Here is a 139510-nt window from a genome sequence, read left to right as displayed (position 1 = left end):
GGCTCTAGAAAGGCAACAATACCTGTAGCCCAACAGAGAATAGACCCAATCTTGTGCCCCCTCCACAAAGGAAGAAGAGGACTTCCAAGGTGAGGAGCTGAGGTACTACTTCGCTACGGTTTATTCTCTACCCAAGTGCCTTTTGCATTTCCATTTTGAGCCCCCTTTCCCCAAGGACCTTGTGTGTACAAGGGGAGAGTGCACTCCAGGCTGGGGATATTGTTTGTAACTATTGTTCTGGTTATACTTTCTCCATAAAGTCCTTTTCTAAAAGGTAATGGAGTTCTTTGGAATGGAAACACACTGAATGGGGGCTCAAGCGACACTCTTAGAAGCCATAATGCCTTAGAATGTTTCCTGGATCCATGAGATGAATAGGAGTCAGAGGGAACAAGTAGGAGTGGGAGCAGGAGTTAGGAGAATTAACTCACAGAGAGATATAGGATATATACAACACATATACATATGTAAATATGGCATGTAAAGAATATGTACATATGATGTATATGGAAGGACTATTGATTCCACTACATCCATTCCTTTCATTCACAGAGCTACTAACTACCCTGATTCAGACAATTTCACATTTTAAGTTTTTAAAAGTTTTTTGTGTGTGTGTGTACGCTGAGGAAATAAATATCTACCCTTTATCTATGGGGCAGCTAGGTGGCACAGTGGATAGAATGCCGGCCTTGGAGTGAGGAAGACTCATCTTTCTGAGTTCAAATCTGGCCTCAGATACTTCTTAGCTGTGTGACCCTGGGTAAATCATTTAACCCCATTTGCCTGAATTTCCTTATCTGTAAAATGAGCAGGAGAAGGAAATGATGAATCACCCCAGGGTCTTTGCTAAGAAAACTCCAAATGGATGACAAAGAGTTGGACACAACTGAAAAATGACTACACAACAGCATCTGATCAGTATTGTGTATTGGGTAGATTTCTACTCCCCTTTTATGGGGAAACCCTAGACATGAACCCAACCTAAACATTGAATGATTTTCCCCAGTGCACTACAGTGAGTATGTAAAGAGTTTGGAAGTAAGAGGGGTGGGAAGAGCTGGTCTCTCTCTTCAGAGACCAGGTTGCTCCAGGACTGAACCCATTCTACACACATGAGGCCAGAGCTGAATGTACACTAGTGAGAGAAAGAGGAGAGGGTGAGCTGAGGAGCCTAGACCCCTTGGGACTAGTAGAGTATAAGGATGCTATTAGAAATTAAGTCTTGTTATATTAGTTTAGAGATAAGAAGTAGAGAAGCTGGCTTGAGAAAGAATTGGAGTTTCAAACAGATCTGAGACAGAGTGTCAGTTTCAAATGTTGACAGTGTGTGTGACAGCTTCATTTCTGTCTTTGGATTCCCAATACCTATAGCACAATGCCTGTATGGCACCTAATAAGAGGTTTTTTGGTTTGGTTTGGTTTTTTATAATCCTTACCTACTGTCTTAAAATCAATTCTAAAGCAGAGGAGTAGTAAGGGTTAGCCAACTGGGTGTAACTTGCCAGGGTCACATAGCTAGAAAGTATCTGAGGTCAGATTTAAATCCAGGTTCTCCCTGGTGCACTATCTGTTGTGTTACCTAGCTACTCTCACATAGTAAGAGTGATAATTGCTTATTGAATTGAATTGAGTTGAATGCTATATTACAATACAAATTCCTTAAGGGTAAGGATTTTTCCTTCGTTCCTTTGTTCCTTCCTTCCTCCCTCCCTCCTTCCCTTCCTTCCTTCCTTCCTTCCTTCCTTCCTTCCTTCCTTCCTCCCTCCCTCCCTCTCTATCTTTCTTTTCTTTCTTCCCTCCCTCCTTCCTTCCTTATTTTTATCCTTGAATCCTCAGCCCCAAGCTATAATACCTGATCATAGTACGAACATAACATTTTTTTAGTTTAGTTGAAAGATGAAAAATAATCTGAGGAGCTAAAGAGGGAGCCATCTCTGATCTCTAGAGACCTGGGGGCACAGGGAAGAAAAAGGGAAAGAAGGACCATTAAACCTTTGGAACTGTGTGAAACACATGAAGCTTTCTGCCCTGAGAGGGGAGCATAACTCTCTGAGGAACAAGTGGCTTCCACAGGCCCTAAAGGGCCCACAAGCTCCATCAAGAGAAAGGCCATACTGTAATTGCCACAGGAAGAAGAGACAAGTAATTGTGGTTGGTGGCTTCCTCTTAAAGAGTCAGTTCTATATGCTGACTTGACCTAAATAAGAAGTTATACTGTCTGCCCAGAGTGCCTCTCTGGGATAAGGCAGAGAATTTCCCCTATTATTAGATTTCCAATGATTCTTCTGGCTCATGTGGGGACCAGAAAGAATTAGGAAAGCACGTGAAATCTCAGGCAGGAAAATGAAGACTGTGGACACAGGTGCTGTTGTTGTTACTGCTGTTGATTGCCCCCAATAGAATATAAGCTCCTTAGAGGCAAGAACTCTTTGTCTATACATTTAGCACACTCCTACTCTGTACCAGATCTTATCAGACTTCAGGGATACAAAGACAAAAGTGAAACAGTCCTAGCCATCCAGGAGCTACCATTCTATTGGGGAAGGCAACTTGTATCTCTATAGGCTTATACAAAATAAACACAAAGGAGATACAAAGTTATTGGGTTGGGGCAGGCATTAGCAGCTGGTGGGATCTAAGAAAGCCTTCTTTTTTCTTTTTTTCTTAAAACACCTTACCTTCCCTCTTGGAGTCAGTATTGGCTCCAAGGCAGAAGAGTAGTAAGGGCTAGGCAATGGGGGTGAAGTGACTTGCCCAGGGTCACACAGCTGGGAAGTGTCTGAGGTCACATTTGAACCTAGGACCTCCCATCTCTAGGCCTGACTCTCAATCCATTGTGCTACCTAGCTGCCCCCTAAGAAAGCCTTCTAAGAGGAGGTAGAGCTTTAGCTATATGGTGAAGGAAATGAGGGATTCTGGAAGGTGGGGTGAATTTCAGGCATGGGTTCAGATAATAAGCAGAGGTAGGAAATAGGCAAAATGGCCTATTGCCCCACATCTGTAGTAATCTGTCTGAGTCTAGGTGCCTACACTGGAGAAAGACATTGGTAAATGAGAGCATGCAGAGGAAGGGTACCAAGATGGTGAAGAGGCTTGAGTCCATGTTAGAATCCATTGACAGAATGGAGCTATTTCACTTGGAGCAAAGAAGGTGATAAGTATAGCAGCTGCCTTCAGGTGAGTTGTATACAACAAGAGGGATTAGACTTGTTCTTTTGAACCTCTGATATCGGTCCAGGAAAAGGGACTGGAACTTACGAGGAAAAAAATTTAGGCTTGAAATCAGAAAAATAAAAGCCATAACAACTTAACCCTGAACTATTTAAATAAACCACCAGCAACCAAAAAGTGGAAATGGATAGCGGATATGACATCAGCATCATCTAGAATTTTATACAGAAGAATTAACTTGCTGGGGTAAATTGCCATAGCAAGGAGACCAAAAGATCACAGCAAATTGTTTACCAATAACTGGAAAGGTAGCTGCCAAAGTTAACAACTGGGTTGGAACAGAAACTTTCTTGTAGAATCTTATGAAGAAGGGTTATAGATGATTGTCAACAGACTTGTCTCATAAAGTGGAGAGAGGTAGTGGAGGGGAAAACTAGCTTAAAGCAATCATAGGGGAAGCTAAGTGACATAGTGGATAGAGTGCCCAGCTTAACATCGGGAAGATTCACCTTTTGAGTTCAAATCCAGCCTCAGACTCTTACTAGGGGTATGACCCCGGGCAAGCCTATATCCTTTGCCTTCTGGAATATCACATTCCAAGTTCTCTGCTCCTTCAAGTGGTAGCTGCTAAATCTTGTGTGATCCTAACTGTGGCTCCTCTGTACTTGAATTTTTCTTTATGTCTATTTGCAGTAAGGAGCAGAGAACTTGGAATCCCATAATCCAGAAAGCAAAGGATATAGACCTATAATCAAGGACAACCTACCCAACAAAATAGAGTTTAATACTATAGGGCAAAGTGGATTTTTAACGAAATAGAGGAATCCAGGTATTCCTGATGAAAAGACCTAAAACAGCAAAGGTTAATCAACAATGTTAAAAGACTGAAAACTGCTTGTGTTATGTTATGGAGTGTGAATATGTGTGTCTCCTCTGAGCCCTATTATCATCAGGATCCGTTATTGTTGGTTTTTGGTTTTTTTCAGTCATGTCTGACTCTTCGTGACCCCTTTTGGGAATTTCTTGGCAAAGATACTGGAGTGGTTTTTCATTCTTTCTTTAGCTCATTTCACAGATGAAGAAACTAAGGCAAACAGATTTAAATGATTTGCCCAGGGTCACACAGCTAGTATCTGAAGCAGATTTGAACTCTGGTCCTCCCGATGCCAAGCCTGGTGCTCTAACCACTGCACATCTAGGGGCCCTATAATCAGGGTCCATATGTGAGTCCGATTAGCCTGGGAGGGCTTCTGTTATGTCTTGATGATCTTAAGTAAAGAATGGAAGGAGAGGGGAAGAGAAATCCATTGTGGGGTGGTGGGAGTGGAAGTTAGGGTAGGGGAAATGATCTCACATAATCACGGTATACAAGCAGCTATCCATCTGAACAAGGAAATTCATTTTCATTTGAACCAGTCAAAAGAAAGAATACACACACACACACACACACACAGAGAGAGAGAAAGAGTTGGGTACAGAAATGAATTCCATTCAACAAAGAAATTGTAGGGAAAGAGGAGAAGGGAAGGGAAGGGGAACTAGCGGGAGAGTAGATTGAGGGAGGGGTTTGTTCTGAGCAAAATAACTCTAAGGAAGCGAGGAAATGTGTGTAGGCCTTTTTGAGCTGGCAAAGAAAGGGAATTTGATGGGGTGCCCATAAATTGGAAAATAGAAGAATAAGTTATGTGTTTATAAACACTTTAGGTGCATAAATGTGATGGAAATACTAAACTCGTCTTAGCCTAATGAACAACCAGAGGGCTAAAGAGAAGGCAAGCTACCCATTTCCTGATAGGGAAGTGAAGGACTCAGAAAACAAAATGAAACACAACTTTTTTCGGACGGGGCCAATGTGGAAATCTCTTTTGATCGACGGTACGTGTGTATAATGGATTGTATTTTTCTTAATGTTCTCAACTGGGGAACTGGGGAATGAGAAGGTAGAAGTAACTGAATAAACAAATAAAATGTTTTTCTAAATGGAAAAAAAGTTACATTACATTACATGAGTTCAGAAAAACCTGGAAAGGCTTAGATGAACTGATACAAAATGAAATGAACAGAACCAGGAGAACATTGTATACAGTAACAGAAATATTGTACTATGATCGGCTCTGAAGGACTAAACTAGTATCAGCAACACAAGCTCCAAGATAACCCCAAGAGACTCATGATGAAAAATGCTGAAGAAGGAACTGCTGGAGCCTGAGTGCTGAGCAAAGCATGCCAATCTTCACTTTATTTCCCTACTGAATTCTTAAAAAAATAAATTTTTAAAAATTTTCCAAAACCCTCACCCTTCCATCTTGGAACCAATACTGGGTATTGGCTCCAAGGCAGAAGAGTGGTAAGGGCTAGGCAATGGGGGTTAAGTGACTTGCCCAGAGTCACACAGCTGGGAAGTATCTGAGGTCATATTTGAACCCAGGACCTCCCATCTCTAGGTCTGACTCTCCATCCACTGAGCCACCCAGCTGCCCCCTCTATACTTCTTCAATTATTACAAAATTTAAACAGTTTTTTTAAAAAAACCCTTACCTTCTCTCTTGGAATCAGTACTTATCTATTGGTTCCAAGGCAGAAGAGTGGTAAGGGCTAGGCAATGGGGGTCAAGTGACTCACCCAGGGTCACACAGCTAGGAAGTATCTGAGGGCAGATTTTAATACAGGACCTCCTGTTTCTAGGCCTGGCTCTCAATCCACTGAGCTACCCAGATGCACCCCCTACTGAATTCTTTTGATTATATGTGTGATATAGCTCTTCTTTCATGGCATAAGGAATATGCAAATCTGTATTACAAGACAGTACTGGTAGAATCGAAATCAGACTATTTACTATTTCAGAGAGAAGGAAAGGAAGAGAAGGCAAATGCTTCTCAAAATGTCCCACAATTATTTTAAATTGTTTCTACATGTAACTGACATGTAAAAAACATGTGAGTATTTTAAAAGTTGCAAAGACTTCATGGAAGAATAATGGGGACAGGGCAGCTGGGTGGCTCAGTGGATTGAGAATCAGGTCCAGAGATGGGAGGTCCTGAGTTCAAATCTGACCTCAGACACTTCCCAGTTGTGTGACCCTGGGCAAGTCACTTCATCCCCATTGCCTAGCCCTTACCACTTTTCTGCCTTGGAACCAATATGCAATATTGATTCTAAGATGGAAAGGCAAGGCAAGGCAAGGCAAGGCAAGGCAAGGCAAGGCAAGGCAAGGCAAGGCAGGAAGGAAGGAAGGAAGGAAGGAAGAAAGAAAGAAAGAAAGAAAGAAAGAAAGAAAGAAAGAAAGAAAGAAAGAAAGAAAGAAAGAAAGAAAGAAAGAAAGAAAGAAAGAAAGAAAGAAAGAAAGAAAGAAAGAAAGAAAGAAAGAAAGAGAAAGGAAGGAAGGAAGGAAGGAAGGGAGGGAGAAAGGGAGGGAGAAAGAAAGAAAAAGGGAAAGGAGGAAGGTAGGGAAGAATAAAGAAGGGACGGAAGGAAGAAACAGGGAGAAAGAAAGAAGAAAGGAAAGGAGGGAGAGATGAAGAAAGAGAGAAAGAAGGAGAGAAAGAGAGAAAGGGAGGGAGAAAGAAAGAAAGAAGGAAAGAAGGAAAGAAAGGAAAGATAGATGAGACATCCTGGGTTTAAATCTGGCCTCAGACACTTTCCAGCTGTGTGACCCTGGGCAAATCACTTAAGTTGCATTGCCTAGCCCTTACCACTCAGAAGGTAAGGGTTTAAGGCAGTATAGTCCCCAAACTACAGGCCTGTGGGCCACATGTGGCCCCCTGAGGCCACGTATCTTTCCTTGGTGGTCAGTGAGAGGAGCACCGTATGTGGCAGCGCCACAAAGCGCAGGGTCGATCACATACAATACTGCTTCCAGTGACATAATCCTTTGTGTGGCACCTTGTTCTGAGAGTAATTGAACAAGAACGAGGCGCTGTGCAAAGGATTATGTGGCTGCACAATGGAAGATATCAGCAAGGTGAGCGGAGACCTGGGGGAGGGCATTCTGCACTGTGTAGACTGTTGCCCCCTTAGGGTTAGGGTTAGGGTTTTTATAGTCCGGCCCTCCAACTGTCTGACTGACGGCGAACTGGCCCCCTGTGTAAAAAGTTTGGGGACCCTGGTTTAAAAAAGAAGAATGGGGACGTGGGCTTTTGCCAATGCATGGAACCACGTGGACCCCTGCAAGCACCAGTATTGGTAAGTGCCTCCTGGTAGGTGCCAGGAATTGTCGCATCTTAGACCAGCCGGAAGCGAGGAATCTTTCTGTTGGGGGCGGGGCGGCATCTTTAAAGTTCTCCATAGCCACCTGGATGTTCAAGTAGGGCAGGAGGGAGTCCCGGAGGTTTCCCAAAGAGCCAGGCCAATCCTCTGCAGTAGGAGGGATAAGATTAGCGAGAGCTCCAGCAGATGGCAGCATCAGAACGGCCGACAAGTAGCAAATGGCAACCGGAGGCAGGCGGTGGGCAGTCAGGGTCCTGCCAGGAGTCTCTGGCCGCGGCCCCTCCTTTCCAACTCGCATGAGTCGTCCCAGAAAAATTCCCGCTCCCACCAGTGGGGGCTTCTCTGGGGGATTCTAGCTCTGTCTGAACGTGAAAGATGGGCGAAATGATTCTGCTACTTGACTGCCCCTCGCTATGACGTCGAGGCTGGGGCTGATGAAGCCACTCAGTCCAACCACCCCACTCCCCCTGGAAGGGAGGAGCTGCTCCTTCCGCGGTCACTTTACCCAGCTGAGGATGCCTCCGTTGAATGGATCAGCCACCAAAGACTATTTATTAGAGCTGCAATTCCTCATCTGGTTTTTGAACTTAAAATATCCCTTTTTGATGGTAGGATTTGAATCGAGTTGGTCTCCTTTGTAGTCAGATGCATGTTCTCTCCTGCACTGTTTGTGGTAACCCCGGCACTAGGCACGCATGCATGTCTGCATCCCAAAGCGGAGGAGGGGATCTACTTGTTCAACAATATTTACGGCGGCTCTTTTTGAGGTGGCAACAGAATTGGAAACTGAGGGGCTGCCCTTCACTTGGGGAATGGCTGAGCACATTGTGGTAGCTGTTGGGGATGGAACACTATTGTGCTCAAAGGAATGACAAACAGGATGATTTTAGGAAGAGCCAGAAAGACCTCCATGAACTGATGCAGAGTGAAATAAGCAGGACCGGGAGACCAGGGTGCACAGTAACAGCAGTACTATGGAATGATCCAATGGGATAGACTTCGCTCTGCAATGATCCAGGACAAGGCTAAAGGATTAGAACAAAGAATGCTCTCCACCTCCAGAGGAAGAACTGTGGGAGCAGAAATGCAGATCAAAGCAGGCTATTTTTCACTTGCTTATTTGGGTTTTTATTTTGCGATTTTGGTTTTATAAGATGAAAATATGTTTTGCATGATAATATATGTATAACCCAGATTGAAATGCTGGGAGGAGGGAAGGAAGGGAGGGAGAGAGACAATTTGGATCAAATAACTTCAGAAAACCTATATGGAAATTTATTATGTGTAATGGGTCAAATAAAATATCTTCATTAAAAAATAAAAACATTTTCTGAGAAGGGGATTCACCAGACTAATGACACACAAAAGTTTGAGAAGTCCCGCTCTAGGCTAAATGTAATAAGGTTTTATTTTCATTTAATTTTATATTGATTTTATTCCAGTAACAAATTTAAACATAAATTTTCCAAAGTTCCAGGATTCATGTTGTCTCCTCCCCCCTCCTGGAGCTGACAAGCAATTCCACTGGGTTATCCATGTATTATAAACATGATACAATTTGGATTGATTTTGAAGTTCTTGAAAGCCATTTGGATGAAATTAATTAGTGTTATTAGTAAATATGTAATTAACACAATTAAATAATTAAACAACACGAAATTAATATTATTAATAATAATAATCAACAATGTCACCCAGAAGGTATTGGGATTGGTTGAGACATGCCCTGTGGCTTCCTATAAAATAGCTCTAGCCCTTTTAGATGGCAGGAATCTGAGAATCTGACATCTTAGGGTAGCACCTTCCAGCCAAATCTCAAAGAATACTTGCTTGGGGGCCTGGGGTGGGGCGAGGGAACAGAGCCCTGCCCTGGCTTTATCTGAACTGGTGGTCAGTCTCTTTCCTCAGCCAGCCCTTGCTTGACTGAGGGATAATCTTGCAAACTTCATCGAGTCAGAGGATTTGGGACTGGCTTTCCATGTCCTAGTTCTAGCAGTATCCCAAAAACATTTGATAATGTCTGCATTGAGACTTGACAAGCTGGATGCACGGAGGAAAAGCAGCTTCAAAACTCTATGAGTATGGATTGAAAGCCAGACCATGAGATGGGAAGTCCTGGGTTCAAATATGGTCTCAGACACTTCCTAGTGGTGTGACCCTGAGCAAGTCACTTAACTCCCCTTGCTCAGCCCTTAGTGCTTATCTGCCTTGGAACCAGTATTCAGGATTGATTCTGAGATGGAAGGTGATGAGGGTTTAAAAAACAAGATTCTAACCCAATACGCTTCTAACACATCAGCATTTATATATATTTCCAACACATCCTGGCAGCAAAAGTTAGAAAGAGAAATTCTATTTAAAATCACCCTAGACAATATCAAATACTTGGGAATCTATCTATCTGCCAAGACAAACATGGGAACTATATGAACACAACTACAAAGCACTTTCCACACAATTAAAACTATATTTAAACAATTGGAAAAACATCAATTGCTCATGGGTAGGATGAGCTAACATAATGAAAATGACCATCCTACCCAAACTTATTTACTTATTTAGTGCCATACCCATGGAACTACCAAAAAACTTTTTTTACTGAATTAGAAAAAAAACACAACAAAGTTCATTTGGAAGAACAAAAGATCAAGGATATCCAGGGACATCATGAAAAAAAAAAGTGAAGGAAGGTGGCCTAGCAGTACCAGATCTTAAACTGTACTATAAAGCAGTGATCATCAAAACAATATGATACTGGCTAAGAGTCAGAAGGGAGGATCAGTGAAATAAAAAACAAGACTCTATGAAAAGGCTGGAAGAAAAATGGCACCGTTCCTAAGAGTAAACATGGTTCAGAGAACTCTGAGTTACCCCTTTGTAATGTGTCCTGTACACTAGTGTCAGAGGTTGAGAACTTGGAGCTCATCTAAGATAAAGATCTGAGTGCCCTCTGAAAAGAGGTTGAAACTCAAAGTCTGTCTTGAGAGTGAGCCCAAGTGCCCTCTCCCTCCCCTTCTTTAGGCCTATCATAGTAATACATGTCTATTGCTGGCAAAAACATGCTATTGCTGACCATTCCATGATGGTGTTTGAGTCATAAAGTGCCTATCCGCATTTCTTGAAAATATTCTCTCGCCCTAATTCCTGGAATCCTTATCCTGCACCGGGTGTCATATCTATCATCCTTATGGTACTTTCCCAAGGATTGTCTCAGCCCTTTCCCAAGGACCCGTCTCAAGGATATGACCTCATTCTTTGTGATCTGTACCTTTAAAAACCCTTAGCTGCCTGCAATAAACTGTATTTTGTCTACCATCAGTGGGAAAAAATCCATCCAACCTCACACTGTATCTGTTGTTATTTTGATTCTTATCTTTTCCCTTGCCTTTACTTACAGGCAAGGTCCCTATAATTTCCACCTTTGTTATTCCTCTATAATTTTCCTCATTCCTTACCTACAGAACCCTGGCCTCAGTTCTGCCCCCCTCCCCAGCCCTCTAGGGCATTAACATCTGGCACCCTAAGACAGGGACTTGGGTAACCAACAAATCCTTGGGGAACAGGCACATCACAAAGGCATCACAGGTAAGTAACTTCCCCTCATCAGGGAGGAAGGGCATCAAAAGTAAAACATGGGGCAGTCTATCTCTCAGGACCAGTGGCTCACTGATATGTTAAAAGCTTGAGGAACTGAAGTTTCTCATACTGGAATACAGAGATTTTTACATGTATCCTCTGGGTGCCCTTGGTTTCTCCTTGAAGGTTCTTATAGGTTGGAAGGATCCTCCTCAGTCCCTGTGGACACCTTTACCCTCTGGGGGTTAATTCATGAATCACCCGACCTCGTGCCCTGTCTCGCCAATTTGAAGCTAAATTCAGAATATCATAAACCCAAGGAGGATAATGAGAAAAAAACCAATATTGTAGTCACGCCTCCAGACAGGTCTTCTTTACATCTCATACCCTCCCTTAGCCCTTCAACAAGTTAGATTCTCCAGTCTAGTACCAGACCAAAATGCCAGGGAATCCCCTCCCTCACAACCTGAAGTTATTCCATCTAATTCTCTGGCTCGCCATATCAGCAAGCCTTGAGGCAAATGCTTTACTTTTTAAAGAGACAGTACTTTGAAAAAAACAAGATGGATTTTTCAGACTGAGATGACACAAGAAGAATTTTATATATATATGTATATATATATATAATATGTATAATATATGTATATATTATATATAATATATATTATATAATATATGTATATATGTATAATATATGTATATTATGTATATATAATATGTATGTATATATGAACATAATATTAGATTAGTTATCAGGATCCTGAATTGATGTTTAATGCTTGTTTTATGTGTCTTTATAATGTCAGCATTACAAGTCTTGTCTCTTTATTTTCCTAATTGTGTGTTCACAAAATATGCCTCAGAGTCCTCCATGGACAGAGGTAATTTGTTCTGACCTCTAAAACTTATCACAGTGTTCCATAAATCTTCTTCTTCTTTTTTTTTTTTTTAAACCCTTACCTTCTGTCTTGGAGTCAATACTGTGTATTGGCTCCAAGGCAGAAGATCAGTAAGGGCTAAGCAATGGGGGTCAAGTGACTTGCCCAGGGTCACACAGCTGGGAAGTATCTGAGGCCAGATTTGAACCCAGGACCTCCCATCTCTGGGCCTGGCTCTCAATCCACTGAGCTACCTAGCTGCCCCCAATCTTCTTTTTTCTTATTTTAGACCATCCCTCTAAGAGAGGAAAAAAGATTACTCTGGACTACTCAAAGGGAAATTTTGTCCCATAATTTGACTATTCTCTTAAATTTAATATTAAAGTTACTTTGGAAAATTGCTAATGAGCCTGACACTGTATTTTGATACAATGCAGTTTTGTAGTATTTATTCTTTATCAGCTAAATTTCATTCTGCACAATCCCTAGTTACAGATTCTTCATTATCATTAGGACGGAGAAGGTATATGATTTCAGTAAATTTGACAACTCTCTGAGTGTAATTTATAGCCAACTCGACTCTAGGGGGAATTTGTATTTTACAAAGGCACAAAACCGTACTGGCTGCTTATTGAACATGCCATCTTTTAGTGCCAATTTCAGTGAAGCAAAATTTGTTATGTATTGCAGAAGACTTTTTCCAAGACTTAAATTTTGGATGTTAAAAGGAGAGGCTCTTTCATTTCAGGTACTGTTGGAAATAGGAACAAGTGATGACGTGTCAGCGTTGGGATTTTAGGAGTTTAAGTTTGCTCATCTGTTTATTTGAAGTCACACGGCTAGTTGGAATTTGAGTGTATTCAAATATCATCTGTTATCATGTCATAATGGAAGTATGAATTTGTACTGTGAAAAAATAATTTTTATGACAATTGTGTATATTAATTAATTAATTAATTAATTAGCTAGGGAGATTTGGTCAGCCCAGAATTCAAATGGGACTCGGTATTAGGTTATTAGAGGTTATAGGTAAGAGTAGTCACCTCTCCTCTCTTTATAGCAAAGAGAGAAATAGGAAGTGTTAAAGAATAAAGCGGGTTAGTTCAGAACTTGAAAGAAATATTCAATCTGTTCCGTAGAATTGTCTTAAGGTATAAAGTGGCTGCACTAGAGGTTTTATGCTGCCTTTAGCAGAAGTTTGAAAGGAAAATTGGAATATGTGGAACATTGTTTTGGGACTTTAATCAAAGTCAGTTTGGAAGTTGTTAAGCTTTTAATTAGGATCCATTGGGAGGGATTGACTATTTGGGTTTTAAAAATATGCAAATTCTATCCTATGGTACTTAAAGAGTTAAAAAAAAGGATTGGAAAGGAAGGGAGAGTTTTTTCTTCTCTTCACTGATACACTTTTTCTGGGAATGAAGCCAAGCTTTTGGATAAGGACTCCGAAGGCAAAAGGGATTTAACCCCTTCCTCACACACAGGTTAAAGTTAGTTAAACTAAATTAGTAATCCGATGATTAACTAGTTTAAATGCTAATGAGAATACATCAGAACTGAAAGATTTATGTATGGTTCAGATAGTTAGGATCAATGGGGGGGGGGGGAGAACATCTAGATCGCCTACAGTGTAAACCATAATACATTCAGGATATAAGTTAAGGGTTCCATTGGGAAAAGTTAAGTATAGTAACCCTGCTAAGAAAATTCTTTGTTAAGCAAGAATTGACAGAAAGCAGAAGCAAGTATTTTCATTACAATCAATTTCATTGGTTATTGAAAAAAGGATTCCATTATCCACCTGTATGTATGGGAATCCACATTTTTTTTTAAACCTTCCTCTTCGGTCTTAGAGTTAATACTGTGTATTGGCTCCAAGGCAGAAGAGAGGTAAGGGCTAGACAATGGGGGTTAAGTGACTTGCCCAGGGTCACTCAGCTGGGAAGTGTATGACATCAAATTTGAACCCAGGACCTCCCATCTCAGCCTGGCTCTCAATCCACTGAGCCACCCAGCTGCCCCCTATACATGTATATTTCTAACAAGATCTTTCCCCCTGCATTTCTGAGATTCTGATTGGCCTATAATTAAATGTCTCAAACAGAATCCAGCTATTTTCTGCGGAATTATAATCTAAATTTTTAAGTTCTAGGTTGGACCTCAGGAATTTTTACATTTCCTGAAGTAAAATAATTTATTTTTCAAGATGTAAACTTTATAAACATTTTTTACATCATTCATTGTCCTTCATTTGGACGTTTCTCCTACATTCATGTATCTGTGGATGCTTTTTCTACTCTAATTTTCGCTTCTATCCATACAGGTGAAGCAGTAAGACATCGTATTTCTTATGTACTCTCTGCATTCCAGTTTATTGGTATTCCCCAGACCCTTAACGCAGACAATGGCCCAGCACTCCCGTCCAAAGATCTTCCGAACTTCTCTTCACAATTCAAACTAATTTTAAAGACGGGAATCCCATGTTCTCCCCAGACAAAAGGCCATTCGGAACTTGGCATCCTCCGGCTCTGCCCTCTTTGGGGGATGAGGATCTCTTTGTACCTTTCCTTCAGCCGCTGACTCTCCCATCTGGGTTCCAGAGCAGCTTGTCTGACCTCGCCATGACTCCAACTCCCAGCCAGGGCGATCCCCTGCCTGAGGAGCTAACAGAGCCCACCTGCCAACATGCCACTCACATCCCCAGCCAAGAAACCAGAGCCTTATTCGGGGCTATCATCGCCCTCCTTACTGTAACATCTGTAAAAGGAGAGACTTACTGGCCGCCGCGCCTTTGTGCGATTTGTCCACGGTGACCCGATGATCTGTTCCTCCTTTAACCCTTACCCTGGATGTAGCCTCTTTACCATCACCTCCTTGGGACTGGCCGTATGTGCATCCAGGCCCATTTACAGTCATTGGCATAACAACACTGGACTCTCGGCTCCTCCGACAGGAGTGCTGCTGCGTGAAGCCATTGTTACCCCTGCTCTCCCCATGACCCATTTTGTAGAGGCAACTCTCTTCCTCCTCTGGCTACCCACTATCAATTCTACCCACTTTATTGATTGGTCCCTTCCTGGAAATTTGTCACAACCTGGGAACCTCTCTAACCATCCAGGGTTTTCAGCCCCTCTTCGATAGTATAAGAATATACTCATAGGTATTTATGGATTCCATTTGATAATGGTTCTTTCCATTACTCATGCGCAATATCACACCATATCCAACAGCTGGCACATACAGGCTGCAATTTGTGTTTCCCCTCTAATGCTGGATGAATCTACCTGGAGGCTAATGAAGCTCTACCTCCGTAATCAGGGGGCGAAATCTGAAGATTGTCAGAGGTTGATAACCTTGGGTCACACAGATTCATATCTAAGATAGACCCAAGGCTATCAACCTTTGACAGACAATACTGGCTTCTTAGAACAACTTCATGTTGACATTCTACAGCTATCCCATAGTCACTTGGATAACTTACCCCCATGTCACCCAGCGGATTTTATTCAAGCTTTAAGACTCATTCCTTTGGGCCTTCCTCATTTACTTACTATAGGAGCAATAAATAGCCCTTCTGGCTTTTCTCCTTTGCCTTGTCATCCCCTGTATGATTGGAGTTTTTACGACATTTTATGGCCAGCTCTGAGTTACTTCTCATCACCTTAATTTACAACTTCAGCAATTAAGAGAAAGGGAAATTTGACATAAAATCTTGCATTTTAAATCATAATTTGCCTATTGTAGTGCATAATATGGATTATAGTTTTCCTTTGATTGTTTTGTATTCAAACCATGTATTTGACAGTATTCGTTTTTTATTTTATATACTCCTGTTTATTATCAGTTATTTGTTAAGCTACATACTTATTACCAATTTTTTAATTAAACTTGTTAATGCGAATCATATTATCAAATATTGTTATATTCTCCACCATTCATAGGCTTCATTCGATGGTACACAATCTAATACTGCAATAAAACAAAGAAGGATGAGATGTCAGAGGTTGATAGCTTGGAGCTCATCTAAGATAAAGATCTGAGTGCCCTCTGACAAGAGGTTGAAACACAGAGTCTGTCTCAGATCAGGCCCAAGTGCCCTCTCCTTCCCCTTCTTTAGGCCTATCATAGCAATACATGTCTATTGCTGGCAAAGACATGCTGTTGCTGACCATTCCATGATGGTGTTTGAGTCATAATCTTACCCCAAGTGCTTATCCACGTTTCTTAAAAATATTCTCTCACCCTAATTCCTGGAATCCTTATCCTGCATCGGGTGTCATATCTATCATCCTTGTGGTACTTTCCCAAGGATTGTCTCAGCCCTTTCCCAAGGACCCGTCTCAATGGTATGACCTCATTCTTTGTGATCTGTACCTTTAAAAACCCTTAGCTGCCTGCAATAAACTGTATTTTGTCCACCATTAGTGGGCAAAAACCCTTCCAACCTCACACGTGTCTGTTATTATTTTGATACTTATCTTTTCCCTTGCCCTTACTTACAGGCAAGGTCCCTATAATTTCTACCTTTGTTATTCCTCTATAATTTACCTACAGAACCCTGGCCTCAGCCCTGCGCCCCCTATCTCCCCAGGGCATTAACACACTTGGTCCCACAATCCCCTGGACTCTGCACAGACTCGAGGAGACAATGCTACAGACTCTAAAGGGTATATTTTGTTCCCATCACTCTTACTGAGTTACATAAACCCAAGTTACATAAGACCCAAGTGTGGCCAACTAAAAGGAATTCCCATCCCAAAGGCCAGCTATTGGCCACCCAAATACAGAATCCAGTTGTATCTGCCTGTCCTGTCTAGTTTCTAGCTGGTATGTCCTGCAGCATTGAGATCCCCAAGCTGAAGCTAGAAGGGACCTCCTCAGAGAGTCTGAATGAGTGCAATCCCCTTATTTTACAGGGAAGGGAAGAGATCCAAGGTCTTAGGTGGCAAGTATCACAGGTAAAGATTTAGAGCAGAAAGGAACCTTAGACATTCAACCCTCTGATTTTACAGTTGAGGAAACTGAGTCCCAAGGATGGTAGTTACTAAAGATGGTAGATTTACAGCTGGAAGAGAACTTAAACGTCATCTAGTCCAAAGCCTTCATTTTACAAATTAGGAAACGGAGGCCCAGAGAGTGTGTCCAAGGTCACACAGGTAGTAAATGTCTGAAGCAGGATTTGAACCTGTGTTCCTAATTCCACATCCAGGTTCTATCTATCCTAGCCAGGTGGTGAGCAACTCTGCTTCTGTGTTCCTGGCTCCTGGCACAGAAATGCTCCTTAGCTGGTGAGTGGTTGGTTCACTCGGGATTTAAGCCAAGGTCTTCTGACTCCAAATTCAGGATTGCCATGTGACTCCTCTGTTCTTCTTGTCCTCTGCACAGAAGGCTTTGAGACAGTTTCCTTCCTGAAAAAACCCTAAACTCCAAAGATCCTTCCTTTGTAACAGCCACCAAATGGGGTGGCCCAAGGACACTATTATGGAGAAGCAGTGTGGTCAAGCAGAAGCCAAAAGATGCGGGTTCAAATTCTACCTTGGATGACCAGGGGTGAAATGTGATGCTAAGGTGTAGAATGTTTGGACACATTTTTGGATGGGCCAATATGGGAACCTGCTTTGCTCAAGGATGCAGATGTGTTAACAAGGTCTTATTTGTCTTTTTTTCTTTCTCAGTTGAGGAAATGGAGGATGGGGAGAGAAGAGAAATACTAATAATTAAAAAACACTTTATGAAAAAATAACAAATCCCACCACTGCTGCTAAGTGATTTTGAGCAAGTCATTTGATGCCTATACGCCTTAGCTTCTTAATTTTTTACAAATGAGGAAACTGAGGCAAATGAGGTTGAATGACTAGGTGGTCCAGGATCAGATAGCAAATGTCTGAGGCTGGATGAACTTGGGAAGATGAATTTTCCTGATTGCAAGCCCAGTGCTCTATCGACTGTCACCGAGCTGCTCACCATAGTTCCTTAGAAAATACTGGGGGTGGGGAGGGAGGGCAATTACGTGGCACAGTGGCAAGAGCACCAGGCTTGGACTTGGGAAGACTTGGGTTGAAATTTAGCCTCAGTCGCCCCCTAGCTATGTGACCCTGGGTAAGTCACTTAACTCTCATAGACTAGCCCTTGCCCTACAGTCTTAGAGTAGTTCCTAAGACAGAAAGTAAGAATTTACAAGAAAATACTCAGGACAGTTCATTTCTAGAAAGGAAACAGCGGAAGATGGCGGTTGGCTTAAACTGGTTTGGACTTTTATTGGAGAGTCCACAAAGATGAGCTGGTGGTTCTGCTTTTAGTTCTTTCTTCCCACCCCAGCTTTCCAGTGTTCTCCCTTTCCCTCCTCCCCAACAGTCCTCTAGGACAAGGATTAGCTCCTGGACGGACCCATCGCCCTCCCCATCACCATGGAATCCAATAGCTTCTGGAGCCTCTGCTCCTGGGTGAATAAACAGGCTTGTGAGAAGCTAAGTGCGTATTCGCTTCCTCTCCTCCCCCTTGCCGGGACCCACCCGGCAGTGTTTGATGAAAACATCTGGCTTTGGGTCATTGCACTGGACTCCTAGTTCCTGCACTTGACCTCACCGTACCCAGTTCCTCCAACCAGTGCCAGACTGGGAGCAACCGGCCTCTCGCTCAGAGCCATCGTCTTCCTTTGCCTGTCCTGCTCCCCCGTTAAGCCAAAGGGCCGAAGGGAAGGTGACAGTGCAGGCTCTCCTTGGCTCCCTCCCGGGGGCACCCTGAGCAGTCTTCTGAGGCCTAGACGAGACAGTTTAGGGGATCAGAAAACTGGAGCCCGAAGAGGGCTCCGGATGCAGAAATCTGTGATCTCACTGACAGGGAATTCCCAGAAGAAACTCCTCGTGCGACCCCTTCCCTGAAAGACGCCAAGCGACCTGGCTCCGGGCACACGGCCAGAATGTCAGAGGGTCTCCCTGACCAGGACACCAGCTCTCCAGCCGTAGCGCCAAGCGGCCAGCTCGATAGCCAGGACCCGCGGACTCGCAGCACCCAACACCTCCTCCCTGGGGGCCCTGCCGCTGCCTTCATTCTCTCGGAACCCCTCAGTTCCGATCGGATTGGGGAGAGGGGAGGCGAGAGCCGTCTCGGGCGCTTTAAAGGCCCTCAGAATTGGCTCAGAGGGTGCAGAGGGAAGACGGGCGTCAGTGGGTAGGAGTGAAAGCAGCCCATTTAGGATTAATGCCAGGAAGTTCCCGAGTGACCCCAAAGCCGAAGGGGTGGCTGTGGGCAACAGCAGGTCTCTCCGCTACTTCAGAGCAACAAGATGTCCAAGTGTGACATACTGCAAAGGGGCTTTTTATTCCAACGTGGCCTCCCTACCCCGAGGACCTTCCTCCGGCTTATCCTCCCCTCTAGGGCCAAGGGAAGTTTTTATGAAAGGACATTCAATCCCCGCCTCCCCCCGTGTGCCCTGCTCAAGGGGACCCCAGCTTCTGCAGAGTTTCATGGACCGGGGATTCCCAGCCCCACTCAAGCTCTAGGGAGCTGGCCATGAGCCTTGGGGAAGGGACGCCCCACCAACAAAATGAGATCTTGCAAGAACTGAAGGCTGGCATGGTTTTTTAAACCCTCACCTTCCGTCTTGGAATCCATACTGTATATTGGTTGTAAGGCAGAACAGTGGTCAGGGCTAGGCCATGGGGGTTAAGTGACTTGCCCAGGGTCACACAGCTGGGAAGTGTCTGAGGTCACATTTGAACCCAGAACCTCCCATCTCTAGGCCTGGCTCTCAATCCCACCCAGCTGCCCTCAGGGCTGGCACATTTTTAATAAAACTCAAAGCTTTTCTGCCAATTCCTCTCCCCTCCACCCATCCAATGCCGTGGGCAGACCATAATCTGCCTTGACCAGAGTGCCCCAAGGGCCAACTAATGCCCCGAGGCCTCACAGGCCCGGACTGGCCCTTTTTCAGACAAGGCTTCCTCCACAAAGGCCCCAGCCTGGTAGCACCCGGCACGACAAGGTTGGCCACAGCAGCACCCCCGGCATCGCCCAGAGAAATCCTGGCACACACCAAGCGCTTTGTAAAACCCAAAATAGTTTTATTCGTCACCCCCCAGATCTTTGTCTCCACAAGGAATTTAGCAACATGCTAAGGTTACAAATTGTCTAGCAGACAGTAACATGCAGTGCCGATCCCTCAGCCAATCGCTGCCAGGCGGGCAGCCGCCGCCCCGTCCGTCCGAGCGAGGCCCGCGGGCCGGGCGGTTCCCGGAAATGTACTGTAGGCATCGTAGCACGCAGTCGTCAGCCACCGGAGGTAGGTCTCTTACAGTTAAAAAAGGACAAACAAAGCAGCTTCTACTTCAGTGTGACGGATCCGTGAGCAGGAGCTGTTCAATGTGTTGCAGGCTTTGGATTGAGACGATTCTTTACCGCAATAAAGAAAACGAAATCCTGAATTCTATCACAGAGTGGCGGAGGGGGTCCGGGCGGAGGCCAACAGGACGTCAATGTACCATCTGGCGGCAGCGGCAAACACCCAGCGCCAGCCGGCCAGGAGCTCACGTGACTGACAGCCAAGTGCCTTCTCTCGGCCACCCCTGCCCGTCGGCTGCGCCTGCTCCTGGCGCCAGAGGGGAAGCAGGAGCCCCGAGTGCTTCCGGCCTCTCGCCCGACCCTGCCACCCTGGGACGTCCGTTCTGACATGCAGAAGACTGCCACCGTGAAGAAAGAGACCCGCTTTTAAAAAAAGCAAATGCCAACCTTTATACAGCCTGAGAGCCAAACGAGACCTCAGCACAGCAAACTGTACAAAAGGACAGAAAGGAGGACGCCCTATTAGCACAGTGCTCGTTTGAATGGAAAATAGAGCGAACATTTCCACTGTCACGTCGGCTATCTACAGGATTGTGTTGAGAGCTACATGGATAAAGCTTCATTCTAGGCCTCTGAGACATTGATAGTAACAGTTCCCTGAACCTTTAGAGTGCAATTAAGGACAAAACAAGTTTAGTTTGTATGAATATGGAATAAATACAATAATTAAAACGTGAATCTCCCTTATAGTGAAACACAAGCCAGTCTTGACTGCTGTGTCAAAATTTTAAAAATTGGGCAATGCAAGATCTGGGTTTCAATAGGAGGAAAAGTGATGCATTCCCTGCCCCAGGCAGGGGATGTTAGATGATGTTCCAGGCAGCAGCACCCATCCATGGACATCAGCCCTTGACAGCAACTTTGTTCTCTGCAGCGGCAAACATGGCATAGAATCGGGAGCTATCATTGGACAAAAGCACGGACGGGGTGTCAAATTCCACCACCTGGAAAAGAGGAGCAGAGAGCATGGAGGGGGCACATCACGACTCGACCGGAAGCCTGGCTTGGGATCTCCTGGTTTCTTCCTCCCATCACAAGCCCAGCAGGCAGAGCTGACCCTAACCACGGCCAGGTGAACCTCTGGACCCTCGGTTTCTTACTACCAGACCACTCCGTGGACAAAGAGCTCCCGGCTTCTTCACTGCCTTTGCTACAGTCTCTTCAGTACTTTCTAACTGAAGGAGAAAGCAGGGAATGAATTCCCTCAGCCCAGTGCTTAGAGCAGAGCCACAGAGCACCGGCCGCCCAAAGAGGCTGCAGAGAGCAGGCTGACTGGTGTCGGTCCTGGCCTGCTGCTCTCCCTGGGATGACTCTGGCAAGTTACTCCTTTACTTGCACTCTCCAGTTCTATATTCTATGCACCTTTGCTTCCTCCCGAGCGCTCCTTGGTTACGGGCAGTGTTCTCTGTCCAGGACACTTCTAAAATATCCCACACCCAAAGGACACTTAGTAAATACTAACTCAGGAGGCTGCTGGCGTTCACCCCCAAGAACACTGATATCCAAATTAGCTTTAGCACCCCTATACACCCCTTTCACATCTGGGCAAGGTCCAAAAGAAGGACGCCCAAGTCTGACCCAGGGAAGGAGCCCTCGGCACACTTCTGTGCACAAAGGGGCACAAGGCCCCTTGGAGGCCTCAGGAGATGCTGCCTGCCCTCCTGCTCTTCTACCTTCAGGGTCTTAGGACACAATCACCTCCCGGAGTATCACTGACCACACGGGACCAGCAACATGCCAATGGAGAGCCTAGGAACGTTCTCTAAGGGAGAGATCTTGAACCCCCTAGCAGGGCTGAGGGGGACCCTGCCAGGCTGGGGCTCAGAGGGCTCAGTGCTCTACCTGTCCCTGCATCAGCACCATGATGCGGTCTGAGCCCAGGACGGTGTGTAGGCGGTGAGCGATCGTCAACATGGTGCAGTCAGCAAATGCCTCCCGGATGGTTTCCTGAATCAGTAAATCGGTCTCTGTATCCATGGCTGCCGTTGCTTCATCCAGTATCAGAATCTGTTGAGGGGCCAAAGGATGGTTATGGAGCAGGAGAAACCCTTTGGAGTTTTTCACAATCCAACTTAGCAGCCAACATGTGGTCTCCAAACAGGAGAACCTGCTAATTTCCTGAAGCACGGACTGGGGAAGGCAAAGCCAGTCACTTCTTCATTGGGGTAAACCGTCCAAAACTGCTGGCAGGTATGGAAGCTCAGAGGCCTCAAGTACTCTCATCCCAGCAGGGCAGCCAGGTGCCCAGGGCATTCCTCTCATCCTCCCTGGGGGAGCAGGGGCTTTACCTTGCAGCGCCGCAGCAGGGCTCTGGCGATGCACAGAAGCTGCCTTTCCCCCACCGAGAAGTTATCCCCATTTTCCAGCACTTCAGACTCAAGTTTCAGAGGTAGCTGAGCAACCTAGAAGAAGAGGGAGGGATTGGCTCTGCCCCCTGGGCCTAGCCTAGAGCCTGTATGAGGAGCAGGAGGCAGATCCAAAGGGAAAGCAGGCAGCCTAAGGTGGCCCTACAAGCAGGTGCTCAGAGGAGAAATGGGGGGAGGGGGGGGTGTGCCATGCTCCTCCAGGACATAACCACAGATGGGTGGCTGCCCATGTCCCTGAAGCAGTCGGCAGTGAAGATGGGGTACCCTCCTCCTCTGCTCTCCCTACCACCTTCATCTCTACTTACACATTCTTTCATATGCGTCCTTTCTAGGGCATCCCAAATCTGGTCTTCACTGTACTGGCTAAAAGGATCCAAATTGGACCTGGGCACAAGGAAGAAGAAGTAGAGTTGAAGGCTTCTGAGGCCCGACATGACCGACCGTAGCCAGGGCTTCTCCAGGGGGTGGGAAGGGAGGCAGGCAGAAGGCACAAGTGAAAGCCAAGAAGTCACCCAGGTCCAGGAACATCTATGTCTACAGAGCCAACATCACCTCTCAAGAGAGCAGAAACCAAGTGTGACATCATAGGTGAGAATCAAGACCCAAGAAGGTCTCTCTGGGCAGCCCACCAAACCCAGAGCTGTCACCAATTCCCTTGGAGCAGGGAGAGTACAAGGAGGCTGGGTGGGCCAAAGTCCAGAGGGTGGGGGTGAAGGGGGGCTTCTCTTGCCTGTACTTATTCTGAAGGACTTCCCCCTCTCTCCCAACCCAGGGGCCAGGAGGACATACACCTTACTCTTGAAAGCTGCTTTCAGGCCATTTCTCCTGTACTGTCCCCCACTGAGCTATCCATACAATCCACTTATAACCTGTTCCCCTATGAAAACACAACCCATACACACACACAATGTCCTTCATGATGCTAGTTTCTCTCCCAACTTCAAGGCACTTTCCCAACTCTTTCCATTAATGGCTCATAGTATTCCTCATCAGATCATCCTTAGGACTGTCTCCACACATACAGACAATCCTTTAAAACAAGCTGACCAGACTTCTCTAACAAGGACCTTCTTCCTCTCTTCAGCCACACGCCTAAGACAATTGGACAATTGGGTCTTGGGTGCCATTTCCTCTATCAGCTGTAACTGACTACAAGCTTGTGGCTTCCCCCTTCTCCCTCTTAATAAATGACATTCTGCCCTAATCGAGACCTTCAAGGCCCTCGATTCAGAAAAACAAAAGCTTGAGAAGATGCTGGATCATTTTTGCCTTTGTATCACCAAAGCCTATCAGAGTGCCTGGCATAGAGCAGGTGCTTAAAAGACTTTATTAAATTGGACTGAGAGACCTGGGCTGGGGGAGTGCTTGGATGCACAAGAATCACCTTCAGGCAGTGGTGGGGTGTATCTTTGTACCCCAGGGTCCAGAAAATGCATGGCACTCACATACTCCATAAATCCTGAAATGGTGAAGAAGCTTGAGAGAAGCTGGGATGAAAATGAGAGCCAGCCCTTTTAACAGCCTTTTCAAGCATCCTCTCATTTGAATTTCCACAGTCTGTGAAGCAGATGCTACAGCTATCAGCATCCTCTAGTTTACAGATGAGGAAAATGCAGCAGAGGTGAAAGGGATCTGCCCCTGGTCCCTTCCACCTAGTAAAACTCTTAGCTCCCTTCTTCAAGACTCAGCTCAGAGACCACCCTCCTACCCAATGTCATTCTCCACTTGGTTCAATCCTTTCAGTCATGTCCCACTCTTGGTGATCTCAATGGGGCTTTCTTGTCGAGATACTGGGGGGATTTGCCATTTCCTTCTCTAATTTATTTCACAGATGAGGAAATTGAGGCAAGCAAGGTGAAGTGACTTGCCCAGGGTCACACAGCTACTAAGGGTCAGATTTGTACTGAGGAAGAGGAATCTTCCTGACTTGGGTCTTAGAGCCGCTACACACAGCAAAACTGCATATTATCTGTATTTGTAGCCTTCTCCCCTGAAACTCCTAAGCCAGAGAAAGATAAGGGTTTGTATTAAATGGATGGAGTTCCAACCTCTCTCTCACACACGTGCTCTCTCTCAGAGCATGGAGTTCATGGAAGGAGAAAGCCCAAACCAAAAAGCACATCTAAATAGCTAAGGAAAAAGAAAAAAGTAGCTCCAAATGCCTCCTTAGTGCCTCCTACTCTTTCTCTAAGGGAAGAAAGCCCTTCTCAGTTCTCCTGACTGGGCATCACAGAAGCTGTACTGACTGCCTCAGGTCTCCTGACCCATAAGTACAATCAAAGATGTAGGAAAAAAATGTGTGGGCCTGACTACCTGCGTTAGCTTGACTCAAAAAATCCATCTGTGGTAGATGGCAGATTAGCAGCATAGGAAGCTGGAACTGACTGATAATCCTCTCAAACCAACCTTAAAATGCCTCAAAATGAATATTGAAGTTACAGAACCAACAAATGGATGGAGTAAAGTAACTTTCTTGCTGGAAAACAAAAACAAAAAAAACTTGAAAGGTAGGCAAAGAAGATCTATTTTATTTCATGGGATGAGGGGGAAACCAGAAGTAAAACTGTGCAGGAGTGCAGGCTGCCCATGCCCCCACCTACTGCACCAGGTTCCAACCCCAGGCCCAAGTAAACTTTGAGACCCCAGGGCCCTGCCTAAGCCAGTAGCAGAGCACCTCACATCTTGGCCCATTCAAGACTATGGTGAAATCCCTAACCCCAGGGCAAGGTAGCTCACAGTATTCTGAGCCTTTCAAATCATCAGCAGTCCCGAGAGGAGACTGAATCAGCAGCAGGAGGTGGCTTCTAGAGCCCCCAGCCCACAGGTCATATTACTATGGAAGAACTGAAATGTGACAAAGATCAGAACTATAGCTGAAGGAAGCAGCAAGGAAAAATGAAAGTTTGGGAGAAAAAGAATGCTTTCTCTACCCTAAGAAGAGCCCACCTTTAAGATAAAAGTTAAAAAAGCTGGGGGGGGTGGGGGGGGAGATGAGCAAACAACAAAAGAAACACCTAACTAGAAAATTTTTATGGATCCAAAGAAGAGCAAGGCACAGACTCAGTAGAGGATATGAAAATCAAAGCAGTCACATGTAAAACTTCAAAGAAAAATGGGAACTGGTCTTAGATACTGGAAAGAAAAGAAAAGTAATTCAAAAACCAAAGAGAGAAGAAAAATGGGGAAAAGAAATGAAAGTAATACAAAAAGAAAATAGCTTAAAAAAGCAGAATTGGTCAAATGGAAAAAGAGGCACAAAAATTCAATGAAAAGATTTCCATGAAAAGTAGAATTGACTGAATGGAATAGGTGGTTCAAAAGGTCATGGAAAAAAAAGTCATTTTTTAAAAACTAGAATTGGACAAATAGGAATTAATGACTTCACGAGACATCAAGAAACAATAAAATAAAGTCAAAGGAATGGAAAAAAAATAGATGAAAATATAAACTCTCTCATTGCAAAAACAACCAACTTGGAAAATAGATCCAGAAGACAATCCAAGAATGATTGTACTATCTGAGAGTCATGATTAAAAAAAAAAAAGCCTAGACATAATATTATAAAAAATTATCAAAGAAAACTGCCCTGACATTATTGAACAAGAGTAAAATAGAAATCAAAAGAATCCACAGATCACCTCCTATTATAAATCCCCAAATGACAAATCCCAGAAAAATTTTAACCAAATTCAAGAGCTCCCAGGCCAAGGAGAAAATACTGCAAACTATCACAAAGAAACAATTCAAATATCATGGAGCCACAGTTAGGATTACATAGAATTTAGCGGCTTCTATACTAGAGGATCAGAAGGCTTGGAATATGATATTCCAGAAGGCAAAGGAACTAGATTTACAACCAAGAATTAAAAGTAAACATGATGTCCAAAATACAAGATTCAAGTGAAGCATAAAAAGGTAAATAAGAAAGAACATTTAAGAGACTCAATAAGGTCAAATTATCTATATTCCTTCATGGAATGATACTTGGAACTCTTAAAATTTTTATCATTATCATAGTACTTAGAAGTATACATAGAGGGAGTGAGAATAAGCTGTTTAGGATGACATACAAAAAAAATCAAAGGCTGAAAAAGAGGACTACACAGAGAAAAAAAGCAAGAGAGAAGCAAAATGAGGTAAATTATATCATCTATTACACAGTGGAGGGGAGGATGAGGGTGGTGACAGATAATGCTTAAACCTTACTCTTATTGGAATTGGCTCAGAGAGATAATTACAAACAAACTCATTGGGGTATAGAATCCTATATTACTCTCTAGAGAAGCAGAAGGGGAATAAGAGAGGTAGTGGTAGAGAGGAGAATAATATAAGGAAGGAGGAATGGGGAGGGGGGTGTGATTTAAAAGAGAAGGAAATTGCATCTTGATAAAAGGTACTATAGACAGTGAAGTAGAATATCTATTCTAAATATGTATGCACCAAATGGTATAGCATCCATTTTTTTAAAGGAGAAATAACTATACTAGTTGGGGACCTCAACTTCTCCCTTTCAGATCTAGATAAACTGACCTGGAAAATAAACCAAAAAGGAGGAAGTGAATGAAATTTTTTAAAAGTGAGAATTAATAGATCTCTGGAGAAAATTGAATGGGAACAGAAAGGAATATATCTTCTTTTCAGCAGCATATGGTACTATACAAAAATTGACCATGTATCAGGGCATAAAAACTTTACAACCAAATACAAAAAAGCAGAAATAACAAATGCATCCTTTTTAGGTCATAACTCAAATAAAAAATTATAATCAATAAGGGCCTATGGAAAGATAAAACAAAAAATTAATTGGAAACAAAATAATTTAATGCTAAAAAAGGGATGCATGAAAGAAAAATTATAGAAACAATCATTTAATGATTTGAAGAGAATGACAATGAGAAGAAAACAAATAAGAATATATTTGGATACAATCAAAGCAGTACTTAGGGAAAAAAATTATATTCTTGAATGCTTATATCAATAAAATAGGGGGAAAGGAGATAAATGAATTGGGCATACAACTAAAAAAAAAACTAGAAAAAGTTGAATATTAAAAATCCCCAATTAAAGACTAAATTGAAAATCCTAAAAATCAAAGGAGAAATTAATAAAACTGAAAATAAGAGCTACTGAACTAGTAAATAAGACTAGGAGTTGGTTTTATGGGAAAAAACAAATAAAATAGAGTATTGATTAATTTGCTTAAAAAAAAAAGAAAAATCAAATAACCAGTATCAAAAATTAAAAGGGCGAATTCATCTCCAATGAAGAAAAAGTAAAGCAATCATTAGGAAGTATTTTGTCCAACTATGTCACAAAAAAATCTGACAATCTAGATCAGCAGTTCTCAACCTCTGAATTTGTAGTAATGAGAATGCATAATGCATATCAGGTATTTATATTCTGAATCATAATTGTAGCAAAATTATAGTTTTGAAGTAGCCACCAAAATAATTTTTTGGTTTGGGGTCATTGCAACATGAGGAACTATATTGCGGGGTCAATCAAACACTTAAAAACTATCAAACACTTAAAAACAATTAATCCAGATACTATATAAACTATTTGGCAAAATGAGCACAGAAGGAATCCTACCCTAATTCTTTTTGTGAAGCAAATATAGTGCTGATAGCTATCAGAGAGACCAAAAACAGAGAAAGAAAATTATGGACCAATTTCCTTAATGAATATCGATGCAAAAATTTTAAATACCAGCAAAGAGACTACAGCAATATATCACAAGGATTATTCATTATGATCAGGTGGGATTTCTACCAGGAATGTAAAGGTTTAATATTGAGAAAATAAGCATAATTGACCATCTCAAAAACCAAACTAACAGAAATCACATGATTATCTCAACAAATGTACAAAAAGCCTTTGACAAAATACACCACCAATTCCAATTGAAAACACTAGAATGCATAGTAATAAATGGGTCTTTCCTTAAAATAATACGTAATAGCTGCTATCTGAAACCATCAGTGTCATCTGCAATGGGGATAAGTTAGAAGCCTTCCTAATAAGATCAGAGGGGGAGCAAGGACACCCATTATTACCACCACTGTTTAATATTGTACTAGAAATGTTAGCTTTAGCAATAAGAAAAAGAAATGGAAGGAATTAAAATATGCAATGAGGAACTAATATAATAAAAATGACAATCTTACCTAATTTACTTATTCAGTGCCATATCTACCAAACTTTATTTTGTAGAACAAGAAAAAATAACAAAATTCTGGTACTGGCTAAGAAATAGAAGGGTGGATCAGTGGAATAGATATGGGGTAAATGAGTTCAGCATTCTAGTTTTGACAAATCCAAAGACCCCAGTTTTGGGGATAAGAACTTATTAATTGATAAAAACTGCTGGGAAAACTGGAAAACAGTATGGCAGAAACTAAGGCACAAACTAGTATCTCACATCCAAGATAAGGTGAAAATGGGTATAATTTAAACATAAAGGGGGCTACCTTAAGTAAATTAGGGAACATGGAATAGTTTACTTGTCAGATTGAAAAAGGGAAAATTTTAAGACCAAACGAGATGAAGGACATTACAAGATGTAAAATGAGTAACTTTTGACTTTGTTAAATTGAAACATTTTGGTACAAACAAAACCAATGTAATCAAGACTAGAAGGGAAAGAATTGAGGAAATTTTTTATCAAATCCCATTGCTCAAATACATAGAGAACTAAGACAAATTCATAAGAATACAAGCCAAATAGTCCCCAATTGACAAATAGTCAAAGGATAGGAATAAGAAGTTTTCAGATGAAGATGATCAACAATCATATGAAAAAAGTTCTAAATACCTCTTGATTAGAGAAGTGCAAATTAAAAACAATTCTGAGATACTACCTCACACCTATCAGATTGGCCAATATGACAGTGAATAAATACTGGAAGGGATATAGCAAAGTTGGGACACTATTACATTGTTGGTGAAGTTGTGAACTGATCCAAACATTCTGGAGGGCAATTTGGAACTATGCCCAAGTGCCATAAAACAATACATACCCTTTGATCTAGTACTACTACTAGGTCTGTATCCCAAAGAGATTTAAAAAAGGGGTGGGGGGGTAGGGAAAGACCTACTTGTACAAAAATATGTATAGCTGCTCTTTTTGTAATGGCAAAGAACTGGAAAACAAGGGGATGTCCTCAATTGGGGAATGGCTGAACAAACTGGTACATGATGGTGATGGAATACTATTATGCTATAAGGAAAAATGAATAGGATTTCAGAAAGAGCTGGAAAGACCCTACAGGAAGTAATGCAGAATGGAAAACAAAACAAAACAAAACAGAACCAGGAGAACACTGTACCTAGTAACAGCAATATTGTGGAATAATCAAATGAGACAGACTTTGCCACTCCCAGCAATACAATGACCCAGGATGATTCTGAGGGATTTATGACAAAGAATGCTCTCCATCTCCAGAGAAAGAACTGTTGGAGTTGGAATGGAGATCAAAGCATGCATATTTTCATGCAAATTTTGCTTATTTTTATTTGGGTTTCTGATTTGGGGTTTTGTGATTATTCTTTTTTTAATAAACCCTCACCTTCTGTCTTGGAGTCAATACTGTGTATTGGCTCCAAAGCAGAAGAGAGGCAAGGGCTAGGCAATGGGGGTTAAGTGACTTGCCCAGGGTCACTCAGCTGGGAAGTGTCTGAGGCTAGATTTGAATCCAGGATCTCCCATCTCTGGGCCTGGCTCTCAATCCACTGAGCCACCCAGCTGCCCCTGTTTTGTGATTATTCTGATGAAAATGAACAATGTGGAAATATGTTTTGCATGATACTACCTGCATAACCCAGATCGAATTGCTTGCCAGTTCTGGGAGGGAGACGATTTGGATCATACAACTTCAAAAACTTATGTGGAAATTTATTATTATATGTAATTGGTAAAAAAAATATCTTTTATTATAATAATAAAAACCCAACAGTGTGGCCCACAGAATTTTCTGTTCATGGCCACCTGACAGCCTGGCCCAGTAGCACCCTTAAATCTGACCCTTTCAGAGTCAAGGCCTGGGGCAGAGGCCCCCAAGCCAATCTACTAATAAGCAAGACCTTCACACAAAAGGAATGCTGCTGAACAAGCTGCCAGGCACCGCCTCGATAGAGGCTATGCCCCAAGAACCTATCAGGAAAATAAAAGCCCGTCACTGCTATTGGTTGTCTCCCCTATTCTCCAACCACTCAACCAACGCCTGCACAAGGTAAAGCCACCACTTCAGCTACCATGCTGGGGGCACCCGTGAGGCCTCACCCTCTCCTGGCTCAGTGGTTTGCTTCAAAGAGGTGGATTAAAAATTAGATGTTTTCCTCTTTCAAAGTAGAAAACAGTCATGCAAGTCCTACACTTAGGATGCTTCTAAACTCATCTTACCTCCCTCCCCCCAAGGAGGTACTTCAGGCAAGACCCCCACGTCTGCTCCCAGCCATGGCTCTTCCCCACTGATTTCAACTTCTTTTGTCCTACCCCCAAATGAGCCCTCACTGCCTCGGGGCTCTGCCAACGCCCCAAGTGGTGTGTGGGAGCTTCTTCCTTCTCTGGTCCATCCTTTCTGAAGCTCTACAAAACACCTTTGCTCACTAACAGATCTGACCCTAGTACTCATCTGAAAGTCCTCCAGTGGCTCCTTCTTGCAGTTAGGAGAACAACTCCCTAAAGTAACACTTGAAGCTCCCTGGGCTGGCTCCCATCTGCCTTTCCGAGCTTTTCCCCTCTAACTTCCTTCACAAATTTACTCTACCTCTCAGCCAAACTAAACAAAGAACTGCAATTCTTTCCTTTTGCCTTCAAGGTATGGCTCAAGAGCTACCTTCTCCAGGAAGCTTTTCCTGCTTCGATCCCCACAGCTCTTGTTCTTTCCTTCCCCAAACATGTTGCCATCTTCTCTCCTTGGCCCCTTCCACCCAGGGTTTGACCTATACTTGCCTGTCAGGTTTTCCTCTTCTTCTAGGGGAGAGATGCCTCTCCATTTTCTCCTTGGACCTTCCCCCTCTATCCTGCTCCCACCCATAGCCTCTAGGGTTCACTGCCATTCCTCTTGGCAGGCTGGACTCTGCACACAGTAGGTGCTACATGAATACTGACGATTTGCCAGATTGACTCATCTTCTGTCCCTGGCTGATGGCGAAACCCTCCATCATAGCCATCCTTCCCCTAAGCCTGCCTTTCTAGCTGACCTCACATCACAAAGAAAGCTACCAAGTAGAGAGTTGTCCAGGGCCCACTGCACAATCACATGGAAAAGACGACAATTCAACATTTCCCCGAGTTCTTGCAGTGACTTCTCAGGGTCTCCTCTCCTTGCACACCCTTCCTCACCTGACTGTGCCACTGAACAACACTGGCTCCTGAGGAATGATGGAGAGTTTGCTGCGGAGGTCAGCAAGACCTATGTCATTGATCTTCACTCCATCGATTCTGATGCAGCCTCCTGACAGCTCTACCAGGCGGAAGAGGGCCATCCCCAGAGAGGATTTCCCTGGTGAAACACAAGAAAATGGGAAACCGCTGTTTAATTCTCATCTCCTTCAATAAGATCAGAGATCCTTTTTCTTCAAATTCCCAATAACTGTTAGCCATATTAAAAAGGCTAATAAAAACCATCCAGAACTCTTGGCAGGGGAAACAATCAGAGCCACTCAGTTTCCGCTCTGTTGTGGAGCCCACTTCTGAACAGAGCATGCCAGAGATCAAGTGCAGGGGGAGACTCATTCTTCTGAGGGTCAAGAGGGGAAAAGCCCTTTTCACTACAAAAAAGATAAGGATTTCCTGCTTCTCCAGAGGGCTTGGAGCAAGCAGCATGGAGTGGCCACAGTGGATGGTGTGAAATTCTTTGTCTATTTTGAGTAGTTAAGCAACCTTTACTTAACACTTAGCCAACAGGTAAGAGAATTCACAAGTTACTTACTTAGAGAGCTCCATCCTTTTAACTCAATCAGTTAGAAACTCGTGAATCCTTTGATAAGAGTTTACACCCTAAGAGGATGAGAGGTGGATCCCACAGACACTGACCCCTGGGCAGTGCTAAGCAATTTGGAAGCTGTTATTGGCCCCTGTGAAGAGGGGAAGGGACAGGAAGGGATGTGGAAAAAGGACTATAAAAAGTCCGGAACTTCCTGTCCTCATCACTTCTCCTTTGGACTTCTCAGGACTTCTGGCTTGGAGAGATGCCTGCCTTGGCGGCTCTACAAGGAGCCCCTCCCTTCAGCATGAGTTCTGTGGAGAGACTCTTTAGCTTGGATCCTGCATCGGCTTGCTGGTGAGTGACTTGGACTTCCATGTGGAGAGTGGAACTTTGTCGGGGAGTTATCTGAATTTCATTGGATCAGCACTTACGGTAGGCTAGGCAACTCCTTACCAAGTCTTTCCCTTCTACATGTCATACTTCAACTCTTTCTCTTCCTCATTATAAATAAAATCTACTGACAGTTTCTTCTGGCTTAGGGATGATATTTTGAATTCGACAACCACAACATTGAATTTATAACTTTTATTTAGTGAAAACCCCAATTTAACCCTTAAAATGGAGGGAGACCGGATCTTCTAACTTTATCATTCTGTGAAATGAATCCTCTGGACCCCAAACACAAAGGATTGAGCTGAGGTTACTAGAGAGGAAGGGCGCTGACCAAGTCTAGCAGAGATTGAGAAAAAGGACTAAGGACAGGGATGAACAAATGGAAGGAAGGTATTCAGAAGAACTTAATAGATCTGAGAAAATTCAAGGGTCAATCTGAGAAGCTTGAAAACCTTGTGGTTGGCAACTCACACTGGTGATGGGGGGGGGGGGGGGGGCGCGCGCTCTCTGGACAGTGAGTGAGTTGGTGTGGCTGGCCAGAGGCAGCCTGTGCAGCCAGGACAGCAAAGACCTCTGACCATCTCATCTGTAAAAGAATATCTGTGGAGCTTAGATCCCCCATGCTGCCTGTGTCTCACTGAGACTATGTCTGTGCTGGGCCAAATAAGTGGTAGTTTTGTAACACAGAATGAGGAATTCCAGGGTTTATGGAAACAGGATCCCGAGATAAGAGGGACAAAGTAAGGAATTGGGAGACAAGGGGGTGGGGAGGTCGTGTAAGGAAAAACCATAATAAGCTTTCAGAGCCAAGCTGGTCCCCAGAAATGCCTGGATACAGCTGAGGGTTCATGTTCAAGCTTGAAGTCTGGGTCCCCAGGGACTTGTCTGGCCTTTTGGAAGTCCCCAAGGTAGAGGGTGTGTGTGTCTGTCCATCTGTTGGGGGCAGGGGAGGGTACCCAGATGAGGCTTTGGCCTTTTATCTGGAAAACTTAAGTTCAAGACCCCAGGGCAGGCCTATCTCTCCCAATACCAACTCATGTTGACATGGACATCAAATCTGAGTTAATTCTGCATACCATTCTGAGACCATCTGTACCCACTCATTTGGGGACCTGGACCACAAGACCCAAAAGGCATCAAGCACCCAAATGGAGACATAAGTGGAGTAGAGCCAGAGCGAACATCAGAATGTAAAGAGAAGGGAAATGAGCTTTCTTACCTGAGCCTGTCCGTCCCACAATGCCAATCTTCTCCTTGGGTTTGATGGTGAAGGATACTTTCTTTAGGACCAGAGGAAGGTTCTCTCGATACCTCATCTCTGCATTCTCAAAGACAATTTCTCCTTCCTGAGGCCAGTCTGGAGGGGGAGCCTTGTTTTTAATTCGAGCAGGCGCTTCCAAGGCAAGAGTCTAGAGAAACAACAGGTTCTTTAGAGCAAGCAAAAACCCTGAGAGTGATGACAGGCCTTCACAGCCTAATACCAGCAGCCAAAAGCATCCCTCCTCCCACTGACAAAAATCCCCCCAGCCTTTAAACACTTTCCCACCACAGGTGCAAGACTCTGTAAAATATAAAAAAATGGAGTGATGTTCCAAGAGTCAGGAGACCTGCCCTGAGGTTGCTACCTGGCCCTACTGGGCAGCTCACTCATTTCTGTTTTCCAGTCCTGATTTTCTTCATGCCTTGAACTAAATGAATTCTAAAATTCTAACATAGTAAAATTTGTGATTGGAAAGGCTGATGTGGTACCTTGAAACCAGTCTTTATACCATAAGATGCTCAACATCTGGTCCTGAGACTCAGAGTGGTGGAGACAATGAAACACCGAGTCAGGGGCTAAGAAGGGAGCTGGGAATTCAAGTCAGGGCTACAGAATTAGAACACGAGACACATGGCTTGGGGGAGTTAGGAGTTAAGAACCTAAAGGCATGAATTCTGGGAAACCTAAGTTCTAGGAAACCAGGTCAGAAAAAAAAATACACCTGTGCTTGTTTTTATATAAGCAATAACAGTCTGGAATGGACATCCAGAATGAGAGGAGCAACACAATTCTATGGTACAGGTAAACCAAAGCTTGTCATTTAGTAAAAGCAATGAATCCTCTCCTCATCTTAAGGACCTGTGGCCATGGCCTCTAAAGGCGTGTCTCCAAACTTGTCCTTAAAGGGTCATTTAAATCAACAAACATCTACTGATAACCAGCAGTGTGGAAGGTGGGGAGGGGGGAATGAGATGGCAAGGGCCTGCTTCATGCTCTCATGGAGTTGATAAATGAGACGAAACAAATCCAGGCGAGGGGAAACATGGGAAGAGTCTGTGAGCTGGCAGTTTCCAAGGTGTGATTTATTTTCCTTTCAGAGGCACACAGGCATCAGTTTTTCTGGTCTGGCTAACCCCCACCTAATCACCATTTCTAACCCTGTTTCTATGGAAAAGGCAACTGACATTACAACTTGGGACTCTAGAAACATCCTTCCTGTTACGGCATTTGAGGGACTGAGCACCAATGATACGGTAACTCACAGCCCTTGAAAGAAGGTTCCTCACTCTGGAACAAAGGCTTGTCATCCCTCAAAGGGTGACAGCTCTAGGACCCAGACTCCTTTACGTATCATTCATTCATAAGACAGTGCTAAGATGCTTGTGAAAATTATACTCTTAAGACATCTGTAAAATGTAAGCATTGATAAGTGAATAATAAAAGGTTAAGGAAATAACTAGTTTAAATTGACTGATTCTACTACTAACAAGAGCCACATTAGTGCCTACATTAAAGCCTAAGTCCCCCAGTATATGGTAATTATTTCTGGTTGCTTCTCACTAAAAGATCCCACATATGCCGAGAAACACAAATCTGGAATGGAATCGAGTTGACATTTACTAACTAATTTCAACAGTAGTCTACTGGCTAAGATTCAAAATAATGCGAGGAAAAGATTGATTTAAATATTGTTATATAAGCCAAAGAAGGGCTGCCTTTCTTTTCTCTGTGGCACACACCATACACAGAACACAATATGGCTGGGAAACTGATTTTTCTGGCTATCCATTTCATGGTGGCCAGGCCAGGAAAGGAAAGACCAAGTGACTAACTCTAAGATGGCTGACCTTAATATAGTGATTAATCCTTTCCACTGATGTGAATCGAGCTTCAGTCTCTGATGCCAGACGAACTGTAAACTGGAAGAGGCCGGTCAGCTGTTGAGAAAAGATGGCAAACATGAAGGGAATAGTTTCAGAAAAACCTGGAAAGATATGCATAAACTGAGAGGAAATGAAGTGAGCAGAACCAGGAGAACAGTCCTCGCACTATAACCCCAAAGATGCATCTGCCTCTAGAGAGGTGATGACACTGCAGCATGTCTTTTTCCTCTGTATCTTTTTCTTGACTTCCTTTCAAAATCTGGCTAATGCAGACATCTGTTTGCATCAATTCATGTTTTTACTGGGTTTCATTTTCCTTGCTTTCCCAACAAATAACAGAGGGGCCAGGAAGGGAATGTGGAACTGAAAATAAAACTGAATTAGTAAAGATGTCTTTTATTACTCCTTAATTGCCAGCCACTCTAAGTGAGCTCCTCTCACTTAACAAGGAGACCAGTTCTTCCTAAACACAATTTTGCCAGACAAAGGAAATCACTTCAAGTAGGATGGCCCTTCCATACTGATCCTATGCATCTTTCTATTCTTTTTGTGGTCACTAGCTTCGGGCACCAATTTTCTGTATGGACCCACATTCCTATTATCTTAGAGAGCCTCAATGTCCCCATCAGACCTTCTAAAGCAGTGTTTCTCCCAAGTGTCTCTTTAGTGACATGCTTTGTTTGCAACATATTTGTAGATTACTCAGACTACTTCATGAGAGATGAGAAATCTCATAGGGAAAATGAAGTACAACTTCATCTGGAAATATATTTCACCCCCATTATTTTCTCTTTTCTCCCCACTCCTATGGAAAGGAGAAAAAAAAAGAGAAAAACAGTTTCTCGTGTAACAAATGGATATAGTCCAGCAAAGCAAATTCCCTCAGACATTTATGCCTGTCATCTTTGTATTACTGGAGAATCCATTTCATCTTCAGTTCTCTGGAATCACAGGTGGTCACTATGCTGATTCTAATTTTTACAGTTTTCCAGCCGTTATTTTTGTATAAGTTATCCTTCCAGCTCTGTTCATGTCCTTCTTTATCCATTCATAAAAGCCCTCAGAACTGTTCATTTTTATTACTTTTCAAGTTCTGAAGTTATAGAATTGTTCTTTGGTTCTGCTCCCTTCACTCAGCACCAGTCCATCTAAGAATCCATCACATTCAGAGTCTACAACTCACTCAGCCATTCCCCCACCGATGGGCATCTCATTAGTTTCCAGTTGTTTGGTTTTTTTGGTCACCACAAAATGAGCTACATTATAAATATCACTGTACGTTTAGGCCTTGTTCTTTTCTCTCTAATGTCTTACAGAGTATGGTTTATTTAATGATTCCTTGTGTCTAATTCCAAACTGTTCTCCAGAATGGTTGTCTGCATTCACCAGTCCACCAGCAATATAGAAATGTGCCTATTTTTTCTTACTCTCCAACATTGATCATTCTCCCCCCGCCCCCATCTTTGCCACTCTGCTAGGTGTGAAGTGGAATCTTTGAACTATTTTATTTTGCATTTCACTAAATACTTGCAATTTGGAATACTTTTTCATACGGTTAGAAATAGCTTAGTTTTATTCCCTTAAGAATTATCTGTTCATATCTTTAGACCATTTGTGGAATTGTGGGATGGCTTTTTACTGCAAATTTCAAACAGGTCTTCATACATCTTGGCAACAAATGGAAAAAAAAATTCTTTGCAGCAGTGACAAAGACAACCTTTTAGCCCTTAGAATGAAAACAGCCAGAGACAGCAGATAAGTGGGGAAGCAGGAGGTCTGTAGCGAGGTGAGCTAGACCAAGAATTCAAGGCAACAGAGCTTGGACGCAAGCCCCAAAATGACTCTTCTCCATCCAGGCTCCCACATCGTGAACACCTCAAGTCACATTTGGGTGACTCCAGTGGGCCCTGGGGCTTTATCTTCACTCCCTCCCTGTCAAACAGGTTTCCAGGTTTGTTTTTTTTTAACTAGGGTAGCCACTACGAGGGATCAAGAAAGGCCTAATAACTTGGGAAGTTTGCTCTCAATCTTGATTTTTTTTTATTTTTTATTTAAAACCCTCACCTTCCCTCTTGGAGTCAATATTGTGTATTGGCTCCAAGGCAGAAGAGTGCTAAGGGCTAGGCAATGGGGGTCAAGTGACTTGCCCAGGGTCACACCACTGGGAAGTGTATGAGGCCAGATTTGAACCTAGGACCTCCCAGTCTCTAGGCCTGGCTCTTAATCCACTGAGCCACCCAGCAAGAAAATGCAAGTAACTGGAAAACTGGAACCATATTGAGAGTGCATTTCTTTTCTTAAAAACCGTGGGAAGAGATGGCAAATAAAGGTGAAATCAGAAAAAAAGGAGCTCTTCTGTCCAAGAAAGCATACTGAATACCACTTTTTCACAGAAATCTTTACTTTCTAACAATCATTAATGCCATCTTGTTTCTAGGAAGCACTGGCCAAAAGGAACAAGCAATGATTGTACTCAGTCAACGTTGTACCTCTTTAACCTCAACAGCTTCTGAGCTTGTCTGCAATTAGGAGAATCATTTAAAATCTACAGCTGTGTTAAAGCTTATCTCCAAAACCCTCCATATGCTGTCATTGAGAGACCCACTCTAGGGAATGCTATCCTGTCTCTTCCCTCCAGAACCACAAACCCAACAGCTTCAGAAGTGTCCCTCCCTTCCCCCTAGAGAGGAGCTCTAGGGGGAGAAGGTTTCCTTGGATACCAACCTGGACTGCGTAGGAGATGGCAAGCCCTGCATAGGCTGGGGAGATCTGGCCATGCAAGAGGACAATCATTAGCCCTGTGGTGGTGATCAAGGCAATGCTGATGACGTCCAGCCGCACGGCCAGCCATCGCATGGCACAGGTGAACAAGAAGAAGGGAGCCTGGTTGTCATCCAGGAGCTCCTGGTACCTGCAAGGACAAAGTATAAGCACATCAAGTGCTGGGGCCAGGCCTGCTCCCGGGGAAGCCCTGAATTGCTTCATGAATCCTATCCGCAGCCAGCTCGGCACCTTCAGAGGGCAGGGAAGTGCTGGCAGCCAGTAATTTGTGCAGGGCACCAGAGAGGCAGGAAACCGAAGGCCTTAGGGTTGGAAGGTTGGTATCTGCAGTCGGGCAGTGGTGACAGTGTAGGGCCAGGAAACACTAAGTGCCTAAGTGTTGGACTCCTGCCCAAGTGGGCAGGCAGGCAGGCAGGCAGAAAGGGCCGGGAGGCCCACCCCACACCTGAGGATGTGGTCAGTCTAATGCTAACACTGCCTTTCCCGATGGGAGATGAAGAGATTAACTAGCCCAGCCTTTCAGAGAGCAGACTGGTTCTTTTCTCCACTATTTGTTTGGAGGGATTTCTTCAGGGCAAATGAATCTGATCTGGAGGCTGTCCAGCGAGGCTCCACACACCCTTGGGTCTCACCCAAGCTCTAATCTCTAATCTGCCTTCAAGAAGTTTCTGAAGCTGCCAGGCCTTTGGGGTTCTCAAGCCTTGACAAGAATGTGCCCTCCGGGACAGTGGTTCTCTCTCCAGCACTAACCTGTGCAGAAATTCCTGTCCTCTGTTATAAGCATGGATGGTGGCGAGCCCCTGGATGCTGGAGGTGATGTGGGACAGAAATGGGGACTGGGTGATGTTGTCCAGGCGTTTGAGCTCTCGAATCAGAACCCTGAAGAGGAAATGGGGCAAACGTCAAAGAGGGTCAGGGAATGGCAGCAATGAGGCTGCAAGCTGCCCACCATCTCTGTAGAAATGAGAAATCCTTTACCTGGAGAGAATGTGTAAAGCTGCAAAGAAAATGAGGAGGGGCATCACTGCCACCAGGAACCAGGGGAAGACTCCTGCGATCATACCAACACAGAAAAATACCAGGATAACATTCTGGATGAACATTTCAGCCTGGAATGGGAGGCGGACATCAACTGGGGAAAAAAGCCGAAGAACAAAGCGTGACACACACCTCAGGGTTCGGGGCCAGCGAAAAGCCTAAGTGCAGGGCATGGTGACAAGGCTCCGAAAGGCTCTCCACCAACTGTCCATTTCTCTGTGGTCTTAGTTTTTTCTCATTCGCACCCCCAAACACCAGTGTGGCCACAGGTGCCCCCAGAAGAGCATTCAAACTGGTTCGAGGCAGCTCTAAAGGCTATAACCTGGCCCAGCCTGTCATCTGAGCAGCTTTCTTAAATTCTGAAGCCAAGTCATCGAGAGTGACAAGGAGGTGAAGCTCCCGGGGCCCCCAGGCATGGCGAGCGAGCTGCTGGCGCCTGGATGGAAGCAAGGGCCGGAATGGAAGTCAGGCAAAGAAGAGCAAGCAATACCTTCGTCCATGTCCTTTGAGAAACGATTGAGGATCCTTCCCGTGGGAGTCGTATCAAAGAACTTCATGGGGCTTCGAAGAATCCTTCGGAAAAGCTCATCATGGAGCCTGGAGGAGGCCCTCAGCGTTCCCTGGGTAGAAGAGCACAGAACAAGACGGACCTGCGGGAGTCTGTCGGCTCACCACCTGGGGCAGAGCTGCCCGAGCAGGGAAGCTCCCCGTCTAGCCGGCCACTGTGGACCAAGCTTCAGCCCTTCCAGCGGATCCACAGGCCCGTCTGCCCAGCGAATGCTGAAGCACCACCCTGGGCCCCCTGAGCACCTCAGCTCCCTTAATGAATGCTTGTTGGCCTGATTTGTAAGAGGGGAAGGACCCAGCCTCGATGGCTCCGGCCGGGGCAAGCCGAGCAGCCTCTGAGGCGGCGGGTGGATAGCTACCTTGACGAAGACGACTCCCCGAATGGCCTTCAGAATCAGCATGAGTGCCATGGAGAGGGCATAGACCCTGGCATAGTAATGCATGTGGGGGTTGTCCTTCATACTGTCACTCAGCAGGGTCACGTTCCCCCTTGTCACCGTCGTGTTCTGTTTGGACATAAGGCTTCAGAGGTTAAGCTTTCGAGGGCCACGTCCTTCCAGACTCCCGTAACCAAGAGCTCTCACTAAATGCTATTCCCATCTCAGAGGGGGCTGTGAGGGTTACTGGAGAGCGCCTCAGGGAAATGGAGGTGACAAACACAGGGCAGGGTTAGAGATTCTGTGTCCGCGCCCCATTCCTCTCCCTGTTCCTGGGTGAGGGCAGATCAGATTTTAGGACAGCATCCTGGGAATACAGCTCTCAGACCCTCCAGTCTTTCTTGGGGGAAAACTGACTCCTGGCCTTGTTTTATACTTACTGGGAACTCTGTTCCCCCATTAGCTGGTCGGTGATTTTTCTGCCTCGTGAGTTTAGGGCCTGAGCTCTTCCGTCCTGGGGAACCCTGGCCATTCGCTTCTTTTAAATGAAAACCAAAGAGGTTTCCCTCCTAAGGAATCCCTCTAGGATAGCCACCATCTGAGATGGCTCCTTTCCTAGCCTCCCCGCTTCCGCAGGTCAGTATGCCCTTACCCCGCTGCCTTGTTTGATCCAGTAACTCAACCACCAGGTGCTGAAGGCTGTGCTGCCCACGTTCAGGATAAAGAGAGACAGGATGACCAGGAAGGCCACGGGGCCACCGGCGGCCTGGATGTAGGTGCCATATACAGACCAGGGGAGGGAGCCGTGCCCTTTCTCCTCTTGGTGAATCAGACGCCCTGGTGCAAAGGGGGGCAAACAGAAAGGGAGATGCATGAATCCCGAGGCTGGTCTCCCCGACATGCTTCTCCAAGGTCAGCAGCTAAGGAAAAGTTCATTAGCAAAAGTCCTTTCTACAAACCAGCTACTTCTCTATTCCCAATTTGTCACGGCCTTCTCGTCATTGATACTTGACGAGCCACCCAACCTCTGCCATCACAGGCCATGGTGACTCTTCTGGGGGGGCCTGGCTTGGCCCTCCCCGACTTAGGAGATGGTTCAATGAGCTGCTCTGGCCAGACTCCTACAAGGTCCAGATGCCTTGATCCCTTGGACCTTATGGACCAGATCAGGTCCATTCCTGGAGGCACGCTCTTTTCATCCTGGAAGGATCTGAGAGAGCTTTAATCCTCAAGCATGAGGAGGGGGAGTGACACGCTACCTCCATCGATCGATTTGATTGATCTACATCTATTAAGTATCTGCTACGTGCCAGGCACTGTGCTAAGTCCTGGAGATAAAAAAGGACAGTTTGTGGCCTCAGGAAGCACAGGATTTATGAGGCAGACACTACACAAACAAATATGACAAGTTAAACCAGAAGTAATTAAGAGAAAGGGAACACCCCAGAATTCAGAGGGAATGGGGAAGGCTTCCTGTGGAAGGTGGGATTTTAGTTGGAATTAAAGGAAGCCAGATGTCAATGGTTGGAGTGGAGGAGGGAGAGGGGACAGGCATAGGACCCAGCCTGAGAAAACCACAGAGCCCAAAGATCTTGACATCTGAGATTACAGATAGAGATACTGAGATGACTTAATCTGAGATTAAGGTGAATGTGAAAGGTCACCCTAAGGATAATCACCAAACTCCAGGGCCCAAGGAAGCCCATGTTATAGAGAGCTCTCTGGGAAGGAGAACTTGACAAATTTAGACTATGTAAAAACCAAAACTTCAATAAAATCTTGTTAGATAAAATCTAATTATTGTCTCAAGAAAAGAGCAAAAACCCAATGTTGGCTTAAGGGGCTGAGCCATGAAGGTCCAGGATTAAGTAGATTGTCCCAGAAACAACCCATTCAGGAACTTCCTAGGCCTCCAGGTCACTAGAAATGATGTCCCATACAATTTTAGATCCTACTGTGTACATTTCTTTTCTTTAATTTACTTAAAAGAGGGGGACAGCTAGGTGGCTCAGTAGATAGAGACAGGAGGTCCTGGGTTCAAATCTGGCCTCAGACACTTCCCAGCTGTGTGACCCTAGGCAAGTCACTTAGCCCCATTGCCTAGCCCTTACCACTCTGTTGCCTTGGAACCAATACACAGTATTGATTCCAAGATGGAAGGTGTGGGTTTAAAAAAAAAAAAGAGCTTTTATATTGGCAGGCAGGGGAGAGTTGGTGGATGGTAAGAGTGAAAGGAGAACATAAGTTGCGAGGGGACCAAAGCCAAGCGTGGGAGCTTGGCTCCAATTCAAAAATTGTATAGAATAGTTTTTCAACCATCTTCTTATACTGTTCTTTGGATATCAAAATGGCCACATTCCTAGATGTTTGATTTATAATAAAAATGGTCATTTTAAAGAGGGATGTCAAGGAATTGGTCCTGAGGATCAGCATATATAGGAGGAGACACACATTTTTGGATGTGACCAACAGAGAATTTTTTTACTCAACTCTGCTGTTATAAGGGTTTTGCTTTGCTTTGCTTTTTTTTTTTTGAGGGGGGGGGATGGTGGGGAGTGAGAGAGAAGGAAAAATGTGATCCTTGCTAATTGAAAGCAATAAAACCTAAAAAACAAAACAAAGACTAAACATCCAAGAGAGGGCCGAGTATCCTTCCTGAATCTTTACCCAGCACTTTCCTTTTAGGCCGGGACCCTCTTAGCTATAATCTGCTCTTGTTGATCAGCTGACTGCTGTCCCTTGAACTCAAAGATGGCCACAACACTGTCACCTTGTTGGGGTCAATGTCCAAAGTGTCCAACCAGTTTGGGAGGCTCCATCAACCAGAGGCCAGGCACAACATGCCATGTTCCCTTGTACTTACTGCCTTAACCCTCATTTCCTTTTAGATTTCTTTTTTCTCTTAGAGAAGCTCCTGCCCCCTGTCCCAACCCACCAACTCTGCCAACAAGCCTTTTGCCATCCATCGGATTTTAACTTCCACCTTGATTCCTCCCAAACCTCGGCTCCAAGACTTGGAAAAGGCCCACGTCTGCACTATGCTCCAGACATGGGCTGGTGGCTTCGCAGTCGCTCTAATCTGAGTTGCAGCTACGCCTTCACCTTGAAGGTAACAGACACAGGCCTCAAAATGCCATTTGCCCGTGGGGAACGGCACAGTCTCATCGCTATCAGCGAGATCCCTGCCCAAGTCCTCCCTGGGATGCAGGTGGCCTTGCCCTCCCCGCCTCTCACCCAGCAAGGCAGAGAGGGAACGAGTTCCCGGAGCATCCTGTCTTTGTACCCGTTTACAAAACACAAACACAGCCACCTTTTGGCCTGCTGAGATCATGCCTGAACCCCTCCCTACACCTACCAATTTGAAACCGCTAAAATCTGGACAAGGTCGTTACCTTCCTCAGCCTTCACTACTTTGTCCTTCTTCACGGACCCCACTTTGGGGCCCTTGTCTTGTGGCTTTTTCTGTGAACCGCTTGTTTCTTTTTTGGAGATAATCTATGACAAGAACAAAATTCAACCCATCATACCATTGCCAGGCAAATGTTCACAGGAAGCCTGCAAAGGCACCAAATAAAATGCTTCTTGGAGGAGACCACCCAAGACCAGAGTCTCTTCGTCTTTCCCCTCCCTCCTCTACCCCACCACCCCAGCCCCTTCTGCCACAGCTCTCTCTGGTACCTCAGAGGAACCGCTGGACGGAAGGAAAGGACAACCACCCCCATCTCAAGAATCAAGACCCACATGTGGACCACGTGTCCTTTCCTTAGGAGGAGGCCGTCAATAGACTAGCCTATTGTGCTAGAGCTAGTCTTCTTTCTTCACGTGCTTTTTAACGTCTCGTCTCCCTAGTTCTCTAGTTATCAACATATTGGGAAGATGTCAAAGTGCTTAGAGCCACTCCAGGAAAAAGACTCAAGAAACTAAAACAGAAATGGAGACGTTTCCTCACGGCGGGAACTGGGTCAGTGACATTGAAGACAATGACAAAGGAATGAAAGTGACCCCCAGGGAGCTGAGGCTTGGAGACTGAGACTGAATTACAGGAGAGTGATCTGAAACACCCAGGCCAAAGCTCATGACCAAGTCAACATTTCCGGACAATTTGTGTTTCAAGCACTCAGAGAAGGTTATCCGACAAAAAACCACACAGAAGCAGGTTTCTTAGTCCTAACTAAGCACATCACAGGAGCCCCCACATTTCTAGTCTTCAGTGTGCGGCCCCAAGCTAAGAAGGATTTTTGGTCAATGAACTTCCACCCCACCCCTACACGGTAAGAGAAGGATGGCTGTCCATCCACCCACCCATCACTGGGGACACCTGCTGCTCCCCTCTGCCAGCTAATAAATAGGCCACACTCTCAGTGGCGTCCCAGACAAGACCAAACGCCTGGGCCCAGTTTACAGGGATCAGCTCCCCACAAAGCTCAGAAGCCATACGAATGCAGCAAGCTCACCTCAATGTGGGGAGTCTCTCCCAGAAGCAGGTTATTAAAAATGGCAGCGTAATCGCCATTCAGGTTCATCAACTGTTCATGGCTGCCTTGCTCTGTGATACAGCCCTCTTTCATGAAGATCACTTGATCACAGTCAACCAGGTACTGAAGAGAAAAGCAGCACAGCAGCAGTTAGGCCCCTTCCTAGACCCAGAGCCATTGGGACACATCCTCCCTGTAGAGTCCATAGCAAGAGGGTGCACAACACCACCTTCTGCCATGGCTCCAGGGATTTTCCCTGGCTGTCCCCACTGCCAGGACAGTCGCCTCATCTGCCTCATTTTAGCTCTCTGCTTTCTTTCAAGCTTCAGCTAACATTCTGTCTTCTGCAAAAGACTTTCTCAGTCCTCCTGAATCTCAGTGCCCCAGTCTCGGGCCACCCTGCATTGCTTCTGTCTAAACCTTATTCGTAGTTAACCGTTTGCATGTGCTCATCAGACTTAGTTCCCTGAAAGCATGGGTGATCCCCCCCCCCTTAATATCCCCAACTCTTACTAAGCAGAGTGCCTGGCACTTGGTAGGTGCTTAATAAATGCTAACTGAGGGGCAGCTAGGTGACTCAGTGGATAGTGCCAAGCCTGGAGACAGAAGGTCCTGGGTTCAAATCTGGCCTCAGATACTTCCTGGGCAAGTCACAACCCCATTGCCTAACCCCTTACCCCTCCTCTTCCACCTCGTTACTTGAATTGATTCCAAGACAGAAAGTAAGGGTTTAAATAACTCAATGCTAATCAACCACCTCAGTCAGCAGACAGTGCTTCACTGGCATATGTTTTGTCCAGATACCACATGGGTGCCAGGCCAGAATCCCTGTTTGCCCAACACACCCCAGAACTGCACATTCTGGCAGGCTTTAGGGGTAGGCTGAGTGGGCCATCCTTTCCACAGCAGATGATCATGTATTCAAACATTAAGAGAAAACAGCTGAATCTGCTTCAAAACTGCCACATGGAATGGCAAGACAGACCAGATTTGATTTTCCTGCAATGGGTTTTGCGCAGATTTACCAAGCTTTCTCCAATTCAGCTCCTACCGTGTTTCAAAACTCAGTCCTACTTGTGGACTCCTGACTAGCATCCTTCCAAAAGAGAGCTTGTCTTTCCACTAGTGCTGGGACCCCGAAATACACTGACTAAAGACAGAAATGTCCACCTCACCAGAAGCCAGAAAGAGGCCCAACTGGGCCTCTCGGGGTCTGATTTCCCAGAGCCAGGAAGAGTTTGGGGAAGGGCGTGCGTACCTGAAGCTGGTGAGTGACGAACAAGACAGTCTTGGACTTGAGGTATTTTCTGATGGCACTATTGAAGATGTGGTTGCCCACGTGGGCATCTAAGGCACTGAGGGGGTCATCCAGGATGTAGATACTCCTGTCACTGTACAGGGCTCGAGCCAGACTGATCCTTTGGCGTTGTCCTCCGCTCAGGTTGGCTCCACGCTCACCAATCTGGAACGGAATAAGGAAAGTGAGTGTGGCCTCCAGGCCACCTTTCCAGAACAGCACAGAAAAGCCATGCCAGGAAAGGATGACCAAGTGCAACAAGTGTTTACTAAGTCTCTAACCACAGGGCACAGGTGCTAAGTGCTATAAAGAGCAAAGCAACTGAGCCCTGCAGGTATGAAAGTCAATTATGTGAGAGAGAGAGACAGACAGAGAGAGACAGGGGGAGGGGGAGAGAGACAGAGACAGAGAGAGGGAGAGACAGAGACAGTGAGAGAAAGAGACAGAGACAGTGAGAGAAAAAGAGACAGACAGAGAGACGGGGGTGGTGGGGTGGTGGAGAGAGACAGAGACATAGAGACAGAGAGAGGGAGGGAGAGACAGAGACAGTGAGAGAGAGAAAAAGAGACCGACAGACAGAGAGACGGGGGTGGTGGGGTGGTGGAGAGAGACAGAGACAGAGACAGAGAGAGAGAGAAAGATGGGGGGAGAGAGACAGAGAGACAGAGACACAGAGTGAGAAAGAGACAGGGAGAGAGTGCGCTAAATAAAGCCCACTAGTTACAAGCAAATACGCTTACGAGGAGTTTACTTAAAATCACAGAAAGTCAGAGGGTCCAGGCCTCATTTTACAGAGAGGAAGAATGGAGATTGGGAAGAACAGCAGCTCATGGAGAGCGTGCTTTACATTTCACCTACTCTAGGCCTCAGATCATTTCTGTAAAGATCCCTTTATAAAATCTCCAAGCATTCTGGACATTGAATGGTTGCTCCAATTGAGGAAACTGAGGCCCAAAGACCCCCGATTTGTCCAAGCGCGCAGCAGAGCTAGCTTCTTTCTGATCTAGATCTCAGGGCACGACTCCTCCAGAACTTGAACCAGTCTTTCCAGAGGAGTATGCAGGTAGGCCCAGTGGCCTTTTAGAGCACGCTTTCCTCACATCTGCCCTGTGAGCTACTATGGCAGACAAAGCATGGCTGATCCCAGTTTACGAATGGGAAAATGGAGGCTCTGAGAGAGTCTACGGCCCACTCATGGCGGCATGGTCAGGAAGTAAGGGGCTGAATGTGAGGTTTGGCCTTGCTCTGCCCGGCCTTTGGTTCCCTTGAGGCTGGCTCAGGGCCAGTGTCCTGGGCAAGTGTACTTTACGCCTGAGGGCGCACAGTCCAGGGAGGAGGACTTCAGTGTTAGCTGGTTAAGGTCTGCCACTTCCTCAGGGAACCCTGGGAGGCTGCAAAAGGGGAACTGGGACTCTGTGACCTCCAGGCTTCCTTCCATTCAGCCTAACCCAAATGCCCTGGGGGTAACCCAGGCCATACCTCTGTCAGGTCACTGTTGGGAAGGATGGCTAGGTCAGGTCTTAAGCAGCAGCCATTCAACACAGCATTGTATCTGAAGAACAGAAAGAGACTGAGGGTCAGGCAGGTTCCAGGCAAGTCCCACCACTTGAGGTTATCCTGTCTCTGCCGACACCAAGAAGGTGAATCAGGAGGTCAGAAACCAAGCATTCCTTGCCTTTCTTCATCAAACTCCTTCCCAAAGAGGATGTTGTCTCTCAGAGTGGCATTCAGGATCCAGGCCTGCTGGGCCACATAAGCAAAGGTTCCGTTAACAGCAATGCTGCCCTCTAGGAGGGTCATCTAAGGGGGAAGAGAGAGAGACTGCCAAATGGCATCACAGCCCAAAACGACACTTAACGCAATATACTCAACGTTTCTTAGGAGCCTACTGCGGAAAGAGTGGCGACTCAAAGAGCTCGCACACCTCACTACCGCACAAAGAAAAGAGATGCCAGCGTAAAGATGGCAGGGGTGGGGGTGAAAAGAGAAGGGCCCACCAAAATGTCCCAGGGGTCGTCAGCTCTGGCCATCTGCACTAACAGTCCAGCCCACTGAACCCGAGTCCCTCTTGCATGTGTGGGTGCACATGGGGGGATCACTGCCCAGCTGCCCATCTCTTCACAGACACCCTAAACAAACCATAGCACCCGCAGCCAGCACAGCTAGGAGGCAGCTGCTGGTCTGCAGACCAAGGACTCCAGAGCAGAAATTCTCCAGCTTGGAGGTGGACCGGCGGTGCCAGGGAGGATGCTGAGGCACTCCTAGCACCAGCCACACTCCATGCCACGAGGAGGAGCCATGGGATTGGGGGAACAGTTACAATGATCGTGTGCAACGATGACAACTCCCTGTAGGATTTCAGTTTTTATAAAGGGCAGACAAGAGAAGCGGGCTCGTGATGGTCTCGGTGTATAGAGGATAGGGAGCTGCTGCCAGCAAGGACACTTGACATGCTAGATTGCCCCTTCCCTACCAATTCTTTCAAGAAAACTCTGAAATCAAGAATCAAGCAGAAGAAGGCAGAGAGGGATGCCCTGAACTGGGGACGGAATCTCACCTGGCCCAGGATGGCTGAAATGAGGGAGGTTTTCCCACTTCCCACGCTGCCACAGATGCCAACCAGTTTTCCCTGGTCACAACGCAAAAAGAGAAGCATGGTTATTCAGAGGCAATGACGCACCATTGAGATGCCATTTCTACAAGCAGAGTCATGCTGCTGGCTCACTGGGAGCAGTGTTACCTAAAGCTCATGGCCCTAATGAAAAGCCAGAGAACTACTGGGAGAACGAAGCTCCCTCCAATAAATGGCCTCGTGCATTCTCTGACAAGTAGGAAAATGAAAGAGCTTAGGTAAGGGAGAACAAGTTCAAAGGGTGGCCATGGGCAGTCCCCTCCTTCCCCACATCTTCATTTGCTGGACAAAGGTAATAAAGACCTTCCCCCTCAGATTAGCAAGAAAATGGAAATGAAGACACCTGGAATTTAAATGCATCCAACACCAGGTTCTTCTTAAGTTCTTTTTTAAAAGCCTGCACCCAAAGCCATATCAAACCCAGTTTGTTTTCCTGCCTTGGGCAGTCCTATAAAACAAGCCCTTTTTAAAAAGCCAGCATCAAAAATCTCGGCTCCTCTGTTTCTACTTCGTTTTATGCTAGTTTAGACACCAGAATGATCTACGGGAAAGAATTTCTGGACTGCTCTAGAACTGGGGCCTGGGATTTACTCTCTCCAGGGCCTCTGCAGGAGGAAGACATGGAAGACGGCCAGAAGGACTGAATATGGACGTCAGAAGTTCAGGGCTAGAGGGTAGCCTCTGGCTACAAGCTCTCTGCATGACCGAATAAATCAGGTCTGCTGTCTGGGGCTGCTTTATCCTCAGGAAAAAGGCCTTGGCCAACATCTCTGTTCTAGGTACAGATGCTGTGTGGACTTACTAGTCTGGGCCACTGTGGCTTATGTACTGCAGGATTCCGGGAGGGATCTCTCTGGGTATTTCCTCAATATGGATTCTGACCAATTTCTAGTACTTTCTCTGCATCTCAAATGCAGTTAACCCTGCTTTCTATAATTAAATAATGCCAGTCTCTGAAATGTTGGCTGGTTATTTTGCCTCTCTTAAATATTAGCAAAGGCAGCTTAAAAAGTACCCGTTAGCCATCCTTTCCTCCTCAGGAAAAAGCTTTAAAGATTTTGCACAGGGTCCCTTGCCTTTGTTTGGTAGCCAAGGCTTATCTCTCACTCTTCTAGCTCCAAACAAGGGGCTGGAACTGAATGTGCATCTCTTCCCCCAGGGGCAAGACAAGCAAACACGTCTGTGGTCATGAATAGTGTCACGATCCAGCTCCCAAGCCTCATTCGAAACACCGAGGCAGGGCCTCCTGAGCAGGCAACAGCAACAGGCTGGGAAGCAAGGCTAATGAACTATTTTCTTCTCCTCTACCCCAAGCTCTGAGGAAGAGACGCAGTAACTAGAGACTGGAATGAGACGGCCTTCTCCCGTGAATAGTTGCCTCCACACTGGAAGCTTGGAAAACTCACTTGCTCTCATCCCCTTATTTGGAAGCCATGATAATGACACGAGTCCTAGCACGTAAAGTAAAATGGGGCACTACATGAGAATCTAGAATTGTCAAATGAGGGAACAAAGAATTATTATTTTAAAACAAAGAAAGGAAAGATCTACTTGCAATGTTGGTCTAGGAGCCAGAGAAGAGAATTCTGGGCCACAAACTAGGTGAGATTGGTTAGTGTGTGGCTCCTCTGGTTCAAAGTCCTTCCCACTCAGCTGGCGTGCTGCCCAAAGGGGAGACAACCCACTGCTCCCCTCTCTGCTGCCTATGGCGTCTTACCTCCTCAATCTCCAGGTCAATGCTGTAGAGTGTCCTCTGCAGGCGGAGGTTGGCCAGGCGGATGGGCCTGCCTTCTTCCTCTGGGCTGGGACGATCATCGCTGTCCACCAGGAGATGACCCTTCTGCTCAGCTAGCACAGCCTGTCGCTGCTCTGCATGGGGCAGCCTGGCCTTCTCGCGCTTGCCCTTGGCTGACTTCTTGCCCTTTTTCATTTTGGGGGTCAGTTTTGGCGAGTTCTGGATACTGGAGTGGGAGGAGTCCCACGCCAAAGTGGCATTTCTCACCTCTATCGTGATGTGAGGACTGGCTGGTTTGTTCTTTACCATGTGAACCTCTTCCATTAGAAATAAACTCTGATAGGAGTTGTGAGAGAGGTGCAAAGATGGAACACGCAATCAAGACCGGGGAGACAAGCCTATGGCGCACACTCATGAAGCAGAACAGAGCGGGTTAGAGAACGGGACGATGCTGGAGAGCCAGGAAGCTAAGCACTGGCCTGCTCCGGGAGCAGAGGGGGGGACGGCCAGAGGAGGCCAGTGGTCCTCGGGCAGGGCAGCAGGGTCGGCCGCCACGCGTTGGGTTCTCTCACAGACAAGCGTGAACGATGGCAGGTGACATGCTACAAGAGCAAGGGATCGGATCAGCAGGCAAGGACAGCCCACACCGACCCGCCCCTGCCTCCGCCTCCGCCTGTGCCTGCCAGGCGGAAAGGGGCAGAGCTTGGACTTGAAGGAGAAAATGGTTCCTGGGAGCAAAACTGCTTTGGGGAATGGCGTGCTCTGGGTACACCCTTCGGTGCCAGAGCCGTGCGATTCTTCCCAGGTATGGAGCCTCTCTAGAGGACAGACGGGGCATCCTAAGCTCGTCTCGTCTCCCTTCTCCATTCCACCCCCTGCGTGGCTTTTCTACAAAACGAGGCCCCTGGCTTGGCCTCCCCCACTTGTGCCTTACAGAGAAGAGGCCAAGAAAGCCCTCTGAACACCTGGAGTGCTGCAGCGACTGGGCTACTATAAATTCACGTATTTCACATCAGCTATTCTGTTAGGAGACTTGAACCAGGAGTGTTGAGCATCAAGGCAGAAAACCTGGCCCCAAAGAAGCACACTTGACAGCATGAAAGCTCCCCTGTGGAGGCTACCCGCGGGACCCCACAACTCCACAGACGGTCACCCTGCTTCCCCCAGGGCTGGGTTTCTAGGACAGAGTCCTTGGGGATAAGAAGCTTTTTAGGGCATGGGATCCTCTGCTTAGCCTCCACTTTGCAGATGGAACCTGGGGAGATGACAACCTATCATTGATCAAATTCAGCAAACAGAATTCTTTTCAAATGGAGAAATCCAAAGCTTTAAAAGCTTTCCTTTCCAGACATCTTATTACTGCTTACTTGTGTCTTTCCTTAAAATTAACTTTCATGCAATACTAAAATTTTTCTCAAATGTTTCATTTCCTAATATTGACTCAAGAGCAATGCAGAGGATCTGGGAACCTTGGACAAGTGCCTTAGCCTCTGAGCCTCAGTTTCCTCATCTTTCAAACAAGGCAGTTCCTATAATCTCTAAGTGGTCATCTTCTTGGCTTCCCTCTCTTCCTTAGCTGTTTCTACTTGTTGGGATCCTTTCCTGCCAGGCTGAGCCTCCGCGACCTTGGGCTGCCTCAAAAGAAGCCCAGGGCCCAGAAGGAGAACAGCAGTAGCAGCTGCATTCTCATTACCCTTCCCTGGACTGATGGGCCAGGCCTCTGCCTCCCTGGCATGGCATCCAATTTGGGGGGGGGGTGGGTATCGGATTTTAGGGAAAACATGAGTAAGATGGACAATGTCCAGAGAATAACAAAAGGAATCCAAACTGAACTGGGAAAACAGCTAAAGGAACTGGCGGATTAGCTTCCTGTGGAAGATTTGAGGAAATATGATCACCATGTTAGGTAATCAAGCTGGATCCAAGTGACAAGATGGAGAAGGCAGAAGAAGGCTAGCTAAGACACTGGCACTGAAGGACAAGGAGATGGTAAAAGGGTCACATACCTTAAATCTCTCAATAGACACGGATGCTTCTGAAAGGGACTTCACTGAAAATGGGGTCACTTTCAAAGCGAATGTCATTGAATTGAACACAGTAACCACAGTGAAAGCCTAAGGAGGAGGAAATATATAAGAAATATGAAAATGTGACCTGAAGCGTAGCTCTTTCATGAACCTGATACCACAGTCTGGAGGCCTATTTCCATACAGCAGGAGAGCCCCTCTCCTTTTGGACCTTTTTGGTAACCCGGTGAAACCTCTGGACCTATTCTGAGAGTAATGGGGTTTTTTTTTGATTGGTTGGTTGCTTGGCTTTTAAGAATTAAATATGATTATCGAGATTTTTTAAAAACAAAGTTCACAGACTGCTATAAAGCATAAGCTGAGGTCAAGAGAGGAGGGTCCACCTTTCAGGAAGCTTTTCTGAACTCCCTAAAACCATGCTTGTGCCCACAAGTGTGAATAAGAGAACTGAAAAGCCTGCAGCAAAGCCAAAGAAGCAAGACCTGCAGAACTGTCAATCAAGGGAGGCATTCTAAATGGAATGGTGACCCGGAAAGGAACGGCCAAGCTGAGGAACTTGGTCTCTTGCCTTGGAGGGCTTTTCAATTCTCTCATTCACACAAGGGAGAGCCTTCCTCTAATCCTTGGTTTATCAACAGCCTTCAGGGTGAACAATATTCAACAACACGCTTAAATTTGAATTTCCAAAGCCTTCTGAGACCCTAAGAGAACCTACTAACCTGAGCAGCAGTGAGATCATAGCCACAGATCATGTGAACTGAAAATGTCACCACACTGGCGATGACCACCACGATGGGGGCCACTCCAACAGAGATACTTTGGAAGTATCCAGCCCGCTCCAAAATCCTGCGCTCCTCCTCTCGGATTTCTAGGAAAATAAGCAAATTGTTGTTACACCAGAAGCCAAAAGGAGACCTTGGGATACGGGTCTGCCCGTCATCCCCAGACCAGTCTCTCCAGGTCATGTGCTCAAGGCTTTCATTCAAGGGGTCAGAGATTTAAAGCTGGAAGGGACCTTCAAGGTCATCTGGTTTGACTACTTAACTTTACCATTTAGGAAACTGGGTCCCAGGGTCACATGAGCGTGAAGTGCTAGCAGCATCTAGGACCTTGGCCTCTTCTCACTATACCTTTAGAGTGAATTTAGGAGACCTTGGTCTGACCACATCTTCCATTCATGGAGCCTAAAGTTTATTTCCAATATCTATGCCCATACGAAGCCTCGTATGTAGCCAGAACTGCCCTTTAGGGGCCTTTTCACATTAAGTATTACAAGGTAGTCCCAATCCTGTCCATGTACAATTAGCCTGATGGCTTTATATCAATAATGGTTCAATTCCATCTCACTAGCTGTAATCTACTGCTTCCAGCTGATGTTATCCAATGAATTTATCTTTTTTTCCTCCCAAATCTCAACAAATATGCCACTATGTTTCTGATCCAGTTCATGTTGGACAAGGATGTGACGGCATGCCACAGACAACACAAGTCCGTTAAATCACAGACGGGGTCATCAGAGGCTTTGATGAACATCTCACTAGGATTTCTGCCCTGCTTCCCTGGACAAGGGCAAATGTCTGATCTTGACTCTGTCAGTCTTAGTGTCTCATTTGTAAGACAAGGTAGGAAGGCAGAAGCTACCCAAAGCAGAAAGCAGAAGACAGGTTCTGTGATCCAAGGACTAGAGAATTCTCAGTTTCCAACCCAAAAACCATTAGGAGACTCCCATTCCTCTGCAGTGGTTTTGTCAGAAACCCAAGGAGCCACCCAAACGAAGGCCTTCTCATGCCTACAATCTATTACACCCACTTTGGGATACTCACTTTGGACATTCTGAGAAAATGCTTTAACCCAAGCATACATTTTAATAAATTTAATGTAGTTGAGAACTTCATTCATTTTCTGTACTCGGTCATCTGTGGCAGCCACAGCTTTTCTTCTGAAATAGGCAGTGAGCCGGGACACAAACATCTGTAAAGAGAAAATGGGCCAGACTGAGGCCTCTTCAAACCAGAGCGAGCACTGCCTACCATCTCTAAGCCAATCTCTTTACTTCCAGTTATCATGATGCATAGTCTGAGGGAGCCAGAGTCATGTCAGAGGCCTCTCCTACTTAACCACCAAGGCTTTTCTCCAAGGCCCTCCTCACTTCTCCTCAACCCAGTATCCTGGAGCTTTATTTCCAATCAAGTAGGCACCTGCTTCCAAGGAAGTTCCCAATCCAATATTAGCAGCCTAACAATCTCAAAACCCAAGGAAGTTCCCAATCCAATATTAGCAGCCTCACAATCTCAAAACCCAATTAAAGCAACTGAATCCACAACGAGAAACCACCAGAATAAAGATAGGACTATTTAACTGGGGCAGCTAGATGGTTCAGTGGATAGCCAGGATGGAGTCAGGAGGACCCAAGTTCAGATCAGACCTCCTTGCTTCATAGCTGCACGACCCTGGACAAGTCACTTAACTGTTTGCCTAGTCCTTGCCCTACTTTCTTAAGAGTTGTTACTAGGACAGAATTTTTTTAAAAATTATTTACTCACCATTGCTGGGTAGAAAAGGAGAAAAACAAGTGATCCTAAGATGGCCGTTGGTCCCAGAATAATTACGTTGTAAACCATGCCCAAGATAGCAACAATGGGGCCACCTGCTAATAAACTGCCCACTGCTGCTGCCTCAAACATCCTCAGGCCATCACTGGAACACAAGTTGATGAGCTGAGAAACAAAGGAGTGACAGCAGGCTTTGGTCAAAAACAAAGCCCCTATTCATGAACCCAGGGAGAAAATATGGGGAAAGACATCTTGGGGCTGGGGAAGAAGCCAGGCCACTCACCTCCCCCAGGGACTTCTCTTTAATATTCTTGAGCTTCAGAATCTTCTTAAATGCCATGGTCAAGATTGCTCCTCGAAGGCGCACTGCAGTCCGATAGTTCAACGCCCATGTTAATGTCAGTGACCAAGAACGGACAACTTCCGTGAGGAAGAGACCCAAGACTAAGAGCAAACTGTAGAGGAGATTGGACTCTGTCCCCTGCGTGTATTCCAGGAGGTGCTTCACCATAAAGGCCTACAGGAAGAAACACAAGCTCATGTGAACGACTCTTCAGTTCTCTGGGGCAACTCAACAGTTTTGTGTTAAGTTAGAAAGAGTGGGGAGGCTCTCGCTCAAGCCAAGAGAGATTCCAGCCCGGAAGATCAATTAATCCTGTTGGGAGACCTCCCTGCCCCCAGGAAATGGTTTAGGGCATTTCACAGGGGGCTGGGGCCAAATCAGAAACCCTGCTGCTTCTAGAGAACACTGTCTAAAAACCTTCACGTCTTCTAACTTAACAGAAATCTGTCTGTGAGCTAAAATGAGCATGAAGCAGATTCACTCTTAAAATCAGATCGACCATATTTCCACACATTAAAAAGACATTGTTTTAAGTGAAATTAAGACCTTTTTTTGGATTGTTTCAAACGTGCTTAGTTGATAAAAAGGAACAGTGTACCTACAGTTGTACTGGGGAAGAGTGGGAAGAACATTTTGCAAAACACTCCTGAAAATAAACATCAGCAATTTAATAGAATAGTACAGAAGGGCAGACAAAACCGCCTTCCCCACCCCACAGGCCCACCCCTCCCCAAAACAAAAACTCCCTACTCCCTCCCCAAAACAAAAACATGTTACCTCAGGTAGCATATCTCAACACCACCTGCAGAGGGAAAGCAGGACCACCGCTGGCCACCTCCGGCTCTGGGGGCCTGTGACGCGGGAGCACACACACTCATACAAGGCACATTCAGCAGCAGTATTAAATACCAGCAACTGAGAAGTAACGCACTTTTATTGAAAATAAAAAACACAAGGACCATATTCAAAGAGCATCTCACATGGCTGTACAGGGGGAGCATTGCAGTAACATACAATGTAAACATACAGAGTGTTGTACAGGGCTAGCCTGGGACACTGTTCTTGAACTACACACACATCGGGGGTACAGAAGAGAACCAAGAGTCCGCGGGGATGACATGAAGCTGGCGGCAGCAGCACCCCACCTCCCCTGCCCCCGGCTCAGCTCGAGGAGTGGCGCCTCGGGGACTTGGCAAGAGGGTGAGGAAAAGAGCTGCTCTCATCAAGACCTTACTGCAAAGGGGCTAAGAAAAACTCCCTAAAGAGCTGCCCTGCTCCCAGTGGCTGGGACTACTGGTTCAGGAAGAGCCCAAGGAGTTCCTCGGCTGCTGCCTGCAGAAGGGTCACAGAGCTCAAGGCCCCAATGAAGCACTGGGGATGTAAGCCCTTCAGTCTTTTCAAGTCTTTGCAGCTAAAACAGATCTTGGGGGAGGGGGAAAAAAGAAGAAAAAAGGGAAGAATGAACCAAGCCATACCCCAACCCCTGAAGGAAGAAAACCTCACTGAACAAGAAAAAAACTCACTAGATAACAGTCAAATGTAGCTGTAAAGCCAGCACCCAAGGACGAGGGGGAACTGAGTCACGGGGATGGTTTTTTCCTGGGGGAGGGGGAGGCACTAATGCAATGCCCAGAATTCCTCCTGGATAACTGGCATTTCTCATTAATAGTGAACACCCATTAGAATCTGGGATATCCCCAAGATGGAGCTACTGTACTCCACCTCTCCCCTCCCTGGGTTTCGGGCTGGCCTCCAGGGTTTTGGTCACAATCTGCCTGCATACGGTTGGGTTGTGAGTTTACTAGGGAGGAGATTGGCTTCTTTTCCAGTATTCAATCCAATTCAATGTGGAACGGAGTCATTGAGTGGTCAGGGCCAAAGCCCCTTTTCTCCTCCTGTGAAGTAACTCAGTAAGCGGGCAGGCAGGGCAGTACCACCACGTGATTGTTGCCAACAGTGTCCTCCAAAGGAAGGCGAAAAAGACAGCAGGTAGGTGGACTGGCCTCTTTCCTTCTAACCACCTCTGCCCAAATGCCAATAGTCAGCAACCTCCCGGGAGGGAGCAAGGGAGGGAGGAAAAAGTGGTTAAGAGACAAATGTTTAGACTACGTCAAATGGTCAAAGGGAAAAAAAGAGCAAACAGTAAATTAAAGAATTTCTAAAATACATTCAGGTTTCCAAAACAGTTACATTTCAAACCAGTTTAGTATGAGATCAAAATGAAAAGTTTCCATGAAAAAATCCAACCAAAACTTAGGAAAAGAAAAAGTCACAGCGTCATCATTTCAACTTAAATAAACTGGAAAGAAGTCAAGGTGGTTAGCAAGGCTGGCAGTATTCAGGGTCTGGCTCTGGGAAGCATTCCCGGTGAAGGAACATGGCCTTACCTGTACTCTTGGCGAGAGTCTGCCCAGCTTGATTCTCTCATTCTGACCGCAGGCTACAGCCATCCTGAAAATTCTAGAGAACAGCTTCTGTCATTGGTCCCACTACAGAGAGAGCCTCCCCTGCCTCCCCCCCGAAAGAAGCGGCCGGCCGGCTGGGGACAGGGGGAAGAGGGGGAGACTTACCTCTAATGGCTTCCCACTCTCCCTTCCCCTAAAAGGCTCCCAAGAGGAGAGTTAGCATTCACGGAGTGCTGGCAGAGGTAGCCTCCCCAACATCCACAGGGTGAATGCTAAGCCTTTCCCCGCAAGTCCCCGAGCAGGACTTGACTTGAATGGGCAACTGATAAAGGCTCAAAAGGTGCCCCTGAGAAGTAAAGGCATCGGACACACTGTTGGTGCCCACAGGCCCGGCCCGTCAGATCTTAAAGACAGTGACTGGCCCTCCTCCCACACTCCAGGGAGTCAGTGGCCCCTGGAGAGCAGCTCTAGCATGTGGACATCAAAAGAGCCTCTGGGGAAGCTTATTATCTTGAAAAAAACTACAGTAAGTAAGCCAGAGGTTAAAAAGCCTTGTGTTTCACTGTCTTGACATAATTAGAGGCTTTCTGAGGCCTGGAGGAGGAGGGGCAATAAAAGGATTTTACATGACTGGCAGACTGTTTTGTACATGCTAGCTTAAGGCTTCGTTTATTCAAGTTGGAAAAAAATACGCCCAAAGATACACATCAGGTGCACCCATAGAAAAGGGGGGCTCCTTAGAAGGGCCTGAGCCTGAGGGGGGCATAGGCTTGTGCCCAGTGCCAATGCACACGATCAGCCTTGCTCCCACCACCTCTTACTGACATTTCCACTTCTTAAATTGTCCACTGAGATCTGAATGTGTTCCCAAATGTTTCCATTAGTTATGGACACGGTTTGGCCTTGGGCTGTCAAGGATTTCCTTCTGCACAAGGAGGGGATATTAGTTGGACAGCACTTGCCAGAAAGCACCGCTTACTAGTTATCAGGGAAAGGGAACTTTCCCCCCTTCTGAAGGGTGGGAGGACTCTCAGATGCTCCTGGTGATGCAAGACTGGCACCCCAATGCACTTGGCCTTAGAGAACTGAACATGCACCAGAAAAGATCCCCAACAACTCCTGGCTGCTTCCCTGACACGACCTGTGCTGGAGCCCGAATCAGAATGGAAGGAGGGGACTACCGTGATGCCCGGATGCAAGAACTCCGTACACCAGAGTAGCGCAGTTAGCAGCCCCTGTAGTGAGGCAATGACAGAAGCTCTTCTTGGGGAAGACGGTCGGTCCTATGAAAACCTCTGAGTGTGGTCAGTGACATGACAGCTGCTTACGTGGCACCATGAGCTTTGCCACCAAAGTATTTTTACCACTCAAGAAAAGCAATTCTGTTTCAGGGAACAGGGCAAAATTCTTCATTGTAATGAACAAGGAAAACAACCGTTTGCCTTAGCCTACGTCACCATGCACAGCAAGTGTGTACTTACCCAAGCCATGAACCTCCAGCTTCCCCCCACCTGGGAAAGGCGCACTACAAGCAGTATTACTGCTCCTGATGCCTCAAGGCAAGTGTGTAGAGAATAATGTAATCAAGGTGTTCTTTGTAAATCAGCACTTAGGCAGGTGCAACAAGCGGGTGATAAGAGAGAATGAATGGGGTCAGTGTCAAGTTGCCTAACACAAGCCCACAGCCTGCCAGGCGGCTCTGCAGATGGCCTGGAGACTCCTCCAGGAAGCACCAGCCTCTTGGGCCGTCCCCCCTCAGCAGGGGCCACTCACTCGCCAGCCTCACAGCCCACCTCTGCTTTTGGCCTTGCTACTCTGACTGCCAAAACCAAGGTTTTCACTCAAAGGCAACACACACTACCCGAGAGCATGGGCCTGGCCGAAAAACAAGCACACACCCCCAGGAAAGTCAGGCTCTCTCCGCACGGCCCTTTCATCCTTCTGCCCGTCCATCCACGGAAGGATTCGCCAGCTACGGAAAGACTGCCACTCACGCCAACCACACTCATTCCCTTCCACAGGCCGAGGGCTCGCTACAAGTCCCTGACTAGGCTGAGCGGCTCCTCGAGTCCTGCAATGCAACTGGAGAGGGTTAGAGCTGGCCAGGCGGGGCCCTGGGCAACGGAGAGAAAGGATGGTTCTGACTTACTGGTCCGCTGAAGCCAGCCAGCTGCGTGATCATCAGGCACACGATGGAGAGGATGAGCCGGGTGCGGCAGAAGATCCACACAACCCTTCGGAGGGAGGCAGCCTCAGGCCCAGTTTCGGTCACCTCTTCTTGCCACAGCCTCTCTAATCTTGACAAGGGCACATGTCCTCCATTACCCATCTCTCCCAGGGAAGATGCCAACCCTAACCTCCCTCAGGTGGCAGCGGCTAGTGGGGCTGGGCTGACAAACTCCCTCGAGGGAAAGCTCTTCTTCCCAAAGGGGCTAACGTTAAGGACAAAGGCTCACCTGCACAGACTAGCCTGGGCAACTACAAGTTCACCCGGGGTGGGGTGGCCGCCTTTCTCCTAGAGAAATTCAACCCCAAAGCCCTTTCCTTCCTCCACCCAGCACAGCTAGTCCTGAAGCTAACAGGGCTGGGGACAAGACCCTCATCCTTTCCAGGGTCCCCGTCCCTTTCTGAAGGATCCTGCAGTAAAATGTAAAACCATAAACTCAATGTTTATCGTGGCAAGCAGCTACCACACAATGCAGCAACATAACCTCCCTGCAGACTCAGGAGAAGCGGGGCTGAGAGAGAGAGAGAAAGCCCTTGGTTAAAACAGAGAGAAGAGCTCAAGAGGAGGTCAAGCAGAAAAAAGCAAAGATCAAGGGGAGCCCCAGGTCACCGTCCCCCCCAAGCCCAGAAGAGGCTAGCTTGACTTCTAAAAGGCCCACGGGCTGCTGAGGTCAGACAGATGACCCCATCTGAGTCCCATCTGCACGGGAGGGAGGAGGAAGGTGGACCAGAGGCTCCTACCTTCTGCAGTTCACATCAGAAGACTCGTGCTTGGACAAAGACCACACATGTTCCATTAATAACTCCCCCTTCTTGTAAGCCACGAGGGCCAGAGGGCTGAGCCAAGAAAAGGTCATATAGGAGAAAAGCCCAGCATTGTCTACTGGGTGCTGGTGTCTAAGGAGAGAAAATTAAAAAAAAAAATCACCCAACTGGGAAACATGCTAGATATCCAGAGAGCAGCAGTAGCAAAACAAGGTCCCTGACTTTACACATGCTAGACCAAATACTGTTCCCAATCGCCTAAATGAAACTTTTTGAAATTAAAAACAAGTTTAGAAGCCTTTTAGAAAGGCTTCTGGTACTCCATCAATGAATGGAGGGCGCAGCCAGAATTCTTACTTGGAAGTAGTCCGGAAGGGCTTCAGTACACTTAGGCCATGATGATATTTCCCCTTTGGATACTCTCTGTCCAGGTATCTCAGCTGAGAGTGCATGGAGACATCCAGTGCAAGACCTTCTACTCGGCCTGCTGTTTCCAAGGCATCTTGGCATTCCAACTGTATGCACATGGAAGAGGGCAGATGAAACCAAGTTCACAGACGTCAGGAAGAGATGTAAAGCAAGTTAACAAAGCAACAATTGAGCGAAGTTAACTTTGATTAGACTGGGATGAGGAATGAACAACCAGCTGGGGGAGGCAAAGGGGCAATTTCACTTACCATGGGATTTTTTTTTCCTTTTGAAACCCCTGCCTTCCAGCTTAGAATCAATCCTATGTATTGTTTCCAAGGCAGAAGAGCACTAAGGGCTAGGGAATGGGGGTTAAGTGACGTGCCCAGGGTCACACAGCTAGGAAGTGTCTGAGTCCAGATTTGAACCCAGGACCTCCTCTCTTTAGGCCTGGCTCTCTATCCACTGAGCTACCTATAGCTCTGCACACTGGGATCTTACCAATGTGGTCAAACAAAATGCCCAGAGGACATGGGGGAGGAGCTCCATTACATTACTGCACAAATTTATTATGAAAAACCACATAATTGAGTAAAATAAAGTGGAACCTACAACCCACTGTGTGAGTCTGGGGAGGTTGAGGTCTATACTCAGTTCAGGAAGTCGGCCCATATCAGAAAGAGATTTTTCAATGTCCTGAAAAGCCAATGGGAAAAGAAATGGCTCCAGAACCAGGAGCCCCAAGCTCTCCAGCCTCATGAGCCACAAACTTGTGAGTCAAACACATCTTAAGCTCTTGCACAAAATCCAAAGGCATTCAGGAAAGCTTGGGCTTAAATCAAAAGAGAAGACGTACATCCAGAACACAAGGCTTGATGTTGGTTCCAGGCAAAATTTCCAAATAGATGAATAAGCTCCAGGTAGTTTCTAGATACTCAAGGGAAGGTTATCACCATTAGCCAATGGGGGCCCAAACAGAATAAAGCAGTCAAGCTAAACCCATGTCTTCTTTTGATAGCAGGTGTATTTGATTGGTCAACCCTGGGAATACTTTTTGGTCAATAAACAAACACTTGTTAAGCACCTACAATGAATAACCAAATCAATAATCTGGAGAACTGATGGACAGCCCATGATTCGGTGGCAGGGACCAACGAAGAAGCCAACTTTGAATGAGATGAGAAGCCTACCAGAGTCTGCCAGAAGTTAGGAAGTGAGGAAGTCATTAACAAAGGCAGGTCAGTCCAGGAAAACTGGGTCTTCATTTAGCATTAGCTTAGATATATCACTGCTCTGTAATGTCCCAAAGCTGTGCTGAAAAAACCAGGGAGCCTGCAAATTACAGGCTAGTAGCCTTGACTCTGCTTCTTGGCAAAATTCTAGATATTAAAAGAGTTAGCAAACATGCAGTAAAGGAGTCATCTCAGAAAGTCAGCCTGGCTTCATCAGTAACAGGATACACTAGACTTCCTTTAGTAACTGAGCTCCTAGATTAGCAGGATCCAGGGAACAGCACAGCTTCAAGTACGCCTATGAGTTAGGGTCTCAAATCATTCTTGATTCTACACTGTGAGACAGAAGCATTTCTTCCCTTATTTTTCCTCCCAGATTCTGTAGTATTGGACTTCATTGTTCTTTAAATATTTGGTAAAATTCACTTATCAATCCATCTGGCCCTGTGACCTTTTAGAGAATTCTTTGATGGTTTGTTCAATTTCTTTTTCTATGATGGGGTCATGTAAGTATACAATTTCCTCTTTTGTTGATCTGGACAGTTTATATTTTTAATCAATATTCATCTATTTTGCTTAGATTGTCAGATTTATTGACACAGGAGTGAACAAGATAATTCCCAGTAATTGCTTCTTAACCAGTTATTTCACCTTTTACAATTTAGATACTGCTAATTTGGTTTTCTTAAATTTTTTAAATCAAATTCTCCAATGGTTTATCTATTTTATTCACTTTTTCATAAAACCAGCTCCTTGTCCTATTTATTAGTTCAATGGTCTTCTTACTTTCAATTTTATTTATCTCTCCTCTAATTGTCAAGATTTCCAATTTGGTATTTAATGGGGGATTTTCAATTTGTTCTTTTTCTAGTTTTTTTAGTTGCATGCCCAGTTTATTGATTTTCTCTCTTTTGTTGACACTTAAGAGATATACATTCTTGATATTTTGACTGCATCCCATAAATTTTGGTATGTTGTCTCATCATTCTCTTTAGTGAAATTGATTGTTTCTATGACTGTTCTTTGATTCATTCATTGTTTAGGATAATATTTTACAGTTTTAATTTGTTTTTCTGCTGCCCTTTGATGAATGTAATTTTTATTGTATTATGGTCTGAAAAGAATACATTTAACATTTCTGCTTTTCTATATTTGGTTATGAAGTTTTATGCCCTATTATACAGTTTTTGTGAAGATGTACTGCTGGAAAAGGGCACATTCCTTTCTAGTCCTATTAAATTTTCTCCAAAGGTCTATGATATATAACTTTTCTAAAGTTCTATTTACCACTATTATGCTCAAAGGAATAATGAACTGCAGGAATCCCATGCAAACTGGAACAACCTCCAGGAATTGATGCAGAGTGAAAGGAGCAGAACCAGGAGAACATTGTACACAAAGACTGATACACTGAGGTACAATCGAATGTAATGGACTTCTTTACTAGCAGCAATGCAATGATCCAGGACAATTCTGAGGGACTTATGAGAAAGAGCGCTATTCACATTCAGAGGAAGAACTGTGGGAGCAGAAATAGAAGAAAAACAAATGCTTGATCACATAGGTCAATGGGGATATGATTGGGGATATAGACTAAATGATCACCCTAGTGCAAATATTAATAATATGGAAATAAGTCTTGATCAAGGACACAATAAAACCCAGTAGAATTGCATGTCGGCTACAGGAAGGGATGGGGAGAGGGAAAGAACACGAATCTTATAACCATGGAAAAATATTCTAAATTAATTAATTAAATAAAAATTTCAAAATTTAAAATTCTATTTACCTCCTTAGCTTCTTTATATTTTGGGGTTGGATTTATCTACTTCTCAAAGGGGAAGGTTGATGCCCCCCAGTATTAAAGTTTTGCTGTCTATTTCCCCCCTGTAACTTTTCCTTTAGGAATTTGGAGGCTATGTCATTTGGTGCATATGTTTAGTATGGCTACTTTTTCATTGTCTATGGTATCTTTTATCAAGATGTAATTTCCTTCTTCATCTCTGATTAGATCGATTTTTACTTTGGCTTTGTCCGAGATCATGATTGCTACTCTGCTTTTTTTACTTTAGCTGAACCATAATAGATGCTGCTCTTTTACTTTGTGCCTGTCTGCTTTAAGTGCTTTTCATGTAGGCAGCATATTGAGGGATTCTGGTTTTTAAGCCACAGGAGCATCAGTTGCTGAATGGAAGAGGGAACATGGAGTAATTCAGGGGAAGTTGAGAATATTTGTTGAATCAACAGGCTTCAAAAGAGGCCAACAAAAGATACAATGATTAATTAGAACCAGAACAATAATGTAAAGGCAAACAACCCTGAGAGAAAGGAGTTTCAAAAAGAATAAAGAATCTTGTACTACTTGGCCCCAAAATACTGAATTGGAGTGGAAGTTCTAAAGAGGGGAATTTAGACATGGGGGAGGGAGGAGCTACTAAAAATCAGAACTTTGCACAAAAGTACAATGGACTGCTTTTAGAGATGGCTGGTTGCCTCAGGACTCCCTTCTCCCTGAGAGGTGTAAAAAATAGACTCGAATACAGGACTACAATCCCCATGAGCCTTTGCTCCACTTCCCCAGGAGGCCTTGTAATCTCACCTGAGATTGAGAAGGCATTTAAGCTGATTCAAAGGCTTTTGAGGGCTCTTGGCTCTTTTTGGACTTCCGTTTTGGAGCAGGCTCGTCTCTTGCGTGATGTGAGGTTATTTTGTCTAGGCCTCTGGCCTAGGCACGTTTCTTACTTGTATATTCTTTAATCTTTAGCCTTTAATAAACCTCTAAAAAAATATAATACTCCTTGTAGAGAGAAACTAATTTCTAACTGCCTCAGTCTCCCCATCTCCCCTAAATTTTAATCTTTACAGAGGCCCCAAGGTCACCTGAGTGATATGGAAGGAAATTTGGGCTATATGGGGGTTGAACTAAATGGCTCTCTAAGAACCTTCGAATTCATCTATGACTAAGAAAATCTGAGGGGATGGCAAGTTACACTGAATGCAATGTAAGAAAGAATAAACACTGCAACATACACGTATGCACATAAGTATATCTTATGTACGTGTTCAAGTTCAAGAAGTGGGACCTGTGGAAGAGGACTTCCTTCCTGTCAGGGAAAGCTTCATGAAGAGACACAATGTGTGTTTCTCAGGCCCCCAACAATGAAGTGAGAGCTTTCCAAACTCTTCCTAACTCTTTGAGCATCACTGAATCATTAGTTCTTAATTCTTAAAGCTGAGCATTCCAAATGGCCACTGCATTGCAACCATTGACTTTGAACAAAACAAAGAAGCAACAGTTCTGTTGTGAAGAGGCTTCTCAGGAGTTGCCAGGACACTGTCCAGCCTTTACCCTTGGCCAATCATCATTTAAGAGCAGAAAGGGGCCTTGGAGGCTCGCTAGGCCTACTCCTTCTACAGATAAGGAAAATGAGGCCTAGCAAAGTTAGATGACTTGCCCAAGGTCACATGAGCAGACTACAAAATTCAGCCTTCTTCCTACCACAAAACAGGAGAAAAAGTGAGCATCTTCATCTTTCCAAGGCCTTTCTAATGTGAGCAAACAAAGGGAAAAGGAGATGTCAATACATAAGAAAAGCAAGTTTTGTTGTAGGGTTAACCCCACTGGTATGGCTAACAAGGAGGGTCACAGGAAGAAAGGAGACTCCCTAAGTCAACTGTCTGCCAATTTTTAAAAATATTAATGAAATATTCTTAGTCATAGTTCCCTTTATGCCCTTGGAAATAGCTTGAAACTTAAAATGATCCAAAACTAGACTGAGGGATTTGCTAACAATGAATAGGCCTTCCCTGTGAATTGACAAAGAGGGCCCTGCCTCTAACCACCTCCAACCTTCAAATCCAAGCCTTTCCTGATCCACCTGGGTTGCTCATACCTGTTCCCCCAAATTGCCTTATGGTTTCTATTGGAAAATATTGCTATGTGTATCTGTCATACCTGTCACCCCGTAGAGAATACAAGCTCGTCAAGGGAGGGAACGTTCATTTTTGTCTCTCCATCCTCAGAATCAAGGATGGTGCCTGGCATGATGGGCTTCTGGTAAAGCCTAAGACCCTTTGAATGTGTTGATTTGAGATGCTAACATTTCAGTTTGAAACAACCCTTTGTAAATGGACATACTCTGCAGCCACATTCCCGCCAAGGAAGTTGACAGGCTTCTGGAAAGAAAAGCTGCCCTACGGGTCAATACTCATCCTGCCTATCTGTGGCATCAACCACCCGCACTTGGCCTAACCCAGGTGTTAGCAGGCATGAGAACAAAATAAACTCCTTGTTTTGAAAGCTTTAATCTTAATTCTTTGCAAATAAGTGCACTGTTGGCTTTTGGGTGTTGGGACACAATTAGTATAAAAGAAAAAACCAAGAAGAACAAATAGCATTTCTGATTTTACAAACTGTAATCTCACGCCTGACCTACCACAAACAGACCCCAAGTCTTCGTTTGTAACTTGAGTGGGACCAGGATTCTGGTGGCAGCACCTGGTCATTTCTACGGGTCTTGTGACTGCGAATTAAGACAAGGTGAGACCTCGGAGGGAGGGGGGTGTCCATTTCAGTAGGAACCTGGTCACGGCCAAGTCCTCTCCCCAACCTTGTTATTTAACAATTCCCCCTGTAACATGGAGGGGGAGAGGGTGGCCTGGATGACCCTTCATGTCCCTGCCTCCACAGGCCCAAGCTTGGAATATAGAGTCCCTCTTCTCCTCCGTGAACCTTCCTGGCACTCTTCCCTGCCTACCTGCCTTTACCTTGTAGCAGAATGTCCACAACATCTTACACAAAGTGCTAGCCTGCTGGAATAACAGGAGCTCCTCAATGAGGCAGAAGCTGGTTGGTTTTTTGGAGTGGGGGAAATGTTATTCCTGACACCCAAGCCCAGCACCCGCCTAGCACCCAGCCGGCCTTCAGAAGGTCTTTCTTACAAGGGAGGAACCAAAGGGAAGGTGGACAGAAATTCGACTAAATTATGGCCAGTGGGAGCTGTGAGGGAGGCCCAAAGCCGTGACCTTTGGTAAAGTAATTCTCTGATTTGAATATTCGCCGGTGAGGGTGGAAGGCAGAGCCCTTCTAATTTAAGGACCCCGGGCAAGGTTGAGAAGTGGTCCTTCTCTTGACCAGCCCACCCTGGCCAGGCCTGGCCACATGGGCCTCTCTGACAGAGGTATCACAGGGGTTCTCGTGCTGTCCTAAGGCTTCAGAGGGGTCCCTGTTACTCCCTCTTGTCCTGCCTGGCATGGGACACTCTAGAAAAATCCTTCCCTTACTTTGCCCATTTTCTCATCTTTGAAACGAGGCGGCTGGACCATGGGGCTTCGTACAAATCTTCCTGCTTCCTTTACTGTACGCTAACACACTACGACATTGCCATGTGCTCACTTTCTCAGTGTTTCCAAAGCAATGGGCAGTCTTTGCTCCCAAGAAAGCAATGACTCTTTGGTATGAGCTGAAGCTGTCTCTGCTTCCACACCATAAAAAGCCCAGAACTGAGTGAGATGCCCGCGTCCGAGGGTACAGGCGGTTTAGTTCCCTTTTCTCCCTAATTCATAATAGCCTCCCAGAAAGTCAGGCCCAGGGCATGGCCCCTCTAGGGCAGCCTGTCTCCACTAGCTCGTGGCTTTTGTCATCCTGGCCCATTGGCACAGCTAATCACTTGACAAGCTTCCTTACTCCATGCTGGGCAAATGAGGCCCTGAGGGTGGGAATCGTCCTGACGAAGGGGGAAGAAGATGGGGCTAATGACAGTGGGGCCGGAGCAGCAGTGGAGAGGGCACAAAGCTGTGCTCAAGCTAAACCCTGACAGAAATGAAGGATTCAGTGAGGCAGAGGCTGCCAGGAGCCCTGAAGTTCAGTTGACCTGCATTCTCTTTTAGAGCTCTGAAGTACGCTCAGTTAGTTAGCATGTCTTCTGAAAATAATTTCTCACATGGTTTTAAAACCCCCCTTACCTTCTAGCTTAGGATAAATCCTGTGTATGGGTTCCAAGGCAGAAGAGCATAATGGCCAGGCAATGGGGGTTAAGTGACTTGCCCAGGGTCACACAGCTGGGAAGTCTGAGGCCAGATTTTTTTTGAAGAGCTGTCATTCCCCACTTTGTGATACTGAGGACGTGACTGATGTGCTTCCTGCCTCATGTGGCCTGATTACCTAAGAAAAAGCATCAACCAACGGCTAATTGTCCCAGCCACCTAAAAGCACCCGTCCTCGCTGCCACTTTCTGGAGTCCACGTGGTCAGATTGTTCACCAGGACGAGCCTCTCATCTGCTGACCTCGGACCCAGGGAGCACATGTCACAAACGACAATTTCCAGGGATGTCTTCTCAATTTCTATTTGTACTAAATATGTACTGAAATGTATCCTTGTTGCCTTTTTGCTATACAGAGCCAGTTTGATATTTTGCCTGACTTTCTTTTCCCCAAGTCAATATTCTAAAGTACACGTTATCTGGCCTCCATAACTTCACGAGTCCATGGGATTTTATAATTTCCTAATGGATACTTCTATGATCCAACTGCAATTAGGACATAGCTCTAAGGCGACGCTATCAAGAGAATAAAAGGCCTTTGTGCTCAAATGCAAGTACCCCGTACAGCAAAGCTGGACACTGGCTAGGCCGAGATGGAGGGAGGGGGAGTCCAAAGCATGCTCATGTCCCCAGCCAGCCTCCCAAGGGTCCAACGGCTCGAGGAGGCCTCTCCTCTCTGGTCACAGAGCTCCTGAAAACTTCCCCCAGGCCCCGCTCCCACAGGATCAATTTTCTCTGGAGATAAAGCTCATTACAGCCAAGTCCAACCTAATCTAAGAAGCCGGAAACCAAAGGCACCTGTTGGGTGGGAAGCTAATTAAGAACTAATCCAGGCTTTGTGGAGGGGATTGCAAGTAACCCTTCACTGCCCACAAGGAAGAGAGTGACCAACTTCCGGGAGGTTCTTTTCTTCCCAGCGTGGACCTAGAAAGGAGCCCAGAAGTTTGTCTCAGGGTTAAAGGAGACTGATGGGAGAGGAAGAAAGGACCATGATGTTCCCAGTGAAGCATGTCACCTACAGCAGCAGGATCCCAAGCCCAACATAGCACGGCATGCACCTGGCACCACCTGCAGCTTCTACCCAGGGCCGTCCTAGTCCTGCAGGCATATGGAGTGAAGTAAAGGGTGTCTCTGTGCTATGCAGGGGCAGAATGGGAGGTTCTAGACACTAGGGCAGAGGTTCATGGAGAACATTTTGTATGACAGATAATTCCATTATTTTCACTAACCTCTATCAAATATTTGGCTTTTCCTTCAATTATGAGTGTTGATGGCTCGTGATAGAAAGGTTAAGAACCCTGTTCTAGACCTTCTTCAAGGTGAACCCTATGATAGCCTGAAGGACGGGGCAACCTGTGTAGACTGAGGGAAGACACTGAGAAAAGTAGCCTTTGCTCAAAGACTAACCCTGCCCTGCGCACGGTTAGTTGCTAGAAGTAACTAAAATGTCCATAACCAATGGCACCGACACCCCAAAGCCAGGCACACACTACACACTGAACAAGTGTTCTGAGCACTTATGTGGGAAAAAGATGAGTGGGGAGCACAGAGTTAAACCAATTGTGCCCCAGAGTGAAAACTTCCATAATCTGAGGCAGAGAAACTGAAGACTGTGATGAAGTCACTCATCAGCCTGTTTGTTCCTCTGAAGAGAGGGGTGAAGCAAACACCTTGCAGCCAGAGAAATGGGACCTGCTTTCACTGCCTTGTTAACTTCCTATTAGTCAATCAACCAACACGTGTGTATTAGCTACTGGGATTTAACTGTGCTAAGTCCTAGGGGATATGGGTCAATCATTCCTTGCCTTCAAGAAGCTTATACTCTAATAGGGGAGACAACAAGGACATGGAGAAAGTAGTGGACAGAAGTAGAAAGTAGAAAGGACATAGAGAAAGAAATACCTAAAGTAGTTAAAAATGCTTTTAGAGGGGCAGCTAAGTGGCCTCAGTGGATAGATGTGACAAGGAAATCACTTTTAAAAGACTGATATATATTAATTTAAGGTCGCCAAGGAATTCAGCTATGTAATTCCTAAATGAAAACTCAAGTCAGCAGTCAACCTTTTATGGAGTTTTAATTACAAACAGGAGGAAGAAAGGAATTAGAGATAGAGAGAGAGAGAGGGAGAGAGAAAGGGGAGAGAAGGGAATAGGGCTGAAATACCCCTTCTGTTTAGGCTGGGCCAAAAGGCCCAAGCCCTTAGATAGCTGGGGCAAAGAAAGGAGATCAGTCCCTATCACTCACGTGACCAAAATGGAGAAATAGTCTCAGGGGCCTCCACCTCCAGCTTCCTTCAGAGCAAGCTTCTCAGAGCAAAACCTCTCCAACCAACCCCCCCCCACCCCTTTGTCCTCAGACCCCACTATCTTTAAGGAAACCAAGTTCCCTCCCCTCAGTTCTCACATCTACCAATCACTGTCGATGATGTGCCAATGGTGGCTCTAGCTTAACCCAGGACCGCCCAGAGGTCTGTGGTTTTGCACATGTCTGTTGAAGGTCATATTCTCAAATAATTAAATCTTGATCTATGCTGCAGCCCTTCCTAAATCCTGTTACCCCGAGCAGGGTGGAGATTGGAAGTTCCAAGACTTGGTTCTGTCATTCCAAGGATCTCTACTGTATCAATTCTAAAATCAATCATGACTCAAAGAACTTCCTGTTCTGTGCTTAAGCATAGGTCAAAGCCCTTTCCATTGTTCAGCAAAGGGTTTCTGTCCTAAAGTAGTCTTAAGAAGGAAAGAGAAGGAACCTCCCATGCCAAGGGGGTTCACATTCCAATAGACTATCAGTAGGAAATTTTTCAAGTATGAAATTTCCCAATGGTGAAATTTCCAACATTCATAAGTCTAAGAAATTTTAAGGTTTACATAGAGAGCCAGGCCTGGAGATGAGGGGTCCTGGGTTCAAATCTGGATTCAAACAATTCTTAACTGTGTGACCCTGGGCAAGTCACTAAACCCTCATTGCCTAGCCCTTACCACTCATCTGTCTTGGAACTTAAACTTATATCAATTCTAAAACAGAAGGTAAGTTTAAAAAGTAACAGTAATAATTACATTTTTTAACATTTAAAAATACTTCTAGATCCTTTAGGAAGGGAACAAGTCATTGCTGGGGTGGGGGAAGAGATGAAGACAAGAGTCATGATAAAGGATGTGGGGACTCTGAGGTGGGCACTGGAGCATGGGGGCGGCCAACAGCCCGTGACAGACACCAATAAGGGCAGTCTGGCTGGACAGCGGGGTGGGACTAAGGCAGTCACGATCTAGCACTTTCTTAATTTAAAAGAACAAGCTGCTGACTTCAGCGTTTCCATTTTTTGCTAGGGAGCAAATTAAATTTCTGCACACCAGATCTGGTCATTTCCCTTAACAGCCCTTCCTTGCTGCTAGACGAAGGCGATCAAGGGCTGTGATGGAGGCCAATCCCAAACTGTACATAAGGAGAGGCCCCTACGCACCCTCTCACCCGCTAATACTGCTGCCATTGAGGGCTGGGTGGCCCCTGGGGAGACACTTTGACCTCAGGCCCATCCTTGGGTAACACTCTGGGCTGCCTGGGAGTCACTGGGCTCCAAGGCCCCGACACCTGCTCTGGGAAAGGACCCCTCAACCCAAGAGCATCTCCTACCACGTCGCTACAAGGGCTGAAAAGGCAACCGTCTCCCTCAGGACTCCTCCACCCAGCCTCCTCTGCTGGGAAGGCTGCAATGGCAAGGCCCAAAGCAGGGATTTCACCTTCTTCCACTTCTCTCCCTCCACTCTCCCTCACGCCCAGCTGGTTATCAGGCCAGGCCATGATTTACTTGTCTTGGATGCTGCTGTTTCAAAGAATGGGGGATCCAGAGAGATTTTCCCCATTTTAAGACAGATTTTTACTGTCCATTTGCACAACTACATGAGGTCCCCGATTTCCTAGACATCATGTTAGTCTGCTTCCAGCCAAATTTAATTCAGTGTACTGTGCGCCACGGAAACGAGCCCTTCTGGGGTCAGGGACAAAAGAGAAGTGAGCCTCGTAGCACATTCAGGAACTGCTACTTAAACATCTTGGAGAACAAAAGTCACTTCTGGCTTCTGTTATCAGCGGCAACCACTGAAGAGATGCTTCTGACATCTTACACGGTTGCTGTTCCATAGATGTCCGTGCTGCTCAGCCCCAGCAATCAGAGCAAGCCCAGAGCAGGACCTGTTTCTTTGCTGCCTTTGTATCCGTGGCATCTCATGGTGCCCTGCACCCAGCAGGTACTTCCATGCATGCTGAGTTGTAAAAATAAACTTTTAAAGGTGGGGGAAGGTAGGTGGCTCAATGGATTGAGAGCCAGTCCTAGAGGCAGGAGTCCTGGGTTTAAATCTGGCCTCAAAGACTTCCTAGCTGTGTGACCCTGGGTAAGTCACTTCACCCCCATTGCCCAGCCCATACCACTCTTCTGCCTTGGAACCCATACACAGTACCGATTCTAAAATGGGAGAGTTTTAAAAAAATGTTTTAAATTTTAAAAAATAATCTTAAGAATCAAAAGCTCAAGATTAAATAAAATTAAATTACTCCACGGGGGGTGGGAGGGAGGAAAAGAAAATGATCTTTGTCTTTAATGAAAAATGCATGGAAATGATCAAATAAAATACTATAAAATTTAAAAAAAATAAATAAATAAAATTAAATCATGATAAAAAAGATTGAAGCTCAAGTTTCTCCTCCCAAATGGAAAAAGGCATAACTACCTCCAGACCCTTAATCCCCCTCCTCGATCCCTAGCTGTCACATTTCTAACAGAAGAGAATCTCTGATTAATGGATTCTGGTGAAGGTAAAATAACAAGTCTAGGGAAACCTGAAAATACCAACCTAGTGAGTCCACCAGCCCTCATCTGGACCTGAACTCCAGGACTCTCAATGTCTCACTTGCTCTGTCCATTAAAAAGCCTAAACTAACGTTGAGGACCCGCCAAAGGGCTAGAGAAAGGGAGACAGCCCAGGCCATTTGTTTATCCTGTGTTCCATGAGGCCATTCCATCAAGCACAAAGGGGATCTCAATGTAATGTCACTGGTTTTCTGTCTGTGGCTAATCAGCACATCATGGTGGTGAGGGCGCCAGAGGCCTGGGATCAAGGCTGGCTCCCCCAAGTTGAGCTGCTGGATTCTGGGTGGCCCAGGCCACACCTCAAGACTCAATGGCACCCAACAGCTGGTGACATATGTGCACGAGCACAGGGAGGGAGCCTCAAAACCAGACCAGGCCAATTATAAATTTTAAAATGAAGAACAAGACAAAGATAGGAAAATGACCTGGGTCAAAGGGTGCTGGAAAGGTTGATTTAAGCCTTCAAACATACCCTGACAAGTCAGCCTCTTCACTGGGAGAGGGGAGAGCTGGGAGGAAGGGGGCGGGGGCACATCTGTATCAAGGAAGTTACAGGCTCTCCTCAGTCCCTCCACCCCAATGCATCTTCCCAAGCCCACTTCAAAAAAACAAAAAAAAAGCACAATCCTCTTCTTATGAGGCTGGTTGAATTCATTATCCTCACTCGTAAAAGAATGCTTAAATTAAAATTTGATAAATTCGATTTTGTAGATTTTTTTAAAAAACGTTTTGGGGGAGGAAGACAAATAAGAGGGTAGAGAACAGGAAGAGAGCAGGAATGCTATGGAAGCACTTTTGGTAGGCCACTGCAAGGGATTGCTAATGGCGAGCAAGACCCATACAGACTGTAACCCTGGCAAATGCAGGCCTCAACACCAAAAGCATCTCTCTGATTGGGGCAAAACAGTCAGGTCAGCCAACAGCCCAGGAAGGAAGATTGCCCTACCTCGAATTCCCCAGCGTGGGACAAATAGAGAATCAATGTCCGCCTCCTTCCCAAACGAGGCTGAGTTCCTGTTAACAGTGTGACCTGCTCAGTTCAGAAAACTTGCTCAAATGACCTGTGTCACCCACTGAGAGTCACAAGTATTTCTGGCACCACAGGGAGTTGCGGGGAAGGGGCTGGGGGGCGGGGCGGGGAGGGGGGGGCGCGACTAACCGGATGTGTCTGCTCAAACGTGGCCGACTGTTCATGCTCTTTGCGCTGCCCAGAGGAGCTCGTTCTCTCCCTCACATTCCCATACCCAGGACTGGGTATTACATACTCCTTTCCCATATCAATATCCTTCATCTTCTTAGACTGGAAGTCCTGGGCTTCCCAGACACTTGGCTTTGCTCAAGAATCTCTGAAAAAGAGTTCATGAAAAGCGTCATGTGTTAAACAGCTCCTAGCAAACACACCGGGCACTCTAAAGCCCTTCCGTAAGAAAATGTCCATATTAGACAACAAACATCATTTTGCTTATATTTTCCAAAGGGGGGAGGAAGGCGAATGGAGCCCCATAACTAAGATTACATGCATCCCATTAAGTAAACAAATTCCAGAAAAATATATGCATTTTGAAGTCAGTCGAGGAGGTAGGTAATGCCAATTACTGGTGAAATTGTTTTGAAAAATGTCTAGAAAACTCCCAAATTGTATTATTTGTGCATCAGCATTTTTGATAGACTGAAATAAAACCGTCCTAAAGCATGACTAATGGTAGGAGTTAAAACTGCTGGAATCATCCTGCGATGGAAAACTACTGAGCGCTTCCCTTCCAGACCCCACTCTCAGAGGTGAGTTAGGCCAAAAGCTCCCCGGGAACAGCAAGGTCTCACTCCAGCAAGATTCAAGGGAAATGCCGCAAATAGCACGTTCGGGTCTACCTAGGAGTCTCGCCTTCTGAGCAAGGCAACAGAACTGCCCACGGCCATTTACTTCACATTCTCTTATAAAGGGGGGGGGGCCCTTAGATTCCTCCCCCGGCTCCCTTTCCAGTCACAGGCTCTTCAGCACAACTTGGTCTCCTTAGCCTCAGTGCATGAAGTCATTCCCCCTCCCATCTTTGGAGTTTGCCAAATCCCCAAAGTCAGAGGTTATTAAAAGCAACAGCACCCCCCCACAGGGACGCCCCCCCCCATCCAGGTTCCTGATGCCGCTGTCTCTTGGAAGGGGGAGCAAGCACCCTTTTTCTCCCATTCATTCAAATGAGCAGACCAGACTCCAAAACCTCAAAATGTTTTTCCTCAAAGAAAGAGGGTGCTGGACCAAGTGAAGAGCCAAAAGGCTTCTCTTTCAGAGGTCAGCGCCAAACACTGTAATCTGAGTCAGTGAAGCTGCTGCCTTTAAAGGGGTCACCTTGTCTAGATCGTTCCATGGAGCTCAAGGGCTTAGCAGGGACCCACGTCAGAGAATGCCAAGCAGCATGACAGCCTGAGCAGGCTCAAGCCCCTCCAACCCCTCAGAGATGACCACCCAGGAAGGGGGAGATGCTGGCTTCCTTTCTAAAAAGATCTTCCTCACATCCCAAACCAAGTCAGAACAAGCACACAGATGTCTATTGATTCATCCCAGATGCCAAGAAAGTCTAAAATACTGTGTAGGGTTTTCCTTAATGGACTTCCCTGACCAGCAGGGTCCCACAAGGGAAAGGGGCTCACCTTTGTGATGGGAGAGGTAGGAACCGAGAACCAGGGTGGAGAATGGAAGACACCGACAAATCAGTAGTTGGATAGGGCAGGCAACCCCTATGATTTTCCTTAAGGCAGAAAATGAGGATAATGGAACACAAGGTGGTTGAGGAGATTAAGATAGAGAATGAAGGCCGAGATGGTCACAGCCTCGGGGAAGGAAAGGACTTGGAGGAGAAAGAGAGAGAGAAATGGTGATCCTAGCTAGGTAAAGAACCTTCCTAAAAAGAGAGAATTCCAGGGGTTGCCTTGCTTTTATTGATGAGGAGGCAGAGGGCTGCCTCTAATCACGTAACAATTACATCACATATCTTAGACAATCAAGATTGGGTGGTACAGTGGAGGGAACACCTTTTGGGCGTGTACGAGGTAACCGCGCTTTCCCGGGCAAGTCTCCGAACATGTTAATGGACTTGTGTTGGGCAATAGGTCTCGTGATCAGGTCAAGGTTACCTTCACAGACCTTATCGGTGAAGCCTCATGCTTGGAGACACAGTAATAATACAGTCATCTATATTTCATAGATGTGAATATGCTTGGGATGCTACATACTGTCAGGCCCATTCATGGGAGATGCAAGGAGCTGAGAAGCCAGAGAACCCCGAACCCTCCGACTCCCACCATGCAGCAAGAGCCAGTGCTGGGCACCACCTAGTGAGAACCTCGGGATGCTTGTGACCACTGACCAGGCCCCCTGAGAGCAGGAGCCTTTGGGGTTCTAGGGGAGAAACAACACATTTAGGTAAGTAGATGAAAGGTAATCTGGGGAATTTGGTTTGCTTGGCTAGGCATATTGTTATAAAGGCTGACTTTTTTTCAAGAAGCTGGAATAAAATTTAGTTTAAAAAGGGTGGGGAGCAGGGTGGAGTAGCTGGAGAGCCAGGCCTAGATTCAAATCTGGTCTCAAACATTTCCTGTGTGACCCTGAGCAAGTCATTTAACCCCCATTGTCTTGCCATTACCACTCAGAACCAATACACATCGTTGAGTCCAGGATGGAAGAGGCGGCTTTTAAAAAATGGAATTGGGGGTAGGTAGGGGAAGAGCACCAGCCATTAAGCACAACTGGGCTCCCACTGAAGATCACAGGGGCAGCCTGGGCAAGATCACTGCTTAGGGCTGGGTGCTGGGTCTGCAATGGCCAAATGACAGCCTCCTGGGTGACTGCTTCTGGCTCACCTCCACCATTGGGAGCCCCTTCCCAAGGCCCTGGGGACACCTCCCATCACTTCCATCCAACCCCCAAAAGTGCTCCCCAAGCCTGGATCCCCTCCAGCAGGACCTGGACCACCCTGACGGTAGAGAAACAAACATCCAGGGCCTTGGCTGAGACCAGGACTCTCTCTCCCTTCATGGAGACCCAAGTAAGCTTCTCTCCACTAGGACCTCCCAGATTCTCCTCTAAAAGGTTTTGTTTTCTTCGGCCTATAGCAGGGCTGCTCTTAGTGACCTTTAGGCCAGGACAACCAAGGATGGCACACTGGGTGCTTGTACCCACCCCTGGCACTGCTGCTCCAGGCCTTAGACTGTACCGGACCCCCACTCTGGGAGGCAGCTCAGCAGAGGGGTCTTTGGCTGAAGTCTGGGCCACAGATGCCCACCAAAGTCCCTTCCCCTCCCCCTAGCATCCTGCCATTGCACTTAGGAGAGTCTCAGCCTTGGATCAGCCCCTGCTCCCTCCAGGGGATCAGACGCCCCTAAAACACTAGGGGTGAGCCTGGCCTTCCCCTGCTTTGGGACAGTGGGGGGACGGGGGTCCTATCGCCCCAAGCACCAAATGGGGGCTCCTGAAGGAGGAGGAGGGGAGTGCCTGAGCCTGTTTCCCCTGTCTGTAACGTGCCCAGCTGTCCACGACACCCAGATTGATTCCCTTCCAGGCAGCCCTAAAGCCCGCAGGCCTGAGCTCTACTCCTGGGACCGTCCTTGCGCCCCGCGATCTCTGGGCCTCAGTCTCCCCGTCCGTAAGATGGGAGGGCAGAGAGGAAAGGTCGGTCCCGGCCAGCGCTCCGGAGGAGGCGCGAGAAAAAGGCGTGCGCAGGCGCGCAGCCGGCGGCCGGGAGCGGGGGGCGCGCGGGGGACGCGTGCGCGGAGGCTCCCTCCGCCCCTGCCTCCCCCAGACCCCGATCATGGCCGCGGACGCGGCGCCCTCTGGCGGCCGCGGTCGGTAGCGCGCTTTGGGCCCCCTCCTCCCTCCTGCCGCCCCATCCCGGCCCGGCTCCCTCGCGGCGGCTCCAGCCTGAGAAGTCCCGCACCCGGCGGCCCGAGGCCGCCAATTTCGCCGCGGGCAAGGGCCTGGCCGGGAACCCGAGGAGGCCGAGGGCTGCTGCGCGGCGGGAGCCCTGCTCGGCGCCGGCCGCCCAAGGACCTCCCTCCCCGGCTCCGCCGGACTCAGTCCGTAGACGGGCCTTGAGGCCGCCCTTCGTCCCGCCCCGGCCCGGCGAGCGCCACCTACCTGTCCCCACCAGCGGCCGTCGGACCGACAGCCGAGCATCAGCCCCGAAGCAAAAACAAGCCCTTATAGCGGCTCCGGCCGCCGATGCCGCCGCGCCGCGCCTGCGCACTGCGCCGAGCGCTCCCCAGAGCCTGCCGGGAAGTGTAGTCTCGACAGGGCGCGGCCCGGGGCTCAACGCGCCTCGGCAGCTCCCGGCGCTAGACTACACTTCCCAGGAGGCACCGGGGAGGGCTGGAAGAGGGGCCGGCCGCCCCGCCCCCGAGGCGCTCCGCCTCCTCCCTGCCGAAGAGGGAGAGGAGGGCTGGCTGCTGGGAATAACCCTGAAGTGGGGCAAATCGGCTCCAAGTCCACCCGGGAGGCCTCTGACTTCGGGGAGGCAGGATCATAATAGTGGGCCCCTCTCCCATTCCTCCTTTCTCTGCTGCCAAAGGTAGATTCCCAAAGCAGAGATTGAACTAGTAACTCCCCCGGCCCCAAAGCTGCACTGGCTCCCTATTGCCCTTGGGATCTCCCCGGCGTTCTCTCCTCTCCTATGGTTTTTCACTTCTTTTCCCACGCGCCACGTTCTGGCCAAACTGCCCTTTCTGCCTTGTGACCTCGTCCCGGACGCTCAATCTGCCTCTTCCGTGCCTTTTTCCGGGCTGTGCCCCCGACCTAGAACGCTCATTCTCCCCACCTGGGATTTTACCTGACTTCCTTCTAGACTCCGCATCCGCGCCCCCTCTTCCAGGAAACCTTTCCCAATCAATAGCTTCCAGGAGCTAGCATCCGGCCGTACTTCCCCCAGCCCCATCATCCCTTATTTACTTTAGGGGGGATTACGTCTCCTGCAGCAAGCGGGAGTCTGGCCACCTTCCAGCCAGTGCGGATTATTGTGACTCACCTGGCATCAGGGGCCAGCATGAGGGAACTCCACCTTGGGAGGAGGGGGGACAGCTCAGGTGGCTGCCTTCTCTGGGACACAGGTCGCTGTTCACCTTGCGTTTGTTTGGAATCCTCTATGGTCAGTGAAGAGACCTTCCCGAGCCAAGTCTACTTGCTGAGAATGAGGGGAAGCGAAAGGAGGAACTTGGAGCCGACCAGCCACCTGGGACTGGCCACGACCCGCAGATAGTTTTCCTGGAGATTAGATAAAAGCTCGGGTCTCACTTTCTCTTCCCCGACGCCTGGATTACTCTGCCCTTTCCCTTCCTCAACGGACGAGGTGGGCTCTGGGTCAAGTCAGGCCAGACCTAACCTCAGCCACTTCCCAGCAGGGTGACTTTAGTCTCCTCCTCTGTAAAATGGGGATAATAACAACAGCACCCACCTCCCGGAGGGGTTACGGGAATCCCAGGAGGTAATATTTGTAAAGAGCCTGGCGCGCCGTAGGAGCTCTATAAATGCTAAAGTTATCATTTTCTCATCCTTTCTAGCAAAGGGACCCATTCCCTGATCTTCAGCCTCTCCCAGTGACTTCCCTTAAGGCTTAAGGAATGTTGGCGGATTGATTGCTGCCTCCAACCATTAAAGAAGCAAACCCTCCTCCCTCCCCGGCTGGGTCCCCGCCTTGGCCATCCCGCCAGCCCCCGGGCCACCCCTCCCTCCAAGGATTTGTTCCTCTTCGGCCACTTTTCGGCCACTTTTCGGGCAGATCTGACTTTTCATGACCCCTTTTGGGGTTTTCTTGCCATTTCCCTCTCCAGCTCATCCCACCGAGGAGGAACTTGAGGCCAGCGCTTTGCCCCCAAGGCTCCTTTCCACGGGATCTCTATTCGCTTTTGACATTTCCATTAGAATGTTGGCCCAGAGAGGAGGTGCTGGATTCCAATGTGACCTCCGACACTTCCCAGTTGGGTGACCCTGGGCAAATCATTTGACCCCCATTGCCTAGCCCTTACCGCTCTTCTGCCTTGTTGATTCCAAGACGGAAGTTGAGGGTTTAAATAAAAAGAAGAATATTGGCTCCTCAAGGGCAGGGATTATTTTCATTGCCTTTTCCGCTTTTCCCCAGTGCTTGCACCGTAGCCCAAACCCAGGGAATAAGTGTTAAGTGCTTGTGGAGTGACCAGCCTCCGAAAGTAAGGGGGAAGGCAGGAGAGTGTTTGAGTCTCGGGACCCTTTGAGCATTTCAGGGACTGCTGGCAGAACCCCTCCCTTACTCAGTGACATGTCCCAGTGGGGCCAATAGACTTTGTCCAAGTGCTTTTCTCAGGACACTGGGGGAGGGGAGGTTCATTTTCTAGATTAGGAAACTGAGGCTTAGAGACACAAAGGCTTGAAGAGACTCAGTGGAAAGAGTCCTGGAGGAGGAATCAAAGGACTTGAGTTCAAATCCTGCCTCTGCCACTCAGGACCTGTAATGACCTGAGGAAGTCACCCTCTCTCCGGTCCTCAGTTTCTTCATCTGTAAAATAAGGAAGGTTTCACTTGCTGAGGGTGTGGGGAAGGTGACATGATCATCCCTTCACTTTAGGACAATCACTGTAGTGGCTGAATGGAGGATGAATTGGACTGGAGAGAGACTTGAGGCAGGCAAACACCCCCCCCTCCCCCCCCCCCCCCCGCCCCCCAGCTGCTATTGCAATAGCCCAATAGCCCAGGTGTGAGATGATGTCAGAGGAGAGAAGGGGGTGCATTTGAGAGGTGAAGACGTGGAGAAACCTTGGCAACAGTTTGGATCTGGGGGTGAAAGGGAGGAACCCGGGATGCCCCCCAGACTGTGAGCCAGATAAGGGGATTTCCGAGTTCTCCAATGTGAATATGGCACATGATGGTATATTACTTCAAGATTTACCAAGTATTTTACTCAGGAGAGCTACATAGGGCCCCTTTCAAGACCCTCATCACCTGGTCCTTGCCATTCTCTCCTCCTTTTTCTCCCTTCTCCCCCATTTTTTACTTTAAACCCTTACCTTCTTACTTGCCCAGTCTCACAGCTAAGAAGTGTCTGAGGTCAAATTTGAACCCAGAACCTGGACCTCTCTGTCTCTAGGCCTGGCTTTCAATCCATTGAGCCAGGGAGCTGCTGAGCTGTCCCTCTTTCTTCTCTCCCTCCCTCCTGTCTTTCTTTTTCTTTTGTCCTACAGTGGGGGAAGGAGTGGACCTCCCACCAGGGAGACCGGAAAGTAAAAGTATCTCCACATCAACATACTAATGAGGACCTCTGGGGCCAATTTAGTCCAGGAGGTTCTGACTTGTTCCTCCCTTGTGTCACCTCTAGCTGATTCCTAGCTACTGTTCTCCTAACTGTGGGGATACAACAGCGCCTGGGCTAAAACAACTTTTTCAGGCTGCCTCTGCTGGAATGAGATCTCTTCTCTACCCAAATCAACACTTGTCTCAGTCCCTAGAGTCTTCCTCCTCCTCTTTTTCCTCCTCTTCCTCCTCCTTCTCTTCCTCCTCCTCCTCTTCTTCTTCCTCCTCTTCCTCCTCCTCCTCCTCTTCTTCCTTCTTTTCCTCCTCCTCTTCCTCTTCTTCCTTCTTTTCCTCCTCTTCTTCCTCTTCTTCCTCCTCTTCTTCCTTCTCTTCCTCTTCTTCCTCCTCCTTCTAGGCATGATCACTTCTACAGTCCTTTTACTATTATCTCAAGAAGTCTACAAACACTTAGCTGGCACTGAATGAGTCTAGGCACTGTGCAAGTGCATGGACACTCAGAATGCCTCTCCCCCCACAATGCCAGCCCTCTTCTCAAAGTTCCTGCTCACAAGCTTATGGCAGAGACAATCCATACACTACTATGTGCAGTGCCCGTCCACATGTGAACAGGAGATCTGGGCAGGCCTTCCTGTATATAGGTGGATCGCCAGAGGAAGGACACTAGCATCAAGATTGGGAAAGCAAGTTTTCTTATGGAAGATGGGATTTTAGGTGGGACTTAAAGAAAACCCAGAAGCAGCAATAAGGAAGGAGACAGTTCCAGGCAGGAGGGACAGCCAGTAAAAAATGCCTTTGAGGGAGACAGAAGGAGGATGACGGGACTGAGGCAGCAATGGTGGCAGAACACAAGCTGCCTGGAAAGTGCTGAGGAATTCCTGGCTCAAGTGGTGAGTTATGGGGAAAGAACCCAAGGAGCCATTATTCAGAGGATCAAACCAAGATCTTGCCCTTCAGGTACTGTAAGTCATGAGGGTTGTGCAGGCAACTTTCTAATGAGCCAGAATTCTTAACCTCAAGGGGTGGCCAACCCAACTGTAAGTCTGAAGAGACTCTCAAGGTCCTTGGAAGAAGTGGGACCTGCTGGAGGCATGGACGGCTTGACTCTACCAAACCTAAGTTCTCTCTGCAAAAGAGACCTCAATCCCAGGGTGATCTTCAGAGTCAGAGCAACTGTGTACAGGAGCCTGGAAGAAAGAGGACTGACCCAAGGGAGAGGTTTTCTGAACTGTCTTTCAAAGTGTTTTTGACTTCTTTTGTTACACAGATACCTTTGACAGCAGTTTGGTTAAGCTTTTATAGCCCCCCTTCTCAGAATCATATCTTTAAATGCATGAAATAAAATATGTAGGATTACAATGAAAAGAAATGTTCAAATACAGTGATTAAATCTTTTTTTAAAAACCCTCACCTTCCACCTTAGAATCAATACTATGTATTGGTCCCAAGGCAGAAGAGAGGTAAGGGCTAGGAAGTGTCTGAGGTCAGATCTGAACCCAGGACCTCCTGTCTGTTGGCTTGGCTCTCTATACATTGAGACACCCTACCTATATTTTTTTAAATAGTCACACAGCTAGGAAGTGACTGAGATCAGATTTGAACCCAGGACCTCTGGTCTCTCGACCTGGCTCTCAATGCATTGAGCTACCTAGCTGCCCCCTACAGGGATTAAATATATTTTTTAAAAGTTTATGGTGGTGGGGGGGGGGGGTAGCTATGTAGCTCAGTGTATTGAGAGCCAGGCCTAGAGACAGGAGGTCCTGGGTTCAAATCTGACCTCAGACACTTCTCAGCTGTGTGGCCCTGGGCAAGTCACTTGACCCCCATTGCCTAGCCTTTACCACTCTTCTGCCTTGGAACTAATACACAGTATTGATTCCAAGACGGAAGGTAAGGGTTTAAAAAAAGAAAGTTTATGAACCTCAGGTTAAGAACCCCTGGTCTATGGGCTCACACATAAGCCCTTTCTGTATTTCTTGTTGCATAAAGCAAGCTTTACTCCATGCCATGAAAGATTAATATTTGTAGGGAAGCTCAGAACCCCTTGGCAGGAGCCAGAAGGAAAAGAGAAAAGTATTGATAAGCCTTCAAGATTAAACCCATTCTTTATAAACACAGAGCAACTAATGATGTTAACAAACATCTGATCTCTTTTTCTAAATTAGAATCACAGATTAGGGCTGCCAGGGACCTCCTGTCATGCTACTTCCATTTTTTTTTTAGCTCTCATTAAAATCCCTTTCTCCAGAAGTTCATTTCTTGCCACCTTCTCCAATGCTTAGCCAATTCTGCTCTCAGAGATCTCAATAATCAAAGCCAAGAGAAAGAGCTAGCAGAGGGGGCAGCTAGGTGACTCAGTAGTGTAAACCTTAAAATTTCTTAGACTTATGAATGTTGGAAATTTCACCATTGGAAATTTTCATACTTGGAAAAAATTTCCTACTGATAGTAAGAACTCTATTGGAATATGAACCCCCTTGGCATGGGAGGATCCTTCTCCTCCCTACCTAAGACTACTTTAGGACAGAAACCTTTTGCTAAACAATGGAAAGGGCTTTGACCTATGCTTAAGCATAGAACAGGAAGTTCTTTGAGTCATGATTGATTTTAGAATTGATACAATAGAGATACTTGGAATGACAGAACCAGGTCTTGGAACTTACAATCTCCACCCTACTCAGTCCTAACAGGATTTAGGAAGGGCTGCAGCAAGGATCAAGATTTAATTATTTGAGAATATGACCTTCAACAGACATGTGCAAAGCCACAGACCTCTGGGCAGTCCTGGGTTAAACTAGAGGCACCATTGGCACAGGGGAGACATGGACAGTGATTGGTAGATGTGAGAACTGAGGGGAGGGGACTGAGATGGTTTCCTTAAAGATAGCGGGGTCTGAGGAGAGAAGGAGGGGAGTTTTTTGCTCTGAGAGAGGGGAGGTTTTGCTCTGAGCAAGGTGGCTCTGAAGGAGGACTGAGGAGGTTGCTCTCTGGGAGGACCAGGAGAGAAGGCTGGCTCTGAAGGAGGAGAATTCTCTGAAAACATTTCTTGAAAGGAAGCTCTCTTGAAGGTGGAGCCTGAGGTTGGCATGAGAAGCCTTACCTAGAGAGATCTTGGGTGAGTGATAAAACCAACTGACTGATTTATTCATTCTTATTCCTTTCTTACTTTCTCTCTTTTTCTATTGATTAATCAGTGTATTATAAATTAAATTTCTCTATAAAACCCAGTTGGCTTGGGCATATTCATAAGTTGGGAATATATTCCCTGGCGACCATCTTATATTTATATAAAACCAAGACACAGTAGAAAACATATTTCAGCGGTCATAATTTATATATATGTATATATATATATATACATATATATATATATTTCCCTTGCTCCCAAACATTTTAATTATCACAGTTTATGGCTCCCACTCTCTTATCTACAACTATTTAACACTCAAAACTATTTTAAATCTAACAGATTGCGATCCAAGCCAAAAGACAGGAGGTTCTGGGTTCAAATCTGGATAGCTGTGTGACCCTGGGCAAGTCACTTAACCCCCATTGCCTAGCCCTTATCACTCTTCTGCCTTGGAACCAATACACAGCATTGATCCTAAGACAGAAAGTCAGGGTTTAAAAAAAAAAAGTCAACAGAGTCCTCACTTCTCATATCCACTTCTAAACTCATCTTTTGACACGACTGCTCAGAAATCTCCTTCCCTTGAGTATTTACGTCGCAGCAGGAACAATGTTTGCCATATAGGCTAGGCTAGTTTTTCCTTAAATGACATGGAAACCATTGGATTAGGAGACCAGGGTGGCCAGGGCTGAAGGCACTGAAGCAGCTCACAGAGGCCTAAATAAAAACAAAGCCAGGCCAGGAAGGCAAGAGTTGCTGTTCCCCAGACTTGACTAATATGTCAGCTTGGCCGATACAGAGGAAGGAAAGCTGTGCTCAGCTCAATCAATGCTGTGTCCTTGCTGGGGATCTTTCCTGGGCTATGGCTAAGCAAACCTCCTTTCGTTAACTGTTTGCTAAGTGTCTCATTTTGTTCCATTTCTGAATCTGAAGTGCCAGGCTGGCCTGACAGTCAGCAGTAGCAGCTCATGAAGGCTCACTGGAGTTGGGCAAAGCTATTAGAAAGGAAGATGCCAGAGCCTCGGAAGGTCTGTCAAGTAAAGGAAGAATTAGAATTGATCTCTCTGAAAGAACGCTCTCCACATCCAGAGGAAGAACCGTGGGAGCGGAAACACAGAAGAAAAACAACTGCTCAATCACATGGGTCGAGGGGATGTGACTGGGGATGGAGACTCTAAATGATCGCCCTGGTGCACATATCAACAACACGGAAATAGGTTCTGATCAATGACACATGTAAAAGCCAGCAGAACTGTGCATCAGCTTCCAGAGGGCGGTGGGAGGAGGGAAGGGAAAGAACATGAATCATGGAAACATGGAAAATTATTCTAAATGAATTAATTAAATAGTTTTTTAAAAGAATTATTCTCATTGATTAGAATGAAAAGCAATGGATGGAGATTATAAAGGAGTAAATGGAGGCTTGATGTCAGGAAAAAGTTCCTGATCACTGTAGAAATCTAGAAATAGAAAGGGTCACCTCCAGAGGGGATGGACTCTCTTCTCCTTGGAGGTCAGTTCAGACAAGCACTTGTTGGGGAATCCTTCAGGGGCCAGATGGCTACTTCCAACCCACAAATTCTGCGCTTCTCCACTCTAAGAGACCCCTACATTTCTCTTGATATTGGCCACATGCTTTAGGCATCTCCCAAATTGCCCTGGAAGAATTGGCAGACAAAGTATCTGTGGCTAGTTAGCAGTTACAGACAATTACACAAGAACAATACCCAGAAGGCAAACTATGGCCTAAACTGGCACTGGATGATTTGGGTTTTCTGACCCATCATCTGTGATAGGCCTGGGCATCCCCCATAGACCAGAATTTGGGAATGTCCTAGGAACTTCTTGGGACTTTTTCTATGACATTTTAGAGGTTAGAGAGAACTGTGTCACATGGATGTGGTTGGAACCATTTAGGGAAAGGCTCTGGAGGAGGCTCTCAAAAGGACAATAGCTGATCCTCCCCAGGAACCCGGAGATTTTTCTAGAATTAGGGATAAGGACAAATGTGCCAAATGTATCCCAAGTAACTTGCTATGGTTGGAAAGGGGAAATACTAGCAATTTTAAAAAATGTAAAAGACCAGACAGCTGCCTCAGTGGCTCCTGTGAACTATAATTTTCTTCTCGGGGTAAAGAATGTGTGACAGACCTTTCTAAGTGGGTTCTAGGTTAGAGAGAACCTCACCACTACCACCACCTCAGAGCTCACTCAAGAAACACTCAGGTCATAGAATGGGGGTCTCATTGCTAGACCCAGGTGATGGCCCTTAGGCCACAGGGTAGTGGTGCAGGTCCTAGTCACAGTGAAGTTGTGGAATGGGCTCCAACAACCATGGACAGTGGTACACATCCCAGGGAGTGGGCACTGGCATAGGCAATGGCAAAGACAGGCCAGCATAATAACCCTTTGCTTTCTACAATCTGGAAATGACTGAATCAATCAAGAGTGGCTAGTGGGATAGGAGGAGAGATTAGATGTTGTGAGCAACTGGATAAAAAGAAGCTGCCTCAGAATCCAGCTAGTGAGCATCCAGTAAAGGAAAGTCAGAGCTGTGACAGAGAAGGGAGATTCGGAGGCTTTAAGGACATCCTCAGAGAGGGCAGTCTTCCCAGGCTAAAGAAAAATCCCAAGAAAATGTCAGTTCTGTCCTCAACTTCCCCTGCTGATCTATAGACACTGCGATCGAATCTGCTCTTTCATTAGTCAAATGTTTGCTGGAAACAAAATGCTGCCCCAACCATCATGAAATCAGAGATACTGCGATATGGAGATGGGAGATTAGGCAGAGAGCATCGCCTCCCTGAGGGTTGGGAATATTTCCTGAGAACTTAGATTAATTGTAACTGAGTTCTATAGCCCAAGAGGAAGGAGCCAGGTGGACCTTGGGGGCCAATACAGCATTCCCAGAGGCATGAAACAAGAAAACAATTGTCAAAGGGTGAACTGTCATAGCAACAGTTTTATGGAACCAAAGAACTAGAAAAAAAGATGCATCTATACACATATACATACACATGTGTGTATGTATGCCTACATACATGTATTATGGCAGGTGAAAGATGAATGAAGTCCAAAAATGCCCCCTAAACTAAGATTGTGATACTATCTGCCCACCTGATCATGAGTCTTCACCCATCGTGGAAACCCCAGATTAGACTGACATCCTTTACAAGAATCAACCCCACAGTGTCCTCCCAGACCAACGATTTTCCAGAGTTCATGGCAATAGGGAAGCAATAGGGAGTGTGTGGACTTAACCTTCTATAATGTTCTCCAGAAGGTTCCTTATCTACCACTCCCTGTACCAATGGAGCCCAGTACTAGGAATATATGTTGAGATCAGGTTAAATGTTCCTTCATCCATCTTTCTTATCTCCCTCTATTGGCATCTTGTTTTGCTCGCTTATTGAGGGTTGGGCATTGGACAGTAATACTTTAAACCTTACTACTTAGTTATAATAATCAACTTTAGTTAAGTTAAGATTACTTAGAGTATGGTAATGATGATTACTATTATCATTAACAAAACTCAACTTTAAAGCACTAATTAATAAATCCATTTCACACTGTGTGACCCTGGGTAAGTCACTTTACCCTGTTTACCTCATTTTCCTCATCTGTAAAAAGAGCTAAAAAAGGAAGTAGCAAACTATTCCAGTACCTTTGCCAAGAAAGTCCCAGATAGAGTCACAGAGTCAGACACAACTGAAAACAACTAAACAACAACAAAATCCATTAATTGGGGAATGAATATAATGAAATATCACTGTGTGGTAAGAAACAAGGAATATGATGAATAGCAAGAAGTATGAGAAGATTTATATGAAAGGCTACAAAACTAAGTGAACAGAGTCAAGAAGACAATATACAAGATGATTATGGTATAAATAGAAAGAACAAGAAAAGAACAAAATGATCTAAACTGAATACTATGAAAATATCATGTATAACTTGACCCAAAAGAAGATCATTTAGATCATTTAGAGGTCACCTAATCCATTTATTTTTATTTTACCTTTTATTTTACACATGAAGAAACTGAAGCCCAAAGAAGTAAACGCCTTACAGGTACTAGTGGCAAAAATAGTATCTAACCACAGGCTTTAGTTTCCCAGGCTGGCACTTTCTTTAATATCACCTGCCTCCACATTTTTTAGGCTTTATTATTTTATATTAAATTCCTCTACGAAATGTTGAAAATCAGAGGCAATAAAAAAATCAGAGGCAATATCTGTGCTTTTATCTATTTCCTAATTTTGGGGGGCAATCATGTTTATAGATAGTCCAGGTTGAAGTTATCAATTGAATCAATCCATTTGATGAAATTACAGGATATAATTCTTACAGGTAACAGAAGCAATAACCTTTAAGGGCCTGATCCTTCCAGCTCTGAGCTGAACCTGGTCAAATGATTTAAATGGAGAGAACAAATGGTTCATTTGGAACAGAAGAAGAAGAAGAAGAAGAAGAAGAAGAAGAAGAAGAAGAAGAAGAAGAAGAAGAAGAAGAAGAAGAAGAAGAAGAAGAAGAAGAAGAAGAAGAAGAAGAAGAAGAAGAAGAAGAAGAAGAAGAAGAAGAAGAAGAAGAAGAAGAAGAAGAAGAAGAAGAAGAAGAAGAAGAAGAAGAAGAAGAAGAAGAAAGAAGAAGAAGAAGAAGAAGAAGAAGAAGAAAGAAGAAAGAAGAAGAAGAAGAAGAAGAAGAAGAAGAAGAAAGAAGAAAGAAGAAGAAGAAGAAGAAGAAGAAGAAGAAGAAGAAGAAGAAGAAGAAGAAGAAGAAAGAAGAAAGAAGAAGAAGAAGAAGAAGAAGAAGAAGAAAAGAAGAAGAAGAAGAAGAAGAAGAAGAAGAAGAAGAAGAAGAAGAAGAAGAAGAAAGAAGAAGAAGAAGAAGAATTGTCTGAGCTTCCAGAAGGAGAAATCATCATGTATCTAGCTAGTCTGTTATATGTTTGAAGCCAGATTCCAACCTAAATCTTCTTAACCTTATGTCCAATAATTGAGCTGCTTCTCTCTTCTGTGGTGATGTTTGGATTGGACCTGTGATTTCATCCGCTTATGGAACTCCCTCCAGTTCCAGAACCAGAGTCCTGGTCTTTTCTGAACTTTCCAATTCTAGAACCATAATCCTATACCTTTCCAAACTGAGATGGTCCTCTTTAGCCACCACTTCCCTTCATGCATTTTCAACCATTGGAATATAAGCTCTTTGAGAACAGGCACTAACTTTGTATGCCTAGTGCTTAGCACAATGTTTGGTCCCTATTAAGCATTTGAAAACTGCTTTTCATTCATTCAGGTTGACCCTGTTCTTCTACCTTAGAAGAAGACTCAGAGAACTCCTTGGGGCCCCAAGACATGATATGTCTTGCTGAGAATCACATTGCCAGCCAGTGTGACTTGAACCTGTTTAAAAGCTGACTCTCTATCTACTACTCCCCATGCTACCTAAAATTAATAGCAAATAATGATATGATATGATTTTAAGGAGGTATAGGTCTACATAGGGCAGGAAGGTGATGCCATTGTGGATAGAGTGCTGGCCCTGGAGTTAGGAACTGAGCTCCAATCTGACCTTAGACACTTAGACACTTAACTAGTTGTGTGAGCCTGGGCAAGTCACTTAACCCTGTTTGCCTTGGTTTCTTCATCTGTAAAATGAGCTAGAGAAGGAAATGGTAAGCTACTCCAGAATTCTTTGCCAAGAAAACCCCAAATGGGTCACAAAGAGTTGTTTAATTCACTCAACAACAAAATAGGTCAACATGCAATTTTATAAACAGTGTACAGAAAAATGCTACATTACCATAACAATAACCAATTATTGCTAGGATAACGATTACATAAACACTATCCTTCCATGGATCCATGATGGCTTTAATTTGGATATTATAGAAGCAATCCCACCATGCCTGCTCATCCTGTGTACCTTGCATCCATGTAGTCCTTCCTATAATTTCATCACAAAGAGTCCACCTATGGTGGTGCTAGAGGAATTTCTTACATTCTTTTTATATTAAGAGGTACCAGTGAAGTACCCAGATGATCTGTAGGTCAGCCTTCTCTTCCATTATAAACAAGTTCATCTTTTTTTTTTCACTCATACATTTCAGGAGGTATCATAAGTCAAATCACCACCACCTTTCCTCAGATCCAATGGATATAGCCCAGGCCTTTGAACCCAAGATCCTTGGAAAAACCAGTAACCCTAGACCACCAGACCTCTTTCTAGCCCAGCCCCAGAAGAATCGAAGGTCTGTTGAGATAGCTCCCACCAACCAGGGAGTGCAAATTGTTGAATTTTTAATGTGAGTCTTTTCACCACAAAAATCAGAAAATATCACAAATCAGGGCTTAATTTGTTGTTATGGGTCAATTGTCTAGAATTAAGAAAGTCATGGGGAAGATGTTCAGAATACAGATTAAACCTCAAAGTGTGTCCTGCCTTCTCAAAGAGCTGGTTGTTAAACATTTATCAGCACATTCCTGGTTCCACTTTCCATATCAACACCAACTGCCACAAATGGGATAGGAAGCCCAAGAGCTCTGGGAGTGTCGACATCTCTCATACCAATGGCCCTGCCTGCTTCCAGCCCAGCTCCTGCAGGGATCAACCACTCTTAGGCAGATGTAATCTGGCAAATGCTTCTGTAACCACTGCTACTGGAGACCCAGAAATGGACATTCTTTCCACCAGAGTCCTTGGTACCATCAGAAAAAGATACAATTTCAGGAGTGGAAATGGCATTAAAGAAGAGATCCTTTGCTGAGGCCCCTTAAGGACCATGGACGGGGCTTTTCTATCTGACTTGCAGATGAAACCTTCCCAAGGCATTAACTTCAGCTTGAGAACAGAAACTCTGAGCCTTATTGTTCCATTTTCATGACTGGTATTTAGCACACTACTCTGTCTTTAGTAAGAGTTTAATAAATGCTTTAACACTACTCTGTCTTTAGTAAGAGCTTAATAAATGCTTTATTCATTCATTCATACATTCATTTTTTTATATAACAAAGCAATATACCCAAAGCAAGGCTCTCAGGCACATTTGTAGGACTGTCAATGCTGACCTGAGAGAAAAAGAGTGGTAAGTCAAGGAATGTAAATTCCTTGGGAACAGAAGTGTCTTTGTATCTTTAGCCCATATAGCAGGCACTTAACAAATGCTAATGGAATGGAAATTGGCTCTACTTTTAAAGAAATTGTGGACAGGTAGGTGGGGCAGTGGATGGAGGGCTGGGCCTAGAGTTAGGAAGAATTGAGTTCAAATTTGGCCTCAGACACTTCCTCAATACATTACTCCAGACAAGTCACTTTAACCTCTTTGCCTCAGTTTTCTCATCTGTCAAATGAGCTAGAAAAGGAAATGGCAAACCACTCTAGTACCTTTGCCCCCCAAACCCAAATGGGGTCATGGAGAGTCATGGATGACTAAACAACAACAACTTAAAGAAATTAGAAGGACAAAAAAAGGAAAGAAAGAAAGAAAGAAAATAATCAGAGGCAACCAGGAAAAGGAAGGTAATCCAAAATGGGGCTGACATCAATAAAATGAAGCAAAAGGATAGTTGAATTTAGAAACCAAACCAAGTGCTGATTTTTTTGGGAAGGGCAACAAAATTGATAAACTAGAAAATGTCATCATAGACAACTCAAGTTTTTGGAATTAGGCAGGAGAAAGGTAAGAGCAAAAGGAACACAAAAGAAATGGAAATATTCACAAAGATTGCCAGTTATTGCTTTATGCTAGTACAGTAGAGATCTTCAAAGAAATGGATGAATAAAGACCAAAAAAACAAACCAAAATGTTTAAAAAAACCCAACCTTACAAAACAGGTAACTTCTTTTTTTTAAACCCTCACCTTTTATCTTGAAATCAATACTGTGTATTGGTTCAGAGGCAGCAGAGTGGTAAGGGCTAAGCAATGGAGGTTAAGTGACTTGCCCAGGGTCACACAGCTGGGAAGTGTCTGAGGCCAGATTTGAACCTAGGACCTCCTGTCTCTGGGCCTGGCTTTCAATCCACTGAACTACTCAGCTGCCCCCAGAAAACAGGTAACTTCTAAGTACCTAAGTAATCTCAGAATCAGATCAGCTGTTAATCTGTTTCATAAAAAGGTTGTAAAGTGACAGCTTGGTGTAGAGGATATGGTGAGGAGAGTGTAGAATCTGGAGGTACTGGGTTCAGATTCTACCTTTGACTCTTAGCAGCCCTGTGACATAGGACAGGTTGCTAGACCACTATGTGCCTAAAAAAACTCTCTAGGACCTATTTACTAAAGCACAGACTGAGCCACTTTGATGAAAAGAGATCTCTAGGATAGAATAACAGACCTGGAGATAAGAGATACTGAGTTCAAATCTTGCCTCAAATACTTCACAGTTGTGTGACCCTGAGCAAGTCACTTAACCCCCATTGTCTAGCCCTTCCTGCTCTTCTGCCTTGGAAGCAATCACAGTACTGATCCTAAGAAGGAAGGTGAGAGTTTAAAAAAGGAAAAAATATATAGCCATATTTAAATATTACTTTAAGGTCTATAAAACACTTTCCATAGTGTTTTGTATACGATTTGATCCTCACAGTCCCCCTGTGAGGTAGATGCTATTGTTACCTCCATTTTATAAATGAGGAAACTCAGGCAAAGAGGGTAAGTGACTGCCCCAGGGTCTCATAGCTAATAAGTGTCAGAGGCAGGATTCAAACCCAGTTGTCCCTGATTCTGAGCCAACTCTATTCACTTGTAACCCCCTTCTTGCCTTAAATAGACATTATGCTACTAAAAATGCCATTGAATTAATCATCATTTCTATAACAGTCAAAATGTTAAGGCACTACTTTATAGACTTAAACAAAATAACAAAATGTTGAAGAAAATTGGGTGAGAACATTAATGGAAACTATTTTTAAAATGGATTAAAGGAGAACTAACCTTGCTTCATTTCAAAATAAATCACAAAGCTGGATTATTCAGACTATTTAGGACAGGATAAAGGCTAGCAAAACAGATCAATGGAACAGAATGCAGAAATAGTCCCCAAAGTCCCCAATGTGTACAAGAGATTAGTATGTGCTTACAAAACAAATCAAAAATTCCAATTCATCCAAACATGAACCATCACACCATCAAAACCTCTCTGCTTGGGTCCTTCGGGGGCACCTGCCCTGATCAATGCCAGCCTAGCCCTGCCTTGCTGCTCAATCCATAGACCAGGGGCAGAGGACCTAGTCTTTCACGCTTGGAATTCCCATCCCAGAAGCCTGGAGTCCTCAGTGGCTCCCGCTGCCCCTTGTATCTAAGAGGTTCCAGGCATGTCGTCTTCTGTGCCTCAGCTTTCCAGTTGTGTAATGACAAACAACAACCACAGCATTTATTAAGTCAAGGACATCTGTGTGCTGAGCTGTGGTTAATACAGAGAAAGGGACAAGAGGAAATGAACAGGGGCTCTGTTACTGGGTGTCAGTCTCCTCTTCTCACCTTTACTATAGTTTCCTACACAAAAATATTCTCCCCACCCAGTCCAGGAGAATGTAACCTTTGGACGGAATTGTAAAGTCTATCCACTTAACAGAAGAGAAAATGGAATCATAAAAATAAAAAAAAATATTAGGACTGGCTGCCAGAATGGGCTGGAGCCAGAGAGCTGATTGTTAAATGGTCAGCACACCTTTGAGATCCAAAAAATGCTACAAATCAGGACCTTGTTGATTGTGCCGGTGCTTGTGTTGACTTAGTAATGGTGAAAGTGTTAATAATGCAGATTAAAATTATAAGTGTGTCCTGTTCTCCTGGGAGCCAGTTGTCAAACAGCAGCACACGTCACTGGCTGGAAGGCGTGAACATTTTACAGCGTGGTTCTTGAGGCATGAGTTGACTTCCCCTGGGTCACTAAGCAGGACCAAGGCCAGAGGTCTTGCTTTTAAAACTGTTCTATGCAATTGTATTGTACCAGCTCTTTCTGCCAGACCTGCCTACCTACCTGCTCCCAGGACACCCAGCTTGATAAAAGACCCTCACAGCTGGGTTTCTTTCAAGCTCCAGAAGATCTTTTTTTATTTGGAGGTTAGGACAGGGAAGCAGGGCAGAGCTCCCAGAGGAAAAGAAGGTGGAGGGGGACAAACATTAATTAAGCACCTACTATGTGCCTATTGGCTAACCATTTTACAAATATTTTCTCATTTGATCCTCACAATAAAGTAGGAATAGGAGAGAGGGAGATAGCAGTGGCAGATAGATTACCCTTTCCAAGACACTCAAAAGCTTCTTTAGGGCTGGTCCCTTATCCTTCTCTTAGCTGGTGGCTTGGCTTATTGAGAGAATGTGGCAGAGTGCTCTGACTATGCAACACCCAAAAGTTATCCTTCTTGCTTTACTGGCCTGAGATGCTTGGTGGGGGAAGAGAGAAGGAAAGATGAATTCTTATGGGTTGTTTTGTATTTAAATATTTTACTTATTTGCTTTTTAAAACAATGGTTCACTGGATAAAAATAAAATAATTTTTAAAGCATCTCAAATTGGTATTTTTTGCAATAGCAAGTTTAAGAGAGAACCTGGTCCCAGATCATCAATCAACCAGTTGCCCAGGAGCATGAAACATACAAATTCTATCTTGTATTTGCATTTTTAATTTTTTTAACTGACAATATCTCTCTCTAAGATGACTAACTAGATGTGACCTTTAAGAAGGTATCATGCCAAGCCAGAGCCCATGGCCTCTATTGGGCAATATGGTAATCAGATGGAAATGTATGCCAAATGCCTTGAAAGTCTACTATAAGCTCCTTCTTTGGACATCTAAGGCCCTTTTCCACCTGGCCCAGATTGATCTCTTCAACCTTATTATGAAGCATTATTCTTTGTTTCTTCTCTTTTCCAGACAGGCTTTCTGGGGCTGCCATAAACTGATTCACTCAGTTTCCTAAAAGCCTCTTCCACCACCGTGTGTTTGCTTGTAATGTCTTTCTGTCTAAAATATCCACAATGTAGACTCTAAATGAGCATCCTAATGCAAACACCAATGACATGGAAATAGATTTTGATCAAGGACACATGTAATACCCTGCGGAATTGTGCATAAGCTGTGAGAAGAGAGGGAGGAAAATATTGTGATTCTTGTAACCAAGGAATAATGTTCTAAATTGACTAAATAAATTAAATTTAAAATAAAATATCCACATCTTGGCAAATTGGGACCGTAATGCATTGCTGGTGAAGTTGGGAATTGATCCAACCATTCTGGAAGGCAATTTGGAGCCATGCCCAAAGAGCTTTAAAAGACTGTCTACCCTTTGACCCAGCCATAGCACTGCTGGGTTTGTACCCCCAAAGAGATCATAAGGAAAAAGACCTGTACAAAAATATTCATAGCTGCTCTCTTTGTGGTGGCCAAAAACTGGGAAATGAGGGGATGCCCTTCAATTGGGGAATGGCTGAACAAATTGTGGTATCTGTTGGTGATGGAATCCTATTGTGCTCAAAGGAATGAAGAACTGGAGGGATTCCATGTGAACTGGAAGGACCTCCAGGAACTGATGCAGAGCTAAAGGAGCAGAACCAGGAGAACATTGTACACAGAGACGGATACACTGTGGCACAATCGAATGTAACTGACTTCACTACTAGCAGTAATGCAGTGATCCAGGACAATTCTGAGGGACTTAGGAGAAAGAACACTATTCATGTTGGAAAAATATTCTTAATTAATTAAACTTAATTTTAAAAAATAAAATAATAAAATAAAATGTCCACATCCACCTATTAAAATCCTACCTGTCTTTCAAGTTTTAAGTTCAAGGCCATCCTATTCTATATAAGGCTTCCAAATCCCTGCCAGAAATCAGATAGGCTTTGAGAGAAGAGCAGAGATGGATTAGAGGCAGCAACTTGGCTAAAATCTTTCAAAATTTCCCTCCAAAAAAATTTCAAAATAATACCTGATATCAAATTTTGGAACAGCTGAGCCAACAAAAGGGAAAGGCATGTTTTTTTCTGGCCTAAGAAAACTAAAGAGGTCTTCTGGAGAGGCCTGTGACATCAGGGCAGAGGCCTGTCCAGAACACACACACATACTTCAGCAGCAATATCAACCAAAGCAGCAACCTGTGGAGCTCTCAGTCCAGCTATGGAAACCGGGTCAGAAGGAGATCACAGGGAACAAATTTCTGGCACCAAGTACAGTTGGCATTGACAAGCAACTCTATTGACTATATGCAATTCTGGGTCACAGTTCCAGGGTGAAGAGAAGCATTGGTGGTCAGTCACAAGGGAGCAGGTACCCTAGTCCATTTCTGGGGCCAAATGAGCATGAATGCTAGTGTCTGCAGGTAACCAGGGATCCTTCCTGGGTATAGATTAGAGCAGGGATCAAGACAGAAGTGACCATGTGTGTCTTGGAATGATACCACTTTGGAAACACTGAAAACATGAAGACTCCTAGAGCTCTAGCTCTGAAAACATCAACACAAAAAAATTCAGAAGTTTGGGACAATTTCCCAGCCCCATGTGAGCAAAGCCCAACTTTAACATAAAGTTCAAAATCAAGAAATAGGCTAGAAAAATGAACAAACAACAAAAGCAAAACCAAAAAAAAAAACTTGAACATAAAAAAGCTACTCCAGTGGCAGGGAAGACAAGACATAGACGCAGAAGAAGACAATAACATGAAAATATCTATAAGCAAAGACTCAAAGAAAAATGTAAATTGGACACAAATCCAAAATAAATTCCTAAAAATGTTTAAAGAGTTGAAGGTTATAGAGGATATAGATGAAAGAGATGAATTATAGAGGAAAAATTGGGAAAAGAAATGAGAGTGAAGCAAGAAAATTATGAAAAAATAATGAATAGCTTGGTAAAAGAGGATCAAAAAATTATTGAAGAAAATAACATCTAAAAAACAGAATTGGTCAAATGGTAAAAGAGGCACAAAAACTCACTGAGGAAAAGAACTTTAAAAATAGAATTGGTCAAATACAAAAGGAGGTACAAAAGAGTGAGTAAAGCACTGGACCTGGAGTCAGAAAGATCTGAGTTTGAATTTGGCCTCAGATATTTACTAGTTGTGTGATCCTGGGCAAATTATTTACCTTTTGCCTGTCTCAGTTTCCTCTTCTATAAGATGGGCATAATAATATACACTTGCCTCTTGGGATTGTTGTTGATGCAGGTTGGCAATGGTAAATGGTGGGTTAAAACCTTAGAAATGCTTTGAAATCCTTTTTTTTTTAGAACCCTCACCTTCCATCTTGGAGTCAATATTGACTCCAAGGTGGAAGAGTGGTAAGGGCGAGGCAATGGGGGTCAAGTGACTTGCCCAGGGTCACGCAGCTGGGAAGTGTCTGAGGCCAGATTTGAACCTAGGACCTCCTGTCTCTAGATCTGACTCTCAATCCACTAAGCTACCCAGCTGCCCCCTTAAATCCTTTGTTTTTAATGGTGCTTTTAGATCCTATGTTGTTTTTTTTACTAGTTAGCAGAAAATATTTGTTAAGTAGTTAGCAGTTGATAAGAGCTTTCAAAGCCAATCCCGGAGGGAGGAAGGGGAGGAACCTGATCTATAGTTTGATGTTATTTTCTTTGATAAGAGTTTAACAAGGGCTGAGAAAGGACTCTCAAGCACACAAACATTGGATGGCCACACATGTGGAGATTAAACAGAACATGGGAGGAAACCACCCAGGTGCACTGGGGATCTTTGCACTCCTTTCATGCCTCTTTCCCTGGAATGTCCCCATCTGGAATGCCCATGGGAGGAATAACCTGAGGGAGGGGGGAGAATTCTCAGAATGGGAGGAGGGCAATATCCCAAATCTATAACAAAACTAGAAACCTGAAATCTCCACTATGGCTTTTTCCATCACCCCAGCTATATTATCTGTAACATCCTTAAATAAATACTTGCATGCCTTGAAATGAAGGTGTCTGAGCTGCAATTCTTTGGGTGAGAACCAGCATTCGCTCTTCTACCACAAACTCACTCTCCTACAATATCAAAACTCTGCATGTTTAAAAGGTCTATCAATGTCCTCTTTTTTCGTTTCCTTTCTGTATCGGTCACCATCCATTAATTCATTCCCATCACCTTCCTCCCAAAACAAGTATAGGCAAGCAAGACAAACTAATACTTTGGCCCCATTTGAAAATGTATGCTTCTTCCCACACTTCTAAGTCCAAAGGGTCTTAACCTTTTTTTGTTGTGGTCTGGTGAAATGAATGGACCTCTTCTCAGAATCATGTTTTTCTTGTTTGCCATTTTCCAGTCATGTCTAGACTCTTTATGACCCCATTTGGAGATTTTCTTGGCAAAGATGCCGGAGTGATTTGCCATTTCCTTCTCCAGTTCATTTTATAGATGAGCAAATGGAGTCCAATAGGGTTAAGTGACTTGCCCAGGAGCACACGGCTAGTGAGTATCTAAGGTTTGGTTTGAACTCAGAAAGACAAATCTTTCTGATTGTGTGTGTGTGTGTGTGTGTGTGTGTGTGCAGTGTGGTGCCACCTACCACCTGTTTATACAAGTCTTTCCAAGTTTTTCTGAATCTTTCAATCACAATTTCTTGTGCAAAAAATTTTTTTCTTAGGAAAATAAAAAGATTTCTGACTTGACTATATCACAATTTATTAAGCCATTCCTCCATACAATGGGCATCCATTTTGTTTCCAGTTCTGTGCTATAGAAAAAGAACAATGATTCTCTTTCCTATCAACTGTATAAATCTGTGGGTCCATATTGAGCTTGCAGTTCATTAAATCTCTCAGATCCAGGTCATTTTTTAGATGAATCAAATGAGTTCTCATCTCCTTCATCTTGTACTTGTGAAATTGAATTTTTGGACCAAAATGTAACACTTGACATTTATCCCTATTACATTTAGTCTTACTAAAGTTGGGCACCATCCAGACTTGGGAGTTCTGAACCTAGGGCCCACCCATGAATTTGCTTTTTAAATATTTCATAATCATATTTCAATATAATTGACTTGTTTCATCATCAGTGAAAAGAATGTAGGTGGGAGAGGAAAAAGGAATAGCAAGAATTCTAGTTTGAATTCCAGATCATAGAATATGTGAAGGAGAGTAATATTTAAACAATCCCAGACCCAGACCATGAAGGGCTAAACAGAGAAGTTTGTATTTTGTTACAGAGGTGAAAGGGAGCCAATGACTTTTTTTAAAAATAGGTATTTTTTTCCAATTACATGTAAAAACAATTTTTAACATTTGTTTTTTAAAAATTTAAGTTCTAAATTCTCTCCTTCTCTTCCTGCTACTTGAGATGGCAAGCACTTTGATATAGATTATTCAGGTGTAGGTATTATATAAAACATATTTCCAATTTAATCATGTTGTGAAAGAAAATGGGCCAAAAAAGAACTGGAAAAATAAAAATGTTTAAAGTATCAATCTACATTTATACTCCAGGAGTCCTTTCCCTGGAGGTAGATAGCATCATTTATCCAAAGTCCTTTAGAATTGCCCTAGATCACTGTATTGCTGAGAATAGCTAAGTCATTCACAGTTGATCACCACATAATGTTGCTGTTACTTGTTCTCCTGGTTCTGTTCATTTTACTTTATATTAGTTCCTATAGATCCTCCCAGGTTTTTCTGAAAACATCCTGTTCATCATTTCTCATAGCACAATAATATTCCATCACAATCCACATCACAACCACAACTTGTTCAGCCATTCCCCAAATGGTGAGCATCCCTTCAATTTCCAATTCTTTGCCGCCACAAAAGAAAAGCTCCTATAAGTATATTTGTATGTAGAGGTCCTTTGCCTTTTTCTTTGATCTCTAAGTCACAGTTTTATAGTCCTTTGAGCATAGCTCCAGATTGCTCTCCAGAATGACTGGATCATTTCACAGCTGCATCAACAGTGTATAAGTGTCCCACATTCCCTCCAACATTTCTCATTTTCCTTTTCTGTCATATTGACTGATCCCATAGGTGGGAGTTGTTTTAATTTGCAGTTCTCTAACCAATAGTGATTTAGAGTATTTTTTCAAATGACTACAGAGGGAATTAATTTTTTTTTCCCTGAAAACTGCCATTCGTATCCTTTGACCATTTATCAATTGGGGAATGGTTTATATTCTTATAAATTTGACTCAATTCTCAATATATGAGAAATGGAGCCTTTATCAAAGAAACTTGCTATAAAGATTGTCTCCCAGTTTTCTCCTTATCTTGACTGCATTGATGTAATTTATGCAACACCTTTGTAATCTAATATGATCAGAATTATCCATTTTACTTCCTCTAATGTTCTCCATCTCTTGTTTGATCATTAATTCTTCCTTTATCCATAGATCTGACAGATAAACTATTCCATACTCTCCTAATTTGCTTATGATCTTGCCCTTTATGTGCAAATCATGTACCCATTTTGACTTTATCTTGATGCAGTGTGAAATGTTGTCCTATACATAGTTTCTCCAAACTGCTTTACAGTGTTCCCAGCAACAATTTTTGTCCTTATCCTAAAATCTAGGATCTTTGCATTTACCAAACACTGGATTACTGTTGTCATTCAATCAGGAACCCAAGCCATTCCACTGATGGACCCCTCTATTTCTTAGCCAATAAGAGATCATTCTGATGATTACCACTTTGCAATATAGTCTGAGGTCTTGTACTGCTAGGTCATCCTCCTTCACATTTATTTTCATTGATTCCCTTGATATTCTTGACCTTTTGTTCTTCCAGATGAAGTTTGATTTGAAGTTGAATTTGATTGTTATGGTGCTGAATAAATAAGTTAATTTAGTTGTCATTTTTATTACATTGTTTTGACCTACCCACAAGCAAATATTATTTCTTCAATTGTTTAGATCTGACTTTATTTGTGTGAAAATTGTTTTGTAATTGTGTTAATATAGTTCCTAGGTTTGTCTTGGCTGGCAGACTCTCAAGTATCTTGGCCAATGGCTCTTTTTTTTTTTCTTTCTAAACCATTATCTTCCATCTTATAATCAATACTATGTATTGGTTCCAAGTCAGAAGACTGGTAAGGACTAGGCAATGGGGGTTAAGTGACTTGTCCAAGGTCACCCAGCTAGGAAGTGTCTGAGGCCATATTTGAGCCAATGGCTCTTCTTAAAGAAGGAAGTGACTTGGTAATGCCTGTAAGGAATATCAGCTGTGTCCCTTCTACATAGGACCTCCTCCTTCTGTGTGCGCTTGGGCTATTCTAGATGTTCCTCCCATCTCTGTTATCTTTAGAACCATTTTTACTTCCTTCTACAGCACATCAGGGACTGTGATGTTGTAGATATGGGGATACAAAAGCATGGCTTAGACCCAAAAAATAACTTGCCCTGCAACTTTTTTCTTTCATTCTAATCTTCAATCTCTCCCTACTAATTCATTCCTTGATGCCAACAAACATGGCCAATTCTCTGCCAACTGAACTCATTATTTTCCCCTCCTCCCCAACATGTCCCCCACTGGAATTCATCTGTTTCTGTCAAGGGCCCCACAGTCCTCTTGCTTACCCAGGCTCACATCTCCATATCATCCTCGACTCCTCATTCACAGTCAACCTACATGGCCAATCTATTTCCAAACTCATTCCCACCATGGTGTCTCTCCTATACATCCCCTTATCTCTCCTCACAGGGCCTCCACCCCAGCCCATACCCTTGGCCCCCTTTTATCTGGACTGTTGCAGTAGTCTGCTATTTGCTGTCATGGCTCTCCTGACTCCAATCTAGCCTCCATTGGCTGCCAAGGTGATTTTTCTAAAGTTATCTTCCCACACCTACCCGTCCAATAAACGCTGTGATTTTCCATTACCTCCTGGATAAAATATAAAGTCTTTTGACTTTTTTTAACTCTTACCTTCAGTCTTAGAATCAATACTGCGAAGTGGTTCCAAGACAGAAGAGTGGTGAGGGCTGGGCAAGTGACTGTATTTCAGGATAATTAGCTCATTTCGGCATCAATGAAAAAAATACAGTTGGGAGAGGAAAGTGGAACAGTAAGGGTCACCTTTAGCTAGGAAGTGTCAGTCCTTTAACTCTGAAAGCTTTTCACAACCTTGCCCCTTCCATTCTTTCTCCTCCAGCTCTCATCTTCATTCCTTTGCTTGTTGGTCTGCCTGCCTCAAGCCTCTCCCCACTCCAATCCACCTCCATCTGGCCACTAAAGTAGCTGCTTTTCCTAAAATGCAGGCCTGACCATGTCACCCTGTCCCTACCCATAAACGCCAGTATTTCCGTATCACCTTCAGAGTCTGACATTCAAGGCCCTCCATCACCTCGCTATTCTCTCCTACCTTTCTAGCTAGTCTCCTAGTATGAGGGGAAAGAAATGACATATCTGAAAAACATCAGTGGGAAAGAAAAACCAAGATTCTGCAACTGATTGGCTACATTGAGAGTGAGTGAGAACAAGGAGGTGAGGATGACGCTGAGATGGCAAACATTGGAAGAGGGCCGGGTCCTCAGTAGGAGTAAGGAAGTTCAGTCGAACTAGAGGGGAAAGACAATTGAATTCTATTCTAGTTTTGTGGAGATGTTAGTTATTTATTATATTATATATATAGATAGATAGATAGATAGATATTATTATATCTAGTTATTTGAGATGCCTGTGGAACATCTAGTTCTAAATGTCCAATGAGTAGTTGGTGATGAGGGATGGGAGCTCAAGAGAGAGTTTAGAGACGGAAAGAGAGATCTGTGAGTCAGGCACAAAGATGATCATTGAATCCACGGAAGCTGATGAGATCACCAACCCAAATAGGAGAGAGATAAAAAGAGCAGGGGGCCCAGGACAAAGCCAGAGACTATTCACAGGGCTTGTGGGCATGACACGAGGAACCAGCAAAGGAGACGCAGAAGAACGAGTTCTAAAGATAGGAGAAGCAGGAGACCGCAGTGTTCTCAAAACGTAGAGAAGAGAGAAAATTGAGGAGAAGGGGGTGATTGGCAGTGGCAAAGGCTCCAGAGAGGTCAAGGAAGATGAGGATTGAGAAAAGGCCATTTGGCAATTAAGAAATTCTTAGGAGCTCTGAAGAGAGAAGTTTCAGTTGACTGATGACATCACAAACCAGAATGCAGAAGGTTTCAAAGAGAATGAGGAGAGGAAGGAGAGACATTGAATGTAGGTGACTCTTTCAAGTCATTTAGCTGATAAAGGGGTGGTCAAGAGATACAGGGAGATTGCCGGGGTAGTAGCAAACATTTCTTTTTAATATGACAATATGGAACAATATGGAAGACGAGAGGCAGAGCGGGGACAATTTCCTGGAGAAGTCTTCAGGATGGGACTGAGAGTGGGCATGGAAAGACTGGATTTGGCCATGACAAAGGCAACCTCTTCATTGCAGATTGTGTGGAGGAGATCATAGGGGAAGTCTGAATCCTGCGAGATGAGGCTACGTGGAGAAGGAGGAGTTCTGGGGGAATGACCGGTTCTGGTGGGTGAAGTGTGAGGTGAGCGCTGCACCTGAAAGGGGAGGGACAAGGCGGGCCACAGGAAGCCTGAGGGAAAGGACCTGATTTGGAACAGCTGCTACTTACCCAGAGGGGGTAGGAGAGATTGAGGAGGAATAGAATGCTTACCTTGCTGGGGTGAGCATCCACTTGAGATTAAATTGTCCACTCTGCTGGGCCCAGGGAGCATGATTGAATGGTTTCCTCCAGTTCCATTCAAGAGCCTGTAACTGGGAACAAAGGAAGTGGTATTTCCATCCAGCTTTGCTCTATGTGTGGATCATCTTTCTCTCTACCTATCGTCCATCTATCTAGTCACCCATCCATCTTCTGTCTCTGTCTATCTTCTTACCGTCCATCCATCCATCCATCTGCCTCAGATCCCTCTGCTGATCTGCTATTCTGAATCCTTTCTCCTCTAACCACATCAGTGATTAGCAATATTCTATGGTGGACAGAACGAGATATTTAGAACTGGAAGCCATATTAAGGGCATCTAGTTGACAGCCCTGTTCCATTTAACACATGGGGCTCAGAGAAGGCTTGCCCAAGGCTGTAATAATAATAGTAGAAGCAGGGGGTAGCTGGGTAGCTCAGTGGATAGAGAGCCAGGCCTAGAGATAGGAGGTCCTATCTGTTCAAATCTGGCCTCAGACACTTCCCAGCTGGGTGACCCTGGGCAAGTCACTTCATCCCCATTGCCTAGCCCTTACCACTTTTCTGCCTTGGAGCCAATGTATTGGCTCCAAAACAGAAGGTAAGGGTTTTTATATTAAAAATAACAATAATAGAAGAAGAAGCAGTAGTAGTAGTACTACTACGACTACTTAATTGGTAAAGGCAGGATTTGAACTCAGGTCCTTTGCGATTGGATCATGGAAGAACTGGGTTCAAATATACCTCCTATCTGTGGGAGTACACCAGTCACTTCCAGTCTCTGAAGCTTGGCTCCCTCAACTATACTGTGAGAGGATTGCATCAGATGGGACAGCCTCCAAGGTTCTCTTCTGTTCTAAATCTATGAACATTCCTTTGGAAAACAGCAACACTCACCTGTGTAAAAGGCAGCATTAGCACAGGGCCTAGATTGCTCCAGAGTCTATAAGCCCTAGGTTTAGCCAGTCAGTCAATAAGCACTTGTTAATGGGAGCAGCTGGGTAGCTCAGTGGATTGATTCAAATCTGGCCTCAGACACTCCCCAGCTGGGTGACCCTGGGCAAGTCACTTAACCCTCATTGCCTAGTTCTGACCACTCTTCTGCCTTGGGACCAATACACAGTATTGATTCCAAGAGGAAGGTGAGGGTTTAAAAAAAAAAGCACTTGTTAAATACCAAATATTAAATATTTGTTAAATAGTGTCAGGCACTGGGCTAAGTCCCCAGGATACAAAAAGAGGCAAAAGAGAGTTTCTGCCCTCAAGGAGCCCATAATCTAATGGGAGAGATAACAAGCCAGTTGTACAAACAAGAACAAACTATATAGGCTCAGCAGAGAGAGCACCAGGTCAGAAGTCAGGAAGCTAGTAAAGCTAGCTTTACTAGCTGTGTGACCCTGAGCAAGTCATTTAACCTTATTTGCCTCAGTTTCCTCATTTGTAAAATGAACCAGAGAAGGAAATAGCAAACCACTCCAGTATCTCTGCCAAGAAAACCCCAGATGAGAGTCACAAAGAGCAGGATGTGACTGAACAACAGTCAAGCTTCTCATACTTTATGGCCTTCTGAAATTTGGGAGTAATGAACCAATCAGTGCGAGAAGCCCTTGAATCTTTAGGTATGCAAAGCATTTAGGGCCAGCAAAATATGCTGCCTGATTTAGTAAAAGCAAGCACAGACTTTGAACTGAATAAATAAATAGTGGGTGAAGGGTTAAGACCAGAGATCTCTTGGGTAGAGGGAATCTGATAAGGACACACCCTCAGTCTCTGCAATTTAACTTCTCTGCTCCTGGCTATCAGAGTCCAGGTTCTATCAGAGGTTGGACTTGACAAATCAGGAGCACGTCACTCCCCTTCTCAATAAGCTTCCATGGCTCCCTTTCACCTTCAGGATCCAATACAAAGTCCTGCCCCTACACAGCCCTTTCCAGCCTTTCTGCAGCAACAATAAATCTACTCCTGGTTGCTTCAGTGCGAAGAAACCCATTTCTCAGCTCTGGGCATTTTCTCTTTCCCCCATTCCTGTATTGCTCTCCTTCCTCATTCCTGTCTCCTGGCTTCCCTGGCTTCCTTCAAGTTCCAGCTAAAATCCCACCTTCCCCAAGAAGCCTTCCCCAGTCCTTCTTAATTCTAGTGCCTTCGTGCCATTGACTGCTGTCCAGGCATTTCAGCCATGACTCTTCATGAATCCATTTGGGGTTTTCTTGGCAAAGATACTGGAAGTGCTTTGCCATTTCCTTCTCCTGCCTATTTGACTGAGGAGGGAACTGTGGCAATCAGGGTGAAGTGACTTGCCCAGGGTCACCTAGCTGAGGCCAGATTTGAACTCAGAAAGATGATGAGTCTTCTTGACTTCGGGCCAGGCGCTCTATCCACTGGGCCACCATTATACAACTTGTTTGTACAACTTTCTTGTTAGGTCTCCCATTAGATGGTGAGTTCCTCGAGGCACCGACTGCCTCTCACCTATTTTTGGATCTTGGGTGCTCTATCCACTGCACCACCTAGCTGTCCTAGGAGAAACCTCATTGGTTGTCTATGCTAGCTGCTGGCCAGTACCCTCAGCCATGCTGCTGCTGCCCTCTCCTGGCCAAAGCGGGCCCTTGGGGTGTCTAGTGGTCAGCTCTGCCATGTTTAGCCTTTGTGATTAAAACAATCCAGCCCTCTAGCCACCCCCCACCCCCGCCAGGGCCAGCAGGCTGATGATTGATTGCTCCTTATTGCAAGAAAACTTTGTCCTTCGAGCCTGGGCAGCATTTGCAGCCAACAGCACCCAACGCCCTTCCATTCTGGAACCTTCCATTCTTGCTCGATTTACCTCCTCATTAAACTCTCTTGGAAAAACCAAACAAATCGCTGTGGTTATTGTGGGACAATGAAAAAGGGAACTGGATATGGCAGTGTTTTGTGTGGATGGAGTCCCTGCTGGATTTGAGACCCAAGACCCAAGTCCCTTTCCTCCTCTCAGCCTCTAAAGATCCTTTGAGCTCTAAATCTCGAGTTCAGATCCTGACTGCCACTTTCCACCTGTGTGACCTTGGGACAGTCATTTCCCCTAAGCTCTTTGCACCTCATTCCTCATCTGTAAGATGAGAGAATTGGACTAGGTCAACTCAAAAATCCTTTTGGGCTCTAAATCTGTTTCAGTGGGCTTTGGATTTCTGTCCTAACCCCTCCCTCAGACCTTCTCAACCTGAGCTTTCTTGTTAGGCTAGGTGAGACCTCACCCTCCCAGAGCCTCAAGCTCCTCATTCTCAAATAACTATGCCTGTGACCCTGATTGCTCTGAATGGAGGCCCTGGTCCATTGGGGGAGTTCACTGCCTCTGCCCTTACCCCATGAGAGGCACCCATGAAGCCCGAGCCATGCCAAATGGGCAGGAGGATTGGGGGATGGGCACTATGCCCACCAGGCTCTTCTAGACCCCTTGGTACATGCATCACTCCAAGCTGAAAACAGAAGAGAAGTCCCTGAACCGCCATTGAAATGTTGGGACCAAATGTGTGCTTTCTTGAACAACATCAAATGTCGATGGCCAGGGAGTACCCGGCCTCCACCAAAGTCCTCCTCTGGAGCTTCCTGGTGCTAATGGCGGGGACTCTGGGGTCCGGGGGATTATGACAGCAGCTAGGAGTGGCCCCGTGGTACAGTGGGAAGTAGAATCATGACTCTGCTACTTATGACCTGGGGGATTGTGGGTAAGTCATTTTTTTCCTCATCTGTAAAAGAAGAGGTTGGGACAAGAAGACCTCTGAGCTCCTTCTCAGCTCTAGAGTATGAGTCTATGAATTCTGGAAATAGACTTCGTGTCTTTTGCCTAAGACCAATCTAGCCTCAGACCCTTCCTAGCTGTGTGACCCTGGCCAAGTCACTTGACCCCCATTGCCTAGCCCTTACTGCTCTTCTGCCTTAGAACCAATACACAGTATTGATTCTAAGACAGAAGGTGAGGGTTAAAAAAAAAAACAAAAGCCCTTCCGTGCTACGTTCTGAGAGGTCTTAGCACCTTAGGGTGCTATTGTATAAATGCTGGGGATTCCCTGTGATTCTTTGCTATTACAAAAGCTGTTATTATAATAAACATTTTGGTATTAATTATAATTATGTTAAAGTTTTTTTTTCCAATTACATGCAAAGACAATTTTAAACCTTTTTAAAAATAATTTTGAACTCCAAATATTTCCCACTTCATGGAAAAGGCAAGCAATCAGACAAGATTCACGTGCAGTCATGGAAAACCTATTTCCATATTAGTTCTGTTGCAAAAGAAAACAGGAAGAAAGAAGGAAAAGGAAGTTAAGAAACAGTCAGTGTCCATCTGCATTCGGATGCTGCCAGCCCCTTCTCTGGAGGCGGATAGCGTCTATCTTCCTCCATCCTCCAGGATCATCTTACAGTGTCGCATTGCTGACAATAGCGACGTTAAATAATCATAAAATCCTGGCACATTGGGACATATGGGCCCAGGGGACCTCTGACTGTCTTGGGGCGTGTGTCCAGCAGGGCAGACTCATCACTTTCTTTGCATAGTTCCAAATTGTTTTAAGGAGTGGTTGGATTGATTCACATCTCTGTCAACAACACATTCCGGTACTTAAATAAATCACACACCCCCTTTCTGGGCCTCAGGTTTTCATTGGTAAAAAGAAGGACTTGGACTAAGTCTCTAAGGTCTCTTCTTGTTTTAAACCCTCATTTTCCATCTTATAATCCATACTGTGTATTGGCTCCAAGGCAGAAGAGTGGTAAAGGCTAGGCAATGGGGGTCAAGTGACTTGCCCAGGGTCACACAGCTGGGAAGTGTCTGAGGGCAGATTTGAACCCAGGACCTCCCATCTCTAGGCCTATCTCTCAATCCACTGACCCAGCTGTCTCCTCTAAGGTCTCTTTTAATTCTAAATATAGGAATCTATTTAAATGCAATAATCTAGTCTGGAGTTCACACCCAGAGCCTTCACTGACAGAATCCTTTTTTTTTTTAACCCTTCTGTATTAGAATCAATATTGGTTCCGAGGCAGAAGAGTGTAAGGGTAGGCATTGGGTGTTAAATGGCTAACTCAGGGTCACACAACTAGAAAGTGTATGATGCCAGATTTGAACCCAGGACCTTCTAGGCCTGACTCTCAAACCACTGAGCCACCTAGCTGCCTCCCAAGGAGAGATTCTTCTAATAAGATGGTGGTGGGGAGGGAGAGGTAGAAGATCATAATTATGACTGGCAAAAGGCTCTAAATTTTTCTGTTTATATCTCCTGCTGAGTGACAGGCTTTCTTTCTGGATGTGGCCCCTAGGACTCAATGCCTAGGATTGTGATGGCAACTCTTTTAGAGGTGGAGTACCAGGCCCTGCCCCTCCATCCCCCTACCCCCCCCCAGATTGAGTTCTGTGCCACTCCCTGCCACTGAGTGCTAGGCACACCTTGCCCTCTGGAGAGGAGAGTGGCCTAGAGTGCTCTGCTCCCCTCCAGCTCTGCCGCCTGTGAGCTGCCCACTTTCCCCCCTGTGCACTCCCATTGGGATGCTGGGTAGAGGGGCAGGGGATGTGTAAAAAATTGTTATCAGGTGTGGTGAAGAGGGGAGGAGAGCAGCTCCACTAAGTCCCTCTGCCTTTCTAGTAATGAACTGGGTGGGGGAGAGGGTGGTTGAGTGCCCACAGAGAGTGCTCTGTGTACCATCTTTGGCACCCATGCCATAGATTTGCCCATCAGTGGCCTAAGATGCCTAATTTCAGATGCTGGACAGCATCAAACTATGGCTGTACCTGTCAGCAGTGCCCCTTTCCAAATCTCAGATATCTTATGTTACTTTATGCTACCAGGGTTAGAGAGGTTCTACAGAAGTCGTATAATTCTGTCTGTACCTCAACAAGAACCCCCTGAGCACTGAGAAGTCATTGTAGGGTTATTAATTAGCCTAATTTCAACATTGTCGTGTCAGAGGCAATAGAGGAGCCCAAGGAGAGGGAGAGACAGAAACGGCAGTTGATGGAGCAGTCAGAATACCTACAACATTCCTGATTCAATTTGCTCTCTTAAATGGTGCCCCCAAACAAGTACCACAGTGCCGTCAAAGATCACTGAACACAGATCACCATAGCAGGTATAACCATCGTGAAAAAGTGTGAGCTATGGCAAGAATTACCTGATCAGGACAGACACGATCGATCTGAGCGCCGACCAGTGGAAACATGACACCGATCCACTAGCTTGATTCAAGCTTGCCACAAACCTTCCATTTTTAAAAAATGCCTTTTCTACGAAGTACAAGAAAATGAGGCATAGCCAGGTTTGATTGGGATGGAATAGTATTGAGCTAGATGAAAAGGTGAAGGAAGAGCTTTCACCAAAACCCGGGAAGACTTCTAAGAACTGATGCAGAACCCAGAGAACAGCAACGTTGTTCTTACCAATAATCAACTCGCTATAAATGAAAGGAACTTGGGAACTTTGAACAATCTCGTGATCCATGATGACTCCAAAGGACTCAGGATGAAAAAGGCCACCCTCATCCAGACAGAGATCAAGTGGACTCTGAGTACACACATGTGTAGATGTGTGTGTGTGTGTGTGTGTGTGTGTGTAGTGGATAGAGAGCATGGCTTGGAGACAGGAGATCCCTCAAGATGGGAGCATTCAAATCTGACCTCAGGCATTTCATAGCTTTGTGGCCCTGGGCAAGTCACTTAACTCTCATTGCCCACTCTTTACTGCTCATCTACCTTGGAACAGATACTTAGGTAAAGGTTTAAAAAAAGATACCTGCAGGGGCAGCTGGGTATCTCAGTGGATTAAGAGTCAGGCCTAGAGATGGGAGATCCTGGGTTCAAATCTGACCTCAGACACTTCCCAGCTGTGTGACCCTGGGCAAGTCACTTGACCCCCCATTACCTAATCCTTAACTCTCTTCTGCCTTGGAACTGATACACAGTATGGATTCTAAGATGGAAGGTAAGGGTTTAAAATAAAAAATAAATTTTAAAAAGATACCTGAGTTGCCCTAAAGAATAAAAGATACTATATTGTATTTAGGAATATAATGAGCTGAGTGACTCTGACCTCAGTCATCAAAGCAGCTGTTTACCCTGATAACTTCTTGTGTGTCAACACTGTGACTGAATAGGAAGATCATTCAATTTGGTATTGAAATCCACCTGGACTGTTATCCCAGTTAGGGTCAGAGGATCATCACTCTAGGGTAGGAAGGGGCCTCCCAGAGACCATCTGGTCCAGCCCCCTCATTTTATACAGGAGAAAACTAAAACCCAAGGAAGGTAAGGTACTAAGGTTCTTCAGTCTAGAGTTTGAGGGGATCTCGTGTAGTCCAACCTCTTCATTTTACATTTGAGGAAACTGAGGTTCTGCAGCCTACCCAAGTAGTGCATCAGAGGTAAGATTGACTCCAGAGCCAAGACTTCTTTCACCTTTCATGCTCTCTTAAGGACATTAGCTCTGTGACATGCCAGTTGCAATAGCCTTAAGCAAATTAATTTAATTTCTCTGAGTCTTGGTTTACTCATCTTTCCTATGGGAGTCATAATATGGTCGATTTGCCTACCTCACAGGGCTGTGAAAATGCTATAAACTACAAAAAATGCTTAGCCCAGTGCCTGACATATAGTAAAACCTTAATAAATATTTAATGCCTGACTAAAGTTATCATAATATTATCATTCACAGAAGGTGATGAGAGTCACACAGCTTTTAGATCATCTCTGATGAGAAACTAAATGCTTCCTTATTCTAGATGGGAGATTCTGCTCCAGTGCCCATGAAATTGAATCTTCTAGAATAGGAAGTAGTAACAGTGGTATTCACTACATCATTGAATACAAAAGATGTAAGTTACAGACAAAGAGAAGTTGTTTGTTTATTTGTTTTTAAGGTAAATTCAAGCTTTTAAAAAAATTTGTGTTTTTGTAATTTTTATTTTTAAATATTTTTCCATATTGACATGATTCATTTCCTTTCCCTTCCCTCTTCCCTCCCACCTCCCAGAGCCTACAAGTAATGCCACTGAGTTGTACTAATGCTATCACTTGATACCAATTTCCATATTATTCATTTTTGCTATAGAGCAATCTTTTAAAGCCTAAACCCCAAACCACATACCCATATATACATGTGATAAGTGATCATGTTCTTTTGCGGTTCTACTCCCATAGTTCTTTCTTTCGATGTGGTTAGCATTCTTTCCCATGAGTCCTTCAGGAGTGTCCTGGTTTGTTGGCATTGTTACTAGTAGAAAAGTCTGTTACATTGGATAGTTCCACAATGTTTTCTTTTCTGTGTACATTTCATTCATTTCACTCTGCATCAGTTCCTGGAGGTTCTCCCAGTTCACATGGAATCCCTCCAGTTCATTATTCCTTTCAGCACAATAAGATTCCATCACCATCAGATACCACAATTTGTTCAGGCATCCCCTCATTTTCCAATTTTTTGCCACCACAAAGAGTGCAACTATGAATATTCTTGTACAAGTCTTTTTCCTTATTATCTCTTTGGGGTACAAACCCAGCAGTGCTATGGCTGGATCAAAGGGCAGACAGTCTTTTAAAGCCCAAAGGGAAGTTTTGAAGGTTCTCTTTGTAGAATCAAATAAAAAGGTGAGCCATTAGCTTTATGATGATGTTGAAGGGAATGCAAGCCATTATTTCATGGCTTCCATCTTGCCTTACAGAATTCATCATTAGCATAGGTAGACAAACCGCCAGGAAGACAAATGCAACATCTGTGCCAACATTTGTTGTAGAAGATGAAGAGGTTGGGAAAGTCCATCAAGAGTTTGTCTTCTAAACCAAGTCAACATTACACATTTATACTCAATGATTTTGACACAAAGAGAAGATGGCGTAAAAGAATGTTACAAAATGTGATTCAGAATTAAGAAATGGCCTTAAAGTGTTAATGACTTATTGATTGGACGTGAAGCTCAGAAGCCTCACACTTTCTTCTAGAAGAGATTCAGAAGACAGTGGCTAAGATGAATGCTGAACCACATCACTCCCTTCTTGGAAATAATTGTTTATATCTTACCAGACCGGAAACATCTGGATACCAATGTGGAATTATTATTATAGAGTCGAGTTTAAAAATTAATAGCAAATCAGAAGAAAGGATAATCATGACAAGACACTGGGTGAAATTATAGCTATTCTAATCCAATCTATTCCAAAAAATTTACTGCACAAAAAAGTAGAAAATAAATAAAAGAAAAAATAAGTAAAACCATCACCATCTCCTATGGTAGTTTTACTGATACAAAGTAATCATCATAATAAGGAGGTCAAAAGAGACCAGAATATATAAAAGAAAAAATAAGTAAAACCATCACCATCTCCTATGGTAGTTTAACTGATACAAAGTAATCATCATAATAAGGAGGTCAAAAGAGACCAGAAAACAAACAAGTACTTGATCACTTTGCGAAGGACAAAATAGGTTTAGAATATAAGCTCATTTGGAACCTGAGATGATGCTGATCAATTGGGGACTGGTTAAACAAGTTATGGTATAGGAATACAATGGAATACTATTGTGATCTAAGAAATGATGAAGGAAATGGCTTCCAAATACCTGGAGAGATTTGTATGAACTGATGCAAAGGGACGTGAGCAGAAGAAGGAAAATAATTTAGACAGTAATATTGGAAAGATAATCAACTTTGGGAAATGTTGTAACTGCTCAATGCAATGACTAAGCACAATTGCAAAGGATTTATACTGAAATAGGCTATCCACCTCTAGATAGGGAACTAATGGATTCAGAGTACAGATTAAAGCATCCTTTTTCTTTTTCTTACTTTTTTTTTGAAACATGGTTGATGTGGAGATTTATTTTGCATGACTATATATATTTGTAATAGGTTTTATTTGTCTTCTCTTCTCAGTGGGTTGAGGTGGTGGAGGGTAGGAGAGAGAGAATTTGGACCTGAAAATAAAATAAAATTGAATTAGAAAAAGAAAAAGAATATAAGCTCCTTTGTAGACAAAAGAGCCCACTGGAAGACTGTAAACAATGTTAGTTCACAAAATAATGCAGAGTGATAGAAAGGCCAATGAACCAAGAGAAAGATTCACAGGAGACTTATCTAAGCCAGACCAGCAGAAGGGGTCAGTGGATGACTTGCCAAGATGTTGTAAAGTGGGTTCCTATTCAGATTGGAGGTAAAACTAACTGGGTTCTGAGCTTGAACCCCACCCTAATAGTCCATTCTTCTGTCAACTTTATTTCTGGAAACCCCAAGTTTGCCCCTGTCCCTTGGGGGAGGTCCCAGACTGGCCTTGTCCCTGAATGAATAATAAACCTTAAAGTACTTAATGATCCCAGTTTAGATGGGACTGGTAGATAAATTTTTGTCTCTCCCATTCTGCAGGGACCTCTCCCAGATAGCCCAGCTCCTCACTGAAGCCATACTTTTGTATCCAGTATGGTTTAGGATACTCTCTGATACCCCAGCCTCCAACTACCGTCTCTTTCCCAAGCCTGCTTGTAAACTGTCAGTGTATGTTTGCTGCACTTAATTCCCCAAAAGGTATATAAGTCCCCAAGTTCGATTATTCTTTGGAAAATCATCTTTGATGGTGTGTTCTCCCAGAGACACTGTCCCCAGAGCCCCCAGTAGGGCTTGGCTCTGGGTGGCGGCCAATTATTAAGGACCTGCCTCTTATCTTGATGAAAGATTTGGTTTTTCTGACGACTTTAGTGCTTCTGTGCTTTTCCAAGTTGGCACTTCCATGACTTTATGTTCATATTTTATATGTGACTATCAAGTACATGACAGCCATTATTTGGAGGAAGGGGAAAGGGAAAAGCATTTATATAGGATTTACTATGTTCCAGGTACTATACTCTAAATGCTTTCTACAAATATCTTATTTGATCCTCATAAGGACCCTTCAAAAGTAGGCGCTATTATCATCTCCATTTTACAGTTGAGGAAACTGAGGTAAATAGACTTTTTCAGCATCATATAGCTAGGAAGGTTAGTCATTCTCGGTCACCAAGAGACTACCACTATATAGCTAGGAAGGATTTTTTTTTAAACCCTTACCTTCTGTCTTGGAGCCAAATTGGCTCCAAGGCAGAAGAGTGGTAAGGGCTAGGCAATGGGGGTTAAGTGACTTGCCCAGGGTCACACAACTGAGAAGTGTCTGAGGTCAGATTTGAACCTAGGACCTCTCATCTCTAGGCCTGACTCTCAATGCACTGAGCCACCCAGCTGCCCCTGCTAGGAAGGATTTGAGGATAGATTTGAACTCAGATCTTTCTGATTCCATGCTCAGTATTCTATTCACTGTGCCACCAATAACCATCTAATCCTCAGCCAAGCTATCTTCTGCCCTGACTTCCCAACTTCCTATTGGCACCTGAGCTGCAACCCCAGGGTGAGGCATTCCTTTGGTGACACTCTCAAGCCACCAAGTTTACTTGCCAATGAGGAGGCAAGGGTGAGCTGACACCAGTAGTCAAAGTCAGGTCTTGAGGTGTGGCTTTTAGTCCTTTAAGCTCTGCTGTGCCCCTAACCCCTGCCAAGTCCCCAGAGAGGCACTGAGAAGAGAAGGATGAAAGAGAGACAGCATTACAGGGAGGGATTTCTCCGCTGCCTGATTCTCTGTGTTCTACTTCAAGGTAAGACAGGAGCAGGGGAAGGGGAAGGAGATGGAGCAAAGCCAGCTTCCAGGAAGTACCCCGACCCCTTCTTTTTCATTTTTCTTCCCATCATACCTCTCTCTATCCCAGATAGAAACATAATGATGCCGGCCTTGAACCTTCCTGGCTGCCTCTCTCTGCTTCCATTTAGTCACTTCATCTCTGCTTCTCTCTTCTCTAACTCTCTTTCATTCCAGGTCAAGTACTTATACCCCCAACATCCAGGTACTCACTGACATTAAAAGGAATACATTATGCCATCTCCCAACCTCTGGAGACAAGTGATGTGGGCTAAGTGGTATGGAAAAGTATTTTTTAAACATTCTTGTTATATTTTGTTTTTACATCACTTGTATTTCCCAATCCCTCCAGAGGGCAGCTAAGTAGTGCAGTGGGTAGAGTGAACTCATCTTCCTGAGTTCAAATCTGGCCTCAGACACTTACTGTGCGACCCTGGGCAAAGCTGATTAACCCTGTTTGCTTCAGTTTCCTCATCTATAAAATGAAATGGAGAAGGAAATGGTAAGCAACTCCAGTATCTTTGCCAAAAAAAAAAAAGGCTAAATAGAGTCAGGAAGAGTTAGACAGGATTGAACAACAAACAGCAATCCTTTATAACAAAGGCTAAAAAAAAAATCAGGGTATGGGGGTGGGGGGGGGGGGGAGAGAGGGATCAGCAATACCAAACAACAGGAAAGCTCAAAAAGTCTGACAACCATACCCACAATCCCCTAGTTATGCAAAGAAGTGTATGGGGGAGAGGAGGAGTCTTCTATCTCTTCTTCATGATAATTACACAGCATTCAGTTTCATTTGATTAATTGTGGTTGTTCTTTCTTTTTACTTGGATGGGTATATATTTGTTTTCTGGGCTCTGTTCTGGGTGTTTTACTTTGTATCAATTCATACAGGTCTTTTCATACTTCTTTGTATTCATCATATTTGTGTTTTTACATTCATGGACCGGTTTGTTTAATCATTTCTCCCTGCTCCTCTACTTTGTTTCCAGTTCTTCCCTCCTTCAAAGAGGACTGTTACAAATAGATTGGCTTGCATGTTCCTATTTATTATACATCTTGTGGAGATAGAGAACCATCTGAGGTCCAGGCTAGCTTCTGACATGGACCAGTCACACCCTCTTGCTGTCCTGGGCAGCTATCATGGACTAGGAGTTTCCAAGAGGATGTCAGTCTGCATTGATTTTACTGAGGAAATCCCAAGGCCAGACTTCTCTCTCTCTTCCAAGCATTTTGTGACTTACAAAATACTTTACTCAAAAGAAATCCTTTTGGGGATAGTAGTGAAGGCAGGATAAGGGAAGGGCCTGAACACCACGCTCACCATGCTCGTTCAAGGGTCAGTTAAACGAAGTGAGACTTTTAATCTGAAGAGTGGCATGATAGAAAGAATGCTGGATCTGGAATTTGAGAAGCTAGGGTCACCTCCCATTGATGCCACAATCTTAAGCAAATTCCTTCTCCTTTTCTCTGTGGCTCAGTTTGCTCATCTGTAAAATGGGGGAAGTTGGACCACATTTCCAAGTCTTATTCTCCAGTTCCATGAAGATTTTAGGGAGGGATATGCTGGCTGGGTTCAAGGATTTGAAAGGCCATCATTTAGGAGAGTGATTAGAATTCTTTTCTTTGGCCCCAGAGAATAGGAGGAAATGACTAGGGAAGGCTTAACAGCAAGGGAAAAAACCCTAATAATTAGAGCTCCCCCAAAATGGAATGGCAGAAAGTTCCTCCCAAGGAAGGGGAGGATGTCTTTGGATCTATGCGAGATAACCATTTGCTAAAGGAAATCAAGTGGCATAATGCCCAGAGGTCTGGACCTAGAATCAAGAACCTTGAGTTTAAATTCAGCTTCAGATACTTCCTAGCTGTGTGACCCTAAGCAAATCCCTTCACCTCTGCCTGCCTCAGTTCCCTCACCTGTGAAATGGCAACAATAATAGTACTTACCTCCCAGGGTTGCTGTACCGATCAAATGAGATCATATTTGTTAAGTACTTTGCATACCTTAAAATACCATTAAAATGCTAGCTCTCATTATTATTCCCTAGAACTAGAAAGGACCTCCAAGGACACAAGTAGAACTCTCCCCTTTCACAAATGAGAAAGTGAAGATATTTGGAGGTGAAGTGACTTGCCCAGGGTCACACATCCAGTAGGTATTAGAGATAGGCCTTGATTTCCTGGGTTCCCATGATTCTGAGACTGGTTTTCTATCCATTCCACCATGTGGTATGGTAGCAAGGTATTAGATTTGGGAATGAAGGAGACATGAATTTGAATGTCTCTGCAGACACTTTCTAATTGTATAATAACCTCAGTGGGCAAATCCTTTAAGCTTTCTGTTCCTCAAACTATCAGTCTCTATTAGCAGAAAAAGTTCTCCAGCCTAATGAAAACCCAAGGCCAATCTTTTAAAAAATGTGAAAAAGTTGCTGTTTTAATTATGTCAGACTTCATGGTCTTTGAGTCCCCTCCTCATTCTGAGATGTGGGACTCTCTAAGTGAATGGCACAGATAGCATCCTAAATCAGTGATGGCAAACCTGTGGCACAGGTGCCAAATATGATATACAGAATGCTCTCTGTGGGCACATGCACCCCCACTCCATCCCAATTTGTTATTAAAAAGGCAAAGGGACGTGGCCTGAGCTGCTCCCCTCCCCCTCTCCACTGTCCTTGATGACATTTTTTCACATCTACCACCCCTCTGCCCAGCAGTTCAATGGGAGCACACAGGGGGTAAAGTGGGTGACTCACAAGTGGCAGAGCTGGAGGGGAGTGGAGTGCTTGGGCCACTCCCCTCCCCCCTCTGTACATTTGCTGAGGACATTCCTCATTTTTTCACCCACTCCTCTGTCCAGCAGCCCAATGGGAATGCTTTCTCCCTCCCCTGTGTGGGGTAAAGGGGGAGCAGGGTACATCCAGAACTCGGGGGAAGGGGAATGGCAAATGGTCTCTGGGGGCAGGTGGGTATGGCACTTGATTGGGAGAATAGGGCCCAGCACTCCATCTCTAAAAGGTTCGCCATCACTGTCCCAAATTACAAAGAACAGATAATGCCCTGCATTGTGGAAATCATCATCATCATCATTATCATCATCATCATCATCATCATCATCATCGAGGTGCCTTAGCTGCCTAAGTACCTCCCACTGCTCTCACTCTTGTTGCCCTCCAGTTCTGCACAAGGTGAGAGATCTGTGTAATGAAGGGAAATGAAGGCAAATTTCCTCCTTGACCTGGATGGAAGGTCTAGGACAAGACAAAACACCCCAGAGATGACCCGTGAGGTTTGGGAGTTGGGGGGGATGAGAATATTAAAGTGCAGTCACTGGACCAGGGTGGACTTTTCAGGGACGCTGCTTCAGTTTTGCATGGTGGCAGGAACCCTAGAGGAAGTAAGGGCTGAGAACTGACCACATCAGCTTCCACCATTTGCCTACTAGACCATCTCATATGCCTTGGCCCAAGCAGGAAGGGTTCAGTGTGAATCCTGGGTCATCTGGAGATTAGGGAGACTTTGCATGGATTCTCCAATAAACCTTTCCAGCCTTCCCTCTGAGAAGGTCCCCATATCCTGGGGCCTGTATCCCCCCCTCTCTGATGGGAAACCACAGAGCTGGAAATCTCTCTTGCAGGTTTCTCACCCTACACTGGGCACAGTGATGCCTACACCATCAACTGCACAGGGTTCGACCTGTATGGAGTAGACCCTAATGCCTTCCAGTCAGTGTTTGACAGAAAGGCCTTCCGTCCAGTTATCAATTTCAGAGTTCCCACCCTGGTCAACATCTCCTTCACCCTATCTGCCATTTTGGATGTGGTGAGTCCTTTACTCTGCCGTATCTCCCTGGGCCCCAAATATGAGGACAGGATAATAGAAAGGGGGTCGGTCGGCTTTGATGTCAGAGGATCTGGTTCTCTTGCTACTCACGCAATGACGGACAAGTCACTGTCCCATCACCACACATGTAGGCCTAGCCTAACGATATTTCTGCAACAAATTCCATTTTTCCCAAGTGAAATTCTATGAGGAATTTCCTTTTTTAAAAAAGCAACATCCCTTTTTAAAGTCTTAGTAACAACTCTAAGACAGAAGGGCAAGGGTCGGGCAAATGGGTTAAGAGACTTGTCCAAGGTCACTTAGCTACTCTATTTGGAATTTTCTATCAGCAGCTCAGACCGAATAGACTTGATAATGCAATGGATAAACCATTGGACTTGGAGGAAATTAACAATTGATTTCAAATCCTGCCTCTGATTCTTACTGGCTCTTTGACAATTTAAGACTCAGTTTCCTCATCTGCAAAATGGGAAATGGAATATCTGAAATACTTCCCTCGTGGGGAATGTTGTAAGGATATCCATATGCGTAGAGCACTTTATTGGCATTATGTGAGCCTCTCTGGCCTCAGTTTTCCCACCCATAAATAGCATAAAACACTTTATAGAGCATGTTATACATAAAGCACGTTTCAAACCTTAAAATAAGTCAAATATGCCAAGTATTATTGGCTTATTTACCTGTTGGGGCTCATCTTAACCCCCTGGTTTATAGTGGAACAACAAGTCTGTCACTTGGGATATATAGGCTGAGCATTTAAGTGCAGGAAAGGAGGCTGGCATGGAGCTGGGCTTCCTGAGCTCCTTAGGCCTGATGGGAATCTCTCTCCGCAGGATGCTCAGATTCAGCTCATGACATCCTTTCTCTGGGTGAATATGGTAAGGCAACTCTCCTTCCTGGTTCTCTCTTCTGCTAGTCAGAACATCTTTCCTGTGGCTAGCAGAGCTCAGGGAATTAGACAAGCCCACTCCAAGTGGAGGCATTGTCTGGACCTCTCCATGCTGATTTCTGTACAGATTGTCTCCTCCATTAGGCTGTAAGTTCCTTGAGGGCAGGGATGATTCCTGGCTTCTCTCTGGATCTCTAAGTGTTTAGTGTAGTGCCAGGTACAAAGTACAGACTTGACTGATGTTTGTGGATTGGGCAAAAAAGTTTCCTGGAAATCCAGCCAGCCAAAAAGGCAGAGATGGAAAGAAACCCCAGAGAGGGAGGGCAGTCCGGACCAAGGGGCCAGAAGTCTGAAAGTGAGTACGGTCTCCTATCTCTAGGGCACTGGAGACCACACTCATGGTCTCCCTGGAATCAAGACATTGGGGTGGCGGATGGGACCTTGCTCAATAGTGAGGGAATTGTTACGGGTCCAGGGCTTAAAAGTGAGAGAGTAGAGAGATCAGTGGTTCAATGAATTGAGAGCCAGACCCAGAGATGGAACATCTTGGGTTCAGATCCAGTTTTAGACACTTCCTAGCTGAGTGACCCTGGGCAAGTCACTTAACTCCTATTGCCTAACCCTTACTACTCTTCTGTCTTGGAATCAATACACAGTATTAATTCTAAGATGGGAAAGAAGCAGAGAAACAGAGGAAGGAAGGAAGGAAGGAAGGAAGGAAGGAAGGAAGGAATGAAGGAAGGAAGGAAGGAAGGAAGGAAGGAAGGAAGGAAGGAAGGAAGGAAGGAAGGAAGGGGAGAGAGAAAGAGAGAAATAAGGAGGGAAGAGGGGAGAAAGGGGGCATGACAAGGGAAGGAGATACTTATCTAGATAGACATCAGGCCCTTGTCATCTTTACCCATCTTCCATTGCTCTGAATTTTAGGTTTGGGACAATCCATTCATCAGCTGGAACCCAGAGGAATGTGGGGGCTTAACAGAAATCAGCGTGGCGGCAAAGAACCTCTGGCTCCCGGACCTCTTCATCATAGAGTTGTGGGTATTGGGTTAAGAAAAGAAAGACAGATCCCAATTCCCATTCCTCAGGAAAGGGCAGGACCCTAAAGAGAACACATTGAAAGAGTGCGAGCTTCTAGGTCTAAAATACAGAGATGGAAGAGAGGACAGAGAATGGGGTCACTGAGAAGGTGGGGGAGAATTGGGGAGTAAGGTTTCACCAGAATATGATGTCTTGGCAAAAATAGAAAAGGGGAAGTAAGTAGGAGGGAAGTAGTACAGAGGATTAGAAGGAGCAATGATTTTGGAGTCAGAAGACTTGGGTTCAAATCCCACTTCCAAAGTTTACTACTACTTTTGTGATTTGGTTAAGTCATTTAATCTCCGTGAACCTCAGTTTCCTCATCTGTAAAATTAGAGGACTGGGCTACATGGCCTCTGAGGTCCAATCCACCACCTCTCCTATGCAGCATGGACGTGGACACAACCCCTACCAGTCTCTATGCCTATGTGCACAGCAGTGGCCGGATCAACTATGATAAACCTATGAAGGTGACCAGCATCTGTAACCTGGATATCTTCTACTTCCCCTTTGACCAGCAGAATTGCACCCTGACCTTCAGCTCTTTCCTGTATACAGGTAAGGGTGGTGGCATTTCCATAGATACTCTAGTGCTTAGCAGAGTGTTTGGCATATTGTAGGCAATTAATAAATGTTTATTGGCTGACTGATTAATCAAATGAGATTGTGTGTGTGTGTGTATATAAATGTGTTACAAACCTTAAAGCACTATATACATTATTACTATACTTAAAGGGAATTTTTTTAAGCTCTTACCTTCTGTCATAGAATCAATACTATGTATTGGCTTCAAGGAAGAAGTATAGTAAAGGGTAGGCAATGGGGGTTAAGTGACTTGCCCAGGGTCACACAGCTAGGAAATATCTGAGGCCAGATTTGAACCCAGGACCTCCCATCTCTACTCCTCGTGCTCTAGTCACTGAGCCATCTAGCTGCCTCCATTATTACTACTCTCAGTTGACACTCTACAAACCACAAGGAATAGTAATGACCCAGAAAAGGGTTTGGAGAAGTGATAGTGAAAATGAGCCAAAGGATTTTTGAAATTAGAAAAGCAGGGAGCAGCTGAGTGGTTCAGTGACTTGAGAGATTGAGAGTCAGACCCAGAGATGGGAAGTCCTGGGTTCAAATATGACCTTGGATACTTCCTAGCTGTGTGACCCTGGGCAAGTCACTTGACCCCCATTGCCTAGCCCTTACCACTCTTCTGCCTTAGAGCCAATACCAGTAGTGATTCTAAAATAGAAGGTGAGGGTTTTAAAGAAAAAAAAGAGAAATTAGAAAAGTAGAGGAAGGCCCACAATGTGTGGGTGGGTGAGCCAGAAGCAATTTTACAAAGAGATTTGTAGGATAGTAACCAGGAATTTGGGCCTCCTGAAATGTGGATGAAATCTGCACCTCTGCCTGGCCCTGTCCATTGCTGACTCCCAAATAAATACCTTATCTGCCCTGGAGAATGGCACCTTCTGCCATGAAGAGCATATATGTCTGTATTTTGGCAGCTAGGTGACTTGGGAGATTGAGAGCCAGGCCTAAAGATGAGTGAAGTCCTGCATTCAAATCCAGCCTCAGACACTTCTTAACCATGTGACCCTGAGCAAGTCACTTAACCCCCATACCCAGCTCTTACCGTTCTTCTGCCTTGGAACTAATATCCGATCCTCATTCTAGGACAAAAGATAAGAGTTTTAGAAAATGGTATTTGTCTCCTGTCTCTTCACTGTCTTCCTGAGTCCACAGCAGCCCCCAAATGTTGGTCTACCTTGCTTATCCTTGGTCCCAGCTCTGCTGATTCCGTTTGATCTCCTCTGCAGTGGATCACCTGTTGCTGGGCATGGAAAAGGAAGTGTGGGAGATCACGGACAATTCGCGTGATATCATTCGGACTCAAGGCGAATGGGAACTCCTGGGCATCAACAAAGCAACCCCAAAGTTGATAATGGGTTCCAGTCTTTATGACCAGATCATGTTCCATGTGAGTTCAGGTTTCCTTGTTCTACTCTCTCCCCCCAGCAATGCCGTTGCGATTCGTCCCAAGGCCCCCAACAGAGGGCTCGAGTCCATCTTGGCAGGTCTCTCCTTCCCATCTGTCCTGGAAGACAGTACAACATTTAGGGAAGGGACTATAACCAGCAGAAAGGCAAGGATGGAGCTGGCCAGCTCCATTCAAGGATGGGAGCCCTTTATGCTCTCTCCTCTCACTTTCTTCATCTTCAACGAGGGCCTGGACTGGATGACTTCTGAAGTTCTTTCTAAAGCTCGAAACCAGAAAACGATCACGGGATGATATGAACAATAAGAGGTTCTGTTTGTCCCCAGAGAAAAGCTGGAGGAGACCCAAAGAATGAAGAAGACGGTACCTTTGTTTCTGAAAGGATCCGGTGAAGAGGATGAGGAGGGTTATTGTAAAGAGATCTTGTTACCAAGAATAATCGTTGGGTTAGACAACGACGGTGGCCATGGTCACCGGAAGTCACACATGAGCTAAGAAATGAGACCTCGGGTTCTGTTTATTACCATGCATTGCATGCCGTATACTAGATGCCCAATTTAGGCAGCTGGTACATGGAATCCTGGTCGACTGATTCCCAAATTTAACTTTATGAACCCGAGGCATAGCTGTAGGGCAATCCAGGGATCTATTTGTATGTTCTCTCATTAATTAATCAAATTTCAATGAATTTCTTGATGAAATGAGCCTAGAACCCCATCCCAGTTCATAAAACAAAGTGGAGAACCTTTCTTAATAGTACTTTTCATATCTTTCTAAATATCAAGTTCTTTAATGCCAACAGACAGCATGTCAGAGTGGATAGAGAGCTGATGTTGGAGCCAGAAAGATCCGGGCAAAAGGCCCATGATCATATGCAAATCGTTTAACTTTCAGAGCTCTGTCTGGGCAAATCACTAAGTCTGTCATTTGAAAAGAAGATATGATTGGGCATTGATTCTTTTTTTTTTTAATACTTACTTTTGGTCTTAGAATCGATACTGTGTATTGGTTCTGAGGTAGAAGAGTGGTAAGAGCTAGGCAATGGGGTTAAGGGACTTGCTCACAGTCATGTGGCTAGGAAATGTCTGAGGTCAAATTTAAACCCAGGATCTCCTGTCTCTGCATCCCACTCTCAATCCACTGAGCCAAATATTGTTTCTTTTTTTTTTTAACCCCTCATCTTCCATCTTGGAATTGATACTGTGTATTGGTTCCAAGGCAGAATAGTGGTCAGGGCTAGGCAATGGGGGTCAAGTGACTTACCCAGGGTCACACAGCTAGGAAGTGTCTGAGGCCAGATTTGAACAATGAGGGTCAAGTGACTTACCCAGGGTCACACAGCTAGGAAGTGTCTGAGGCCACATTTGAACCTAGGACTTCCCATCTCTAGACCTGGCTCTCAATCCACTGAGCTACCCAGCTGCCCCCTCTCAGCATTGATTCTTAAATGGAGTTTCTTTATCTTGGATTTTCCTGGGCCAATAAAATCACAGGTCCAATTCCTATCCCTGTCCTACTAATAATGTAATCAATTATAAAACAAAGGCATAGATGATTATTTATAATAATGTGATCAGTTAAAAGAATTATTTCAACTGGGCAAATGAGCCCAGGTAGAATCATCTCAGACCAGCCCTCTAGCAGTAGATGACTTCTCTTCACTTCTGAGAACAGTCTCACCTCATCTTGTACACCCGGGATAACAGACTCCTTAAGAATCCTCCTCTTCTTCTTTACGAGATAAAGGCTGCAGTACTTTCCGAAACATCTTCTGTCTTTGTGTCTTCTCTTGCCATGACAGGAATACAGCCTCTTCAGTTTTTCTTATGTCCTCATTCTTGAGTCTGCCTCTAGACTCCTCATAAAATTCTTTTTATAATGCTTCTTCACAAAATAAGAGAAGACTATTTGAGCAGGAAAGTAGTTTCTCCTCATCTTCTCATTGTCTCTGCAAACTCCTCACAAATCAAAGTTGAAACATGAACTTTTCTTGTCTCCATAGGGAGAAATCTCTCATAGAGTGACAGTTTGAACTCTCTTTCCTTTGTTTCTTAAGGAGACAATAAGGGAGGGGGAGGCAGCTAGGTGGATACTTCCTAGCTTTGTGACCCTGGACAAGTCACTTAACCCTCATTGCCAAATGTGTAATTGGAAATCTTGTGCCTTTGAACTACATTTCCCAGGAGCCCAGTGACTTCCTATCCTTAGTGCTGACTTAGACAGAAGATAAATTGGGGGGAGTATGTGTCTAGGTCTCTTTCCTTCCTGGGTTAAGACATGGTGGAGCTGGCTGTTTGAACAGGTAGACGATCCATGGGCACAAGGTTTTATTTTGTTAGCTTTTTATTTTGTTACTTCTAGTGATTATTAATAAATCTTACAAAATATAATATTGACGTTATTGTGTATTAACAAGATTTCCAATGACACACGAGCCCTTCCCACTCTTCCGCCTTATTGATCCCAAGACAAAAAGGTAAGAGTCTAAAAAGAGAGAGAGAGAGAATACTGTCTAAAGCCTCTGTAGGGGAAGCGTTTGATATAGGGATTACATAAGTAAATGAAGTACGGAAGTATGAAGGATTGGGGGGGAGAGGGGGAACACCAGCAGCTCCCCTGCCTCCTGGGGGGAGGGGATAAGCCACAAGTAGGCAGTGGCCTTGTGCTGATCCTTGAGGGAGGCGAGGGGTCCTGGGAGAGGGAAGTGAGGAGGGAAAGGACAGCTGGTACAAAGCAGAGCGATCCTGGAGACAGAATGTCATCTCCAAGTGAATACAATGTACAGTGTGTGCAGGGCAAGAATGGAAGATCGGCCAATAGAAAGGGAATGAAGGCCTTTAAGGGTGAGATGGGAGTTTGCTTGTTTTTCTAAAAGCAACAGGGAGTCACTGGGGTTTATCGAGCAGGCGTACAACATGGTTCAAGCCAAGCATCAGGGTTAACACTTTGGTGTCTGTGGAGAAATAAGCGGATGATGGCAAAAGAATAGGATACCCATCGATGTCTCCATGGTGGGGACCGTGGTAAAGGTCCGTCAGTTGGTCCCTAAACATTGATTGAGCACCTGCTGTGTGCCAGGCACTGTGCCAAGTGCTAGGTCCTAGAAAGGCAGACCTTTGCTGGTGAATCTGAGAGGAGAGGGACTGGCTTAGCCAGGGAAGGAAGGAGTCTTTCCTTACTGTGCAGTTTTGATGAAGACCTTCCCCAGTTGCCCCTTCCAACAAGTTCAGACCCCCTTCATTCCCCATTTCCTCGGTCTCCCTTTCCTTTTCCAGGTGACAATCCGGCGCCGGCCCAGACTTTATGTCATAAATCTACTGCTGCCTAGTGGGTTTCTGATCGCAATCGATGCCCTGAGCTTCTTCCTGCCAGTTGAGAGTGGCAACTGAGCCCCTTTCAAGATGACCCTGCTCCTGGGATACACCGTCTTCCTGCTCATGATGAATGATTTACTGCCAGCCAGTGGCACCCCACTCATCAGTATGGCTCTCTCCACTGTGGAGAGGAAGAAGAGAGAAGTGGGAGGGTCTGGGGGGGCAAGGAAAAGAGTGGCATTAAGGGATTGGGGTTGGGATTAGGGGAAGAGGCCATGGGAGGAGGGTGGAGGTCCCACTGGTTCTTGCTCACTGAGGTCCCCCTCATATGACCCCCAGGTGTGTACTTTGCTCTGTGCTTGTCCCTGATGGTAGTCAGCCTGCTGGAGGCCATCTTCCTCACCTACCTTCTGAATCTGGTTACTACACAGCCCCCTCCCATGCCCCCCTGGCTCCATTCACTGCTGCTGCACTACCTCCGAGCAACAGAGCGCTGTAACAAGAGGTCTCAGAAAGAACCCAGGGGCTCTGGCCCCAACCTCATCCACCTGCCTGGTAATTGGCATCAGTACATCCACATGATTAGTCTCTTCTTTTGCCCCTGCAGCCTAAATATTTCCCCTTCTCTGTCCCTAACTGTGAGTTCTTCCCAACTCCTGACTGAGCCCCTGTCCTCAGGTGCCTGGAAACTAAGAACATTGGACCAAATCTAATAAAATGATGTACGAGGAGTTGAAATGTCAAGCCCCATGGCTGGGTTCAAAAAATCAAAGGAACTGGGGAGCCATGGCAAGATAATAGATCATGTGAAAAAGATCTGGGGGTATTAGGAGAGAATAAATGCCATACGAATCAATCTTTTGACAAGAGAGTCAAAAAAGCAGATAAAGCTTTTATTGCACTAATTCAAGGCTAGTATTGCAAGCAAAAGAGGTGATTGTCAAGCTGACTTCCCTCTGACATGTTGGAGATGTTTTGGTCATTTCTGGTTCCCAAACATTACAAAGGGTATTGATAAGCACAAGCGGGTTCAGAGAGACCACTAGAATAGTGAACAGGTAGAAAAGCATATTTTTGTAGAGGGATCAATGAATAAAACTGACTAGTAGTTATGTAGCCCTTTAAACTTAACAAAGCATATCTGAGCTTCACAAACAATTCTCGAAGGAGAAACTACAGGTAATGTCCCATTTTATGCCTGAGGAAACTGAGGCCCAGAGAGTTTACATGACCTCACTGTGGTCACACACACACACACACACACACACACACACACACACACACACACATATTATTACGTGTCAGAAGCAGAATTCGGCCCGGGGTCCAACACTCTATCTTCTACATCATGCTATCTCTCACTTACTGGGGACGTGATAACCATCTCAAACGTCTGAAGGCTTCTCTTCTGGAAAATGAAGCAGAATTGTTCTGTTTGGGCCTTCGAAGGAAGAAATCTGCAGAGATAGATTTCAGCTTGATGTCAGAAAAACTTCCTAAGCAATGTCCAAAACGGTAATAGGCTTCCTCAGGTGATTGTGAGTTCTCACCCATGAAGTTCTTCTCATAGCGTACAGATAACTAATTGAGGATGCTCTCAGGTAGGCCCTTGGATTAGATCATTTCTAAGGTTTACACACACACACACACACACACACACACACACACACACACACACACACCCCTATTAAAAATCTATAATTATTTCTATAGGGCTGATGGAGCCAGTCGTTATGGCAACATGGGTACCAGGATCTAGCGAGGCCAAGCTAAATGGAGATCCAGGATCAACGAGGGCACCGTTGGAACAGGAGGCCCAGGGGCGGCTGACAGCTAACATGTGGGGGAAGTTCATTGTTATTCTTGATAAGTTGCTCTTCTGGCTTTATCTGCTCTTCATGGTCTCCTCTCTCACCACTGTCATCATTTTATGGAACACCTAGAAATAGGGTGCCCTCCCCAATTTCTGCTTCCACTGACTTTCAGTGAACAATAAGCCATCTCCCTTTTCCTTGTCCAAATGGCCGTTCCTGTTCATATGTCAGTCCACTCCCAATTGAGTCCTACAGGACAGCTTCAGCCTAACCCTAGGCAGTTTCCTGACTCTTAACGCCAGTAAGTATCCTTGTTCCTACTCCTATAGGTTCCTCTGCTCCTTCTTGCCAGACCTAACCTCTCTGTCCCTTAAGGATCCAGCCCAGGAGAGTCATCTAATCATTGTGTTGTCCTAATAAATCATTTTGCAGAGAGCATTGGCTCCTCAGAGTATTTTCTCACAAGTTTGCAAAATGCTAGAGATGAGCATGTTGATGAAAGAAGACTCGGGATGAAAGACTTGCCCACTTATTATAGCAAAATGTCTGCCATTCCAAACTAATGAGAATTCTTTTATTTTTCCTTTTTAAGATTTCTAAGACCATTCCCTAGATTATTTTTCTGGGGAAAACAAAAAATTTCATTCTCATTTTAAATATCTATAAAGTATAAACGTACATAACTCTATGGTAAACGGCAAATTTTACTTTTCTAGACTTACTTTCCTTCATCCCTACTATCATTTAGCCTGCTTTTTAGCTATAATCATGGAATGCCATAGACAGAAGGGACTTTAGAAATCATCTAATTCATCTCCTTTATTATATAAAAAAGGAAACTGAGGCCCAGAAAGGAGAAATGACTTGTCCAAGATCATAAGCTGGTAATGAGGCAGAATTAGAACCAAGGTCTTTTCATTCAGAATGACATGCTTTTTCCATTATAGTAGATCCTCTTCTTCTGATTACTCATTTTCCATATGATTTCATAGAAAAGGGACTTATAAACAGAGAATGGGTTTTTAAAAATAGATCTTTATATTTATTTGTTATGTATGGCTTGAGGTAACATGTGTGGGTCCCACAGAAAAGGGAGATCCCTTATTCCTTATTCTATGCTCTCTAGATAAGCATCTACTCACTAATGCCAATTTTTCAGAAATTTAGTTAGTTCAAATACTTTTAAATTTTTAAATAAAATTTTAAATAAAAAATCAAACAGGGGGGCATCTGGGTAGCTCAGTGGATTGAGAGTCAGGCCTAGAGATGGGAGGTCCTGGGTTCAAATTTGACCTCAGACACTTCTCAGCTGTGTGACCCTGGGCAAGTCACTTGACCCCCATTGCCTAGCCCTTACTACTCTTCTGCCTTGGAGCCAATACACAGTATTGACTCCAAGACGGAAGGTAAGGGTTTAAAAAAAAAATCAAACAGTATACTGAATACAGTGACTAGAAAACATTTCCTTCCATTCACCATGAGGCACACATTCTTCAGGTTACCACACCATGAGTGAGGTAGGGAACATATGCAGAGAATATACTTGATTTGGGAAACATGAATATAAGGAACATCTAACCAGGGAATATGCCTAGAGGGCAGGTGCTGTAAAGATTAAAATTTAGGGGAAACAGGGAGACTGAGGCAGGTAGAAATTAGTTTCTCTCTGCAAGGAGTATTATATATATTTTTGGAGGTTTATTGAAGATTAAGGATTAAAGAAAATACAGGATAAGAAACACGTGTCCAGGCCATAGAGTGGCCTAGACACAACCTCACCTACATTATTGAAAAAAGCCACGCCTGCCCCAAAATGGAAGTCCAAGAGCCAAGAGCTAGGGCCCAAAAGCCTTTGAATCAGCTTAAATACCTTCTCGATCTCGGCCCAGGTGAGGTTACAAGGCATTCTGGGGGAGTGGAGCAAAGGCTCATGGGGATTATAGTCCTGTATTCAAGTCCATTTTTTACAGTGCCCTCATAGGGAACACTTTGTAAGACACAAGATTTGTAGGGGGGCAGACTATCCTGCCAACTCTGCCAAATATAAGGGGGCAGATCTGTTTGTCCTGATTAAGCCAAACCTTTGGAGAAAATACTGAGATGCAGAAGGAAAAAAGGGGCCCACTCCAGCTTATTTATTAATAGATTTTATTAGGCCTAATTAGGTTCATTGAGGTAGTTTACTCACAAAATGACCAGCCCTTGGAGGCAATAGACCAAAGCAACATGGTGCTCACTGCACCAACCCCAGATCAGATCAGGTTTTATATATAGAAACAGAACAAAGAAGGTATAGTGCCAGGCATGCCCAGATCCAAGTGCAAGTTCTCCCATAGGAGAGTCGGAGCTTCTTTTCCAATTTTACATTTACTCATTTGATTTAGTAGTTTACGTTCTCTGTGGAGTCATTGATCATGTTCTCACTACACCATACTCACAGGAGGCCAGAAAACTTGGGAAAAGGAGAACACCAAGAACCCATGCAGACAGGAATCATTCATTGCTAGGGTGACATATCCTGGGAGTTCAGAATCCCTAGTGGCCTCTCCTTACTATTATCAAGTTGCTCTCTGCTGGGTGTATTATTTCTCCTGGGTACATTGTCTCTCTATTTCATTGTCTCTGATGGGTATATCTTCTATGAATATGGATGTTAGTTATTATCTTCTGATCTCTTTGCCAGCTTTTTCAAGTCTAGCTATCGCTCTCTCAGTTACCTTCTGCTAAAGTATGGTAGCAGGAAAGTCTCTCCTTAGCTGGTAGAGATACTTTTCATCACATGTCTATGGGCTATGAGCCACCATAACAGACTGGTCATCAAAAAGGGAAAATTCAATTTACTAAGGAGCTTTGTGTACAAAATGGATCAAAGATCCTAGTTTAGGGCTAGATGCCTTTCCTTTGGTTGTATCACCTTCCCTGACCTTCCTTGTGAGCACTTTTCAGCACTGATCATAGGAAGGAATCCCGTGTTCTTTTCTCTTCCATCTAAAACATCTACTTTACTTAAATCTAATGAATAAAGACATGACATAAATCAGAACACTTCTGTATACACAAATATCTTGAAAATAACTAAAAGCAAAGCCAAACTTATCCCAAGAAGTATTATATTTTGTTGCTGGAAAAAAACCCCATGCTATTTGGATTTGGTGCATTCCTTCTGCTGATGACGGCATTGTAGCTTCCTCCTCATTTCTGGGCACTATCCCCTACTCACACACACAGGTTAGGTCTCCAGAGGGGCAACCACTTTCAGGCTTAAAGTACTCTCGGTCCTCATTCCTAAAACTATATGACCTTTCCCTACAATAGATATAATTAGCTCAAAGTGAAAACATTTACAGAGACAACATCATGGAAACAAAATATTATCTACAAAAGCCTCACATGTACTCTTCTACAATGATTTTCAGTATCGGTGGGAAGAGGGGTATCTCACACAGAGTACGATGGTAAAGAAGCATTGTTTGTCCTTTGTTTTCAAAGAAGACCAACAATATCCTGAGATGATGTTTTGACTTGATCATGAATCAAATACAGGTGAAGCACAGTTGCACAAGGTTGTTAGCCTTACTCCCTCTTCCAGAGTCATCAAAGTCCAGTGGCAAGACAAAGTCAGGACCACTAGTGATAGTCTTGGATACAGTGGGTGACTTTGGCTTTTTTGTTCTCTAACCAAGCTCTAAGCCCTCCACAGTGACTGCTTTAAGCACCTTCATGGTTGTGGAACACATTGTTATCATCTACCCATTTGGGGGGTCAGGGGAAGTCTTCACACGCTTGGGGTAGACATTTCCATTACTCAACTATAGGTTTGAGACTGATCAATTACTCTCAACCTGGTTTAGCCCATCTGCCAAGATGGTTTACCAGTGCACATGCTACAGCTTCTTGGAGTCACAGAATTAGGTGGCAGATGGACACCAAAGGAATGAAAAAGTCCTGAAAAGGGTAGCTCTCTCGCCCAAAATGCTAGTCCTCCCTGAACATCCCATGTGCTCCAGTAGAGAGACAAAGAGGTGAACATGTATAGACAACACACATGGGCCATACAACCCACACCTGGGGCACAGCAGGGCCATGCTGTTCTTTCTGTCCTCCAGGGATCCTTATCCTCCTTCCCCTGTGTGGAGCATCTCTGTTGAGCCTCACTTGGGCCTTCTCCACAGCTCAATCCTGACTGCCATGTTAATTCTCTCTTAAATTTCTACCTGGTTTTCTCTACTGTCAAAAGTCTTACCCTTCAGGGTCTGCTTCCTGCCTTGATTTTCTCCTGGGTCCTGCTCCCCTTTCATTATCTGATTTTATCAGGTAGGCCAAGGAAAAGGAAATTTATCCGGAGCTTCCTGATGAACCAAGCCCCCTCCCCACAGACACACACACACACACACACGCGCGCGCACACACACGCACACACCTCTTTAATTTAATGAAGACATCTGGGTTCTTTGGATATTCCCTATTAAAATGGCTGCTTCTTTTTGGGGGAGGAGTAGAATGGCAAATCTCTTGGATCGCATTGGCAGGGGGGAGATGTATCATAACAGTTTTCTGAGAATAAAATGCTTGTTGAGATGGAGTCGAGTCTCAGAAAGGAGACCAAGGATTGGAAGGGAAAGTGCCCTGCTTTGATCAGACCACATCCAGAGCTTCAGATGCAAATTTAGTTCCCACATTTTAGAAAAGCTGTTGATAACCCAAGCCAGAGAAGAAAAACCAGGACAGTAAAGGAAATCTAAAATACATTTGGACATAAATCAGTTGAAGGGTCCAGGAATGTATATATATAAGAAGAGAGAAGAATTCAGAGGAACTTCAGGAAAGCTGTCTCCAAGTATCTGGAGGACTGTAATGTGAAGTGGCGTTGGACTTGCTTTGTTTGACCCCAGAAGGCAGAAGCAAGAGTGACAAGCAAAAGTTTAGATTTACCCTGGATTTGGGGAGAAAAAGAAAAAAAGAACTTCCTACTAATCAGAGCTATTCAAAGGCATTTGGAGTCAGATCTGAGTTTGAATCCTGGCTCTCCTAATGACTACTTGTGAATTTGGGCAAGATACTCAGTTTCCCTGCTCATCATTTTCTTCATCTGTAACTCTCCCTCTCTCCCTTACTCCCCTCTCCACCAAGAAAGAATCAACTAAGGGGATCTGAACAGAGCACGCGATTCTTGGACCCTGCCAGAGAGGAAATTTTACTCCATGGCCATAGAGCCCCCAAAGCTCTAGAACATCTGTGTTCTCCAACGTGTAGGTATTGGTGGTTAGTCATCTTGCTAAACACCAACGTAAGCTAGCTTTCTCAGCAAGAAGCCCAATGTTCAAACATTTCAGTTTAATTTACACTTCCACTGGGAGGGATGATGGCCATTTGATAGCTTAAATCAAAAAGCTGTCCTCTAATTATAGGAAGGGGGAAGGGTGCTGTGGTACAGCACTGAAAAGATGGACTCTTGGGAGAAAATTTAGGAACCAGACTGGGGAAACATGGCGGGGAGCTTTGCAGATAAGGATAGTGGGGCAATTTGCACATCAGAGTATGCTACAGATCACCTGACCAGAAAGAGGAAATTGGCTTAGGAAACAGAACTCAAGTCTGGTACGGAGGCAAGATATTAATAGTAATGGTCAAGGGATTTCAGCTGTCCAGACATCTGTTGGAGTCACTCTGTGTGTGTGTGTCTCTCCTCTCTCTCCCCCACTTTCCCCTCTCTCCTTCTTTCTCTGTCTCTGTCTCTCTCTACCCCCTCATCAAGTTTGCAGATGGCTTCAAGCTGGGAGGAATCACTAACATATTGGGGAAGATAGTTGGAATCAGAGTTGTGCTGGTAAATATTTAACGACCAATTCTCTAAAAATCCCATAATGAATCCATCAGTACTTTCCAGTTGAATCTGCACCAGTAACTTTTTCTCTATCACTTTCTTGAATCTAGAAAAATCAACAAAACTATAAATCAAGCCTGGGTTTGTAGTGTTTCCCTGTTTCACAAGTTTAAAGTTCAAGCTGAAAAGTCAACAGGGAGTCCTTGAGAACTGGTCCCAACTTGAAAGCCAGGCCTAGAGACGGGAGGTCCTAGGTTCAAATCCGGCCTCAGCCACTTCCTAGCTGTGTGACCCTGGGCAAGTCACTTGACCCCCATTGCCTACCCTTACCACTCTTCTGCCTTGGAGCCAATACACAGTATTGACTCCAAGACGGAAGGTAAGGGTTTAAAAAAAAAAAAAAGAACTGGTCCCAACTGCCTTTAGCCACCTCTGGTTGGACTCCCAAAAGATCTCTGCAAGCAACAATATTGGGCCAAATCTAAGATTTCATTCAATAGCTACACCGTGAAAGGCTTATATTTGGGTGCAAAAAAATCAATTTACAAGTATAAGATGGGGAGGCATAGTGAGACAACGTTTTGCCTGAAACAAGATCTGGGGGTTTTCAATAGACTCAAAGGCTCAGTGTGAGTCAGCAGGATGATATGGCAACGAAGATCCTAATGGGATTTGGGCTGCCTGAAGAGAGGCAGAATTTACAGGAGTAAGGATACACTAGTCCTGCTATGTTTTAGCTCAGTCAAACAACATCTAAAATATTGTATCCAATTCTGTGTACTACAGTTTAAAAAAGACATTTATGAAGGGCAGCTAGGTGGCTCAGTGGATAGAGACAAAGTCAAGAGTCAGGAGAATCTGGCATCAGACACTTACTAGCTTTGTGACCTTTGGGCCTGATTGCCTAGCCCTTATAGCTATTCTGTCTTAGAATTGATACTAAGACAGAAGGTAAGGGTTAAAAAAATGTAAAATAAAAGATAAACTAGAGAGCAACCAAAATGGTAAAGAATCTAGAGCATGGTGGCAAATCTATGGCACAGGTGCCAAAGAGGGAACACAGAGCTCTTTATTTGGGCATTCCAATTCTTGCCAGAGTTATTTACTAGAAAGGCAGAAGGACTTGGGCAGAGCTGCTGCCTTTCCCCTCTCCACCATTCCTGACAACATTTCTCATTTCACCCACCCCTCTGCCCAGCAGCTCAATGGGAGTGCTTTCTTCCTCCTGTCTGGGGTAAGGTGGGCAGCTCACAGGTGGCAGAATTGGAGGGGAGTGGAGCACTTGGGCCAATCTTCTCCCTCTCTATGTGCCTGAAAACATTCCTCATTTCACCCACTCCTCTGGCCAGCAGCTCAGTGGGAGCACTTTTTCCCTCCCCTGTCTGGGGTAAATAGGGGGAGAAGTATGGCATTTGGGAGGGGGGGAAGGGAGGAGCAGGGCATGGGTCTCTAAAAGGTTCACCATCACTGCCCTAGAGTGTATTCCATAACAATCAATCATTCAACAAGCATTTAGTTATGTGTACTAGGCAGGGCAGCTAAGTAGTGCAATTGATAAAGTACCAGGCCCGGAGTCAGGAAGACTCATCTTCCTGAGTTCAGCTCTAGCCTCAGAAACTTACTAGCAATTGATAAGTCATTTAACTCTATTTGCCTCCGTTTCCTCATCTATAAAATGAGCAGGAGAAGGAAATGATAAACCATGCCAGTATCTTTGTCAAGAAAGCCTCAAATGGACCACAGAGTCAGACATGACTGAAATAATGACAACAAAACGTTCTGGACACTATCCTAGGCACTGAGGATACAAAAACAAAAAGAAACCGTTCCAGTTCTCCAGGAGCTTAAGTGCTAGGCAGGCAAGAAGAACTTCTTCATTAAGCATATGCAGAATCAGGATAAACAGAATAGATACAAAATAAAAGCAAGCAGGGCAGTTGGAGAAGGTGAGTAGCACTAACTAGGGAAATCAGGGAAAGTTTCAAGTTGCATCTTGCAAGAAGACTCATTTTATGAGGCAGAGGGGAAGAAGGACTGCATTTCTGGCACTTGAATCACCACGTATGATGGATGCACAGAGAGAAGGCCAATTTGGCTGGCCTGGAGAATGTAAATAAAAGAAGAATGTCCAATGAGAGGAACAATAGGATGGGGTGGCAGGGGACAAATTGGGAAGGTCTTTTTTGAAAGTCAAAGAGGAGTCAATCTCGGTCAATAGGAAGTCTCTAAAGGGTGTGTGTTTTTAATTGCCATGACCAGACTTATGGAAAAAATCTCTTTGGCAGCTGTGTGTGCTGGCAGGGGATTGAATTAGGGAGATGTGTTAGGCAGAGCGGCTAATAGGAAGGCTGTTGCAATGGCCAAAAAGTGAGAGATAATCAGGAAATGAGAACCAGCCTTCAGATGTGTTATACTGAGGATCCTTTGGGGGGGGGTTTAGGGTTGAACTTGGCCACTAAAGCCTCTTTCGAAGCTAAAATGCTGTGATTCTATGAGATGAACACCAGCCCATGTCACATAGGATGGACAAAGATTCAGGGCATGAGTAGTTCTGGGAGCCATCAGGCCACAACACCTTGACAGAATCATGTGTGGTAGCTAAGGAGGCCACAGAGTGGCCCTTGGCAAGATGTGATTGCCCACTCAGTTCCCCTTGCATGACCTGTCTCATCAATGTCCTTTACCTATGGAATTGACATGATTATTATTCCCCCGAGTCTCAGAAGGAATAATGAAAGAGCAAAACACCTGTACCCTAATTCCCTAAAACATCACCAAAAGATCAGACACTCAAACCCTATCCCAAAAGACAACTATGGGTTAACTTCTACTTAGGTACGTAATTCCCAGTAAAACTGTAGCTACAAGCCAAGCCCAGAACTTTCCCATTCACAGAAACTTATTCTCATGAAGCCAGCACACAAATTGATCATAAAGGCCCATACAAAATGTGCAGGTACACCAAGCTTCATCATGCCTCAGTGATTCGACTTCACAAACCAGTAATTCACCAGTGAAAAACTCCCTAGTAAACTAACCCAGAGAAATGATCAGTCTAATATTAAATCTGAATTGTGTCCCCTGTACCTCTCAGCCTCAATGATATGATTGTTGAATTGTCTTTTAAGGACTTCTGATTAATTATTCCATTTTATTAAAAGTAATAAGTAAATTTCCTTGATTGTTTGTAAGCTCAAAACTCCTCACAGGGTAGTGAGAAAACTAAGCCACCTGTTATGAAATCATTTATCTTGTGTGAAACTTTTGTTCTGTTAAGAATCAGTAATTACAATATAAGAATATAGAATGTTAATTAAGTGATTTGTATAAAGTTAATGTATCACTTTTCCAATTATCTCTATTTGGACATGTGTGTTAGGTAATGTATCTATGTGCCAAGAAAATGGGTATAAAAATAAACATCAAGTTTGGGGATGGTGGAGCAGCTATCAGATGTAAAGCATTCCCATGGCCTTAAAGATACAGCTGTCTTCCATTTGTTATTTTCTTGACTGATCATTTGCCACCTGTGGGGAACACTTGGAGTCGCAAGTGAGGCTGGACCTTGCCTGCAGCAGAATAGAATGATGGTACCAGGGATGAGAGGTTCAGAACAAGCAGAGGTGGATTGGGAAAACCAAAGACAGCAATGGGCAAAGCCTTGGCAGGCTGCCTTAGGGGAAAGAGAGGTATCAGAGATCTGAGCCAAGGACAAAAGGGACAAAAGAAGAAGCCAGACTAGGGAGTGGAGCCCCCAAATAAGGAAGGAGACATTCAGAGAGCACTGAGCTGCCCCTGAGGAAGTCAAGTGACCTGCCCAGTGAGCTCATTCTTGTGTCCTACAAGTAGTGGGGGGCAGGGAGAGGGGCATGATTTCTGAGCCACCATCTGTGCTATTTGTTAACTATGGAGAGAAGGAGAGATTGCAAAAGGGCAAGGATAATATTAAATACTGACTTTTTTTTAACCCTTACCTTCCATCTTTGAACCAATCCTATATATTGGTTCCAAGGCAGAATAGCGGTAAGGGCTAGGCAATTGGAATTAAATGACTTACCCAGGATCACACAACTAGGAAGTATCTGAGGCCAGATTTGAATCCAAGAGCTCCCTTCTCTAGGCCTGGCTCTCAATCAATAGACCATCTAGCTGCCCCACATAGTTTCAATGAATGTAAAATATCCTATTATGAAACAAAACTAATTTCTTAATAATTCCTTTCTCCAAGGGTAGACAATACATCACAATATGCCTAAAGTCAAGTCCCTACATGTGGTGATCCCCCTGGAGCTGCAGGGCTCTCTGCCTTGGGGAACTTTAGACA

The 139510-nt window shown here is 44.8% G+C and overlaps 2 protein-coding genes across 6 annotated transcripts; one reads left to right on the top strand and one right to left on the bottom strand.

The window, feature by feature from the left end:
- Window positions 1–19876: 19876 nt before the first annotated feature.
- ABCC5 (ATP binding cassette subfamily C member 5) lies at window positions 19877–79135 on the bottom strand. 5 transcript variants are annotated; one of them, XM_056819913.1, is made up of 30 exons: window positions 78903–79135; window positions 74937–75123; window positions 61587–61744; window positions 61206–61361; window positions 60388–60535; window positions 55774–56007; window positions 55482–55655; window positions 54762–54909; window positions 53658–53806; window positions 52918–53025; window positions 50894–51247; window positions 49102–49173; window positions 48220–48344; window positions 48024–48096; window positions 46506–46709; window positions 45227–45370; window positions 44165–44267; window positions 41425–41609; window positions 40755–40901; window positions 40319–40448; window positions 39769–39922; window positions 39541–39669; window positions 38734–38920; window positions 35974–36063; window positions 34085–34274; window positions 31887–32046; window positions 22846–22924; window positions 22463–22576; window positions 22017–22181; window positions 19877–21118 (listed from the first exon to the last, which is right to left on the bottom strand). In XM_056819913.1, exons 2-30 carry the CDS (start codon window positions 75066–75068, stop codon window positions 21017–21019), a joined length of 4314 nt encoding a protein of 1437 aa, XP_056675891.1. In that variant the 5' UTR covers window positions 75069–75123; window positions 78903–79135; the 3' UTR covers window positions 19877–21016. The 5 variants fall into 5 exon arrangements, with proteins under 5 accessions (XP_056675891.1, XP_056675892.1, XP_056675893.1 ...); XM_056819914.1 differs by lacking the exons at window positions 61587–61744; window positions 74937–75123; window positions 78903–79135 and having other exon boundaries at window positions 60388–60976; window positions 61206–61346; XM_056819915.1 differs by lacking the exons at window positions 60388–60535; window positions 61206–61361; window positions 61587–61744; window positions 74937–75123; window positions 78903–79135 and adding exons at window positions 56436–57882; window positions 58221–60327.
- A 25164-nt stretch (window positions 79136–104299) lies between these two features.
- LOC100022664 (5-hydroxytryptamine receptor 3E-like) lies at window positions 104300–129797 on the top strand. Its single transcript, XM_056819919.1, is given in 9 exon segments — window positions 104300–104605; window positions 120070–120254; window positions 121109–121153; window positions 122089–122198; window positions 122630–122799; window positions 124056–124216; window positions 127510–127714; window positions 127888–128103; window positions 129262–129797. Coding segments are annotated over 7 exon segments (1119 nt in total). The 5' UTR covers window positions 104300–104605; window positions 120070–120254; window positions 121109–121126; the 3' UTR covers window positions 129492–129797.
- The last annotated feature ends 9713 nt before the right edge of the window (window positions 129798–139510 follow it).

This window comes from Monodelphis domestica, chromosome 2 (assembly GCF_027887165.1).
Source record: "Monodelphis domestica isolate mMonDom1 chromosome 2, mMonDom1.pri, whole genome shotgun sequence".
Lineage (NCBI taxonomy): Eukaryota > Metazoa > Chordata > Mammalia > Didelphimorphia > Didelphidae > Monodelphis > Monodelphis domestica.
The sequence above is the reverse complement of the archived record's forward strand: the minus strand, read 5'-3'. Positions and strand labels throughout refer to the sequence as shown.

Coding starts and splice junctions, on each gene's coding strand:
- ABCC5 (XM_056819913.1), bottom strand. CDS start 75,068: ATGAAGGATATTGATATGGGAAAGGAGTATGTAATACCCAGTCCTGGG. Junction 40,449..40,754: donor GGGGAGTCGTCTTCGTCAAG/GTAGCTATCCAC, acceptor TCTTCTACCCAG/GGAACGCTGAGGGCCTCCTC. Junction 22,925..31,886: donor TTGTTCAGTGGCACAGTCAG/GTGAGGAAGGGT, acceptor CCTTGTGCCCAG/GTCCAATTTGGATCCTTTTA.